At 43.8% G+C, this 144,179-nt stretch overlaps 3 protein-coding genes across 5 annotated transcripts; 1 reads left to right on the forward strand and 2 right to left on the reverse strand.

The window, feature by feature from the left end:
- Positions 1 to 16,679: 16,679 nt before the first annotated feature.
- GRWD1 (glutamate rich WD repeat containing 1) lies at positions 16,680 to 32,656 on the forward strand. Its single transcript, XM_056542055.1, has 7 exons — positions 16,680 to 16,950; positions 17,027 to 17,144; positions 20,695 to 20,857; positions 27,203 to 27,416; positions 28,253 to 28,395; positions 28,861 to 29,058; positions 30,564 to 32,656. The coding sequence occupies exons 1-7, from the start codon at positions 16,716 to 16,718 to the stop codon at positions 30,879 to 30,881; spliced, it is 1,389 nt and encodes a 462-aa protein (XP_056398030.1). The 5' UTR covers positions 16,680 to 16,715; the 3' UTR covers positions 30,882 to 32,656.
- A 1,306-nt stretch (positions 32,657 to 33,962) lies between these two features.
- Positions 33,963 to 48,077, reverse strand: TSEN34 (tRNA splicing endonuclease subunit 34). 3 transcript variants are annotated; one of them, XR_008848203.1, is made up of 6 exons: positions 47,855 to 48,075; positions 46,202 to 46,464; positions 42,969 to 43,149; positions 38,666 to 38,947; positions 35,828 to 36,080; positions 33,963 to 35,723 (listed from the first exon to the last, which is right to left on the reverse strand). XR_008848203.1 is itself a non-coding variant. In XM_056542080.1 (5 exons), exons 1-5 carry the CDS (start codon positions 47,922 to 47,924, stop codon positions 35,893 to 35,895), a joined length of 942 nt encoding a protein of 313 aa, XP_056398055.1. In that variant the 5' UTR covers positions 47,925 to 48,077; the 3' UTR covers positions 33,963 to 35,892. The 3 variants fall into 3 exon arrangements, 2 of the variants coding, with proteins under 2 accessions (XP_056398055.1, XP_056398054.1); XM_056542080.1 differs by having other exon boundaries at positions 33,963 to 36,080; positions 42,969 to 43,084; positions 46,179 to 46,464; positions 47,855 to 48,077; XM_056542079.1 differs by having other exon boundaries at positions 33,963 to 36,080.
- A 20,920-nt stretch (positions 48,078 to 68,997) lies between these two features.
- On the reverse strand, positions 68,998 to 118,543 carry LOC130294536 (G-protein coupled receptor family C group 5 member C-like). The gene is made up of 4 exons (XM_056544474.1): positions 118,438 to 118,543; positions 85,058 to 86,123; positions 71,737 to 71,801; positions 68,998 to 69,641 (listed from the first exon to the last, which is right to left on the reverse strand). Exons 2-4 carry the CDS (start codon positions 86,109 to 86,111, stop codon positions 69,567 to 69,569), a joined length of 1,194 nt encoding a protein of 397 aa, XP_056400449.1. The 5' UTR covers positions 86,112 to 86,123; positions 118,438 to 118,543; the 3' UTR covers positions 68,998 to 69,566.
- Between the last annotated feature and the right edge of the window lie 25,636 nt (positions 118,544 to 144,179).

Here is a 144,179-nt window from a genome sequence, read left to right on the forward strand (position 1 = left end):
TACCCAAGTTCAAGTACATTGTAGATCTTTAGTCATTTCATTACATGCACCTGTCGTTTCTGGGAAGGGCGGCGATAGGCCGGAGAATTACCTCAGCATACTAGCCCTCAGCCTGGCGTCACAAACTATAGGGTTAACATTAACCCCTTATCTACTACAACATCCCAACTACCATACACCCCCCCAAGGCTACCACACAGGAGCCATCCCTCAACACTGCAAAACTATAACTACTCCCATCATGGGACAGAGTAGTTATAGTACCACTGCGCTGAGGGATGGCACTTGCACATCCCCCGGCTGCGGGACTCCTTTGAGACAGTTAGGACTACTACTCCCATCATGGACAGACTCTGCCCATGATGAGATATATAGTCCAGGGGCTGAGGCGCAGATCACAGCAGGTCCTCCCCCAGTCTGAACTGTGTCCAGTATTGTCAGAAAATCGCATGCCGATGCGAATGAAATTTGCTCCATAAAGGACACTGTCAGTGGAAATTGTGTTACCCGAGGAGCTTGTCAAATAGAGGGGGAGATGAAGAAAGGACTGTTATATGCCATTGTGAACTGCAGAGAGTCAGTACCTGAAAAGCTTAACTTGGTTCGATGTTTCCCAAACGCGCAAGCGGTCGCAGTTCCCCGTCAATCCCCAGCGGTGACGCCTCTTCAGTACAGCGAGGAGGAACCAAAGAGCCACCCTGTGTTGCACAGGGGAAGATTTTGCCATATTGAAAGCTCCGGCTGCTGCGCTTGTCTCTGCTGTTATCCGTCTAGCACCTGCTGCAGCGCAGACTCTGCAAACACCAACGATTGTCAGTATTAAGTCTACGGCGCCAGCAGCTGTCAGTATTAACCCATTAGTGCCTGCAAGCCTGGTACGGAGGAGCCATTCAGGGCTCCCGGCGGGGTTTTAATAACTGCTAATTGCATTGGGTCTCAGAAGTGACACCCAGTGCGATCAATCCCTCAGCCCCTGTACTACAACCCCCATCATGAAACAGAGTCTGTTCTATGATGGGGGTTGTAGTACAAACACTAATGTAGCCTATTCAGCCACTTGCAGACTCCCGCAGCAGGGGAATTATTACTCCCATTATGGAAACAAGTCTGTTCCATGATGGGAGTAGTAGTAGTCCCTCAGCACTGCAGGAGTCTGCTGATGTCACCTCTTCTGATCATGCTCATTAGTAATAACGGATATTATATACCAGGTGCAAACGGTATAGACATAGACTTCAATGTTAAAAATAACGGCCGTTAATTTACCCGTTTCTTGTGACGGAAGAAAAATTTGTGCATGTGCAGGTTTTTCTTCTGTCACAAATACCGTCCGACAGGCTATAACAGGTCATAACGGATAATCAAAAAATCCCATATATTTTAATGGAATTTTGTAACGGCTGTTTAATATCCGTTTTTAAGGCTTTTCTAACGGAAGTTTATTACGGGTCTTTTTTTACAGAGCAACTTTAAAGTGCGAAGGGGCCTTACATGAAAGAGGACATGGCATTCAATAGCCCATGAAGGCAGCTGCAAATGTCAGGTTGCCTGCTTTCAGGAATAATATACAGTGATCCCTCCATCCAACAAACAATATTTTAAACATACATTGCTCTTTTCTGGACCATTGTAACTTGAAACCAGACTCAACATACAATGCTACAGACTTTCCAGATCGTAAAACGTGTCAATGGCTGGAAGATCTTACCAATCAGAATGGGCATTTCACTGGGGAAAAAAGCTGTATTACTGAAGTGCATGCACTGACTAGCTGTCTGGTAGTGCCCTCTACAGTACAGGTACTCCATGTTCTGTACCACTCTTTACCTGTGCCAGGGATAGCTGCTTCAGATGGGGGCGGCTCCAATTAACTTTTTTTTCATTGGGTGTACTGTACTGGACACTGAAGAAGCTCCTGTCCTCTACATAAACAGTGATTTACAGATTCCAGCAGTTCTTTCTTACTTTTATATGCAAGGACTTTCTTTATCTGTATTAGTTATCTACTTGTTTTTCTTTAACCCTCACTTTTTCCTATTTTTGGTTGACATTTTGGGGGCTTCAAAACCAATTATCAGGTTTCCATAGAGTTATTGTAATGTCCGTTCTTGTGTATTTGTATTTTTCTGTTTTGGGGTCTGTTCAGACACTGGGTTTTTGTCTTGGCAGTTTTCTGTGCTATTCTCCCTGGCTAGGAAATAGTTAATGCTTTGAGCCTATGACAGCTTGGATATGGTTTTAAAACCTGAGCTCTGTTAGAACTCTGTCCAGAAAAATGAAAATAAGAATGATGCAGGGGTCTTGGGGGGGGGGGGGGGGGGGGGTTGTTAGGGCAGAAGGGGATAGAGTGTGGGCATAAAAGTGAAAATAAGAATGATGTAGGGGTCTTGGGGGTGTTAGGGCAGAAGGTGATAAAGGGGTCTGAGGGGGCGTAAAGGTGAAAATAATAATGATGCAGGGGTGTTAGGGCAGAAGGGGATAAAGGGGTCTGGGGAGCATAAAAGTGAAAATAAGAATGATTCAGGGGTCTATGGGTAGTGTTAGGGCAGTAGGGGCTAAAGGGGTCTTGGAGAGGGGGCAGAAAAATGAAAATAAGAAATATGCAGGGGTCTTGGGGGGGGGTTGTTAGGGCAGAAGGGGATAGAGGGGTCTGGGGGGCATAAAAGTGAAAATAAAAATGATGCAGGAATCTTGGGGGGTGTTAGGGCAGAAGGGGATAAAGGGGTCTGGGGGGGCATAAAGGTCAAAATAAGAATGATGCAGGCAGGGGTGTTAGGGAAGAAGGGGATAAAGGGGTCTTTGGGGGCATAAAAGTGGAAATAAGAATGATGCAGGGGTCTGCGGGGCACGGGGTGTTGGAGTTAGGGCAGAAGGGGATAAAGGGGTCTGGGGGGAAGAAAAGTGCAAAGAAGAAGGATGCAGGAGTCTTGGGGGTGCGGGGTGTTGGCGTTAGGGCAGAAAGTGATAAAGTGGTCTGGTGGGAAGAAAAGTGCAAAGAAGAATGATGCAGGGGTCTTGGCGGGTGGGGAGTGTTAGGGCAGAATTGGATAGAGGGGTCTGGGGGGAACAGAAAAATGTAAAGAAGGATGATACAGGGGTCTTGAGGTGCAGAGGACTTAGGGGTCAGGGGGGCAGAGCAGTGTCGGGGGATCTGAAGGAGGGGGGGAAAGATGGGTCTGGAAGAGGACCTAGGGGTATAATGCCGAGCGCTCCGGGTCCCGCTGCATCCCCGCAGCGCTCGCGGCGTCTCTCTGCTTGCAGCGCTACGGTCGTCGCCGCTGACCATGAGCGCTGCTCCACTCTCACCGGAGGGGACGCGATCTGCGGGGTCTCTTACCAACCACGTCCCCCTTCACTTCCCTCTCTCTAGGGCGCGCGATGGCTCTATGAAATTTAAATGGCCAGTGCACCACTAATTGGTGCCTGGCCCAATCAGTACAAAACACATAAAAACCGACTTCCCATTCCTGTCCTTGCCGGATCTTGTTGCCCTAGTGCCCTGAGAAAGCGCTTTGTGTATCCCTAGCCTGTGTATCCAGACCCTTTGCCGTTGCCCCTGACTACGAACCTTTGCCGCCTGCCTTGACCTCTTGCTACGTCCGACCTTGCCTTCGCCTTGTCCTTGTGTACTACGCCTATCTCAGCTGTTAGTGAGGTTGTGTTGCTGTCAGGGGATACGACCTGGGAGTTACCGCCGCAGCAAGTCCATCCCGCCTTACGGCGGGCTCTGGTGAAAACCAGTAACTTCTTAGAACCGGTCCCCTGGTACAGCCCACGTCATCGCCTCACTAACACAGAGGATCCACTACCCGCATACCAGTCCGGTTCCTGACAAGGGGTGGGGGGGAACTTAAGGCCCATCCACATTGAATCCAAATGTTTTCAATGGTTTTCTGCTGCTCTGTGTATACTGTGGAATCGCCACAATGGAATTCCCCCAGAAGAATGGACGTAAACCCAGAGAACAAACATGTTCATTCTTTAGGTGGACATTCTTTCTGCTGGTGGAATTCGGTCGGACTGCTTTGTCATCTATAGAGATGCCGCACATCCACGCAGTCCTACCACCAATGGCTTCGGTAGTGCCTGCAGCAAGCGGACATTCCACTGACTAAATGTCCACAGTGTGGAGAAGCCTTAGGGGTCTGCAGGAGGAGGGGAAAATGGGTTTGGGGTGAGTACAGCAGTGGGATTCTGACAAACAGAGGAAACAGTGTCTGGCAGTATGGGGGTCATGATGTCTGGCAGGGTTATAATGATTATTGTTGTCATACAGAGGATGAGGATCTGCTAACAAAGTAACCAATGATGTCTATGCATCAGACTCTGCAGAGAAGATGGAGTTGAAAGAAGACAAAGACCAGAGGAAGAAGAAAAGTAAAGACAACAGAGAAGACATTTCCTGTGAGTCATTATACAATTGTGTATTCTCCTGACTGTCCCATCAGAGCTGGAATCACTTGTAATTTCTTCAGTGATGATGGGTGACACTGTACACCAATCTGTGGCTCTCCAACTGTTAAAAAACTACAACCCCCATAAGGCCTGAGGCTTTGCAGGCATGATGGGAGTTGTAGCTTTGCAACAGCTGGAGAGCCACTTAAACCGAGGTGACTTTAATGTATGCAGCCTATTTTATTTTAATGGGTGTCTGACACCCACCGGAAAAAAAAATAGTCTGCATAGCCTAATATACCCGGGCCTATTTTTGCTCCCAGTCCGGCCCTGGAAGTACTATATGTGTATTACAGGAATTTGCCAACATTTATCTCTACAGTTGTTTCAAAACTACAGCTCCCATTATGCTCTTCTGTCTGCATGACGGCAATTGTAGTTTTGCAACAGCTGGAGAGTTCATATGAGGGGGGTGGGCACCTCATTCATTGTTTTAAGGGACACAGAAGTATAATTTGCTTCAGGGCACAGTGGCAATATAATATTTGGGGGCCCAGCATGTGGTAGTTTTATGCTCAGGGGCACAGTGTGAGGCAGCATTATAATCAGGGGCACAATTTGTGGCAGTATTATACCAGGGGCATAGTGTGTGGCAGTATTATACCAGGGACACAGTGTGTGGCAGTCAAAGAACAATTATGACTTCTTAAGTACTAATTATGTTGTACAACAGGCAGTGCCTATTTCTGGCATGGCACTGTGGCCGCTAGGTGTGAACCAGGTCTTTGGGTTTAGCTCGGACCTTCACCGGATGGCAGACTTGGAAAATCGGACCCTATTAAAAGTAGTTGAGTACCCCTGATCTAGACAGTCCCGCTATTCGGGATGTGGTAGAGGATCTGGTTCCTCTAGAAGGGGTGCCCCCAAGTCTAGAGGCTCAACAAAGAAGCCAGAATTCTGACTTGAAGAATTCTGACTTTTTCCCAGTTTGGCAAGAATTAATAAAAGATTTTGGGTCCTGAACATCATTAAGAGAGGCTATGCCCTCTCCCTCATTTCTTTCCCTCCAGAAAGATTTCTGATTTCTCAGAGACTAAATCCTACCAAACAAGCTATTCTAGAAAAATCCATTCTAGATCTGATTCAGTCTGCTGCCGTAGAGCCTGTTCCCCCACTGGAAAGAGGCAAAGGGGTATATTCCGCATCTTCTTAGTCCCCAAACTAGAGGGCAAATGCAGATTAATCATAGACTTCCGCTATTTAAATCAATTTATTGTTAAAAAGCGTTTCCGTATGGAAACCATAAAATCAGTCAAGACCATTCTACTCAAAGACGACTTCATGGCATCCCTAGTCCTCAAGGACGCATACTTTCATATTCCTATATTTCAAGGCCATAGAATGTTTCTGCGCATAGCAGTATACATCGGAGGGATACTCCATCATCTTCAGTTCCGAGTTCTTCCCTTCAGGATCACAACCACTGGATTCATCTTTACAAAGGTGGTCTCTGCAATAATGATAAATATAAGAGTTCAAGGGATCAGAATAGTTCCCTATTTAGACGATTGACTGATTCTAGCAAGATCTCCTCAGGAACTTCAGCTCAATACTTTCTTAACCATAGATCTGTTATTAAGGTTAGGTTAGGATATCCTCGCAAGGTCTCCATCAGGACTCTCATGAGATTCCTAGGTCTCTTGCCCTCAGCAGCCGAAGCTGTGCCATGGGCACTATGGTATCTCAGATCTCTCCAAACAGAAGTCCTTCGGGTTGGGGATCAAAGGCTTTCCTCCCTGGACAATCTTCACAGCCTCCCTCTTTCAGTCCACAAATCTCTAATATGGTGGACTGTTCCTCGGAACAGAATATCCCTACTAGATCCACATTGGTTGATCCTAACTACATATGCCTCAGGATCCGGATGGGGGCAGGAAAGTAGTGGGGAAATGGAATCAGACAGTGCTACTTCTATCCTCCAATTCAAAGGAGTTAAGGGCCATACTTTATGCTCTCCTCCATTTTGCCCCCCTACTAAAAGGAGAAGCAGTGAAGATAAGAACAGACAATATGGCTTCAGTTTATTATCTAAACAAGCAGGAAGGAACAAGGTCATTAATACTTCTTCAGGAAGTAAAAAAGATCATCCACTGGGCAGAATCCAGGATTCTCAGATTATCTGCTGTGCACATGAAAGGAGTCCAGAAAGTCATGGCCGATCATTTGAGCCGCGATCTTACAGGTCCAGGGGAGTGGTCTTTACACTAGAACATTTTTCTTCAGTTAGTGCAACGTTGGGGATTGCCAGAAATAGACCTAATGACGACAAAAGCCAATCGCAAGCTGGAAGTTTTCTGCTCCCTCTATCCGGCAGACAACCCCTATAGTCTGGATGCCAAGACAATCCAATGGAACTTTACTCTGGCTTACATCTTTCCTCCAACTACAATGATACCGAGGGAATTAATGAAGATAACACAGGATAAGGCCTCAGTAATAGCGGTCATTCCATTCTGGCCAAAAAGATCCTGGTTCTCTCAGCTCATAACCATGAGCAAGGGGCAATTTTGGAGGCTTCCCCTTAGGCGGAACCTGGTGTCTCAGGGCACGCAGCTCTGCCACAACCTCAGGATATTCATTCTAACTGCATGGAGGTTTATAGGTCCTTATTGAAAGCCAGAGGGTTTTTGGACCGTATATTAGGCTGCATTCACACCTCGTTTTTTACATACGGGTGCCGGATCCGGCTGAGGGAGGGGCAAACTGGGCGCTTCCGTACCCCAGCCGGATCAGCCCGTGACTCCATTTACTTTAATGAGCCGACCGGAGTCAAACGGTGACTCCTGTCAGCTCAGTTTTGACCCGAATGCGGTTTCCTGACCGGACCTAAAACCGTAGTATACTACGGTTTTAGGTCCGGTCCAAAACCGGAGACAGGTCAAAACTGAGCCGACCGGAGTCACCATTTGACTCTGGTGGGCTCATTAAAGTAAATGAAGTCACGGGCTGATCTGGCTGGGGTACGGGAGCATCCGGTTTGCCCCTCCCCCAGCCGGATCCGGCACCCGTATGTAAAAAACGAGGTGTGAATGCAGCCTTAGAGATGCTATCTCACTCTAGGAGTGTGGCGAACTCTAGAGTATATGGAAGAGTCAAACGTACTTTCCAGAATTGGTGTACCACAAGCAAATTGGATGCCTCTAATCCATTATTCCAATTGTTCTGGATTTTCTCCAATAAGAATTTGATAAATGTCTTTCTCCAAATTCCACAAAGGTTCAACTGTCAGCTTTATCAACTTCTTTTCATACTAAATTTTCTCAGGATCCAGTTGTTAAGTCATTTTTTAAAGCCATTTCAAGATTACGGCCTAGGACTGTCAAACTCATTTCTACTTGGGACTTGTCTTTAGTCTTGCAGGAGTTTTGCATTCAACCTTTTGAACCTTTGGATCAAGTAGACCTTAAAGGGGTACTCCGCCCCTAGACATCTTATCTCCTATCCAAAGGATAGGGGATGAGATATCAGATCGCTGGGGTCCCGTTGCTGGGGACCCCCGGGATCTCCGCTGCGGCACCCACCTGTCATTACTGCACAGAGCGAGTTCGCTCTGGGCGTAATGACCGGCAATACAGGGGCCGGAGAATCTTGACGTCACGGCCCACCCCTTCAATACAAGTCTATGGGAGGGGGCGTGGCGGTCATCACACCCCCTGCCATAGACTTGCATTAAGGGGGGGTCTGTGATGTCACGAGGGGCAGAGCCATGACATCATATCGCCCCGTCATTAAGCACAGAGCAAACTCGCTCTGTGCAGTAATGATAGCGGGGTGCTGCAGCGGCGATCCCGGGGTTCCCCAGCGGCGGGACCCCGGCGATCCGACATCTTATCCCCTATCCTTTGGATAGGGGATAAGATTTCTAGGGGCGAAGTACCCCTTTAAATATCTCTCTCTGAAGCTTACCTTACTTCTGGCTGTTACTACTGCAAAGAGAGTTGGAGAACTTCAAGCTTTGGCTTCTTCGGAACCCTATACAGGGTTCCTTCCAGATAAAGTTCTCCTAAGATTCCTTCCATCCTTTCTTCCTAAAGTGGCATTGTTTGCAAACATCAATCAAGTTATATCTCTCCCAAAATACTTTCCTCAGTCTGAATCCTCTCAAGATAAAGACTTATGTAATCTTGATTTAGTTAGATGTTTGAAGATCTATCTTGAAAAGACAAGGTCCTTTTGGAAGACAGAGAACCTTCTGATTTCACATCAGGGACCTAGGAAGGGATCCAAAGCATCAAAACCGACCATTTCTAGGTGGATTTGTGAGATGTATTGAAATCTATTATAGTTCTAAAAATCTTATTCCACCTCAGTTCACGAAGGCCCATTCTTCTAGGTCAGTCTCTACATCCTGGGTGGAGCGAAGTTCCATTCCTTTAGAACAAATTTGTCAATCAGCAATGTGGAGTACTCCATTAACCTTTATTAGACACTACAGAGTAGATACTTTTTTATCTAGCGAACCCTCTTTCGCTAAATCTATTTTGAATTTTGCCCGGCAGGTGGGCCCTCCCTAACGGGGTTATGCTTGCTATTTCTCCATATTGTGCTGCCGAGAGACAACAGGAAAGACTACATTTAGCATGTTAATTTTTTTTCCCTAAATCTCCTCGGCAGCACACGCTTCCCTCCCCATATATATATATATATATATATATATATATATATAAATATTTGTTTCTTTAGAATCAACTCACTGTCCTTAGCTACGTGAGGTCCTTATATGGGTACTGGGGGAGGTGCCTAATTAATTTTTTATAAAAAATTCCCTCGTCCTATTGGCTCACAGGGGCGGAGACACCCAATATTGTGCTGCCAGGGAAAGGGAAAACAAAGTAACATACTAAATTTAGTCTTCTTTCGGCAGAATACTGTGCAGAAATCCATTGCTGTTCATGAGGATGGTGCATGGCCACATGGTCAATACACCGTTTTATAATGGCGCCACCTGCTGCACATAACACAACAGAATATATTTCTTTGGGTGCATATTCTGCAGTGTGACTGGGGCCTTTGGTTTCCTCAGGCCACTGAGCTCAGGCAGAATAGGGTTGAGGGAGACATTTCTACAGCTAGATACAGGTCCCAGAGGTGCGATTTATATCTATTAGACAATTAAGATATATGCCAAGGTATACATTGGAATACCAGTAAAAAGTTATGCTGGCAAATTCCAAAGCACTGAGTGTGGAGGTCTGATGAAAATATACAGCGGGGATCATAAGTTTGGGCACCCCAGGTAAACATTTGTATTAATGTGCATAAAGAAGCCAAGGAAAGATGGAAAAATCTCTAAAAGGCATCAAATTACAGATTAGACATTCTTATAATATGTCAACCAAAGTAAGATTTTATTTCCATCATTTACACTTCCAAAATAACAGAAAACAAAAAAATGTTGTCTGCAAAAGTTTGGGCACCCTGCAGAATTTATAGCATGCACTGCCCCCTTTGCAAAGCTGAGACCTGCCAGTGTCATGGATTGTTCTCAATCATCATCTGGGAAGACCAGGTGATGTCAATTTCAAAGGTTTTAAATGCCCAGACTCATCTGACCTTGCCCCAACAATCAGCACCAGGGGTTCTTCTAAGCAGTTGTCTAGAAATCTGAAACTGAAACTAGTTGACACTCACAAAGCTGGAGAAGACTATAAGAAGATAGCAAAACATTTTCAGATGTCAATATCCTCTGTTCGGAATGTAATTATGAAATGGCAGTCATCAGGAACAGTGGAAGTTAAAGCAAGATCTGGAAGACCAAGAAAAATATCAGACAGAATAGCTCGCAGGATTGTGAGAAAAACTATTCAAAACCCACGTTTGACTGCCCAATCCCGGTACACTATTCCACTATAAAGAGATACTTGTACAAATATGGTCTTCATGGAAGAGTCATCAGAAGAAAACCTCTTCTATGTCCTCACCACAAAAATCAGCGTTTGAACTTTGCAGATGAACATATAGACAAGCTTGGTACATTTTGGAAACAAGTTCTGTGGACCAATGAGGTTGAAATTGAACTTTTTGGCTGGAATGAGCAAAGGTACGTTTGGAGAAGAAGGGGAAAAGAATATAATGAAAAGAACCTCTGCCCAACTGTTAACCCCTTAAGGGCTCAGCTTTTTTCCGTTTTTGCCTTTTCATTTTTTCCTCATCACTTTGTAAAAATCATAACACTTTCAATTTTGCACCTAAAAATCCATATAATGGCTTATTTTTTGCACCACCAATTCTACTTTGCAGTGACATTAGTCATTTTACCAAAAAATCCACTGCGAAACGGAAAAAAAATTCATTGTGTGACAAAATTGAATAAAAATTTCATTTTGTATCCCTGTTACAAATGTTGTAAGGCAAAGCTTGCTGTTGCTGTTATTGTTTATTTTTGAAAACTTAATAAACACGCATTGTGAAAAAAAAATAAAAAATCATTTTGTAACTTTTGGGGGCTTCCGTTTCTAGGCAGTGCAAAATTACACCTTATCTTTATTCTGTAGGTTCATACGGTTAAAATGATACCCTACTTATATAGGTTTGATTTTGTCGTGCTTCTGAAAAAAATCATAACTACATGCAGGAAAATGTATATGTTTAAAATTGTCATCTTCTGACCCCTTTAACTTTTTTATTTTTCCGCGTTTGGGCCGGTCTGAGGGCTCATTTTTTGCGCCGTGTCCTGAAGTTTTTATCAGTACCATTCTTGTGTTGATCAGACTTTTTTATCGCTTTTTATTAATTTTTTTATGATATAAAAAGTGACCAAAAATATGCTATTTTGGACTTTTGAATTTTTTGGCGCGTACGCCATTGACCATGCAGTTTAATTAATGATATATTTTTATAGTTCGGACATTTACGCATGTGGCGATACCACATATGTTAATTTTTATTTTTATTTACACAGTTTTTTTTTTTATGGGAAAAGGGGGGTGATTCAAACTTTTATTAGGGAAGGGGTTAAATGACCTTTGTTAACTTTTTTTTCACTTTTTTTTTTGCAGTGCTATAGCTCACATAGGGAGCTATAACACTGCACACACTGATCTCTTATGCTGATCCCTGCAAAGCCATAGCTTTGCACGGATCAGCGAGATAGGGGCTAGATTGCTCAAGCCTGTAGCTCAGGCTTGGAGCAATCAAACCACGATCGGAAGCCGCGGAGTCAGGTAAGGAGACCTCCGCCTGCGTCCCAGCTGATCGGAACATCGCGATTTTATCGCGATGTCCCAATCAGCCCGACTGAGCTGCCGGGAAGGTTTTACTTTCCTTTTCAGACGCGGTGATCAACTTTAATTGCCGCGTCTGAAGGGTTGACCGCACGCTGTTAGCCCAGGGTCCCGGCTATCGTTAGCAGCCGGGACCAACCAGGTGTGATGCGGGGTAATGGCGTGACCCCGTTTTTCACACCGGGACTGGGCTCAGGGCGTACAGGTATGCCCTGAGTCAATAAGAGGTTTAGCATGGGGGTGGATCAATCATGCTTTGGGGTTGTATTGCAGCCAGTAGCACAGGGAACATCTTACGAGTAGAAGGAAAAATGGATTCAATAAAATTTCAGCAAATTTCGGATGCTAACTTGATGCCCTCTGTGAAAAAGTTGAGGTTAAAGAGAGGATGGCTTCTACAAATGGATAATGATCCTAAACACATCTCGAAATCCACGGGGGATTACATCAAGAGGTGTAAACTGAAGGTTTTGCCATGGTCTTCGCAATCTCCTGACCTAAGCATAATTGAAAATCTATGGATAGACCTTAAAAGAGCAGTGCGTGACAGACAGCCCAAAAATCTCAAAGAACTGGAAGACTTTTGTAAGGAAGAATGGGCAAAGATACCTCAAACTAGAATTGAAAGACTCTTGGCTGGCTACAAAAAGCGTTTACAAGCTGTGATACTTGCCAAAGGGGGCAGTACAAGATATTAACTCTGCAGGGTGCCCAAAATTTTGCAGACACCATTTTTTTTCTGTTATTTTGAAAGTGTAAATGATGGAAATAAAATCTAACTTTTGTTGACATATTATAAGAATGTCTAATCTGCAATTTGATGCCTTTTGGAGATTTTTCCATCTTTCCTTGGCTTCTTTATGCACATTAATACACATTTTTACCTGGGGTGCCCAAACTTTTGATCCCCACTTGTACATACACATTTGAGATATAGACCGGAAATACTAGGCATATATACTTGCAATAATGCCTATTGTGCTGGCTGTCTCAGAAGTAGGAAGGCAAGCAGAAAGCTGAATGGCGTCACAGGGAGATTCCCAAGGGAGTATGATATTTTTTATTTTCATAGTAGGCCCAGCACAATAGAAAATATTCCAAGTATCCTGTAAACCCCTTTAAGACAAATGGGCCTGTCGCTGGTGCAGTACATTGTGGTATATATGTGGAATGCAGCCTTAAAAGGGTTATCTAGGATTAGATAAAACATAGCTACTTACTCCAGGAACAGCGCCACCACTGTTTTTAGGTTGTAATCGCTGGATGTCGTATATCTGGATTTTTCCAATGCATTTGATACGGTTCCACATAAAAGGTTGGTGCATAAAATGAGATGGATGGGGCTGGGGGAGAATGTGTGTAAGTGGGTAAGTAACTGGCTCAGTGATAGGAAACAGAGGGTGGTTATTAATGGTACTTATTCTGATTGGGTGACTGTTACTAGTGTGGTCTTGAGTCCTGTTCTATTTAATGTAAGGTTATGCACATGGGGGAAAAAAATCCGGGCTGGGATTATGTATTAAATGGGAGAACACTTGGGACGACTGACGTGGAAAAGGACTTAGGAGTCTTAGTAAACAGTAAATTTAGCTGTAGTGACCAGTGTCGGGCAGCTGCTGCCTAGGCAAATGAATCATGGGGTGCATCAATAGGGGCATAGATGCCCACGACAAGGAAATAATTGTACCGCTGTACAAATCACTAGTCAGACCACACATAGAATACTGTGTACAGTACTGGGCACCAGTGTACAAGAAAGATATAGTGGAGCTGGAGAGGGTTCAAAGACGGGCAACCAGGGTAATACGTGGAATGGGAGGACTACAGTACCCAGAAAGATTATCAGAATTAGGGTTATTTAGTTTAGAAAAAAGAAGGCTTAGGGGAGACCTAATAACTATGTATAAATATATCAGGGGGCAGTACAGAGATCTCTCCCATGATCTATTTATACCCAGGACTGTATCTATAACAAGGGGGCATCCTCTACATCTAGAGGAAAGAAGGTTTCTACAGCAGCACAGATGGAGGTTCTTTACTGTAAGAGCAGTGAGACTGTGGAATTCTCTACCAGAAGAGGTGGTCCTGATGAACCCGGTAAAAGAGTTCAATAGGGGTCTGGATGCATTTTTGGAGAATAATAACATTACAGGTTATGGATTCTAGCTTTATAGGGGCAGAAGGTTGATCCAGGGATTTATTCTGATGCCATATTTGGAGTCGGGAAGGAATTTTTACCTCTAGTATGAGTTTTTTTTTTTGCCTTCCTCTGGATCAACTCAGTAGTGAATCATTACGTTTATAGGTTGAACTTGATGGACTCTGGTCTTTTTTCAACCTTATGAACTATGTAACTATGTTATAGAGCTGTAGTGGGTCTGCTGAAAAGAATAAAGTAGTGCAGGTTTTGAAGATTAAATAATAGTCACAAGACACAGGATAACTTGAAAAGACAGTCTCTTCCTCTTCACTTTTCTCAAATAAAGGCAACAGGTGTTTTTACAGCCTGTAGGCACAGCAAATATTCCAGAATTTGTCAAACAGTACCAGTTAACAGTTTATGAAGTCAGAGCAAGGGAATGCTCTAACTTTAGGCTGGTGTGTTGTATAGCGGTCCCTGAATCTCTTCACCTCCGGTTCTAAAAAGATGCATGTAGATATAGTCCTAGGTTTTTTCCTCTCCTAAGGGGGTTATTTATGTGTACCAGTTGGCTCCAGGTGGGTCCTTCTTACTCTTGTAGTTCCACAGATGTTCTACAATGTCCAACTGTGGAGTGTAGGCAAATAATGGCAACCGTTACCTTGAGTGTGCTGTAACATAATATTTAGCTTATTTTGGGTATATACATGAGCTGGAATACCAGGAGGTGGAATTGGGGGATAGGTGATCCAGGAGGGGTAATACATTCGGTCGGTTCAGTTTTTGTTGTTGTTAATAGATTAGTTCAGTTATTTCATTCAGACCGTGAGGCTGCAGTGATTGTAACATAGTTTGAATTCCTTTCTCTGCCTACTTAAACCCAATGGATAGTGTCTGATCATATGACCTGACGAAGAGGGAGTCCCACCCCTCGAAACACATTGTTTGATACTACATGCAACTTTTTTTTTTTTATATATATTTTTTTATATTTAGCAATAAAAGCCTTTTTTCATTGAACCAACTTTTGAGTCCACCTCGTATTATGGCACTACTTAACTGAAGACATCACCGTGGAGAAGCGCCTACAAAAGCAGTACTTTTCTTTCTCCTCACCTACCAGAGGATATGACATTGATGCCCCCTTACCCACCACAGAGGACACGGTTAAAGTGTACCTGTTGTAGACAAATACTTTTTATATAATGTAGATAATACCATTATATGTATATTTGTAATATACATTGGTTAAAATGTGTATATTTTTGTCCCTATTGTTTATGTGTCTCTATGAGGAGTCCAAATACAGGAAGAGAGGGTGGACAAGTAGGGGGCCGGGGACTTAGGACAAGTGACACACCCTGACTCACACAGCAGGCTGATTGACAAGCCAGGAGCCTGCACAGGGTCCTGCTTCTCCTACCCTCACTTCCTGTATTTGGTCTCCTCATAGACTCACAGGCAATAACTGCAGGGACAGCATTTTTTCACCCAAAAATATACACATTTTTTAATCAATGTATATTACAAATATACATATAATTGTATTATCTACATTATATAAAAAGTTTTTGTTGGCGACAGGTACACTCTAACGGCAAGGCAGCATCCCAGCCAAAAGTCAAAGAAGTGACAATAAGCGAACTACGGCGTTGTGCTCGCAGTACAACACCACAAGGTGAGCACGCTCCCATGCCCGTTCTGTGTTTATTACATACACCAGAGATAATTGAACATGGTTGCGCTTTGTGTTTCTCTTTCTTTTTTCTTTTTGATAAATGTATCTGAAGCTCCTCAGGACACAGCAGTCTCCAGGGACAAGGACTACTCTGGGCCTCCTGTCAGTCATCTCAAGTAAAATCACTGCAGGCAGCCCAATATGGCTGATAACAGAAAGCAATAGCTTGGCTGTGTACATAGTTATAAATGCTGTGGAAGACCAGAAGGCCATGTAACTTTTAGGGTGCGTTCACACTGAGGAATAATTTTGGTCAGGAAATTGTTGCCTTCTCCATCAAGCGGAATTCGAGCGGAATTCAAGTGGAATTTCCATGCGGCAATTAACAGGGATGAAGAAGGAGGCTATTTAGGGTATGTTCACACTACGGATTATGAATGGAATCTCCGCTCGCAGAATTCCGCGAGCGGAGATTCCATTCTGGCGGCTGATGGCGCAATACTTCGGCGATAGGACCGCGCGGCACTGTGCCGTCACCCTTGACGGCTATGAAGTGTTTGCGAACATGTTCTTTCTTTGCGCGGGACAATTTCAGCGGCGGAATTGTCCACCACTGAAATTCTGCAGTGTGAACGGGTCTCGCGGAAACCCATTCACACTGATGTTTATGTTCACAGCGCGTAATTCAGTTTGCAGAATTCCATGGGAATTACGTAGTGTGAATGTACCCTTAATCTACTTTTCTGAATTCTGCTTGAATTCCGCTGGAATTCCGCTTGAAAACGATGTCGGGCAGAATTTTTTTTTTACCATTGACTTCTATTGGATTTTGCTCGCGGACTCTGCTTGAAGAATGAACATGTTCTTTCTTCAAGCAGAAAGGAATTCAGCGTAGGAATTCTGCTAGCAGAAATAAGATTAAAGTCAATGGGCAGAGGAGATGGGCATTAATGTGGCGCGGAGAATTCAAGAGGAATTACTCCAGTAAATTCCTCTTGAATTACTTAGTGTGAACGGACCACAACAGGTCACACTCACTGACAGGCAGAAGACTTACTGTTCTTTTTTAGTTGTAATAGACAGTTCTCTCTGAATTGTATTTGTTCACTTTTTTGTTGTCCATAAAGTTTGTTTAAGAGTTTACAAAAAAAAAAAAAAAAAACTCCTGAAGCAAATACGCAGCTGAAGCCGGCGGAAGTGACGTACTATCTACACCAACATGGCTAGCAGGGAAGAACCCACGTGGAGAGGCACTGAGGAAGGAGAAGATGACGATATGGAGAGGAGCGAGAGTGAGGAGGAAGAGGAGGAGGATGACGAGATTATGGAGGAGAACGAGGAGGGGGGTGACGGTTCTCAGAGAGTCTATCTGCCCGGCGTGGAGCCCCTGAAGGAGGGAGAGGAGCTGGTGATGGACCAGGACGCCTATGTTCTCTATCACCAGGCGCAGACGGGTGAGGGGCCGGGCTGACCGGGCAGAGCTCACCGTACATGTAGAGGCCGATCTCTCATCTCTGTCCTCATTTCTAGGGTCTCCATGTCTGAGCTTCGATGTGATCCCGGACAATCTGGGGGACAACCGCTCCGAGTACCCCCTAACCCTGTTCTTGTGTGCGGGTACCCAGGCCGACAGTGCCCAGGCCAACAGGTACGATCCATGTGTGCTAAACGTGGAGAGGAGTTTGGGAGCTGCCAGTCATGAGGATACTCCCATCATCTACATCAGTGTTTCGCATCCAGGGTGCCTCCAGCTGTTGCAAATCTACAACTGCCAGCACTTCCATCATCTACATCAGTGTTTCCCAACCAGGGTGCCTCCAGCTGTTGCAAAACTACAACTCCCAGCACGCCCGGACAGCCTTCGGCTGTCCGGGCGTGCTGGGAGTTGTAGTTTTGCAACAGCTGGAGGCACCCTGGTTGGGAAACACTGATCTACATGATCCAGCAGAGATGAGTTGGAATCCATTTCTGTTTACACTGTGCAGCAGGTCCTTATCTTCTAGAGCAGGGTTTCCCAACCATGATGCACTCAAACTGTTACAAAACTACCTTTTGGCTGTCCAGGCATGCTGGGAGTTGTAGTTTTGCAACAGCTGGAGACACCCTGGTTGGGAAACACTGATCTGCATGATCCAGCAGAGATGAGTTAGAATCCATTTCTGTTTACACTGTGCAGCAGGTCCTTATCTTCTAGAGCAGGGTTTCCCAACCATGATGCACTCAAGCTTTTACAAAACTACCTTTGGTTGTTCAGCCATGCTGGGAGTTGTAGTTTTGCAACAGCTGGAGGCACCCTGGTTGGGAAACGCATATCTACATGATTCAGCAGAGATGAGTTGGAATCCAGTTCTGATCACACTGTGCAGCAGGTCCTTATCTTCTCGAGCAGTGTTTCCCAACCATGATGCACTCTGTTACAAAACTACCTTTGGCTGTTAAGGCATGCTGGGAGTTGTAGCTTTTCAACAGCTGGAGGCACCCTGGTTGGGAAACATTGTTCTTGTGGCCTGTATACTGTGCGCTGGATTGATCATTGGGATCTGTCACACTTCAGTTATGAGGGAGTAAAGGAGAGAAGAAGCCAGTGTGAACAGGGCCTTCCTCCTTCTCCTGGTTCCAGTTTGCTTCATTCAGCTGCTTCGGCTCCACATAATCATAATAATAATTCTTTATATAAGCGCACAGATCCCACGGTGCTGTACACTCAAACTGGTCCGTGTTCCCATTGGGGCTCACAATCTAAACTTATCAGTATATTTTGAAATATGTGGTTTAATGCTGCTTTCCCCGTGCGGCTTTATCCCTCTTGTCTGCTGATCGCCCCATTGGCTATATCAGTGTCTCCCGACCAGGGTGCCTCCAGCTGTTGTAAGACAACTCCCAGCATGCCTGGATAGCCTTTGGTCTCCGGACATGCTAGTTTTGCAACAGCTGAAGGCACCCTAATTGGAAAACGCTGCTCTATGAGATGCTTGATGTGAGTCTGCTATAGATACACAGAAGGTATAAGACAAATAGCAAAAAAACACCAAAATGAGGGTAACTATTATGATTGAAACACCTATATGTATAGTTAAAGGGGTACTCCGGTGCTTAGACATCTTATCCCCTATCCAAAGGATTGGGGATAAGATGCCTGATTGCAGGAGTCCCGCAGCTGGGGACGCCTGTGATCATGCACGTGGCACCCAGTTTGTAATCAGTCCCCGGAGCATGTTCGCTCGGGGTCTGATTGCGGTCGACCGCAGGGCCGGCGGCGTGCAATGTCACGCCTCCGCCCCCGTGTGACGTCACGCTCTGCCCCTCAATGCAAGCCTACTGGAGGGGGGGTAATAGCTATCATGCTCCCTCCCGTAGGCTTGCATTGAGGGGCGGAGCGTGACGTCACACGGGGCGGAGGCGTGACGTCACACGCTGCCCTGTGGTCGACCGTAATCCGACCCGGAGCGAACATGCTCCAGGGACTGATTACAAACGGGGTGCCGCGTGCATGATCACGGGCGTCCCCAGCTGCGGGACCCCCGTGATCAGGCATCTTATCCCCTATCCTTTGGATAGGGGATAAAATGTGTAAGCACCGGAGTACCCCTTTAAAATACAAAGATTTTGGTGGGGGGCTTCATATATGACCTCCCATTCAAATGGATTGACACAAGGTTACTATTGAGTCATTTTAATCAAGTTTAAAACATAATGTTAATTGAATCAATAAAAAAAATACATATGGCGCAATGATAAAAAGGGGGGAAGTTTCCACTGGGGGAGACTAAACAAAGGGGCGACACTACCTGCTCATGCATGTAAACAATATGATACTGATGAATAAAGTGCCTAAAATGTCCAATCTTTAAAGTGCAAGGCTTGGGGATTAGGACTAGAGATGAGCGAATTTACAGTAAATTCGATTCGTCACGAACTTCTCGGCTCGGCAGTTGATGACTTTTCCTGCATAAATTAGTTCAGCATTCAGGTGCTCCCGTGGGCTGGAAAAGGTGGATACAGTCCTAGGAGACTCTTTCCAAGGACTGTATCCACCTTTTCCAGCCCACCGGAGCACCTGAAGGCTGAACTAATTTATGCAGGAAAAGTCAGCAACCGCCGAGCTGAGAAGTTCATGACAAATCAAATTTACTGTAAGTTCGCTCATCTCTAATTAGGACCTCCAAAAGTGCAATAAACAAGTGGGCATAACAATTCATACCAAGGAACAGAATATTCAATATAGTAGCAGAGCAGGAGTGACACCGCCCAATGCACGCTTCGGTGAGTCCTCCGTCACCCCCGGTGCGTTCCAATCCACACAACAGTCGCTGTATGATGTAAATAGGACGGGGACAGCATTATAGCTAGAAAATAAAGCCGTCTGGTATTAGGAGCATCAGCCCACATGTTAACACATGGAATGTTACTGGCAGGCAGCAAAAAGATTTTTCATTTTTTTTAACCCCTTGAGGACGGGACATTTTTCATTTTTGCACTTCCGTTTTTTTCCTTCTCCCCTTCTAAAAATCAAAACACTTTCAATTTTCCACCTACAGACCCATGTGAGAGCTTGTTTTTTGAACCACCAATTTTACTTTGTAATACTGTCAATCATTTACCACAAAAAAATATTTGTGAGGCAAAATTGAAGAAAAAAAGTGCCATTTTGGAACTTTTGGGGGCTTCCGATTCTGGTTTGGCAAAAATGAGCTTATATTTATTCTGCAGGTCCATACGATGAAAACGATACCCAACCTATATAGGTTTCATTTTGTTTTACTTGTTTTAAAAAAAAATTATAACTTTTGGTACAAAAAATTAAAATGTTTAAAATTTTCCACTTCTGACCCCTATAACTTTTATTTTTCTGCATACGGGGCTATATTTTTTGTGCCATGATCTATAGTTTTTATTGGTACTATATATATATATATATATATATATATATATATATATATATATATATATACATACATACATTTTATTATTTTTATTTTTTTTACTTTTTGATCGCTTTTTACACATTTTTTATTTTTATATTTTTTAGGGTATACAAGGTGACCAAAAATCACTTTACAGGTACGCCCTCCGTCCCTAACAGGTTAAACAACCCAGTGGCAGGAAAGGGCTACTGTGAGAATATATGTTAGTAGTTAGTGGAAACAATGTTATAAAATAAATATTTGCTTTATCTCCTTGCTCTTTTTGTATTTCAGGATAGTCGTGATGAAGATGCACAACTTACATCGAACCAGCAAAGAGAAGAAGAGTGAATCCGATTCAGAAAGCAGTGAGAGTGAAGATGATGAAGACGAAGAAAAGAAGCCACAGCTGGAGTTGGCTATGGTTCCACACTATGGAGGAATTAACAGAATTCAGGTAAATGCTGCCTTAGTTTTTTCTAGCTTGAGCCCACTATTAAAGGGACACTCCAGAAAAAAAAAAAGTTTATTACTTTCCAGCAATAATCTGATACAGTTAAAGCATTACTGTCATTTAAAAGATACACTTTTGACATGTCAAAAATTAAAGGAGTACTCTGCCTCTAAACATCTTATCACCTATCCATAGCTTTGGGAATAAGATGTATGATCTCCAGCACGGCTCCCCAGTCCTCTGGTGCACAGAGCAATCTCCGCTCCTGGCTGGATGACGGGCGACACTGCTGCCACGCCCCTTCCATTCATGTCTATGGGAGGAGGTGCGGCTATGTACTAGCTGTCATGCCCCCTCCCATAGACATGACGTCGCGAACAGATAAGCTCCAAGCTTTCCTTGTTCAGAACGCTGTGGTGCCGACCCGGAGATTACCGGGAGGGGTTGGTCCCAGCGGCCGGGCCCTCCACCATCAGACATTTTATCCTTTTGGAGTACCCCGTTTAAGATTGTGCCGGGTCTCACTCCTGAGACCTGCGGCGATTGTGAGTTAAAAGCCTGTGAAGTTTTCAGCAGCGCTCTGAACAGACTTATGCAGAGAAAAAGTCGGTTTTCATTGACAGCCACGGAGTAAGACGCGTACTGCCATGCACTTCCCATGGCTATTATGATCACAGCAAGATTAAGAGTGAGACCCAGTGCAATCTCAAAGTTTGACATGTCTAAAGTTTAAAATGACCGTGATGCTTTAAACAGCCATGCTGCTCCTCTCTTGAGTTCCACAGTACTGTTCCTGAGTGGTAGCGGTGAAAAAGGAATCCGGTCCTGGCACTCACCTGTGCGGCAGCTGAGGAAATTATGTCAGGAGCCGTACGGCTCCTGACATAATTTCCTCAGCTGCCGCACGGGTGAGCGCCAGGATAGGATTCCTTTTTCACCGCTACCACTCATTAGGGGTGTGAATCGCCAATAATTTGGCGATTCCATTCGAATCGCGATACCAGGGTGGCGATTCGATATATTGCAATATATTGCGATACTGTCATGTTGGCGATATATCACGATATATCGCGATATTCCCTATTAAAAGCTTGGGAAAACTTATTCTAGCTGAGAAAGAACAAGGTCCCGCGCGAGTTGTCCTGTGAGTGCGTACGTTCTCCTTCCTGTTTGTTCTGAGTCTGTAGTCTCGTGGTAGCAGCCTGCGAGTGGGACAGAGCTGATAACAGGTACACTGCCAACTAGTGGTCAGGAGTTTAAGTGTTATAAAAAAAAAATAAGACAGACAAATAGGACTGTGACTCAGTGAGTGAAATACAGTAAATGTTAGTTATAATAATTTATAAAAAAAATCGATTCTCAGAATTTTAAAATCGATTCAGTATCGCGGAACAAAAAATCGCGATAATCGCGCAAATCGATTTTTTCTTACATCCCTACCACTCATACTCTCAGACCGTCCTGCCGGAGGGGTGGATCCGGGGCAGCAGACCGTGGATTTCCACTTACCCACACCAGTTGGGCCCCTTCAAGCTGCAACAGGTGTTATGCTCTCAGCATAACGCCACCAGGTGAGAGCACTCCTTACGCTTCCTCACCTGTCACTTGTAATAAGGATAACGGCACATAGATAGGCGCATTGTCCCTTTTTGTCTTTCATACTTCTCTACTCTACTGTTCCTGTCCTACTGCTCAGCTACATGGCTGGTGCTGTCTCGGTTTGATTTCCACGGTGTCTACTGTGAAATTTAAATAATGTATCTGAATTCATTCTCTTAATAAGTGTGCTGCTCGAGGCTGTGACATGCTGGCTACACAGACAGACATTAGAAATAGGGGTATGATGTATACAAACTGCTATATACCATGTTGACAAAGGATGGTGATGACTGAAACATTCCAGCCCTCAGCACTTCAGGGGCTTTGGAAGCATCTTTCACACTTTGAGAATCCAAAAATGTTTCTACAAATGGAGCTACACATTTAATTGCAGAGTGTTTAGTAGAGAATATGGACATCAGAATTGGGATTCCCTTATGTTAGCCAGCAAGGAAAGGTGCTGTAAGGAGCGGCTCCCATTCTGAAAGATAGGGTAAGACCATTTGTCACTTGGTTACCCATTCATTTTAGTATTTAAGTTGTTAAATGCTATATTTTCCCTTTAGGGGACATACAGACTCTCTTACCGCTGCTATTTGACAGGTTGTTTGCCGGGGTCACCACCATAATCCTCTTGCTTCTAGGACATTTTTCATAAAACCCTATTGTCTTCCACAACCATGTATGTAGATCAGTGGTCCCCAAACTGTGGCCCTCCAGATGTTGCAAAACTACAATTCCCAGCATGCCTGGACAGCCGTTGGCTGTCCAGGCATGCTGGGAGTTGTAGTTTTAATTTAGCCAAACAACAACACGGCAAACATTAAGCGCCGTATGTAGGTCCCGGGGGTACCAATATATAGCCAAAAACAAAGAGACCCACCATACTAATATTATTTCAAAAAGTATGACAATCTTTATTAGACAATATAAAACAAACAATTAAAAATAATTAAAAGGCAGAGGATGACTTTAGGCAGGTGACAACAAATGCCAGTGAACCTGGTATGGGCAATGTAGGTATTCAGTAGAGAGCATATACAATATAAAGCCCCCTGACGAAGCCCATACGCGAAACGTGCGTTGGGGTGTTGGTGCTTGGTGTTCCTGGCTTGTGGGTATATGACAGGTAGTCTCTTTAGGTATTACTTATCTTGGGTCCCTATTCATGTCTGTTATACTGCATTGCTGCTCCCTATGTTATACTGATGTATGTTAGATGTTATATCTATATTGTACTATATTATGAGTTTGCAGCCGTGCCAGTTTTATATTGTATATGCTCTCGACTGAATACCTACATTACCCATACCAGGTTCACTGGCATTTGTTGTCTCCTGCCTAAAGTCATCCTCTGCCTTTTAATTATTTTTAATTGTTTGTTTTATATTGTCTAATAAAGATTGTCATACTTTTTGAAATAATATTAGTATTTTGGGTCTCTTTGTTTTTGGCTATATATGAGTTGTAGTTTTGCAACATCTGGAGGGCCACAGTTTGGGGACCACTGATCTACATACACATGATCACTTATTCACCAGAACAAAATAGAATAAAAGCCTCGTGATCCACAAGCCAGTAAACATTTGAGTGGTGGAGTTCCCACACAGGGTTGTTTTTATTTTATTTTTATTTTATTTTTTTTAACTCCCACTGCAGTTTTTGAGCCAAAGCCAGAAGTGTATTCAAAAGGAATAGGACATATAAAGGAAGGACTTCTCCCTCTTCTTCCTGCTGGATCCACTTCTGACTTTGGCATAAAAACTGCAGAGGGAGTTTTTCCAAAAAACATCAAAGAAACCTGCGTGGAAGCCTAGCCTTACGAAAACATAAAACACCTTCTCTTTTCTCCTAAATGGGACAGAGATTTAATATATTTCCCAGTTGGTAAAGGTTGTGATTAGAGATGAGCGAACTTACAGTAAATTCGATTCGTCACGAACTTCTCGGCTCGGCAGTTGATGACTTTTCCTGTATAAATTAGTTCAGCCTTCAGGTGCTCCCGTGGGCTGGAAAAGGTGGATACATTCCTAGGAAAGAGTCTCCTAGGACTGTATCCACCTTTTCCAGCCCACCGGAGCACCTGAAAGCTGAACTAATTTATGCAGGAAAAGTCAGCAACTGCCGAGCTGAGAAGTTCGTGACGAATCAAATTTACTGTAAGTTTGCTCATCTCTAGTTTTGATATTGTGAAGGGTTTCTGTACCTACAGTTATAAGCCTGGTATCGTTTGAAATGAGATTCTGGCCTTTGGGCTATGTTCAGCGTATTTTTGGTTGTATTTGTAACCGTAAAAAATACGTCCGTTTTTCTAAACAAGCAAAGTTGTTGAAGTTGCTGCAGGTTATTTCACATTTTGTACTGTTTTACGGTGAGATTGTTATTCCGGCCATTATTTTTTATGGCTGCAAAAAATGAACATGCTTTAAGGAATTATGGCTGTTTTTTCATACAGTATGTGCACTGACTGACGCTTTTCCATAGACTTTCATGCATTATTTAGCAAAAATACATCTGTCATTTTAATTCCATTTTATGGCTGTATTTTTGTAGAAAAATAGGGCTTGTTTTACACTGTGTGAGCCTAACCCTGCAGGGGTTATATAGGAATAGAAAAACAGAGCTTATTTCTTTCAAAAACAGCACCACACCTGTCCTCAGCTTGTGTAGTATTACTGTGTACTAGGCTCAGAATGTGTGTTGGGGTCCTATCCGAAATGAGGCCACCTCCGGTGGATGGGGGGACATGTTTTGATCAAAAAGAGCGCTAAGAGCCTCCATTTTTTTTGACCAAGTGTGCTGCTGCATCCTTCTTTTTTGTATACTCTGTATTTGCCACCGCAGCGTGCACCCGTATATTAGGTAGTTGTGCTGGCTATTTTTCTTTTTTTGTGCAACTTAGGGGGAATGGCACCCTCTGTAGCTGTGCACCCCTCCCTCTTTTTCACAGGAGGTATTTTGAATTGATAATGGATGCAGCATGTCACCCAGTCAGGGGCCATATGCCCAGCAGAGGGGAGTGTTATCAGTGTTAGGCTCATAATGTGTGTGAGGGTCCCATCCGAAATGAGGCCACCTCCGTGTGGTGGATGGGGGGGGGGGGAGACACGTTTTGATCAACAAGTGCGCCAAGAGCCTCCATTTTTTGACAAAGTGTGCTGCTGCAATCTTCTTTTTTTTTTTGTATACTCTGTATTTGCCACAGCAGCGTGCACCCGTGTATTAGGTAGTTGTGCTGGCTATTTTTATTTTATTTTTTTGTTTGTGTGTGGTATTACACCTGAGGACTGGTGTGGTACTGTTTTTGGAAAAAAGTAGCTCTGTTTTTCTATTCCTGGATATCTCCTTTAGTATAACACACAGATCTACTAGGCTCCAGGCCCTGCCCAAATATTCTAGGTGTGGCAACTGTTAGGTCATGATGATATTTTACATATATAGATATAATTCACTAGCGCTGCACCAAAGATCTCATGGAATGCCCGCTCTGCTGCAACACTAGAAATACCTTTCCCTGTAGGTAGGTATTTAGGGAGGAAGATGGAATCAAAATATATATACAGTGTGCGTTGAGGGGGACTTTAATAAGAAAGCATACCTGGGTTGTATCAGCGTTCTTGGTGGCTTTTCTCTGTTGTCATGCAATGTATGGAGATCTCACAGATGATACTGCTAAGAGGCAGGGACAGTAGTAGTGACTGATTGCTGTGCAAAGGTAAAGGTATAATGGTAACAATGTAAATAGTAATGCTGTACAATAATCGGCAATATCAGTGTCTCCCAACCAGGGTTTCCAAACAAACTGTTGCAAAACTACAACTCCCACCATGCCCGGACAGCAGTTGGCTGTCTGGGTATTCTGGGAGTTGTAGTTTTGCAATAGCTGTAGGGACCCTGGTTGGGAAACACTGGTGTATATCATGCTATGACTGTATATCATATATTTAGTCTATTCACTGAGTTGCCTATGGCTAAACTGCATATACATTTCTCTTTTTTACAGTAAAGGGATAGTAGACTTTCTTCTGTCATTTTTATAGACTTTTAAAGGGGTACTCTAGTGGAAAACTTTTTTTTTTTTTTTCTTTTAAACAGATTTGTAAATTCTATTGAAAAATCTTAATCCTTTTAGTACTTATCAGCTGTTGTATACTACATAGATGGTTCTTTTTCTTTTTGAATTTCTTTTCTGTCTGACCACAGTGCTCTCTGCTGACACCTCTGTCCAAGTCAGGAACTGTCCAGAGCAGGAGAGGTTTGCTATGGAGATTTGCTCCTGCACTGGACAGTTCCCGACAGACAGAGGTGTCAGCAGAGAGCACTGTGGTCAGACAGAAAAGAAATTCAAAAAGAAAATAACTTCCTCTGTAGCATACAGCAGCTGATAAGTACTGGAAGGATTAAGATTTTTTAATAGAAGTAATTTACAAATCTGTTTAACTTTCTGGCACCAGTTGATTTATAAAAAAAAAAAAGTTGTTTTCCTCCGGAGTACCCCTTTTTAAATGTAGACATTTGTCATCTAAGTACTATTTTGTAAGAACACTGGTTGTTAGTTTTGCCACAGGAACTCTGAGTATTACAGCCTCCCTGGAAAATCTCTCTCTTCTTTCCAGCAAAGGTTATTTTCAGAGTGTATATTGTGCAGTGCATTGTGGAGTGGCTCATATGGCAGGTTACATTAGTGGACATGAAGTAGGACTCCTTATGACCTCAATACTAATTTTTTCACCTTTTTATTATGTTCAGGTCTCTACGCTCCTGGACACTCCAGTCGCTGCAGTTTGGTCAGAAAAGGGTCAAGTAGAGATCTATGATCTTCAGAAGCAGCTGGCGGCAGTGTCTGACTCCCAGACATTAGCTGTGTTTCTAAAAGAGGAACAAACTAAAATCAAACCGGTCTTCTCTTTTTCTGGACATATGACTGAAGGATTTGCCATGGACTGGTCTCCAAATGTAGCAGGTAGGAGATGGATATTAATCTATAGTAGAAATTAAAGTGGACTTTTCATGTCTCCTAACAGGATCATATTTATATAACCAGCAGAGCCATGGTCACACAGTCTTGAGGTTCACAAATATGCTTGTAACCAAATGAGCCTCAAATTAGCAGAATTCATTATTTATTTATTTTTTGATAATGAGCAGGTATACTTCTCGGATGTAGACAAGTACAAGTATGGCTATACGGCCTTTTTTTGATTGGTGTTGCTATGTATATCTGAATCGTATACTGTAGTTTTGTAAATTTTATATTTAAAAGAAATTTTATTTTTTAATTGCTGTTTGGAGCTTTTTTACAGGATAGGTCTCGTTGGGATGGCCATTGTCTGACTCGGTGTCTTAAAGACACCGATACACATTAAAGTCGGGACAGCGGATGCCTCCTCCGGCTGGTTCAGAGAACCGGTCCGGGTGCCTGGCGGCCGCGGTCCGGATCTGGACCGTGGTCCGCCAGTTGAGTACCGCTGCTCTATAACATGTTCCTGGCTCATACATCAGGATGATTGACAAGCCAGGAGTCTGCACAGATCCCTGCTTGTCCTGCCCTCACAGTCCTATTTGGACTCCTCATAGAGACACAGACAATAATTGCAGAGACAGCATTTTTCACCCAAAAATATACACAATTTTTAACCAATGTATATTACAAATATAGTTATAATGGTATTAGCTACATTATATAAACATTTTTGTTGACAGGTACACTTTAAGGGTTTTCTAACAGAAGTTTATAGCGGATCTTTTAACAGAGCAAAAGTATAGTGTGAAAGCCGCCTAAGAAACTTTGTTTTTCAGGCCGATTGATAACTGGAGACTGTAATAAGAACATTCATTTGTGGAATCCTAAAGAAGGAGGGTCGTGGCATGTTGACCAAAGGCCTTTTACTGGACACACACAGTCTGTGGAGGATCTACAGTGGTCACCAACTGAGGCTACGGTAACCAGAAATCTCTACTTGTTCTGTAACACATTTCTTTGTATTGTAACTTGGACTATGTATAGAAGTTGTGATAAACCCAAGCCCTTCATGTTACTTGGTAGACGATAGTCTTTACAGTGCAGTTTGCAACCTTTCATCCCAAGGAAGGTATTGCACAGTGTATGGCCCAATTTAAGTTGTTTTCCAGGATTTCACATTGTTGGCCTACCTTTTACTGCATGACCAGTACAGCAATGTTCTCAGGGGTGTCTGGAAAGGCAGCTATGCCTAATTCAGTGGTGGAAGGTACTGCAGTATAAGTGCCCTCCCTGGTCTCACATTGCCAATCATAAAATCGCATTTTTCTTCAATGTCAGAAATATAAATTAACCTTTCCCTAATATATAAATATAAGGAACATAAAGTTACTGCTGAATGGCACAGTTGAATATCTTTAGTTTCTAACGTTAATGTACTTAACAGGTCTTTGCGTCCTGCTCAGTCGATGCTTCCATTCGTGTTTGGGACGTCAGAGCAGCTCCCAATAAGGCGTGCATGCTGACAGCCAGCCAGGCGCATGACAGTGATGTAAATGTGATCAGCTGGAACAAACATGAGCCTTTTATCGTCAGCGGGGGGGATGATGGTGTCCTCAAGATTTGGGACTTGCGCCAGTTTCAGGTGAGTGTTGTGCAGTAGACACCCAACACGTGTTATCATGCTCATGTACTAGATGTAATGTATCTGTAGAGTTGCCTGCAGACAAGAGCTTGTTTTATTCTATTCTCTCCCTCTCTGTTCCTAAGGAATCACAATTCTGTGGATGATGCAGCATGAAAGCTTTAAGGGTCATACATACAGGATCTACAACTACATATTTGAAGTTTAACTTAATGAATGAATGCAGCAGATCCTGTATGTGTGACTGTACCGTAATAGATTTTACAAACTCAAGTAAATACCTCTGGGAATACATTCTACTCCATTTAGAGTAAAGCGTTAGAGGAACCCAAGCGAATCACCAACTATGAAATGCAAATGTTTATCCATAAGGGGTGCTTGTGTTTTTTATATTTAGGGCTGCCAAGTTTTCTTCCGGTATGTTCCCATAGGCAAAATGCATATGCTTTTTCACACTGATACTGTTACAATTTCCTTGTCATAAAACATGTGGTGTCATTGTCAAAAAAAAATTCACTCCCATTGACTATAATGAAGGTGAGGAAAAGTAAAAAATGTCAGGTCCATTGATCTCAATGGGAGCTTCAGGGCTGTCTCCTGTTCTGGCCATGGCACGTTGCCTCACACTGGTGTGTACTTTGCCCATAGGAAAAAAGGCTAATTTCTTTCAAAAATAGAACCACACATGTCTTCAAGTTGTGTGTGTTATTACAATTTGCAATACCACACACACAACCAGAGGATGGGTATGGTGCTGTTTTTTTTCTATTCTATTATTATTAAAGAAATAAACTATCATTTTTCTTATCCTGGATAACCCAAGTGCCCTTTTAGAGCTTCTTTGTAAAACAAAGCAGACCGTGCCGCTGTAGCGCCAATGTGAGAGGAAAGGGCAATGACGCTGCTCTAAGCACCTTTTTGCCCAAGTTTATTTATAACATTTTCAACTTGTGCTTTAGATTTAATTCCTAACATGACTATAGTGCAGCCCTGTGAATGTTTCCAAATGACGTTCCTTTAGAAATTGGTGCATTGAATACCTTAAGAGGCACAGTTTTCCCTCTCGCTGCCGCTCATAACTTCCCGTTCAGTGCCATTGAATCTATTCACACCGGGTCTTGTGCTGAAGACAGTGCTATGGAGACAATGGTGGCGAGTGGGAACAGCAGCACCTAGATAGGTTGGGGCAGAAAACTGGAAGATGAGGTGGAACACTGATAAATGTAAGATTATTCGCATGGGGTGGAAAATCCAGGTAAGGAATAGGTGTTAAATGGAAAATAACTGGTAATGACTGATGTGGAAGAAGACTTAGGAGTGTTAGTTGACAGTAAATGTAACTGTAGTGACCAGTGACAGGCAGCTGCTGCCAAGGCAAATAAAATGTTGTGGTGTATCAATGATAGTAGAGCTCATATTGTAAGACAATTCCTTTGAGCAGTGTTACTAAATGCTTTTCTAGTCATTTTTATTCTTTATCAAGTGGCTTTTGTTCTTTTTCACAGAAAGGAGTAAGTGTGGCCCGGTTTAAGCAGCACACTGCCCCGATCACCTCTGTTGAGTGGCACCCTACAGACAGCGGGGTATTTGCAGCTTCTGGTGCAGATGATCAGATAACTCAGTGGGATCTTGCAGTGGAGAGAGATCAGGATCAAGAGGGTGATGCAGAAGATCCTACCTTGCAAGCCATTCCACCACAGCTGCTATTTGTTCACCAAGGAGAAAAGGACATAAAGGAGTTACACTGGCACCCTCAGTGCCCGGGCCTAATCATTAGCACAGCTTTGTCTGGTTTCAATGTGTTTCGTACCATCAGTGTGTGAGGACGCTTACTACCTGCTGCTGTGGACAATTTGTCACTTTCCTCTTAACATTTAAGGCTGACTTTTACTGAAGTACTTACTAATCGAGGGTTTAAATGACATGACTGCCCTTCCTTCATTTGAGGGTGTATTTAAAGGAGTACTCCGATGCTAGTTTTTTTTTTATGGTAAACTAACCCTAAAGCAAAGTTATATAACATTGTAAATTACTTACCTTATCCATATCGCTCTTTTCCTGGTCTTCTCCCGCATTTCTCCTTCTAACGGAAGCTGGCTCCTTTTTCGTCAATCTATGACGCTCGACCGCTGTTTCTTCTGCACCGCCGCCATCTTAGCCCGGTCACGCATCGCTCCCATGAGTCACTGTGTGCTGTGCCGGCCTCCCAGCCTGGAGTCGGCTACTCCCCCTAAGTTAACTGCGCATGCGCAGTACTATGCGAATAGCGTAGGGCTAACTCTAGGCTTCTATTGCTGCCTACGTTAGCCCTACGCTATTTGCATAGTGCTGCGCGCAAACCCGCTAGTGGTGATGGTAGGGATGGGAGGCATTCTTGTGACACCGCTAGTGAAGTGTTTCCCAACCAGGGTGCCTCCAGCTGTTTCAAAACTACAACTCCCAGCATGCCCGGACAGTCTTCGGCTGTCTGGGCATGCTGGGAGTTGTAGTTTTGCAACAGCTGGAGGCACGCTGGTTGGGAAACACTGTGCTAGTGGGTACATGGAAGGAACTTTATTATAATTTATTATAATTTCCTGGGGGGGTAGCAGCTAACAGGAAGCTGGTGCAGGGAGTCATGTGAAATGTAGTCTTTATGACATGGCTGCTTACTGCTACAGGTGGCAATTACAAGAGAATGGCTGAGCCAAATTTGACAAATGAGGTATTGTTTGAAAGAGCTATCAGATGAGGTAAACTTTTTTTTTTTTAAGTACCAGTGCTCTGGAGTATTCCTTTAATATTCACAAACCAATATTGTCTTTTATAATCCTTTTAAAAGCCTCATGCTTCATATTTACGTTGTCTATTTTAGACAAGTGTCCAACCTTTATCTACAAACAGCTTTTGGAACTCAAATTTGTATTGCTGTGCCCTTGTCAACACTGTGTGTTTTACATTAAGTAATCTGAATAAGACTTCTCAAATATGTATCATAAGCAAATCTGTTGATTTCCCCTCAGTATTACAGGGAAACATGTTTAGTTACTCTACTAGAGAAGGAAACAGCTGCTTATAAAGGGTTATAGGCCCTATCACTTTATTAAAAAAAATAATAATAATTCTGACCAGTACTGCGATTCCCACCAATTGTGTACATAAAATGGCATTAGTGCTCAGCTGAAGGCTTTTTCCTATGTTCGGATTTACAGTAAGTCTGTTATCATTTTGTCATTTGAATGGCTGTGGTGAAAGATATTGTAGCATTACTTACTGTATATACAGTACTACTTCAATGAAGAGCTGCTACAAAATACATGTAGCAGAGCAGACTAAGGCTCCATCCAGGCAGGCATGTTCTACTTGAGTGTTTGAAGACTTGAACATGGATCTCTGTACTTCTACTGTACCAAATTAATAGTTGAAAAATCTACATTTGTACATTGTCAATGTTTTTGACCTATGGAAAAAAAAACTTGGAATGGAGCTTATGTTGTATAATCCCAATCAAAGGCAAGTTATGAATATTGAACATAATACAACAGATTCAGATCACACTCCAACATACAACAGCACTCCTGCCTTGGTTACTGTTCCCTTTAGCTGGAGTGTACATGTAAGGGTGCATTCACACCACTTGTACATATGGGTGCCGGGTCTGGCTGGAGGAGGGGCAAACCGGGCGCTCCCGTCCCCCGGCTGGATCAGCCCGTGACTCCATTTACTTTAATGATGTGACCGGAGTCAAACTGTGACTGGTCAGCTCAGTTTTGACCAGTCTGCAATTTTCTGACCTAAAACCGTAGTATACTATGGTTTTAGGTCCGGTCCAAAACCGCATACGGGTCAAAACTCAGCCGACCGGAGTCACAGTTTGACTCTGGTTGGATCATTAGCCCCTTCACGACGAGTGACGTACATGTACGGCGCCGCAAAGTGTCACTTGGCGCGTGGCGATGTACATGTACGGCGCGGGGTTCTGGGAGCGCCGCGTCACCGGTAGCGGTGATCGGGCCGGGATGACTGCTATTTTCCGATCCCGGAAAATAAGAGGGATCGGGGGTGTCCGAAACACCCTTGATCCCCCTGAAGGGATAGGAGTTTGGTGGCAGGGGTGCTACCCCTCCTATTGGTCGGCCGGAGCGACCGACTGACCGATAGCAGACCGGGGGAGAGGGGTTAAAGTTCAGTTCCCCCGCTTTGCCCACCTATCGGTGTAAAGGCAAAATGGAGGAACTGTCCAGGGACCGGCGCCGAAGGTCCCTACCTGGATCCCGGAGCGTGATCCTCCATGCGGGGATCCCCCATGTGCGGCGGCAGCAATTCATCCAGGTCCTGCCACGTGAGTTGTTGCCTAGCAACATCCGGAAGGCCACAGTTTACAGTGATCTCTAAACCGTGGCCCTCCAGATGTTGCAAAACTACAACTCCCAGCATGCCCAGACTGGACAGTGATTTACAACCTGAACCCCTCTAAATCTTGCAAAACTACAACTCCCAGCATAAGGCTGTCTTGGCATGCTGGGAGTTGTACTTGCAAAACTACAACTCCCAGCATGCATGGTCTGTCAGTGCATGCTGGGAGTTGTAGTTTTGACCCTCCTCCAATGTGAATGTACAGGCTACATTCACACTGGCGGCAGATTACAGTCCCCGCTTCAAGTTTGAGCTGCGGCAAATTTTCCAGTGTGAATGTAACTAGAGATGAGCGAACTTACAGTAAATTTGATTCGTCACAAACTTCTCGGCTCGGCAGTTGATGACTTATCCTGCGTAAATTAGTTCAGCCTTCAGGTGCTCCGGTGGGCTGGAAAAGGTGGATACAGTCCTAGGAAAGTCTCCTAGGACGGTATCCACCTTTTCCAGCCCACCGGAGCACCTGAAAGCTGAACTAATTTATGCAGGATAAGTCATCAACTGCCAAATCGAAGTCATCAAGTTCGTGACGAATCGAATTTACTGTAAGTTCGCTCCTCTCTAATGAAGACCCTTCAAATCCACTTCAAACGTGACCTGGTCCCTGAAAAAGTGAGTTTGAAAATTTTGTGGAAAATTGCTGCTGAACTTTGAAGCCCTCTGGTGTCTTCCAAAAGTAAAAACTCAATTTGATGATGCAAACATAAAGTAGACATATTGTATATGTTAATCCAAAAAAAATATATTTTGAATATCCATTTTCCTTACAAGCAGAGAGCTTCAAAGTTAGAAAAATGGGTGATTTTCACCAAGAAAATGTTACCACTATGTTAAAGTAGATTGTCACGAAAATATCTCAGAATCAGAATGATAAGTAAAAGCATTCCAGAGTTATTAATGTTTAAAGTGACAATGGTCAGATTTGCAAAAAAGGCCTTCGTCCTAGAGGTGAAAATGGGCTCCTCCATTAAGGGGTTAAAGTAAATGGAGTCACGGGCTGATCCGGCCGGGATACGGGAGCGCCTGGTTTGCCCCTCCCCCTGCTGGATCCGGCACCCGTATGTACAAAACGTGGTGTGAATGCACCCTAAGGTTGGAAAGCTTGTGGCATAAGTTTCTTTTCTTAGAAGTATCATCAAAGTGCGTCTTTTGTATAACACATGGATGTAGATTATTAAGTGTGTGCATACAGAGATGTCAGTCTGCAAGCAGAACAGCTCATTGGAACGTTATCCCAAAAAACTATGGGGGTGACTTACTAAGTCTGGTGTTTTACATGAAAGTCTTTGTAAAAGTCCAAGTAACATTCAGCCGATTTAGCAAGAGGCTGAATCAGACATCATTGTGCCTGTCCTGCAGGGTGGACACTGAAATCTACACCAGTTCAGAGCTGGAGTACATTTTCATACTATATGCCAGCTCACAGGAATCTATTGGAATAAATTACACAGGGAGGCTCCTCTATGCCTAAAAATCAGGCCTACGGGCTTCATCAATCATCCTGTATGTTACCAATTGGCTCAGCTCATAATCTATAAGGGCTTATTCACACTACGAAACTTCAACCCTGAGAAATTCCAGGCAGAGATTTCATCTGAAGCGGGTACTGCAAAACAAACCAGCACTAGGACCGTTCAGATGTGCACCATGTCACTAGATGACAATGCAAATTCAGCAGAAACAAACAGGTTTATTTTTTGGGTGGAATCTATTGTCTGGAATTCCCACTGCAGAAATTCCTAGTGTGAATGGTGCAGCAGAATTCCATTAACATCAGTGTGAGGCTGCTGCGCGGTATATTCTGTGTGAATTCCACTCGGAAAATACATATTATGAATGCGCCCTAATAGAATGTCCACAGAGTGCTCACTGTCACAGGTTCACTTTAACAGCAGGTAAAATGTCGGATTTTGATGGTAGTTGGAGCCATATTTTAATACATGTAAACACTGCAGCATTGAAAAAGTAGTCAAGATTACAGGATTTGCCATCTTAAAATGTCAGGTCCTATATAGGTTTTAATTTGTATTATAAAATTAAAATTGCGTATAATGGCCATTTATGTAGAAATTTGTGTGTGAGAAAGCACATGTTGGTTGGAGATGCCGCTGTTCAGACAATTGCACTTTTTCTTTTCAGCTGAAATATAAAAAGTTCCTTGATACACATGGGTGTTCTTGTCCTAGCTCCTCACATGATGGCTTCTGTCCATAAACAGCATCCATGTAACTGGTCTATTTCAAAAGCAGTGCTTCCCAGGGTGCCTCCAGCTGTTGCAAAACTTCAACTTCCAGAATGCCCAGACAGCCAAAGGCTGTAGTTTTGCAACAGCTGGAGGCACCCTGGTTGGGAAACACTGTTTTAAAGCCTTCACTTTAGGACAACTTGAGTTGATAAAAAGTCCAAGTAATTACTTTAAAACTGTAGAGCGCAAAAACCTCACTGCAGCCCCGACCACTGTAGAGATGTGTAGGTCACTTGTCCCTCTTGGTTAGAGGAGCACAGCAGCACAGTTTTTTTCACATTTGTGCCCAAGCGTCCTGCTGTGATGATGTCACTTAGTGCAATGTCCTCATCGGGCGAGAGGCAGATAGCAATGTAGTGTGAATGGAAGCGCATTGGATCTCCTGTAGCAAAATAAAAATAACTGCCATGACTTTCAGAAATACAAACATGCAGTCCAAATAATAAGTCATGTCTATCGTGAAGAGACCAGCAGATGTATGGCCTTATACAGAGTGCATCTATTTGATACACAACTTCTAGTAATTTCTGAGCCAAATGCATATTCTGATTGTAAAATAGATTTAAGGGAAAACTATCACCCGCACTATAACCCATTACACCAGGTTATAGTGCAGGAGAACAGGAGACTGATGCAGGGTCTCAGACTGCTATACCTACCTGCAGTCCGGAGCCCTGATCCTCCAAAGGTCCCCCTCTTCCAGTGACTTGCGCTTTGAATTCAACAGTATTCTACTGCACATGGCAGAATTTTTTGTGCCAGAGCACGGAAACTCTGATTTCTGTGTCCGCAAAGAATAAACTTATTTGTGCTTTCTGTGGACTCCGCACGGAATGCATAGTTGTCTATGAGTAGATGTTTCGCCGCCTGTAAATCTGTGTAACTTTCTGGCACCAGCAGATTTCCCGCTGTGCATACGCTATATATGACCCTACCCTAAGGGCTTGTTCACACAAGCAGATAATGCTGCATATTTTAGTGAGGATTTTTAGCTGATTAATTGTTTTGCTGGTATATCAATGATAACATAAGCAACAGAAAATAAGCAGCATATCAGCTGCAGACAGTCTGCACAAAAACCTGCTCGTGTGAACGACCACCTTAGGGTGGATATACACACATACACAGGATTTGAAATTGCAGATCCACTGTTGTAAAATTTGTTGTTGTTGTTGTTGTGGATTTTACAAGACAACCACTTTAAAGATATGCCAATCAAAAATACATAAGACTTACCTTGTAAAATCCACAGTTGCTGATCTGGAGTGTGTGACTGCATCATAATACAGTCCCTTAGGGTATGTTCAAACGTACAGATTTTCGCAGCGTATTTAGCTGTGGATCTGCTGGTGAAGGCCCCGCTCCATGCTGGCTTTACATGTGCCTGCTGGTACCAGCAGACAGTGTGCAGCGATGTGCGTGGCGTACTCGTACATCGCAGCCGCTCTCCCTGCACTGAGCTAGACAGAGAGCTCCTGCGATGTGAGAGTATACTGCGACTCGCAGCATATTGCCACGAAGAGCAGGCGCATGTAAAGCCAGCATAGAGCAGGCCATCACCAGCGAATTTGCAGAGTAAAATATGCTGTAAATCTGCGCGTGTGAACGTACCCTTACACTGGGTGAAAAGTTTGGGATGCATCCTCCCACAGGCCCTTTTTGGCTTGATTAAACATATCTTTCCTTATTTGTGTATAGAAAGCCTGTCAGGATTTTGGGCAGCATAAATTTCTTGACAGACATTTGGCAGCTTATGAACACCTCCATCCTATGAGCCAAAAAGTGCCTCTAATAAGCGGGGCCATCTTTCTATTACATGGACAGGCATTCACAAGGCCATTGTATGGTAAAGGGATTGTTCACTAAACAAAAAAAAAAAAAACACGAAGTGGTTACTTGGTTTGGTGGAGATTAAACCACAATCACAGACTCCTTTCATAAGAACAGTTTGTTACACATCCTCAAATGTCCAATTATATTAATTGCATATAAAAACAATGGAGGTGAATTATTAAGACTGGCGTTTCACACACAACTCTTAGTTAAGTCCCAGTGGCAATAGAGATAAGCCAATTAATTCAGACATGGCTTGGCAGATTTTTCTAGGAGCCCTTAAAAAAAAAAGATAAAAAGGAGCCAGGATGCGGCATGTCACATGACATATGATTAGTCATTAGTTTCCCTTCATCTCCCCTCCGTGTGTCACAGTCATTACTGTCCCCTCATCTCCGTGTGTCACAGTCATTACAGTCCATGCATCACTGTTTTACTCACCTCTGCCTCCTTTCACACTGTTCCCCCATTCTACCTCTAGTGTTCAACATTAGGGGGGAGATTTATCAAAACCTGTCCAGAGGAAAAGTTGCAGAGTTGCCCATAGAAACCAATCAGATTGCTTCTTTCATTTTGCAGAGGCCTTGTTAAAAATGAAAGAAGCGATCTGATTGGTTGCTATGGGCAACCCAGCAACTTTTTTTGATAAGGTTTGACAGGTTTTGATAAATCTCCCCCTAGATGTCTATGGATAGCACTCCAGTGTTAAGAGTCCTGCAGCCAATCAGTTTCAACAGCATGCAGAATAGAAGATCAACACAGGAACACAGGTGGAGTTAAGTGAAATAGAAAGCCTGTCAGGATTTTATTGGAAAGGGCTGACAAAAACCTGGGTGCTCTCACATACTTCTTAGTCAACATGGTGACCTAGTACCCAACAATAGTAGCCTCCAGCCTCTTAATAAATCGGACGTTGCGACGCTACACACTGCGTGCAGGACTCTATACCAGCTCTGAGCTAGAGTGTTTTCCGGCACAATATATGCCAGCTAAAAAAAAAGTCATGTGTGGTGTAAAAAAACTATTTTAAACCAAAAGGGTTGGCTAAAAGCTCTTCCACACCTAATGATCAGGAGCAGAGCCTTCGGTAATCATCCCCAATGTGTGAATAAAGTAGACACAGAAATACAGTACCTGGATAAGCAAGAAAATCTCCACCAAATTTGCCACCACTCGTGAGGTAGTAGCCTTTCTGCCACAGATCCCTGAAAACCTTATAGCGGTCTTCATGCTTCTTCTGCCCAGTGTATGGCCATTCTGATGATGCTTCTTGTATATCCACCATTTCTTCATTATCAGTATGTAGCTGAGCAGTAGGAATCTGCACCATCGTTGCATTCTTTGGGAAGTGAAATGTCTTTTCTAGGTTAAGCAGCTCTTTAATAGGACCTTGAGAAGATGACTCCATTGGTTCTTCTGCGATAACAAGATGATTGTTAATATAAACATGATGACAAATACCGAATCAAAACACATACAAAAAGCTACGGCCTGAAGCCCATGATGCCTTTCTGTACAGACATTCTTAGTGGTATTCCTATCTGGACATTTAGGGCATATTCACAGGTTCTATGTCCAGGAGAGGGTCCCAGCTCTGGCATTTCATTTTTTAGCTTAGAGACAAGATCTAGCCAAGTCTCCTGAGACAGTGGAGGATGAAGCCACACTGACAAGGAAAGAACTACAAAGCATGCTAGTACAGCCAGTGCAGTTTGTGATAACACATTAGTAAGTTATATATAAGGAGTTCCTCAAAGGGACTTCAAAAAAATCTTATACTTTATTAGCAGGGCATTTTGGCTTTGTCGCACCAAAGGCTTCATTGCCTGATAAAGGCTCTGATGCGACATAGCCGAAATGCAGTGCAAACAACTATATGGTATTTGAAGTCCCTGTGAGTAACTTATTTGGTAAATACTAGGGATGTCCCGATACCAGTTATTTGCATGGTACATTAAACATGTCCCCGATACCATGCCCGATACCTGCTGCCGCTCCACTGTCTCGTTCTTCCGTCCTCCGGGCCGCATCATGTCGTCCTATGGAGGATCACCACTCCGCCTCCTCCCCTGCGCCCGGCGTAACGCCACGGAGGAAGCATAGTGACGTATATGTCACATGATCCTCCATAGGACGACATGATGCGGCCCGGAGGACAGGACCCGACAGAGGAGGTGAGCTACCTGCAAGGAGGGGGGCTTCTACTAATGTCTACCGGGGGGCCCTGCTGCTGTCTAAATGGGGGGGCCCACTGTTTAACGGGGGGCTGTGGTCTACAGGGGGGCTGCAGTCTGCAGGGGGATACTACCTACTATTAAAGGAGTAGTCCAGTGGTGATTCAGTGGTGAGCAACTTATCCCCTATCCTAAGGATAGGGGATAAGTTGCAGATCGCGGGGGGTCCGACCGTTGGGGCCCCCTGCGATCTCCTGTACGGAGCCCCGACAGCCGGCGGGAAGGGGGCGTGTCGACCTCCGCACGAGGCGGCGGCCGACACACCCCCTCAATACAACTCTATGGCAGAGCCGAAGCGCTGCCTTCGGCAATCTCCGGCTCTGCCATAGAGATGTATTGAGGGGGCGTGTCGGCCGCCGCTTCGTGCGGGGGTCGACACCCGCTATCTCGGCGGAGAGTCGGGGCCCCGTACAGAGAGATCGCAGGGGGCCCCAGCGGTCGGACCCCCCGCGATCTCAAACTTATCCCCTATCCTTAGGATAGGGGATAAGTTTTTCACCACTGGACTACCCCTTTAAAGACAATCTTACAGCAGAGTCACTTGCACTAACTTGATTTTTTAGGTAGATAGTGCAGGTGATCCGGTTTCTACCGCTGCTCACCATGTGGTCATCGGTCTCACCACCAATGCAAATTCCCAGTTCTGTCCAATGGAGAAGAGAGAAATCTTGGCTCATACTACAGCAGCCGCCTCTATTGTACACAACAAGGAACCCATATATCATACGGTAAACAGAGCCAGAAACCGGGTCACCCTGCTGTCAGATTCCCTTTAAAATATAAGTACTCTAAGGGTGGGTTCACACTACGTTTTCTCCCATACGGGAGCGCATACGGCAGGGGGGAGCTAAAGCCTCGCGCTCCCGTATACCTTTGTATGCGCTCCCGTATGTCATTCATTTCAATGAGCCGGCCGGAGTGAAACGTTCGGTCCGGTCGGCTCATTTTTGCGCCGTATGCGCTTTTACGATCGGACCTCAAACCGTGGTTGACCACAGTTTTAGGTCCGATCGTAAAAGCGCATACGGCGCAAAAATGAGCCGACCGGACCGAACGTTTCACTCCGGCCGGCTCATTGAAATGAATGACATACGGGAGCGCATACAAAGGCATACGGGAGCGCAAGGTTTTAGCTCCCCCCTGCCGTATGCGCTCCCGTATGGGAGAAAACGTAGCGTGAACCCACCCTTACTTGGTATCGGCGAGTACTAGAATTAAAGTATCGGTACTCCTACTCTGTCTTTAAAAAAATGGTATCGGGACATCCCTAGTAAATACCCTACGTTGGCTGATGTGCCCTGGAGTGTGGCCGTGGTGCATAGCATTAATCTGGTCCTAACATTCATATACTACAGTTTTAGGTCCGGTTACAAAATCGGATACGGGTCAAAAATGAGCCAAAAATGAGTCAGACTGTGACTCCGGTCGGCTCATTAAAGTATATGGATTTCAGCGCCGGTCCGGATAGGGTACGGAAGCGCTCGGTTTTCCCCTCCCCAGCCAGATCCAGCAACTTTAGGCTGAAAACGAGGTGTGAATGCAGCTTAACATGTCAACTTTCATTTCTCCAGAGCCATATCATTATATTAGCTTCACTTCAACATTATAGTGTGAAAATTCCCTGATTCTGGCATCACTGGGGTCTAAGCCCCACTGACGCAACAGGGAAAGAAAACAGATGTCATTACAGGCATTATGGTAAGTCATTTTAAAAGGAAAACTGTCAGCCAGTTCACCCACACTTAACCCAATACCCTGGGTTATAGTTTGGGTGAACAGAGATCCATACAGAGGTCACTTTTTTCCTTTACTAGCTCCCGAGTTAAGCCCCGGTAAAGTTCCATTTTTTTCTCCATACTTTGCGCTTTGAAGGCGGGTCCCCTGCCGGCTGTCTGTCTATGACTCCGGAGTGAAGGTCCTAAGCCTGCCCCCATTCTTAGCATATAAATTTTCTTCAACTCCACGTACTAGTGACATGGAGTCACATGTCTCGTGAGCGCAGCGCTCTGTCTGCAGAGAGCATGCGCCTGAAGATTTTACCCAGCTCTCATGTCCTGATGACGTGGAGCTGTGCGTCTGGACACTGCTTAGGACCTTTACTCCGGAGCCATAGGCAGACGGCAATCGGGGGACCCGCCTTCAAAGCGCAATTCATGGAGAAAAACAGAACTTTACCGGGGTATAACTCGGCGGCCAGTAAAGGAAAAAAAGTAAGTGACCCCTACATGGGCTCCTGTTCACCTACACTATAACCTAGTGTATTGGGTTTAGGTGGGTGAACTGGCTGACAGTTTTTCTTTAGTGTCATAGTGCAAAAAAAATAATTGTTACTCAGTACCTAATCCTGAACATATTTTTATGTGTCTAGGACCTATATATAACAAACAGCATTTATATCTTGCTCACTTGCTTTGTTGTCTTGCCTTCTGGAGTGGGCGTGTCCGTCTCTCTCCCTCATTGTGAATGACTCATCTGCAAATCACTGCACTCTGTAACCCTTTCCTCTCTGGGCAGTCTTCAAATCACTGCACAATAGTTTTTATGCATACATTTTTTTTTTTTTTTTTTTAAGCAAAGCTGAATGCTAATCCACATAGTTGTCACTGTGTCTGTCATTCAGCTTTCACAGACTGCTGAATTTCTGATCATCTTCTTTGTAATTCAGGAGTCAGAGAAAGCTTTGGCTGTTCAAGCATGCTGGGAGTTGTAGTTTTGCAACAGCTGGAGCAGCAGTGTTTATAAAGCACTGTATTAGAGCAGTGTTACCTTTAGCTGTTGCAAAACTACAACTTCCAGCATGCCCACACATCCTTTGTCTGTAGTTTTGCAAGAGATGGGGGGGAACAGCTGGAGAATACACAGCTCTAACACAGAGTTTTACAAAGATTGTAGCCCCAGCTGTTGCAAAACTACAACTCCCATCATGGGAGTTGAGGTTTAGGAACAGCTATAGTGGTTATCTCCTATACTAGATACCAACACACTATAAGGCCAATATCCAGTACACTGCAAAATACAGAGTAGTCTGTCTGCATAAAGACAGATGACCCCTAGTGATAGCTATTTTCATTTTTTATTTTTTAGTAAAATTTAAATAAATGTATATTTAAAAAAAGGAATCTTATCAGTAGTAGTCCAAAACATAAAAAGTTTTTCATAAGGACAGTGCCTCTTTAAGCATTTGTACCATTGCCCCCACGTACCTTCTTGATCAACATTCTTTCTTTTCCTCTTCCTTCTACCTTCTGCAATCCGCTCCGACAAGCCTTCCAATGTGCGCCTCTTTTCTTGCAAGGCCAGCTTCCCCTGTTCTTCATAGCTATAATGCAGAAAGCGTTCATAGGAATCCTTCTCATCTACAGACGTGGAAATATCTGTTCCATACTGTAAATCAATTATTACAAAAAATACTATAATGGCTTAATGAATAGAAAAAGTAAAGCTAATTCCTCTTAAAGGGGTACTCCGGTGAAAACCTTTTTTCTTTTAAATCCACTGGTGGCAGAAAGTTAAACATATTTGTAAATTACTTCTATTAAAAAAAATCTTAATCCTTTCAGTACTTATTAGCTGCTGAATGCTACAGAGGAAATTCCTTTCTTTTTGAAACACTGATGAAATCACGAGCACAGTGCTCTCTGCTGACATCTGCAGATGTATGCTAAGCGCAGCATGGTGGCTCAGTGGTTAGCACTGCTGCCTTGCAGTGCTGGGGACTTGGATTCAAATCCCACTAAGGACAACAATAAATAAAGTGTTATTATAATAACCTCAGCAGAGAGAACTGTGCTCGTGATGTCATCAGAGAGCATTCCAAAAAGAAAATAATTTCCTCTGTAGTATTCAGCAGCTAATAAGTACAGGAAGGATTAACATTTTTTAATAGAAGTAATTTACAAATATGTTTAACTTTCTGCCACCAGTTGATTTAAAAGAAAAAAGGTTTTCACCGGAGTACCCCTTTAAAAAGATTTTTTTTTATCTTGAAAAGTGATCCCCTAACCATAGGATAGAGAAGTGCCCTTCAACCTGCGGACCTCCAGATGTTGCAAAACTAAAACTCCCAGCATTGGCTGTCCGGGCATGCTGGGAGTTGAAGTTTTGCAACATCTGGAGGTCCGCAGGTTAAAGACCACTGGGATAGAGGATAACTAGCTGACAGCAGGGGGACCGATCACCCATTAGAATGGAGAGTGTCTCGCACATGTGCACTGCTGCTCCAATTATTCTCTATAACAATTCAAGTGTAAAAGTTGAGCTCTCCTGGGTGCTGGTCTCCGGTAAAGCAGTAGGACATGTTTCCAAGTCCAAAATATATTTTATTGTACTAAAAACATGTTTCTGGTCGGAAAAGGACCCTTCCTCAGGTAAGGTGCTTGAAGCACCTTACCTGAGGAAGGGTCCTTTTCGGACTAGAAACATGTTTTTAGTGCAATAAAATATATTTTGGACCTGGAAACGTGTCCTACTGCTTTACCGGAGACAAGCGCCCAGGAGAGCTCAACTTTTACACTTGAATTGTTCCTTTACCAGATCAGTGAAGCTATACCCGGACGAGCTGAGGCTGCAGGCTCCAAACTGCTATGTTGATGTCTTCTTAGGTGTTGTGCTCTTAGCGCAACATCCTCTGGTAAGTGGGTTTTCACCTACCTCCTGCCAACTGTTCTAAACACACTTCACCAGGGGCGCGTATTGCTCTTTTTTCTTGTTTGTTCAATTATTCTCTATGGGAGCCTTGGCGATCTCAGGCAGATACAGAGAATGACTAAAAAACTAAAAAATAAGGTGCAGCTCACAACAGAAGGACCGAGGCAGTTAAAGCTAAAGCCGGACCCCACCGGCAACAATAGTGTAAATTAATAAAAACCTATAGCTTATGCCTCTAGGACCTCACCAATGGTGCATAATGGTGTGGACAAAGATAGATGTAACAGCGTTTGTTCAAAAATAGCTTTTAATTCAGATAAAATGTAAAATGTAATATATATATATATAAATAAAATCGTAGCAAAATAGTAGCAAAATATCACATTACACTGGCATTGATCTAATGAAAAACTCACTGGGCCCTAGTGAGGTATCAAAAATTGTGTGAATTAATATTGAATAAGTCCATGAATCTGCAGATAAATAAAAAAAAATAAAAAAAATATATAAATAAAAATAAAAATACCAATATAAAAATAAGTCCAAAAAAAATGTGTGATTATTGAAACATAAAGTCAATGAAGAAATTAATAAAAAAGAGTTGATGAATGAATAATACGGAGTATCTCTCACCACTGCTTCTGGCTTGATCTGTTGTGATGGATAGATCGCAGCCTCATAATCCTCATGTGCCCCAATGGATGGAAGGGGGGGCACAGATTGGTAGATCTCCCTTAGCAGCCCCGTTGGCAAGGGGGCGCAGATGTTACGTGTCGTAGGCTCCGATGGCAGGGGAGCAAGTGACAGTTGCAGCGCTCGGGACCTCGTTCGCTTGTCGGCTTAGCACCGACGGCACTAGTCTGGCACTCCGGCAGGAGTGTCATTCGGCTCAGGTGCGACAACGGGTCTGCTGGTGATGGTGTTCTGGGAGCAATGGAATTGGCGTCCCACGTGGAGGCAAAGGTGAGGCTATGAGATGCAATGGAGGTAAGGTTACAGCCAGGCAGGGCGGAGTAGAACAGGTTTAACTCCTCTATTGCCGAGGTATTTGCAGATGGACGTTGATGATAACTGTGAACAGTGCCAGATTCTAAACGCGTTTCGGGGTACTGGGAAACAAAGACCTCCGGACCCCTTCCTCAGTAGAAATGTGTATGTTATTTTTATATTGTTATTTTTATTTATATATATATATTTTTTTTTATCTGCAGATTCATGGACTTATTCAATATTAATTCACACAATTTTTGATACCTCACTAGGGCCCAGTGAGTTTTTCATTAGATCAATGCCAGTGTAATGTGATATTTTGCTACGAATATATATATATATATATATTACATTTTATCTGAATTAAAAGCTATTTTTGAACAAACGCTGTTACATCTATCTTTGTCCACACCATTATGCACCATTGGTGAGGTCCTAGAGGCATAAGCTATAGATACAGAGAATGAATGGCGTGGTGGCTTGTGTGCATGACCCTTTCAGGTCACCAATCTGACGGGCTAATGTAACAAAACCAGGCAGGTTTTTAAAAATCTACAGAAATGACGTACACTGTACACAATGTACAGTCCCTGTCCCAGATTTTTCAATATGATAACAAAAATACGTCTGACAGATCGTAACCAACCAAAGCTCAGCTTTTATGATTGGTTGCCATCTATTCGAGACAATAATCGCACACGTTTGTGAGTCAGACAGATTGATCTATTTGGGTCAGAGTGTCCCTATTGTCCATATACACAATATAAGCTAATTACATGTGAGCCATAACAGTACACACCAGTGACACTCCAGCATGCGGTGAGGGTTCCTGGTCTAGGCGATGATGTACCAGTCGTGCTGCCCCTATCTCAACCAGCAGGCGGGCTTCTTCAGGCATTAGTTGTACAGGCAGGCCGAGCCGCATGTTCTGTCGGGGCTTTCTCACCAGTGCCCCCACCAGGTTGCCCAATACCCCGTGCTCCTCCCGGATCTTGCAGGCATCTTCTGCTCTCCATATGAAGGCCTTTCCTTGCTGGAGATGAATTCGGATCCTAGCAGGTTCTTTGTAAGTGAGAAATAACCGAACGTGTTAAAGGGGTTATCCAGGAATAGGAAAACAGAGCTACTTTCCTTCAAAAAACAGCTCCACGTCTGTCTCCAGGTTGGGTGTGTTTTTTTTTAAATGGATCCATTAACTTCAATGGAACTGAGCGGCAGAACCACCCCCAACCTGGAGACAGATGGGAGCTCTTTTTGAAAGAAAGTGGCTGTGTTTTTTCTATTCCTGGATAACCCCTTTAAAGGGGTACTCCGGTGCTTAGACATCTTATCCCCTATCCAAAGGATAGGGAATAAGATGCCTGATTGTGGGAGTCTCACAGCTGGGGACCCCCGTGATCTTGCACGCGGCACCCCGTTAGTAATCAGTCCCCGGAGCACGTTTGCTCCAGGTCTGATTACCGGCGACCACAGGGGCGACGGCGTGTGACGTCACGCTCCGCCCCTCAATGCGAGCCTACGGGAGGGGGCGTGATAGACAAAGGAATTTCATAAAGAAGAGAACTTCCTGTGAAGCATTTAACAGCTGATAAGTACTGGAAGGATTAAAGGAGTACTCCGGCACACACTTTTTTCCTTTTATCCCGTCCGGGCTGCAAAATAAAATAAAACACACTTTCTCTTACCTGCCAACGAGCCCTCAGAGCTCCGGTACAGGTGTTCGGTCCCCGGGCTGTATTCTTCTTACTTCCTGTTAGCCCGGCACAGTACGTCACCGGCCACAGCGATGTCCCGCCTCGGCCATTGATAGGCTGAAGCTCCGTGTGACGTGCCGGGCTAACAGGAAGTAAGAAGAATACAGCCCCGGGACCGAACAAGAGTACCAGAGCTCCGGGGGCTCGTTGGCAGGTAAGAGAAAGTGTGTTTTCTTTTATTTTGCAGCCCGGACGGGATAAAAGTGCGCGCCGGAGTACTCCTTTAAGATTTTTCATTTAATGTAAATTTTTTTAAAGTAATTTACAAACCTATTTAACTTTCTGGCACCAGTTGATTTAGAAAAAAAAGTGGGAGTACCCCTTTAAAGTGCAGTGTGGACCAGCAGATGTTGCAAAACTACAACTCCCAGCATGCTCGGACAGCCAACGGCTGTCCGGGCATGCTGGGAATTGTAGTTTTGCAACTCTCACTGCTATAGTGTATAGACAACTTGTATAGAAGAGCTCCAGTCCTGGGGTGCTGAATGTAATCCAATGCCTGTATCTGTGCTCCTCAGCCCTCCCCATCTATCCCATGCACTGACAGGTCACATATCCCCATCACAGGCCCCTCCATACTAATAGAACAGCTCTAGCAATGGTTAATTATTTGCGGTCCTCCATATGTTATTAAAAACTACTACTCCCAGCATGCTGCGCCCTGACTGTATGTGTAGCACGTTCACCCTATGGATCACCTGCAGCAGCAGTGACATGCACGCCGTCCTGCTCCATGTGTGCACTGGGCTCAGCCTCCTCCTCCATCATTCTCCGCTGCTACTGGAGGAGACGGTGAATGGAGACCGCGTTCAGACGGTGCGCGCAGCCATATGGGGGCAATGGGCGGGACCACAGACCAGCGTGTGCGTAAGGGGGACGGTCACCGAGGGGGAGGAGCCGGAATATTGCAGTGAGCGACGTCACGTGATCTGCCGAGTGGCGGCGGGATGAGCGGCGTCACGTGATCTGCCGAGCGACGGCGGGATGTAGTGCGCTTGCGCGGTTTTGCTGCAGTTCTCCTCACATATAGGCTGTGAGTGGCGCGGAAATTTGTCACGTGCCCTGAACTTACAGTTGTGAATTTACGTTGTGCTTATGAGGTGGAAATCACAGCTGGGAAATTGTATTGAGCGGTATACCAAGGGGATGCAGAGATGGTGATGAGGGGGACACCTGGTAGGGGCACCATACTCTGGGTATGTTCACACATTCCCTGCCAGTATGCTACTCCAATTCCACCTTGAATGAAAGTCCCATTGACTTTAAAAGTAGGGTCACACGTAACGGATCCACAGCGTATTTTACGCTACAGATCCGTCAGTGACCCGACCCATATTGTGCCTCCTGCTGTTGCCCAACCCACCTGGCCCGCACCCTTTTATGTTCACCCCGCCCCCCTGGCTTAATCGCAGCGGCCATCTGCCACACTGGGGGCCTGCGAGTCGCTGAGTGCACTCAGACATCCCGGAGCAACACATGTGCAGTGCAGTCAGAAATCGTGGTTGCACCGCAATGTCTAAGTGCACTTCTGTGACTCGCAGTCCCCCAGTGTGGCTGCTCGGAGCGGCGGATTGTTGCGAGGGGGGCATGTGGCATCGGTAACAGCAGAAGGCACAAAATGGGTCGGGTCACCACGGATCCACAGCTTAAAACACGCTGCAGATCTGTTACGTGTCACCGTACCCTAAAGGCGTATTCCGGCCATAGGCCTTTTATCCCTTTTCCAATGGACCCACTTCTTCTGGCCTACTCTTACCTTTTTGTTCAAATATATAATTGAATCTTTAAGGTGAAAGGCATAAACGCAAAACAATACCAAAGTCCAAAATGCTGACATTTGGTCACATCACATCCCAGAAAAAAATTAAATAGAAAGTGATCAAAAAGTCACATTTACACATATGTGGTATTGATTAAAAAATATACAGAGGATGGTGCCATGAAATGAGCCCTGAAAACAGCCCTAGATAAGAAAAAATTATATTTTTTTGTTTTTTTTTAGGGGATCAGAGTAGGGTGATTTTAAGCATATAGTCATGGCCGTAAATGTTGGCACCCCTGACATTTTTCTATAAAATGAAGTACTTCTCACAGAAAAGGGTTGCAGTAACACGTTTGGCTATACACATGTTTGTTTATTCCCTTTGTGTGTATTGCAACTAAACCAAAAAAGGGAGGAAAAAAAAGCAAATTGGACATAATGTCACACCAAACTCCAAAAATGGTCTGGACAAAATGATTGGCACCTTTTTAAAATTGTGGAAAAACAAGATTGTTTCAAGCATGTGATGCTCCTTTAAACTCATCTTGGGCAAGTAACAGGTGTGGGTAATATAAAAAAAATCACACCTGAAAGCAGATAAAAAGGAGAGAAGTTCACTTAGTCTTTACATTGTGTGTCTGTGTGTGCCACACTAAGCATGGACAACAGATAGAAAAGAGAATTGTTTGAGTACTAAAACCAAAATTGTGGAGAAATATCAACAATCTCAAGGTTACAAATCCATCTCCAGAGATCTAGATTTGCCTTTGTCCACAATGCGCAACATTATCAAGAAGTCTGCAACCCATGGCACTGTAGGCAATCTCTCTGGGCATGGACGGAAGAGAAAAATTGATGAAAGGTGTCAACGCAGGGTAGTCCGGATGGTGGATAAGCAGCCCCAAACAAGTTCCAAAGATATTCAAGCTGTCCTGCAGGCTCAGGGAGCATCAGTGTCAGCACGAACTATCCGTCGACATTTAAATGAAATGAAACGCTATGGCAGGAGACCCAGGAGGACCCCACTGCTGACACAGAGACATAAAAAAGCAAGACTACATTTTGCCAAAATTTACTTGAGGAAGCCAAAATCCTTCTGGGAAACATCTTGTGGACAGATGAGACCAAGATAGAGCTTTTTGGTAAAGCACATTATTCTACTGTTTACTGAGGCCTACAAAGAAAAGAACACAGTACCTACAGTGAAATACGGTGGAGGTTCAATGATGTTTTGCTGCCTCTGGCACTGGGTGCCTTGAATGTGTGCAAGACATCATGAAATCTGAGGATTACCAACGGATTTTGGGTCGCACTGTACAGCCCAGTGTCAGAAAGCTGGGTTTGCGTCCGAGATTTTGGGTCTTCCAGCAGGACAATGACCCCAAACATTCATCAAAAAGCACCCAGAAATGGATGGCAACAAAACGCTGGAGAGTTCTGAAGTGGCCAGCGATGAGACCAGATCTAAATCCCATTGAACACCTGCGGAGGGATCTTAAAATTGCTGTTGGAGAAAGGCGCCCTTCCAATAATCTCGTCTTCACATCTCGCTTATGCAAAAAAACATATGTCTCATAACCTGACCGAACCGTATACAACTGTGTACAACCGTATATACCTCTGTGCGGTTTTAAACCGTGTATGGTTTGAAAATGGATGTCCTGTTGCATACGGTTTAATAAGTTTTTTTGAAGAAAAAAAATGGATACGGTTTTATGTTTGTCCTTATTAATATAAAGTTCCTCTTGTTCTATTTGTGAGAAGAACTTTCGGCGTGCACTGCGCATGTGCAATCTGCAAAACTGTATTGTGCAAACCGGATGGAACCGTATGCACATAAGGTTCTGTACGGTTCCCATTGACCACGATTTAAAAAAACGTATATGGCTTGTATTCGGTTTTTCACCCGGACATAAAACCGTAGTAGACTACGGTTTTGTGTACAGGGAAAAAAATGGATAAAACTGTAAATGATGCAAAACGTACACAACCGGATGCTACATTTGGCATACGGTTTTCAATGATATGGCTATACATACGGTTGGCAATATGGTTCCATACGGTTTTTACACTGAAACTGGATACAGGAACGAGATGTGAATGCAGCGAAAGAGAGACCTGGAGCAGTTTGCAAAGGAAGAGTGGTCCAACATTTCGGCTGAGAGAAGTAAGAAGCTTATTGATGGTTATAGGAAGCGAATGATTTAAGTAATTTTTTCCAAAGGGTGTGCAACCAAATATTAAGTTAAGGGTGCCAATAATGTTTTCCAGCTCATTTTTGGAGTTTGGTGCGACATTATGTCCAATTTTGTTTTTTTTCTCCCTTTTTTTGTTTAGTTCCAATATACACAAAGGAAATCAACATGTGTATAGCAAAACATGTGTTACTGCAATCCTTTTCTGTGAGAAATACTTAATTTTCTAGAACCCCCCCTCCTGAATCTCGGGGACGTCGATGCAGTGTTAATGAACGCGGTAGCCTGGGGCTTCCGTATCCGTGATGTCACGCCACGCCCTTCATGTCTATGGAAGGGGACGTAACGGTTGTGTACTAGCCGTCACGTCCCCTCCCATAGAAATTAATAGAGGGGGCATGGCGTCACGAACATGGAAGTCCCAGGCTTCCGTGTTCATGTACGCCGCAGTGCCGACCCAAAGAAGGGGATAACATGTCTAGGGGCAGAGTATCCCTTTAACCTAAGGACTGTTTATGCCAGATGTAGTTAAAGGAGTACTCCGGTGCTTAGACATCTTATCCCCTATCCAAAGGATAGGGTATAAGATGCCTAATCGCGGGAGTCCCGCCGCTGGGGACCCCCAGGAATCATGCACACGGCACCCCGTTTGTAATCAGTCCCCAGAGCGTGTTCGCTCCGGGACTGATTACCGGCGACTACAGGGCTGATAGCTGTCACGCCCCCTCCCGTAGGCTTGCATTGAGGGGCAGAGCGTGACCTTACACGGGGACGGGGGCGCCCTGGGACTGATTACAAACGGGGTGCCGCGTGTATGATCCTGGGGGTCCCCAGTGGCGGGACTCCCTCGATCAGGCATCTTATCCCCTATTCCCTAACCCCTTTAAGGCAAATTGTATGGGGATTAGGGCACCATTAGTCACAACCGGATAAGGCACTTAAATACCTTATCCTTGTCCTGTTGCTTTTTATACTAGGCTATACTCTACTGGAGCTGCAGAGATGGTGCTCACAGTTATTTACATGTACTTTGTAAACTATGCTGGGAGTACTGGGACTTATAGTACCTCTGTGTTTCATTATGTACACATTCATTTCTAGGTAACGCAGGGATTAAAGGGGTATTCCAGGAAAAAAAAAAATTTTTATGTCAAAGCAGTAAAAGTAAACAAATACTGGCAACATGGAAAAAACTAGAAAGTAATAAAAACACATTGGAACAGAGAGGTATGTACCAGCATAACCTTGTAATAATCTTACATAACCTTGTGCCCCAGCATTACCTTGTATTACATACATACACAATGAGACACAGAGGTAATATTATAGGGGTTATCCAGGAAAAAAAAAAAGAAATATATATATATATATATCTACTGGCTCCAGAAAGTTAAACAGATTTGTAAATCACTTCTATTAAAAAATCTTTATCCTTCCAATAATTATGAGATGCTGAAGTTGAGTTGTTCTTTTCTGTCTGGCAACAGTGCTCTCTGCTGACATCTCTGCTTGTCTCGGGAACTGCACAGAGTAGAAGAGGTTTGCTATGTGGATTTGCTTCTACTTTGGACAGTTCCCGAGACATGTGTCATCAGAGAGACAAAACAAAAACAACTCAACTTCAGCAGCTCATAAGTACTGAAAGGATTAAGATTTTTTAATAGAAGTAATTTACAAATCTGTTTAACTTTCTGTAGCCAGTTGATATATATAAAGTTTTTTTCCTGGATAACCCCTATAATATTACCTCTGTGTCTCATTGTGTATGTATGTAATACAAGGTAATGCTGGGGCACAAGGTTATGTAAGATTATTACAAGGTTATGCTGGTACATACCTCTCTGTTCCAATGTGTTTTTATTACTTTCTAATTTTTTCCATGTTTCCAGTATTTTCTTTTTCTGCTTTGACATAATATTACAGGTGTCAGCACAGGGTAAGAAGATTCCTGGGGCTCATTCCTATTCAGCTGGCATGCAGCATATTATTTGCATAATTTCTAGCACACTAGATGGCAATATTCCGGATTGTCTATTGCTCTGGCTCTGTACCCCGTTTCCGCCTATGGGACAACAGATGGGTCAATAAATGCTAAAGATCCAGCTTGTTGCATCCAGCGTCCCAATTCAGAGTGGCACCTTATTGCTGGGGTATTTATTAAAGGGGTACTCTTGTGGAAAACTTTTTTTTTTTTTTTTTAATGAACTGGTGCCAGAAAGTTAACCCCTTAAGGACCAAGGGTTTTTCCGTTTTTGCATTTTCATTTTTTCCTCCTTACCTTTAAAAAATCATAACTCTTTAAATTTTGCACCTAAAAATCCATATTATGGCTTATTTTTTGCGCCAACAACTCTACTACGTAATGACATCAGTCATTTTACCCAAAAATCTACGGCGAAACAGAAAAAAAATCAATGTGAGACAAATTTGAAAAAAAAAAAAAAACAACACCATTTTGTAAATTTTGGGGCTTCCGTTTCTACACCATACATTTTTCTGTAAAAATGACACTCTCTCTTTATTCTGTAGGTCCATATGATTAAAATGATACCCTACTTATATAGGTTTGATTTTGTTGTACTTGGCTCATTTTTTGCACCGTGATCTGAAGTTTTTAGCGGTACCATTTGTATTGATAGGACTTATTGATCGCTTTTTATTCATTTTTTCATGATATAAAAAGTGACCAAAAATACACTATTTTGGACTTTTGAATTATATTGCGCATACACCAATGACCGTGCGGTTTAATTAATGATAATTAATTAATGACCTTTATTCACTTTTTTTTTTCACTTTTTTTTTTGCAATGTTATAGCTCCCATAGGGACCTATAACACTGCACACACTGATCTTTTACGTTGATCAGTGGTTTCTCATAGGAAATCAGTGATCAATGATTCTGCCGCTTGACTGCTCATGCCTGGATCTCAGGCACTGAGCAGTCATTCGGCGATCGGACAGCGAGGAGGCAGGTAGGGATCCTCCTGCTGTCCTGTAAGCTGTTCAGGATGCCGCGATTTTGCCGTGGCGATCCTGAACAGCTCCCTGCGATCAGTGCCGCTCGCTATTAGCCACGGGTCCCGGCTGCTGTTAGAGGCCGGGCCCGAGCCGCTATGCCATGGCCTTGCGTTATAGAAAGGGAAAGGACTCAGGACGTACTGGTACTTCCTTGGTCCTTAACCCCTTAAGGACCAAGGACGTACTGGTACATCCTTGGTCCTGCTCCCGTGATATAACGCATCATATCACAGCGGGCCCGGTGTCATAGTGAAGCGGGGACCCGCCGCTAATAGCGCGCAGCACCGATCGCAGCGCCGCGCGCTATTAACCCTTTAGCCGCGCGCTCAGAGCTGAGCCACGCGGCTAAAACCGAAAGTGAAAGCTGCCGGTTAACTCAGTGGGCTGTTCGGGATAGCCGCGGCGAAATCGCGGCATCCCGAACAGCTTACAGGACAGCGGGAGGGCCCCTACCTGCCTCCTCGCTGTCCGATCGCCGAATGACTGCTCAGTGCCTGAGATCCAGGCATGAGCAGTCAAGCGGCAGAATCATCGATCACTGGTTTCCTATGAGAAACCAGTGATCAATGATGAAGATCAGTGTGTGCAGTGTTATAGGTCCCTATGGGATAACAATGATCAGTGTGTGCAGTGTTATAGGTCCCTATGGGACCTATAACACTGCAAAAAAAAAGTGAAAAAAAAAAGTGAATGAATATCATTTAACCCCTCCCCTATTAAAAGTTTGAATCACCCCCCTTTTCCCATAAAAAAAAAAAACACAGTGTAAATAAAAATAAACATATATGGTATCACCGCGTGCGGAAATGTCCGAATTATAAAAATATATCATTAATTAAACCGCTCGGTCAATGGCATGCGCGCAAAAAAATTCAATAAGTCCTATCAATGCAAAAATGGTACCGTTAAAAACTTCAGATCCCGGCGCAAAAAATGAGCCCTCATACCGCCTCATACACGGAAAAATAAAAAAGTTATAGGGGTCAGAAGATGACAATTTTAAACCTATTAATTTTCCTGCATGTAGTTATGATTTTTTCCAGAAGTACGACAAAATCAATCCTATATAAGTAGGGTATCATTTTAATCGTATGGACCTACAGAATAAAGATAAGGTGTCATTTTTACTGAAAAATGTACTGCGTAGAAACGGGAGCCCCCAAAAGTTACAAAATGGCAGGTTTTTTTTCAATTTTGTCGCACAATGATTTTTTTTTCCGTTTCACCGTAGATTTTTGGGCAAAATGACTGATGTCATTACAAAGTAGAATTGGTGGCACAAAAAATAAGCCATCATATGGATTTTTAGGTGCAAAATTGAAATTGTTATGATTTTTTAAAGGCAAGGAGAAAAAACCAAAATGCAAAAACGGAAAAAAAAAACGTCCTTAAGGGGTTAAAGGGGTGCTCCGGTGGAAAACTTATTTTTATTTTTTTTTAAATCAACTGGGGCCAGAAAGTTAAACAGATTTGTAAATTACTTCTTTAAAAAAAAATACTAATCTTTCCAGTACTTATTAGCTGCTGAATAGTACAGAGGGAATTATTTTCTTTTTGGAACACAGAGCTATCTGCTGACATCACGAGCACAGTGCTCTCTGCTGACATCTCTGTCCATTTTAAGAACTGTCCAGAGTAGGAGAAAATCCCCATAGAAAACATATGCTGCTCTGGACAGTTCCTAAAATGGACAGAGATGTCAGCAGGGAGCACTGTGGTCATGTTGTCAGCAGAGAACTCTGTTCCAAAAAGAAAATAATTCCCTCTGTAGTATTCAGCAGCTAATAAGTACTGGAAGGATTAAGATTTTTTAAAGAATTTTTTCTAAAAAAAAAAAAACTGCTAAATTTAGCGAAACAAAATGAAAAATTTGCATTTTTCTGGATTTTATATTTTCTGCTCGTACGATAAATAGTAATGCCGCACCAAATTAATGATAAATTCACATCTACAAAATGTCTACTTTATGTTCCCATTATTTCATAAACATTCTTTTTTTTAGAATGTTAGAGGGTTTAATAAGTTTAGTAGCAACTTTCCAGATTTTCAAGAAAATTGCTAAATTAGGGGCCAGTTCATCTCTGAAGTGGAATTGAGCTTAGATACCCCCATAAATCACCCCATTTTATAAACTGCACCCATTAAAGAAGTTTATTAACCCTTTAGGCATTTCACAGAAATAAAAGCAAAGTGGAGGAAGAATTTAAAAATTTTATTTTTTTGTAGATTTTTCATTTTAATCCATTTTTTTCTGTAACACAGTAGGTGTTGACAAATAAATAAAACTCAAATTTTTTTCCCCGAACTCTGACGTACTTAGAAATATCCCATATGTGGCCTTTGTGCGCTACGTGTCTCTCACACAGGCCTCAGGCGTGAAGGCGTGCTGTGTGGATTCTGGGGCATCCTTTTAGTTTAGAATATTTAGTTGGCATCATATAAAATTACAGGGGCCTTAGGGTGCAAACATATTGTTGGGAGACAAGTTGATGCTTTCATTGTTACCATTCTGGGGTACATGTGACACTCTGATCGTTTTTTATTTAATTTTTTTATGAGGTGGTATACGAAATTGATTCTGTGGCTGTTTTTTTATTTTTTAGGTTGTTCGTCATGTGGTATAAATGACATGTTAACGTTACACTGCAGGTTGATACTGTTACGGCGATACCAAATGTATACACTTTTTAAAAAATACTTTAGTTTATTTATGGCATAAAAACTTTTTTTTATTTATTTTTTTTAAATCATGTTTGTCGCCGCATTCTGTGAGCTGTAACTTTTTAATTTTTTCCCAGACGCAATTGTGTGAGGACTTTTTTTGCGGGACATGTTGATGTATTTTGGGGGACTATTTTGGGGGGTGTATTATACACATATATAATTTATTTTATTATTTTTTTATATTTTTTTCACATTGTTTCTCATTTGTTTAACTTTTTTTTATTGTTTCCACTTTTTTCACACTTTATTTTTTTTACTATTATACACATAATTCAATGGAGTACATATCTGTACTCCATTGACTTATGCCTATGTCTGTCAGTACTGACAGGCATAGGATAGATCAGTCCCTACCTTAGGTAGGCACTGATCACTCATGTTACCATTACAACAGAGGCCACTGTCAGACCTCCGGTTGCCTTGGCAACCACCGGCGGTCTGCAAAGTGAAAGCAACAGTGACAGAGGGAGCTCCCTCCCTCCATTGCCCTAATAGATGCTGCGGTCTTAGTGCTGCAGCGTCTACAGGGTTAACCCAGGATCGGAGCTGCGCGCGGGTGGCCTCCTCCGGTGGGGCCCCCCTCACCACCGATGGCTTCACACATTGAAGCGATGGAGGAGAGGGATAATGAGGAGACCTGCACCAGATACCTACTATTGGTCCATCTGTACTGGCGGACCAATAACAGCGATCGCCGGCCGGGGACCGCTGCGATTGGTCCCTGGCTGGATTCATGGAGGCTCGGCTTTGCAGCACAGCCCAGCTCAATAAACTGTCGCTGTGGAGGGGTGTGTCCCTCTCTTGCTCTCAATATGCATGACTCAGCTTCCTACAGCAAGACTGGCAATCCTTTAATTATTGTACTTTGATGGATCCTTACAGTAAGTGATGGAGTACTGGCTACACAGATGCACATGCTAGTGTTTTCCAGACAGTGTGTCTCCAGCTGTTTCAAAATCTCAACTCTCAGCATGCCCAGACAGCCAAAAGCACTATGAAAACCATGCGTATGATCCCCCCTACCCCAGTAATGACTGCATCATGGTGGGTCATGCTGACTATCATCTTTGCAGAACACATAGACAGGTAACGCTTTGGGTGCTGGGCGAGGGTGTGATGTTTACCAGGCAGCACTCTCCTCACAGTCAGTACCTAGGACTGCAGCTGTTTGCATACTGCAGACCAGTCAATATAGAGACGTATATAGGGCCCTGTATGCAGTGATTCTGGATGATGCTGGGCCCTTTATGTGAGTATATCCTGCCCTGCAGCATCCCATGCCCTTCCTCCTTCTGTGTTCCTACATGTCCTCTCCTGCAGCAGTCCCAACAACTTAGGCCACAGCTTTGCACAGTACTTCATGCACCCTAACCATTGGAGCAGAGAACAGACAGGGGAAGTGAGAGGCACCAGAGAGGAGGTGTGTCGGGAGAGTAGAGAGTGTAAACTTGCAAATCTGGTTTGCTACTGTCGCAGAACAGTGGTCTAGACCAGTCCCTGTGCCTTCCTCACCTCCCACCCCATGCTCATGTGCTGATGCAGGTAGAGTGACAGGCCAGGAGTGAGCACATCAGGCAATAGTGCAGCCTTCACCCTTGTCCATGAGTCATCTCTTGTCCATGACTCATGGACAAGAGTGATACTGCCGGGACTTGTTAGTTTCCCACTAGGTATGGGGACCCCTAGTGGCATGTTTTTTCAATACAAATTTCACTATTAAATAGTAAAAATGTAGAAGCATATTGCAAAAAATTTGAAAAGCTTGCGACATTTGAAAAGCTTCTTGATATGATAGTGCCAATTTAAAGACAGTTCAATACAAGATATGTGTATTTTGTATGTTTTTCGTGTACAATAATTCTTTAAAATGTTTCACGTCACTGAAACCTCACAGTGAATTTTGTAAACATAGGAAAATACCTAACACCAAAATTGTTGATTTTTGGTCACTTCATATATCAAAAATAAATTTAAAAGTGGTCAAAAAATCCCATCCAATCACTACAATGTGAGCAGGCTCAGCCACATCAATTAGAAAAGGGGTGTTGCTATACGTATCAATGTAATACAGTATCCAGAAAGAAAAAGAAACACGCAAAACAGCGCACACCCATAAATATAAAAAAAAAGTACTCTTTATTAATACATGAATCAAAAAGACAGACAAGATTCTTAAAAACATTTAAAACAGGCCTAAAGCAGCCAAAGCACAAAACAGGGTGAGCTCCCTCAACAAAGGGATCCCCACCCAGGGCACATGCCTATTACAGTACATCAATATCGTCCCTATGTCATACAAATAAGCTACCGCATAACACTAAATTCATCACAACAGCCCATATACAACCTGTATTCTCATGTAGCAAGTAGTGGTGAAGTGACACAGGACGGTTAATGGAGGTGTTACCAGGCAAGTGCCCCCCTAAAGACCCTAAAGGGTCTTTAGGGGGGCACTTGCCTGGTAACACCTCCATTAACCGTCCTGTGTCACTTCACCACTACTTGCTACATGAGAATACAGGTTGTATATGGGCTGTTGTGATGAATTTAGTGTTATGCGGTAGCTTATTTGTATGACATAGGGACGATATTGATGTACTGTAATAGGCATGTGACCTGGGTGGGGATCCCTTTGTTGAGGGAGCTCACCCTGTTTTGTGCTTTGGCTGCTTTAGGCCTGTTTTAAATGTTTTTAAGAATCTTGTCTGTCTTTTTGATTCATGTATTAATAAAGAGTACTTTTTTTTTATATTTATGGGTGTGCGCTGTTTTGCATGTTTCTTTTTCTTTCTGAAAAAAATCCCATCCAAACACAAATGGTACTGATAAAAACTTCAGCCCACATTGCAAAATGAGCCCTTATACAGCCTGGTATACAGAAAATAAATTTTAGGCATGCTTATTTTTATTTTGAAATGAAAAAAAAAATGTTAAGAAGAAAAATAAAGCACAACCTATATGAATTGGGTATCATTAAGTAGTAAAGAAGCAAATTAGCATTTTTTTTTTCCAATCTTGTGCCAACAAATTATATATTTTTGTTGTTCCGCGTAGACTTTGTGGTAAAATGAGTCATGCCATTACAAAGTCACTTGGTCCCACATAAAAGAAACCCTGATGTGGTCCTGTAACTGGAAAATTGAATAACTTATAGCGGTTAAAATCAAGGAGGAAAAAATTAAAACACAAAAATAAAAAATCAATGAGTCCTTTAGGGGTAAAATTGTATTTAACCCTTTGAGGACCGAGACATTTTTTTTTTTTTTGAGGTTCCGATTTTTCCTCCTCGCCTTCTAATAGACATAACACTTTTATTTTTCCATCCGTTTTTTGGGTCACCAATTTAAATTTGTAATGACAGTGAAACAAACAAAAAAATTACTTGTAGAGCAAAATAATAAAAAAAAAAAAAAAACACACCATTTAGCAAATCTTGGGGGCTTCCATTTCTACCCAGTGCACCTTTCGGTAACAATGACACATTATCGATTGCAATTACAACAATACCAATTTATATAGGTTTTGTTTAATTTTATTACTTTAAAAAAATTCAAACTTTTTGAATAAAAATTTGTATGCTGGGGTATTCCAGGAAAAAACTTTTTTTTTTTTTTTATATCAACTGGCTTCAGAAAGTTAAACAGATTTGTAAATTACTTCTATTAAAAAATCTTAATCCTTCCAATATTTATCAGCTGCTGAAGTTGATTTGTTCTTTTCTGTCTGGCAACAGTGCTCTCTCCTGACATCTCTGCTTGTCTCGGGAACTGCATAGAGTAGAAGAGGTTTGCTATGGGGATTTGCTTCTACTCTGGACAGTTCCTGAGACAGGTGTCAACAGAGAGCACTTAGACAGAAAAGAACAACTCAACTTCAGCAGCTCATAAGTACTGAAAGGATTAAGATGTTTTAACAGAAGTAATTTACAAATCGGTTTAACTTTCTGGAGCCAGTTGATGTATACAAAAAAGTTTTTTCCTGGATAACCCCTTTAACCCCTTAAGGACGCAGGGTTTTTCAGTTTTTGCACTTTCGTTTTTTCCTCCTTACCTTTTAAAAATCATATCCCTTTCAATTTTCCACCAAAAAATCCATATTATGGCTTATTTTTTGCGTCACCAATTCTACTTTGCAGTGACATTAGTAATTTTACCCAAAAATTCACGGTGAAATGGGGAAAAAAATCATTATGTGTCAAAATCAAAGAAAAAACACCATTTTGTAACTTTTGGGGCTTTCGTTTCTACGCAGTGCATATTTCTGTAAAAATGACACATTATTATTATTCTGTAGGTCCATACGGTTAAAATGATACCCTACTTATATAGGTTGGATATTGTCGTACTTCGGAAAAAAATCATAACTACATACAGGAAAATTTATACGTTTAAAAATGTCCTATTTTGACCCCTATAACTTTCTTATTTTTCCACGTACAGGGCGGTATGAGGACTTATTTTTTGCGCCGTGATCGGAAGTTTTTCTCGGTACCATTTTTGTTTTGATCAGACTTTTTGATCACTTTTTATTCATTTTTAATGGTATAAAAAGTGACCAAAAATACGCTTTTTTGGACTTTTGAATTTTTTTTACGTGTACGCCATTGACCGTGCGGTTTAATTAACGATATATTTTTATAGTTCGGACATTTATGCACGGGGCAATACCACATATGTTTATTTTTATTTACACTGTTTTATTTTTTTATGGGAAAAGGGGGGTGATTCAAACTTTTATTAGGGAAGGGGTTAAATGACCTTTATTAACACTTTTTTTAAAACTTTTTTTTTGCAGTGTTATAGCTCCCATAGGGACCTATAACACTGCACACACTGATCTTTCATGCTGATCACTGGCGTGTATTAACACGCCTGTGATCAGTGTTATCGGCGCTTGACTGCTCCTGCCTGGATCTCAGGCACGGAGCAGTCATTCGTCGATCGGACACCGAGGAGGCAGGTAAGGGCCCTCCCGGTGTCCTGTAAGCTGTTCGGGACACCGCGATTTCACCACGGTGGTCCCGAACAGCCCAACTGTGAAGCCGGGTTACTTTCACTTTCATTTCAGACGTGGCGGTCAGCTTTGATTGCCGCGTCTGAAGGGTTAATACAGGGCATCACCGTGATCGGTGATGTCCTGTATTAGCCGAGGGTCCCGGCCGTTGATAGCTGCCGGGACCGACCCAATATGACGTGGGGACACCGCGTGACTCCGCGGCATATCGTGGGAGCCGGTGGAGGACGTACATATACGTCCTTCGTCGTTAAGGGGTTAAAATCCTCCTCTTCTGACTCCTATAACTGGGCTCATTTTTTGCACCGTGATCTGTAATTTATATTGTTAAAGGAAAACTTTTAGCTTGCTCCCCCATCAGTTTGATGCTTACTGTGCCCGCATCCGCCCGGCCAAAATCTTTGTTGTTCTGCTGACGTCAGAGTACCACTAGTTAGTGTGTGGGGGAAGCAAGCTGACAGTTTTCCTTTAACATTTTTGTTTTGAAGGGACCTTTTTTCATGTTTTTTTTATTTTTGTCAAGTACATGAAGTGACCAAAAATACGCATTTCTGGAGTTTTTTTTGTTTTGTTTTTTTTTTACGCTTGCACCTTTGACTATGTGGTTTAATTAACATTAGTTCATAGTTCAGATATTTACACACAAGGCGGTACCACACACGTTCTTCTTTTACATTATTGCGTTGCGTAGCGTATGGAGCCCCGGCTCTTCCCTGGAGCAGCGCATCATGACCCCTGCCCGAAGCCTTGCCCACCACGCTACCTCCATATATCTCTATGGGAGAGCTGAAGATAGCCGAAAGGCTCTCCCATAGAGATATATGGAGGGGGCGTGGCAGCCCTCACTTCGGGCGAGGGTGGAGACGCGCTGCTCCAGGGGAGAGCAAAGCTCCATACAGGAGATTGCGGGGGGCCCCAGTGCTCGGACACCTCACAATCTAAAAGTTTTATTCCATGATACTACTCCTTTAACTCCTTAACGACGCAGGACATATATTTACGTCCTGTGCCAGCTCCCGCGATGTAACGGCCAGGACCCACGGCTAATACTGGACATCACTGATCGCGGTGATGCCCGGTATTAACCCTTCAGACCTTGATCGCCTTATCTAAATTGAAAGTAAAACCTTCCCAGCAGCTCAGTCGGACTGATCGGGACCACCTGATCAGCTGTATGGACACAAGGAGGCACCCGGCTCATGCCGTCGGGACACCGCCTCTCGGCATGCGCATGACGTCGCTTACGACGGCCGAATGCGGAAGTCGACGGGCGGGTCCCAGCGGTGTGTGCTGAGGCTGCATGGAGACGGAAGCGCCATATACCTAAGGCGCCACCTTGAAGGTTAGACATTGGCCAAACTTTAATTAATAGCATTATATATACTCCCACATGTCCCCCACCTCATTACTCCTAGAGGAAGCTTGGCGAAACGCGTCGGAGTGTGAGGTGGGGGGACATCCTGGAGCATACCTTCTGCACCTCAGACCGATTGGTATGGTATATTGTACTTGTTTATACCTGCATTTTGTAACAATGCTATATGCTGCTATACACTGTATTGCCCTATGCCCTGCACTTTGTAACACGTTGATAAAACAATCAACTATCAATGCAATGCTATGGCATAGCATTGATCAGTGTCTGCAATCAATGTACTGCTGGTTATAGTCCCCTATGGGGGCTATAACATTGCAAAAAAAAAGTGTAAAAAATAGTTAATAAATGTAACCCCTTCCCTAACGAAATTTTAAATCAACCCCCCCCCCCTTTTCCCATTTAATAAATAAAACTATGTAAATAAAAATAAATATAAACATGTGGTAAGCTGGACAGAGATCACTGCGATTTTGGGGAATGAAGCGCTCTACTCTGAGCACTGAGACCCCGACTGATCAAAACTTTTGAAATGTCAGGGCGTGGCTTGGCCGTGTACTGTGATGGCCGCATAGAAGGACAGCTCCGCAGCAGAAGCTCGATACCTGCTTTCCTTTCCCTGCCAGCGACTGGAAAATGACTCAGGAAGGACTCTTAGTCCCTCATGAATACTATGGGCAGGAAAAGATCTAACACACCGGGCGATATGAAGCCCCTTCGGCAGTTCTTCACAGCGGGACAGTCCGGGCGAGATTAGGCAAAGATGGTGCGGACCCTCCAGCAGCTGCACGCGATTCCCCTAGAGACCGCAGATCCTACCTCCCTCAGCTTCAGCGCCGGTCCGGTCCTGTGGCCACAGAGGTAGGCGATTCCACACAGCCCTCTAGAGCTCCCCTATCCTGCAAACTCCCTGAGGCATGGGACTCCTCGAACCCGGTGCAAACCATCATGGCGGTGGAAGGAGATGGGGATGACACACTGCCATTGTCGCTGCAGATTTCTTCTGATACCCCTGGTGACACTGAGGATCCCCCTGCGTTCCTCTCCTCATCCCCTCAGACGAGTCCCCTCAAACAGAAACCCCGTCTTGCTGCTGACAACGGAGGTGAGTGGGCCTCCGCAACTGATCATGACCATGATAAACAGTTTGATGAGGGAGACATGTTTGCCTCATATAAGACCTCTGATAAAGCGGTCACAGAGAATGCTCTGAAAGACATGCTGCTACTGCTAAGATCCTCTATCCATAGTGACTTTTCCTCACTACTGATTCCAGTTAAATCCTCGATCTCTGCCATGTAGAAACTAAAATGGCGTCCTATGCTAAAGCACATAATGACCTTGTGGATTCTCATAATGTTCTGGACACTACTATGGATGCTGTGCATGTGAAATTAGCCGATGTAGAAGATCGTAGTAGAAGAAATAACATTAAATTCCGAGGGATACCTGAGTCTATCCCTAACTCTCAGTTGGCCAAATATGTTGGGGAGCTGACTAAGCATTTTTTACCTAACTTACATTTATTTGAATACAGCATTGATCGGGCTCATAGGGTGGCGAAGCCAAAATCTCTGCCAGATGAGCTCCCACGTGATGTTTTGGCTCGGTACACGTTTTTCAAGACGAAAGACTTATTGCTACAGTATTCCAGAAAAAGACGCTCTCTGCTAGCTCCATATGACGCTTCAAGCGCGGCGGGACCTAAATCCCCTGACTAAGGAAATGAGGCGGCTGGAGATTCCCTACCGTTGGGGATTCCCGACAAAACTACTGATTCTACGCCAAAACAAGATGCATGTCATCAAAACTGAGGAAGACGGCCTTGAAACCTTACGCTGCTGGGGTCTGCGGGAACCTGCCCTTCCGAACTCCCCGAATGGACGCTCTCCAGGGGGCTCACCTGGATCTACCTGAACATTCAACTGTCTACAGATGATCGCCCAGGTGTATCTACAGATGCTATTTCTATATTAGGAGTCTTATAGAACGAGTGACCTCCTCCCATATTGGTCAGATGACATGGTCAGACCATGCATTGGTCTCAATAGATATGCGCAGTGACATTCCCAAGCGCTCTGAGTTTGTATGGAGGGCCAATACCAATCTCATTGCACATAGCGCTCATTCCGACAAACTAGAATCTGCGTTGGTTGAGTACTTTCAGCTTAACGACACCGATGATGTACAGACCTTAACAGTCTGCATGGCCCACAAGGCAGTGATTAGAGGCTCTTTCATACAAATGTGGGCCACATTAAAGAGGCAGAGGTCTCTAGCCCTGCTGGAATCTATTAATAAGATAGCTGCACTGGAGGCCATCCAGAAGTCGAATTACTCTGTCGAAACTGATTTACATTTGAGAACCGAACGCTTACATTTACGTACATTACTGTTACACAATTATGGTAAATCTCTTAAACGTTCCAAATTGTCCTACTACCTCCATGACAACAAAATAGGTACCGTTAGCCAAAAAATTGAAGCCCGCTTTCTATAAGCAGCGCATTCCACTCATTAAACACCCTAAAACTCTCACACCTCTGATGTCACCGCGCCAAATTGCAAATGCCTTTCCTGACTACTATGACTACCTCTATAATCTAAAGAATGACCCGCAATGCCCTCAACCCTCCCAAGTTTCTATTGACTCCTTCCTCTCATCTCTTCACCTTCCTAAGCTTTCTCCTGACGCTCTCTCCAGCCTTAATACTCCTATCCGAGACCAAGAGATTAGAGATGCGGTCCGTTCTCTTCTCTCTAATAAAACTCCTGGCCCCGATGGCCTTCCCAATGAATACTGTAAGCGTTTTCTACCCATTCTTTTACCCTACCTTTTGACAGTATTTAATGAAGCTATGACAAAGGGCTCCCTCCCCCCAGATATGTTGGACGCTTTGATCACAACTATCCCCAAACCGGGCAAATTGACAGACTTGACTTTTAATTATCAACCGATTTCCTTACTGAACGGTGACGCCAAAATTAATGCTAAAATCCTGGCTACGTGCTTGAGCTCTTATTTACCTAACTTAGTAAGTAGAAACCAGGTTGGCTTTGTTTGTGGCAGACAGGCCCCGGATAATACTAGACGGATTCTTTCCATTCTCCAGCACTGTGAATTGAGACAGCTCCCGACAATTTTTCTTACTCTTGGCGCTGAGAAAGCGTTCGACAGGGTGAACTGGCAATATACATTTGCGGCATTGAAAGCCTTCGGATTTGAGGGCCCTATACTGACGCCGATCCAGGCCTTGTACTCCAACCCTATCGCTAGCGTCTTCACGAATGGTGCTAGATCTGATCGATTATCCCTGTCGAACGGCACAAGACAGGGATGCCCGCTATAACCTCTTGTTTTTTTTATGACTATCAAACCCCTTGCACATGCTATACGTGCCAATTGTGACATAAAAGGAGTCTGCATTGGCAACCGAGAACATAAACTAGCATTGTTTGCTGACGATGTGATATTGACTTTGACAGACCCGACATCCTCCTTGTCTGCTCTATTCCACATCATAGACCTGTTCAGTACTATTTCTTACTATAAATTAAATGTTTCTAAATCACAAGCCCTTCCGATTGGTGTTTCCCAAGAAATACTTTCAGATTTACAAACGACATTTCATCTTGACTGGCAAAAACACCACATTACTTATTTAGGTATCCGACTCACATCCCCATCTTCCTCTCTTTTTCAGGCTAACTTCCCTCCACTTTTATCCACCCTTATCTCTTCCATTGCGCACTACAATAAACAAATGCTCTCTTGGCTCGATAGATTAGCAGCTTTTAAAATGCTCTTACTCCCTAAACTGTTGTATCTCTTTCGCACTCTCCCTATAAAGATCCCCATGTCCTTCTTCACCTCTACAAACAAGATTTTAGATGACTTCATATGGGCCTCAGGTCATTCACGAGTGTCTAGGAAAGTTATGATCCATAACAGAAGAGCAGGGATTCCTATTGAATCAGGCCTGATATTGAGGGCTACTACCATGCAGCTATTCTGCATCAGATGCGTCATTGGTGGTCTGATAATAACTCTAAATTGTGGGTAGGAATAGAACAAACATATAGTCAAGAATGTTCCTTGAAGTCTAGAATCTTAGCGCCACTTACCGCTGCTCCGTTAACTCACACTCCCCTTACGGCCATAGAAGTCTCAATTAGTTTATGGAAGCGCAGTTGGAATTCTTTTCCGAACCCTATCACCTGTCCTAAACACACCATACCCATTGACTATCTCTCTATGCACATACCTGGTTTAGATTTGACCTTATGGAAGATAGCTGGAGCATCTACACTCAAGTATCTTCTAGACGACAACAATACCTTTCATTTCCCTTCATTGCGAGAGAGGTTCCAGATCCCTCACAGAGAATTTTATAGGGGTCTACAGATTAGGAGCCTGTTAGCAACTGGTAAACTAGATAACTTGAAACTCCCAGCGAGACTGCTAAGTTTCTTAAATTCCTCAGAGGGATCAAACAGAGGTATCTCCTTTTTTTATGACTTGCTGGATGACAAACTCAACATGACGACATTACCTTACATGACTAAGTGGGAGAAAGATCTGAAATGTACCATATCGTTAGAGCAATGGCGGTCAGCCTACAGACATATTACATGCATTTTTAAGAATGTTACTCATCAAGAAGCTATTTTCAAAACCATGCATAGGTGGTACTATACCCATACAGGCTGCATATAATAGACCCGTCTTACTCTGATATATGTTGGCGAGAGTGTGGCGAAGTGGGTACGCTCTTACATGTGTTATGGGATTGCCCTCTCATCAAACCTATTTGGACAGGTTTAGAATTAGTCCTCTCGAGGATGATGGGTATGGCGATTACAATATCTTCCTATACTGCACTTTTAATGATTGACCTGGACAGTTACTGACCTGATGTTAAAACTGTTTTAGCTCACTTGGGTATGTCAACTAAATTATGCATAACTCGCAAATGGAAATCATCCTCAGTGCCAACTCTGTCTGAAATCCTTCATTGCGTTAATTATACGTGTGAGTTGGAACAAACCTTTGCTTTATCCAACCATAGAGATTTGACATTTTTAAGACAATGGGATGTTTGGATGCATAGTCCTCATTATGTATCTCCTTTGTAGGTCATATATGAGTGTTAACCACATTCTGTTGTATTTGCCTCCTCCCTCTCTTCTCCCCCTTTCTCCTCTTTCCTTCTTCTTTTACCCTTTACTCACCTGTCCTCCTTACCCCAAGGGTGCCCGCCCTTGTTATGCCTCCAATATCACACTACCCTATGAATATACTATGGCTGCTACTAGATGTAATTTGTATACTTACGACTTGGTTTGAGTTTATGTTCTAACCGCCCATTACTGAGTGATTATTGTTTACGCAATGTTCTTATCCATCTGACTTTTGTGCCCCATCTGGGTTCCACTTTCAACTCACGGTTGCCTAATTTCGAGCTGAGTATGTACTGTTTTACAGGTTCTGGCCTTGATTTACCTGATGTGATACTGTTCTGATAGTTGTGTTGACTATGTTAGTTTTATATTGAAAACAATAAAAGTTGTCATAACTAAAACTTTTGAAATGTCAAAAAGTTTTCTAAATGACAGGGACAATTTAAGGCATAATAGCATTGTTACACTGGCTGGCAAATATCAGGGTGGAGGACTCATTGTATGTGAAAAACCTTGAAATCAAAAATGTTTATCTCAAATCTCATCACTCTCATCCACGAGACAAATAAATAAGAAGTCAGCTGATACATTGTAGACTTTTAACATTAAATCAAAAGGCAACTGATTAACAAGATATTATTATATCACTGGATCATATAGGAGACGATTAGATAATTGACATATGACAGTTCATTGGCGTCCTAGTTCATTGGCATCATTAGAATATTTAGTTCCAGTGCATTTAACTTAACACCTCCCTTTAGTATAAGAGTTTAGTGACCAGAACTGACGGGATGTTTGCTACATTGTGCGCCACGAGTAAACATTTGTTTTTCTGAATTGTTAACAGGTTGGTTAATGAAGGCTCAGGGGGACTATCTGGCAAGATGAAAACAGTAAATCAGACTAGGAATGATTAAAATGTAATGCAGTCTTATTGAATATTCATAGCGCTGGAAAGAAACGAGAGAAGAACTTGTGATGACATTTATTTTGCCTGCCTCCTGCAGTATTTCTTCAGTCCTGTTACACCTACAAGTCCTATTGTGAAGTTTATCCGCGTGGGTTCTTGTATAGCATTGTATCATCGAACAGCATTCTTGTCACTCCGTAGTGTTTACTGTCAATGTATCCAAAGTTCACAGATGGTAGCGCCAAGGTTCCATTGAAATCCGTGGTAAATGTACTGGTATGTGGCTTACAGTTTCCATGTCCTAGGGGAAAATTCATAATTAATTTTTTTTTACGAACGGAGTAAAATACAGAAAATTTAGATATAGTGTTATTTTTTTTCATTTATAACCATTACCGTATACTGTGTTTATACCTAATGTACTCATCAGAAGCTATTCTGGTAATAAGAGATAGCATTTACAGCAACTGTCTTCAGTACATATAGAGAGGCTGATAGCCATCAGTATATCTTTCTAATCCACCCTTTTAAGTATAAGGTTGATAGAAAAGCTGCCTTTTTGGAGAAGATACAGTGAAATGAATGTCTCTGCATCTACTGTCTCCTGCTCTACTCATACACATGGCAGAACCCAGAGTATGAAGCTGTTATAGAGCCTTATGCACTCCGTGAGCCATCAAATAGTGCTTTCATGAATATGGCAACATTATTTTTCTTACGGATTCTATAAAATCCATAAAATAAGAATGTCAATATAAAGTCAGAGTATAAAGTATAGTTTGAGGCAATAGATTACTACCAAGGCATAAATGGATCTGTAATATAAGTGTAGGTATGCGAGTAATTTAGTCCCTAATATATATATATTAGTAAATTGCTGTTGCCTTTTGTGAATGTTTGCTGTTTAGCCTTAGGGTAGGGTCACACATTCAGTCATTTGCTACATAGTTTGCTGTGTATTTTCAGAAGCAAATTTTGCTACCTGTTGACTTTAATGGGCAGGTAAATACACAGCAGCAAAATATAGTGAGTGTGACCCTATCCTTAAAGGGGTCTTCCTGACATCTACCATCACATGGTTATGCTGACAGGATGGGTAATGAGTGTTTGATTACTTGGGCCCAATTGCTTGGACTCCCAACAATCACAAGAATTAGGGTCCTTATCACTAGACCAACAGACTGCAAAAAACAAACATTGATCTTGTTGAATAGCACTTTTGCCTTCAGTTTGCCTTCAGAAGGGCTGGCCATTTGTGTGAATTTTCATTGTTCACACGACTCTTTAAATGTATCTATGTTGGCCGCACATCACCTGTTTACACTGGGTCATGTGTGGCCAATAGTGATACTGTATTCAAAATGATCGCATAAAAGATTCAATAAGCAAACAAACTTTGTTTGTTGGTCGGCTGTTTGCGGGCCCATTTACACTGGCCGACTATCAGGAACAAGTGTTCTTAGGAACATTCATTTGTCCAATAATTGTCCTGTGTAAAAGGGCGTTAAAGGGGTACTCCAGTGGGAATTTTTTTTTTAAATCAACTGGTGCCAGAAAGTTAAACAGATTTGTAAATGACTTCGATTAAAAAATCTTAATCCTTCCAGTACTTTTAAGCAGCTGTATGCTACAGAGGAAATTCTTTTCTTTTTGAATTTATTTTTTGTCTTGTCCACAGTGCTCTCTGCTGACACCTCTGTCCATGTCAGGAACTGTCCAGAGCAGCATAGGTTTGCAATGGGGATTTTCTCCTGCTATGGACAGTTCCTGATATGCGCATCAGGTGTCAGCAGAGAGCAATGTGGACAAGACAAAAAAGAATCCTCTGTAGCATACAGCTGCTAAAAAGTACTAGAAGGGTAAAGATTTTTTTTATCATTTACAAATCTGTTTAACATTCTGGCGCCAGTTGATTTAAAAAAAAATGTTTTCCACCGGAGTACCCCTTTAAGGGTCCTGCATCACCCATTTGGTTGCAGCAGTGAACACCCTAACTGCTGTTTCATTCAAATGGGCATCACAGGACTCTTGTTCGCATGATTGCAAATGCGAAGTGTTGTATGTTGGACCACAGTGCTATGGTGCCTAAGGGTACAACCACACATCATTTTGAAGCAGAGACCAGCAGTGGCAAAAACCACATACAGGTAGTTTTGTTGCAAATTCTTGCAATTATGAACAAGGATGCCAATTTGGTGTGGTTATTTAGAACATCATGTTAATTTACCTCATGGTAATTTTATTATTAGGCAGGATTTCTCTTTAAGAGGAATAGTTAAGCACCTATCATTACCAGTAGGTGGCGATGTCCTATTACTTTCAGTAATAATAACTTTGCAAAACACGGACACAGTAACCAAAGTTTTCTAGCCTCATTATCTTAACCTGAAGCTTACCCCGGGATGCAGAGGTAGAGTGGGATAGAGTCCGGTATAGTTGCTGTATGGAGAGACTGGTTTGTCTAATTTGAAAGAAAAAAAAAAAACAACTTTAGTAATACATTGAAGTGCGGCATTTAGTTGGTAATTTGAGCTTCAGAATTGCTTATATTTGTGGAACATGTATGATACAGACACTTTTAAGATGTCTACCATAACTCATTTGGAGCTGGATGAGTCAGTCAGTATCCCTACAAGGGACCTGGGGGATATTTAGCATTGCATTTAGAGCTGTTTTGTTGTCTGTATTTGGTGCAGTTTTGGCGCAGTAGTTTTTTTTTTTGCTCCTTTTGTGTGACTTTTCAAATCTTTACAATATTGTGTTGCAGTTAGCCATTTATCCTTTTCATCATGCAGTGGTCATGTATTTATTAATTGCAACTTTAGTAAAAAGTTGCAATTTTTGGTGCAAGCACCACCAAAGAAGTCACAAAGATTGTACTGCACCACACAACAAATATAAAACATTTGATCAGAGTGATTATCACTAGGCAGCAAATTTTCCTTTAACACTGATGAAAAAGTTTAGTTTATGATAATAATGATAAGAAGTACTAGTAACAATACTATAGAAAATAATAAATGATTACTAATTGATTACTAATTGGTATACAGTAACCCCCCCGACATGCGATGGCCCCGACATATGATCAAATCGACATACGATGGTCTCTCAGAGGCCATCGCATGTCGATGTCAGCATCGACATACGATGCTTTTATATGTCGGGCCATCGCATTAACTGCTATCCGACAGCGCAAAATGCTTAAGCTGCTGTCGGATAGCAGTTTAAGCATCCTGGACAGGTTCACTTACCTATCCCCACTGCTCCGGGTCCACTTCGCGATCCTCCGGTGTCTTCTGCATCTTCTCCGAGGTCTGGGCCTCGCTTTCCGGCGTCGTTATTACGTCGCTGCGCACGCTGTCCCGGCGTAGCAACGTAATAACGTCACCAGAAAGCGAGGCACGGACACCGGAGAAGATGCGGAAGAAGCCGGAGGATCCCGAAGAAGATGCCGGAGCAGCGGGACAGCATCGGGAGCCCCTGGGACAGCATTGGGAGCGGTGAGAACGCGGTCTGGAGCGGCGGGGTGTCACGATTCGGCAGACTGGATGTGGATCCTCTGTGCCAGAGAGGAATAGGCGTGGACCGTGCTAGTGGACCGGTTCTAAGCTGCTACTGGTTTTCACCAGAGCCCGCCGCAAAGCGGGATGGTCTTGCAGCGGCGGTAGCAACCAGGTCGTATCCACTAGCAACGGCTAAACCTCTCTGACTGCTGAAGATAGGCGCGGTACAAGGGAGTAGACAAGAGCAAGGTCGGACGTAGCAGAAGGTCGGGGCAGGCAGCAAGAATCGTAGTCAATAAGGCAATAGCAGGGGGTCAAGTACACAGTATGGACAAACACAGTAACGCTTTCACTAGGCACTAAGGCAACAAGATCCGGCAGGGGAGTGCAGGGGCAGTGATCAGATATAGCCAGGGAGCAGGTGGAAGCCAATTAAGCTAATTGGGCCAGGCACCAATCATTGGTGCACTGGCCCTTTAAGTCTCAGAGAGCTGGCGCGCGCACGCCCTAGAGAGCGGAGCCGCGCGCGCCAGCACATGACAGCAGGGGACCGGGACGGGTAAGTGACTTGGGATGCGATTCGCGAGCGGGCGCGTCCCGCTATGCGAATCGCATCCCCGTCAACAATGTCAGTGCAGCGCTCCCGGTCAGCGGGTCTGACCGGGGCGCTGCAGGGAGAGAAACACCGCGAGCGCTTCGGGGAGGAGCAGGGACCCGAAGCGCTCAGCGTAACAGTACCCCCCCCTTAGGTCTCCCCCTCTTTTTGTCGGGATGTCGCTCCACCTGGGACGAGGACATTGGGAGCGATTGTAGAGTCTCCTTCAGGGGGACAGTGAAGTCCTGGGCAGACCGGTCAGAAGGAGTGGGAATGGGGAGGGAGGGCAGAGGGTGAGGCTTGGCACAGTCCAGATAGGCCTTGGGGAGACCAGGCACAGGAGGGGACACGGAGGCCCGACAGACGGGGCCGGGAGCAGGCGTGAGGCATTTCTTGCGGCAAGCAGGACCCCAATTCTCGATCTCCCCGGTGGTCCAGTCAAGGGTGGGAGAATGGTGCTGGAGCCATGGCAGACCGAGAAGGACTTCAGATGTGCAGCCGGGCAGAACCAAGAATTCAATCTTTTCGAGATGTGGTCCAATGCTCATAAGCAGAGGCACTGTGCGAAAACGCACAGTGCAGTTCAACTTGACTCCGTTGACTGAAGCAATGTAGAGCGGCTTGATGAGACGGATCACCGGGATGCAGTACCTATCAAGCAAAGAGGCCAGAATAAAATTTCCAGAGGAACCAGAGTCCAAGACGGCCACGGCAGAGAAGGAAGAGTCGGCAGAAGGAGAAATCCGTACGGGCACAGTGAGACATGGAGAAGCAGACTCCGTACCCAGAGACGCCAGGCCCACATGAGCAGGTTGCGTGCGAGCATTTTCCAGACGAGGAGGACGAATCGGGCAATCCACCAAGAAATGTTCGGTACTAGCGCAGTAAAGACATAGATTCTTATCCCTACGGCGAGGCCTCTCTTCAATAGTCAGGCGAGACCGATCTACTTGCATAGGCTCCTCGGCGGGAGGCACAGGGGTAGACTGCAAGGGATACCGTGAGAGAGGTGCCCAGGGATTAAGGTCTTTTTCCTGGCGGATTTCCTGGTGTCTTTCCGAAAAACGCATGTCAATGCGGGTGGCCAAATGGATAAGTTCATGCAGACTGGCAGGAATCTCTCGTGCGGCCAGCACATCTTTGATGTTACTGGATAGGCCTTTTTTAAAGGTCGCGCAGAGAGCCTCGTTGTTCCAAGATAATTCGGAAGCGAGAGTACGAAATCGGATGGCGTACTCGCCTACTGAAGAATTACCCTGGACCAGGTTCAGCAGGGCAGTCTCGGCAGAAGAAGCTCGGGCTGGTTCCTCGAAGACACTGCGAACCTCAGAGAAGAAGGAGTGTACAGTGGCGGTGACAGGGTCATCGGAGTCCCAGAGCGGTGTGGCCCAAGCCAAAGCCTTTCCAGACAGGAGACTAACCACGAAAGCCACCTTCGACCGTTCAGTAGGAAATTGATCCGACAACATCTCCAAATGTAGGGAACATTGTGACAGGAAACCTCGGCAGAGTCTAGAGTCCCCATCAAATTTGTCCGGCAGGGACAAGCGGAGGCTAGGAGCGGCCACTCGCTGCGGAAGAGGTGCAGGAGCCGGCGGAGGAGATGGTTGTTGCTGCTGTAGCTGTGACTGAAATTGTGACTGAAGCTGCTGTAGCTGCGACTGGAGTTGCTGTGTCATGGTGGTCAAGTACGACAGCTGGTGATCTTGTTGGGCGATCTGTCGGGCTTGCTGGGCGACCAGCGTAGAGAGGTCAGAGACAACTGGCAGGGGAACCTCAGCGGGATCCATGGCCGGATCTACTGTCACGATTCGGCAGACTGGATGTGGATCCTCTGTGCCAGAGAGGAATAGGCGTGGACCGTGCTAGTGGACCGGTTCTAAGCTGCTACTGGTTTTCACCAGAGCCCGCCGCAAAGCGGGATGGTCTTGCAGCGGCGGTAGCAACCAGGTCGTATCCACTAGCAACGGCTAAACCTCTCTGACTGCTGAAGATAGGCGCGGTACAAGGGAGTAGACAAGAGCAAGGTCGGACGTAGCAGAAGGTCGGGGCAGGCAGCAAGAATCGTAGTCAATAAGGCAATAGCAGGGGGTCAAGTACACAGTATGGACAAACACAGTAACGCTTTCACTAGGCACTAAGGCAACAAGATCCGGCAGGGGAGTGCAGGGGCAGTGATCAGATATAGCCAGGGAGCAGGTGGAAGCCAATTAAGCTAATTGGGCCAGGCACCAATCATTGGTGCACTGGCCCTTTAAGTCTCAGAGAGCTGGCGCGCGCGCGCCCTAGAGAGCGGAGCCGCGCGCGTCAGCACATGACAGCAGGGGACCGGGACGGGTAAGTGACTTGGGATGCGATTCGCGAGCGGGCGCGTCCCGCTATGCGAATCGCATCCCCGTCAGCAATGTCAGTGCAGCGCTCCCGGTCAGCGGGTCTGACCGGGGCGCTGCAGGGAGAGAAACACCGCGAGCGCTTCGGGGAGGAGCAGGGACCCGGAGCGATCAGCGTAACACGGGGACAGGTGAGTATTAAATACACTTTTTACATTGCACGAATCCCTCAACATACGATGGATTCGACAAACTATAGGTCGTTTGGAACGAATTACCATCGTATGTTGAGGGACCACTGTATTTTTCAGATGCAAAATTAAATTCTTTCAGTGCATTAATGTGATTTATTTGTATTTTATTTAACGTACATAATTATGGGATCAGCCATCTTGCATGAGCTCTTTTATCAACATTTACAACAGCCTGGAGCTGACACATTAACATGAATAGGAGAGACTTCTGGGCATGCCTTGTGACCTGTTCAGATGTCATTCTACAGGACGGGAGGATGAAATTAGTTTTAAGCTAAGTGGTGAGAATGGAAAAAAAAAAAAAAAATATATATATATATATATATATATATATATATATAAAACTTAAAGGGTAGCTCCCACCAACCCTCTTTTTTTTTCTGTCCCTGCCTATTGCCCTTCTATCCCTAACCCCCTCCCTGCCTTTATTTTTATATTTATTAACTAATAAATGCCACGTCACTGATGCCTGCTGGAGGCGACTTCCGCCCTTAGTTCTTACAGGGTGCCTCCAGCTGTTCCACAACTACAACTCCCAGCATGCCCTGACATCTATTGGCTTACAGGGCATGCTGGCAGTTGTAGTGGGGAAACAACTGGAGGCACCCATTCATACCAACCCCCCCCCCTCCCCCCTCACCTCCGGTCGCTGCCGCCGGCAGCAGATGGGGAGAAGAAGCCGGAACCGCGAACTCTGCGCTGCGCGGCGAGCTGCAGAGAAACAGGGAATCCGGATGCAGGACGTGCCGGGTAATCCAATTCAGTTACCGGAGTCTGCAGAGAGAGTGCAGACTCCAACTGGGCTGAGGTACAGGCTGCGTGCCTGCTGCGGCCAGGGCGGCTGCTCCTGGACTTTACTGCGCTGGCTTCCTGTCTGATTGACAGACAGGAAGCCAGCGCACAGTGAATGAATTTCGACTCATTGCCAGGCTGAAATGAGTCAAAATTCTGTAGTGACGTCACTGCAGAATGCATTCGGCCACTAGGAGGGCGACCCCTAGTGGCCGAATTTAAAAGTGATTTTAAACTGTTTTAAAATCACTTTTTTTAATTAAACTATATTAGAGATATGTTGTAGTACTTAAGTACTACAACATATACATTTTTTGTTTTCATGACAGTGCCCATTTAATGGCCCCGATATACTATTGTAAATGCAACATGTTTTGTCTGGTTATGTTCCAGAAATTCTGTCTGTGCCAGAATTTGCGCCAGAATTGCAAAAAAAAACAGACAAACTCTCTATTTTACTGGGAAAACCTGAAAAAGGGGCGTGGCCATCTGGAAAAGGGGTCACTAAAAAGGGGGCAACTTTTTCGAAAAATCTCAACATATTAACTAAGCTTTCAGTCACAGAAAATGTGGTGGATTTGAGCTGAGGAAAACCCTACAGCTCAGAGCATGTGTAAAAAAAGCAAAATGTAGGGAAACATTAGTAAATACTATGGAAAAATATCTGTTGGGGAAAAAAGCATAAAGAAAATAACACTCCACTCTTAGTAAATCAGGGCCAATGTGTATGTTCCAGCATAATTTCCAAACGGCTGAAGATATTTCAATAATACTTGGTCACATGTTACTAATAGGTCAACTACAAAAATAGGATAGATAAATTAAACCTAACCCAGCCCCATTTGCAAGGATCAGGGTTTTTGTTTAACCACTTAAGGACCTAGGGCGTATGGATACGCCTTGACATCCTGGTACTTAAGGACCCAGGGCGTATCCATACGCCCGTGGGAATTTCGGTCCCCGCCGCGCGCCGGGCGGGGACCGGGCCGGGGTGACTGCTGATATCAATAAGCAGGCACCCCGTGCAAATGCCCAGGGGGGTCATCAGACCCCCCCCCCCCCCCCGTCGGCGATCGGCGCAAATCGCAAGTGAATTCACACTTGCGATTTGCGCCGATTCCGGGTCATACGCGTCTATTGTGACCCGGTGACCTGGAATAGAAGGGGGATTGCGGTTGTCTAAGACACCCAAGATCCCCCTGTAGGCATAGGAGTGAGGTGGCAGGGTTGCCACCCCTCCTATCCCTGCTATTGGTCTGCTATTGATCGTCAGAGGCGACGACCAATAGCAGACCGGGGGCGTGGGGGTTAACTTTCGTTTTTCCCGTCCTGCCCACCCACAATAGGCGGGGCAGAACGGGGAACCGAAGGGGACGTCCACTTACCCGTCCGGAGGCTTCGTCGACGTTGATCGGCGGGCGGCGTCACGTGCGTCTGAAGAGGACGGCTGCCGGGATCCTACGGAAGCCGGTAAGTAGATCTGGAGGGCTACAGTCTGAGACCGTGGTCTCTAACTGTAGCCCTCCAGATGTTGCAAAACTACAACTCCCAGCATGCCCAGACAGCTGTTTGGGCATGCTGGAATATGTAGTTTTGCAACAGCTGGAGGGCTGCAGTTTGAGACCACTATACAGTGGTCTCTAAACTATATCCCTCCAGATGTTGCAAAACTACAACTCCTAGCATGCCCACATAGCTGTTTGTTGTCTGGGCATGCTGGGAGTTGTAGTTTTGCAACATCTGGAGGTCCACAGTTTGGAGATCACTGTGCAGTGGTCTAAAAACTGTAGCTTTCCAGATGTTGCAAAACTGCAATTCCCAGCAAACATCTGTCTCGGCATGCTGGGAGTTGTAGTTGGGTACCTCCAGCTGTTGCATAACTACATCTCCCAGCATGCCCTTCGGTGATTAGTACATGCTGGGAGTTGTAGTTTTGCAACAGCTGGAGGCCCACTGGTTGGAAAATATTGAGTTAGGTAACTGAACCTAACTGAAGGTTTTCCAAAAGTCGTCAAACACCTGTGGGGTGTTAAGGCTCACTGGACCCCTTGTTACGTGCCTTGAGGGGTCTAGTTTCCAAAATGGTATGCCATGTTGGGGTTTTTCTGCTGTTCTGGCACCATAGGGGCTTCCTAAATGTGACATGCCCCCCAAAAACCATTTCAGCAATATTCCCTCTCCAAAATCCCATTGTCGCTCTTTCCCTTCTGAGCCCTCTAGTGCACCTGCCGAACACTTGACATACACATATGAGGTATTTCCTTACTCGAGAGAAATTGGGTTACAAATTTTGGGGGGATTTTTCATCTATTACCCCTTGTAAAAATTCAAAAACTGGGTCTACAAGAACATGCGAGTGTATAAAATGAAGATTTTGAATTTTCTCCTTCACTTTGCTGCTATTCCTGTGAAACACCTGAAGGGTTAACACACTTACTGAATGTCATTTTGAATACTTTGGGGGGTGCAGTTTTTATAATGGGGTCATTTGTGGGGTATTTCTAATATGAAGGCCCTTCAAATCCACTTCAAAACTGAACTGGTCCCAGAAAAATTCCGATTTTGAAAATTTTGTGAAAAATTGGAAAATTGCTGCTGAACTTTGAAGCCCTCTGATGTCTTCCAAAAGTAAAAACATGTCAATTTTATGATGCAGACATAAAGTAGACATATTGTATATGTGAATCAATGTATAATTTATTTGGAATATCCATTTTCCTTACAAGCAGTGAGCTTCAAAGTTAAAAAAAATGCAAAATTTTAAATTTTTTCATCAAATTTTGGAATTTTTCACCAAGAAATGGTGCAAGTATCGACAAAATTTTACCACTTACATAAAGTAGAATATGTCACGAAAAAACAATCTCAGAATCAGAATGAAAGGTAAAAGCATTCCAGAGTTATTAATGCTTGAAGTGACAGTGGTCAGATGTTCAAAAAATGGCCGGGTCCTTAAGGTATATTTGGGCTGGGTCCTTAAGGGGTTAAAGTCCCATACAAGTCTATGGTAAATGTATGTTCCAGCATAACTTCCAAAAGGTTGTAGATATTTTGATGAAACTTATTACACATGTTACTTTTATGTCAAATAAAAATATATGATATTTAAATTAACCCTATCCTACCCCCTTACGTGAAGGATGGGGTTTTAAGTTCAATGCAAGTATATAGGATTTCCAGTACCTTACTCCAAGCTCTGCTCTGCATCTCCAGGTGAGTGTGTCAGTCCGGCCACACCCCTCACCCACGCCACAGTCACCATTTCAGCCACACCCCTCCCACATGCCACACCCCAACTTGCAAAGCCACACCCACTATTTAAGCCACACCTCTTTTACTTTCTACCCTTCTTGTACATTGTTCCGGCTTGCAAGCCATGTCCACTTCCACAAAATCATGCCTCCTTCTATTTTTAGCCAAATATCTCTTCATAACAACTCAGCCCCACCTGAGGACGGGATAGGAGGATGACATATGAGGACGACAGGATATAAGGACAGGATATGAGGTCAGAATATGTGGACAGGATATGAGGACAGGATATGATAACGGGATATGAGGACGGGAAATTAGGTCGGGATATGAGGATGGGATATGAGGACGGGATATGAGGACTGATTCCTATGTTGTTTTTCCTCCCCCACAAGTATTAGGTAGGAAAGAACAACTGGCTTAATGGGGTACTCCGGTGAAAACCTTTTTCTTTTAAATCAACTGGTGGCAGAAAGTTAAACATATTTGTAAATGACTTCTATTAAAAAAATCTTAATCCTTCCAGTACTTATTAGCTGCTGAATGCTACAGAGGAAATTCTTTTTGGAACACTGATGACATCACAAGCACAGTGCTCTCTGCTGACACCTCTGTCCATTTTAGCAACCATGCATAGCAGATGTATGCTAAGGGCAGCATGGTAGCTCAGTGGCTAGCACTGCTGCATTGCAGCGCTGGGGACTTGGGTTCAAATCCCACTAAGGACAACAATAAATAAAGCGTTATTATTATTATAATGTCAGCAGAGAGAACTGTGCTCGTGATGTCATCAGAGAGCATTCCAAAAAGAAAAGAATTTCCTCTGTAGTATTCAGCAGCTAATAAGTACAGGAAGGATTAAGATTTTTTAATAGAAGTAATTTACAAATATGTTTAACTTTCTGCCACCAGTTGATTTAAAAGAAAAAAGGTTTTCACCGGAGTACCCCTTTAAGGACCAAGCGTTTTTCAGTTTTTTTGCACTTTCATTTTTTCCTCTTTACCTTTTAAAAATCATAACCCTTTCAATTTTGCACCTAAAAAAACTATATGATGGCTTTTTTTTGTGCCACCAATTCTACTATGTAAAGACATCAGTCATTTTACCCAAAAATCTATGGCGAAATGGAAAAAAAATAATTGTACGACAAAATTGAAGAAAAAATGCCATTTTGTAAATTTTGGGGGCTCCGTTTCTAAGCAGTACATTTTTCGGTAAAAATTACACTTTATCTTTATTCTGTAGGTCCATACAATTAAAATGATACCCTACTTATATAGGTTTGGTTTTGTCGAACTTCTGGAAAAAATCATAACTACATGCACAAAAATGAATATATTTAAAATTGTCCTCTTCTGACCCCTATAACTTTTTGTATTCTTTTGCTTACAGGGCTGTATGAGGGCTCATATTTTGCACTGTGATCTGAAGTTTTTATCAGTACCATTTTTGTTTTGGACTGACTTTTTGATCGCTTTTTATAAAAGAAAAATGATGGTATAAAAAGTGATAAAAAAATATGCTATTTTGGACATCGGAATTTTTTCGCATTGACCGTGCGGTTTAATTAAAGATATATTTTTATAGTTCGGACATTTACGCACGCAGATATACTACATATGTTTATTTTTATTATGTTTATATATTTTTTATATGGAATTTGGGAAAAGGGGTGATTTAAACTTTTAATGGGATGGGTTAATGTGTGTATTTTTAAACTTTTTATTTATTTATTTATTTTTACACTTTTAGTCCCCTTGGGGGACTTCTAGGCGGAATCATTTGATTTCTCATAAAGATCAATGTGGTTCCATAAAACCACATTGATCTGTGTGCTCTGCGCTTGATTGATAAAGCCTGGTCCTGCCAGGCTTTATCATTCTCAGCGCAGGAGCCAGCACTATTGGAGAGGTAAGCCCTCCGGCTACCTCAGCAGTGGATCGCTTCCCGCGATCGTGCTGCGGGGGGGGGGGGGGGGGGGAGGGGGGGCGTCGATCCACCCCACTGGACCACCAGTGACCTCCACCCCACTGGACCACCAGGGATGGGATAAAGGCACCTTTAGACGCCGCTGTCAGCTTTGATCTAAAGGGTTAATAGCCTGTGGCAGAAGACTCTGTGGCAGAATCCCATTGAAGTTAATGGAGTTTTGAACTTCTGCGAAATTCTGTGTTTTGAGAACACAGAATTCTGCTGAAATCCTGCAGTAATTCTGACAGAATTGCGCAATTTCGTTTAGCAACCTTGGCGGAACGGAAATTGTGCGGAATTACAGAAATTCTTCTGTCTAAACATGGCCTTACAGGTAATTCTGACCCAGAGAGCCAGGAGATTCTGCTGCAGCAGAGTCCAATTTAATTCAACTGGATTCAGCTGTTCTGTGCACATGGCGGAATTTATGTGCCAGATGTTTTCGGTACGGAAATTCTGATTTCCGTGTCCGCAGAAAGAATGGACACTTTTATTCTTTCTGAGGACTCCGCACAGAATGCAAAGCTGTCTATGAGATGGCGCAAAAACATGCCGGGGTCCTTCAGTTTGTGGGAATGTCCGCACGGAGATTCTCCGTGCGGACATTCCATTGTGTGAACATGGCCTTTCATCAGTTGACAATAACCATTTATTATTTTTCCATGGCCAGCACTCCACCCATTCGACCAAGGTGTTTTTAATTAGCAGGAGACTGCATAAGGGTTTCCTCCTAACATTCTCCCAGCCCTCTGGTAGGTAGCACATGGTAGGTGTTCATACTGATGTGGTTTTCTGTGGCGGCCATTGTTTCTGTGATGCTTTGTCTGTGGAGTGGTGCGGCCTAAAGCCAGGGGCTTGGCCGGGCAGCAGTGGGGCTGCCTGGCCACTGGGTCCTTCCCCCTGTGGGCTTGGTGTCTCGGAGTCAGTGGTCGCGGCCCGGCACTACACCAATGTTGGGTTAGGGACCCACTTTTACGTGGCGAGTGGGCTTGTACTTTTTGATCAAAATCTATACTTACAACCTGTTAGTTTTTTAAATTATGCTGAGAAGCAAGTAGATCAAAATACAAATGGTGGATGTGCGGCTATGTTTCTCTATTTGTGTAGTACATTTATTATTTTTGCCTACTTTAATTACGTGCTATGCTGCCATGGCTGAATTATATGTAACTTTTACCTTAGTAAATTATTAATTTTTGTGATAGCAGGGAAAATGTAAAACATAAAACAAGTAATTAACTATTGCTTTCTCATGAATAATGTACATTGACGTCTAGGCTTGTTTTTGTTTTGACCTAGAACAAACAATAGACATTGTGAATGTCCTGTGAAATATTTAGTGTAGACTGCAAGGTAATAATAACCTCGGCCCTCTCTTCTGCATGGAGCCATGGGTTGGCTTGCGCTCCATGCATTGTCTAAGAAAATGTTGGGAGATACCCAAGTACAGAACTCTGGTATCTTCGCCACTCCGATAGACAATGAGTGGAGTGCGTGCTTACCCACCACTCCATGCATTGAGGAGAGTCGAGGCCCCATTTTAAAGATCATGGGGGGTCCCAGCGGTCAGACTCCCGCGATCAGACACTTATACCCTATCCCTGATACCCCCAGCCAATCAATTGTTCTGTACAGCCACGGTTCCCACACTACACAGTGAACAGGGGAGAACCAGTTGGCTTTAACGAGAGCTGAGCAGCAGTAACATAGCACCACCACTACAAAGTGAATGGAGCCAACTGCTTCTGGCCTCATTTACTGCAGGTGTGGTAGCTGTGCCGAATGGATAATTGGCTTGGGTACTGAGTGATTGGCATCGGTACTGATGGTCAGCAATTGATAGCCTATTCGAGGACAACCATCATCATTTTGGTGCTGAAAACCTGTTAAAACTGTCAACATGCTATACTTGTCAGTTTTCTAAATGACTTCACTTTGTTGGTTGTTGTTTTGGATGGCAATACCAAAGGTTTAAAAGGCAAAATGATGACCTGGAATTCTATTTTGTTGTTTAGCACAAACAGATTTACAAGTATTACCAACAATTGCATCTGACATTGACCATAAATATTCCAACACATCGGATCAGATTTTTCACATATAAACATTGAATGTGGCAGATAAGATCCATTTGGCCCATTTAGTCTGCCCAATAATCCAACTCATATCAATAGTCCCTGGCCCTATCTTAATAAGGATAGCCTTATGCTTATCCCATGCATGCTTAAACTCCTTCACTGTATTTGCAGCAACCACTTCTGCAGGAAGGCTATCTGTGTTGTGACCACTTTACATAAAAAGGGTAACTGATTTACACATTTCTTTCTTACACTGCTCCAATGACTTTGTTTTTATGTATTAAAGGGGTTATCCAGCCAAAGACATCTTATCCCCTATCATATGGATAGGGAATAAGATCTCTGATTGCGGGGGGCCATTCTATGCGGGGCTGCGTCTCCAGTCTTGGAAAGCTCTTTGTTTCCAGGACTGAGGATGTGACGTAATGTCACACCCCCTCCCATAGACATGAATGGAGGGGGCGTGGCGTGACATCATGTCCCCAGTCCTGGAAACAAAGAGCTTTCCGAGACTGGAGACGCAGCCCTGCATAGAATGCGGTTGCTGCTCTTTGGCCGGATAACCCCTTTAAGTCAAGGGTTACACTGTGTCTGGTGAATATGCTTTGGCATATCCACATGTAATCATAGTTCCCACACTATCCTGACAGAGGCCAAAAGATTGCCCCTTTGGCCTCCATCAGGGTTATATGTTTTTGTATACCACCGAAGTATAGAAAATTCATAATTCATGTTATTATGCAGCATATTTACAATAGGTGTGGTCTGTGACCTAAACATGATCTCTGTGTGAAAACAAGATGTATTTGTTATGTTATATCTTTAGTTTGTTCTGTATTACTACAACAGATGTCATTGTCTACCTCACCAGAATTGATTGCCTGAATGTAGCTGGGCAGAATAGGAATAAGTCTTAAAGCCATATTAAGTAAACTCACCTTGGTCACGCCTATAGTTGACAGGCTCCTCTCCTTCTAGATTATCCATTGAGAATGCTCTGTTTTCCATTATTATGGACTGTGGAGTGTCAGAATGTCTCTTCAATATATTAAGGGTATCATCTTCATATTTGTATCCAGATCTTGTCATTTCCATTAACTGGGGGATAATATAAAACAAGACAAAAACCCAGGCATTTGATACTAAAGCAATGGCCAGTACTGGGTCATCCCAGGTTGTATGGCCAAGCCTCTCATTGCCGTAGAGATACATAATAATCCATGCTACCCAGATGAGAAGTGAAAAAAATGCTGTTACTACTATGTGTTTTCCATGACGTTTCCATTGTAAGTAGTGTCCACAGAGCACTGGACAAGGGATGACCAGTGATGCTACAATGAGGAACATAACGTAGACTAAAGCTGTCACAAAATCTTGGTTGGTTATGTTACAGGGATGTCCAAAAGGTTGTATATCCTGGATTGTTTCACGCACGTTGGTAATGAGGAGCCATTCCACATTGATCACAGCTTCTACCAAGAAAAGTCCAATTGCTAGCAGAAACACCATGCACCCACCTGGACCTCTGTTCTGAAGAACTAGGTAGTTAAGCCTGACTGAATGTGCTACCAGACATGCAAAGCACTGGGCAAATAAAACGCCAAACAAAAACCTTCGAACTATGCAGACTGTGGAAGTTGGTGCAATGATAAATGCAAAAACTAAAGAAAATAAGCCCAGGACCCCAATTAGAAACAAAAAGTTGAGGGCTAGGGTTCCCTTGCGTGCATCCTGAGAGACTGAAGGGGCAAGTGCCACAAAAATTAGTCCTAAGACTATTGTACAGATAATCCCTAAGGAGGTCACTGCTTCAAGGACAATACCCCAGGCAGCTGTAAGATCACAAAGTGCAAAGTAAAAAGATTTGACATCTTGACCACAGCCAGCTGGCCATGCCGTAGTGTTTGGTAGGTTTGGTGGCAGGCTTGAATTCTGAGCAAATCCGTCCTTCAAATAAGATACCAGACACAATATGAGCAGGTAATATGCCATGTCCAAGGGTCTCTAAAAGGAGAACAAAAAAAAATGTTATTCTATTATATCCATAAATATTAAAAAAAAAAAAAAAAAAATATATATATATATATATATAGTGTGTGTGTGTAATTACCTTATTAACTTAAAGGTACTCTGTTTTTTTTTTCTAAAATATGCCCAGGCTGCCTGCTTAAACAAAACAAAAAATCTGCACTTGAGCACTTATCGCCTCCGTTATGGCTGCACCCGGAATACGCTGCACTCCACTTCCTAGTGCTGGGGGTCAATAGGTCACACTGCAGCTCAGCCAATCACTAGCCACAGTGGTGTCAAGCACTAGGAAGAAGAGTGCAGAACACATTTGGGCTATGGTCAATTTGTCGCATTACTGGCAGAACACCACAGGGGCTAGGTATTGACTGTGCTGCAGTGTGACCTACTGACCTCCTGGCAATCTTTCTGCCGCAGTTACCCCTTTACACATTGAAATCAGGTAAAATTAATAACATTGATTATCTAAATAAAATGTCATCTGTCAAGTGGTGGGATATATTTAGTTCCCCATGCACTTTAGTTAAAAATTGTCCAAACCTGCCAAATTCCCTTGGTTTCAATTGATTCTCAACAGATATGTATGGGGGCCTCCCAGCTCACCCCGAGAGATGATGTAAGGGTAGAAAAGGGTTGGGCATATGGGATTTCAACTTCCTGACCTTTTTGTTCTCCAAAAGATAAGCTGCCAGCAGAGCATTTTGACAACAATGTATCCTTTCCATCTCCATTTACAACTCATGAACATTTCACTGTGCAATGTTTTTGTCACTATGCTCACGTTTGTGTTATTTTATCTGTCACTAGGATTTGGTCAGGGTGCGGTAGTCCTTCTGGGTGTCCCTCCTGCCAGTCTAGGGGAGGTGTGTGTGGCCATCTGGTTCCTCACCTCCCTGCCATACCCCGTGGCATTCGTGCTTCGGCAGGCATACCGAACCGGTTTTATTGGCTCCTTGGTGACAGCTTGGTTAACACCTAGTTGTCCACTAGGAGCACTTTTGGTCCCTGAGTAGCTTCGGTGTAAGGGGACATTTTACCTGGAACCTTGCAGGTGCCTTTTTTTACCCGGAGGCGAAGGGTTTGCTTTGTTGGGGGGACTCTCCTTTCGGAGAAGGGCTTGCAATGGACCGCATCCTTGTGCACAGTTTTTTGTGTGAACACTTGCACTTTTTACTTGCACTTTATTGCTGTTTATGACCATGGGTGCTGCAGTAAAGCAGACCACTAAATGCTGTTAAAAACAGCACACGCAAGATGGCAGCCCCCCATAATAATGTGAAAAAAAATTCAATAAAATTAATACAATCAGAACATACAAACAAATTAGAAAAAAGAACACTTGCAGCATGGTAGCTCAGTAGTTAACACTGTTTCCTTGTGATGCTGGGGTCTTAGGTTCAAATGACAACATCTGCAGTGAGTGTTCATGTTCTCCCCATGTTTTCATGGGTTTCCTTCTACTCTCCATGATAGGTGAATGTAGATTGTGAGCTCCAATGGGGACAGAGACCAATTTGAGTGTACGGTGCTATGGAATATGTGTACGCTATATAAATTATTATTATGTTTAAGTATATGTCTTCAATCAAAAAAAAATTATTCCCTTTAATGTGTTAGTGATTTTAACAAATTGTGATGTCTAGTAAAGTAGATGAAGCCATCTCCAACATTGTAGATCTTGTGGGATGCTTTTGGTATGCAATGCTACTACAGAAGAAAGAGCTAATGTAACACAAACTGCTTAAAAAGGTACTACTGGCTATGATTGAAAGGTGTCAGAACACACAGGGCATTGCATCTTGCTGTAGCTGCAGACTGATCGGAAGGCCCATGCTGACACCTGTCCTCAGCCAAAAGCACCTGCATTTGGGCTTGTAAGAACACAGTAGAACTGGTCCATGGAGCAATGCAACAAGGTGGACTGGTCTCATAAGTTACATTTAAATTACATTATATGGACTGCCTTACTGGCATTGCTTACCAGAGGAAAAGATGACACCAATGATGCACTACGGGAGGAAAACCACCGGAAGGAGTCATTGTGATGCTCTGGGTATTGTTCTACTGTGCACACTGAGGTACATTGTAAGCAGCATCCACAGGAATGCCAGGATCCAACATTTACCACCTACTTAAACATTGGTGCAAACAAAGAACACCCCTAACTTCCATCAGCATAATGCACCCTAATACAGTGCATAAGAACATTGCAAAAGGCTTCGAATCTACTGATGTGTTCTCCAAATTCCCCAGATCTAAATCTGATTGATCATCCATAGAAAATACTGGAACAACAATAAGGCTAGGCTCACACTACAGAATTTCCGTACAAAATTCCGCTTTGAAATTGCAGGCAGAAATTCCGCTTGCTAAAATGTATAGTATAGTGAATGGGTTTCCGTTCACAAATTCACACTTCAGAATTTGTGAAGTGGAATTTGTGAAGTGGAATTTGAGAACAGAAAATCCGCTTGTAAATTTCCACCTGAAAAATGGCGTTGCTCGTTCTTTAGGCAGAAATACTCGCGGAACACATTGCAGTCCATTGGAGACTGCAGTGTCCGCATGGTCCTAGTGCTGACTGATTCAGTCAGCGCTGGCCGCACTCGGAATCTCCAGGCGGAAATTTTCTGCCCGGAGATTCCGTAGTATGAACCTAGCCTAAGTCTTATCCATGGAGCCAGGAGCTGGCCAAAAAACCCGGAAGAGCTGAGGTGGGACTACACCTTTAAAAGGATCTGTTGCTAAACTCTTGGTGCAGATACCACAGGACAACTTTAGAAGTCTAGAGGAGTATATGCCTCAACAGCAGCATGAGTGAAATACACCATATTAGGCAGCTGGTTTTAATATTATGGCTCACCGGTGTATATGTTGCGGAAGAACCTCATAAAATCTCTATATACAATAAGTTATAAAACCAAATACGGTAGGCATGAACTGATCCTGAGCTATGGGTCTACTGCATTAAGATTCTAAGAACTACCTGTGAAAGTTGCACTGATTTTTTATTACACAAAAGCTTTTGTATACATGCTCTGTTCTGCCATCTACCATCCCCCCAAACTCACCCGTAAGTGACCACTAAGGTCAATAGTAATTGCTGCGTTTTCTTCGTACAAATGCCTTCATTACAGAAAGCATCACTACATGACAACAATTGATTAGTCAGGGAAATGCTGGAGTTTCCTCCTCTATTTCACTTGCTGGCAGAAATTGTTCTTTCCACAGCAATAGGCCAACTGACTTACCGTATTTTTCGCCCTATAGGACGCACCGGCATATAAGACTCACCCTATTTTAAAGGTGCAAAATCTAGAAAAAAAAGATTCTGCACCCAACAGTGATCTTCAACCTGCGGACCTCCAGATGTTGCAAAACTACAACTCCCAGCATGCCCGGACAGCCAACGGCTGTCCGGGCATGCTGGGAGTTGTAGTTTTGCAACATCTGGAGGTCCGCAGGTTGAAGACCCCTGGATAGGAGGTAGTACTCACCTGTCCCCACCGCTCCGGACCCATCACCGCTGCCCTGGATGTCGCTCCATCGCTGTCGCCGCGTCCCCATGGTGTCCCTGATGCTCCGGAAGTCTTCTTCCCCGGGATCCACGCTCTCCGTCGCCATCATCACGTCGCTACGCTCGCCGCTCCTATTGGATGACGGAACGGCGTGCGCGACGACGTGATGACGTCAATGGAGAGCGCCGCCATGCAGGGGATCCCGGCAAGGAGCAGACACCGAGGAGGCAGGTAAGGTCCCTCCCGGTGTCCTGTAAGCTGTTCGGGACCCGCGATTTCACCGCGGCGGTCCCGAACAGCCCGACTGAACAGCCGGTTTAGTGTTATTTTTCGCTTCAGACGCGGTAGTCAGCTTTGATCGCCGCGTCTGAAGGGTTAATACAGGGCATCACCACGATCGGTGATATCCTGTATTAGCCGTGGGTCCCGGCCGTTGATGGCCGCAGGTATTCGCCGTATAAGACGCACCAACTTTTCCCCCCCAGTTTTGGGGAAGAAAAAGTGCGTCTTATACGGCAAAAAATACGGTATTTTTTAGTGATAATAACATGTAACCTATATATCACATCCAGGAAATACAGTGATCCCTCAACTTACAATGGCCTCAACATACAATAGTTTCAACATACAATGGTCTTTTCTGGCCCATTGTAACTTGAAACCAGACTCAACATACAATGCTATGGAATCTGCGAAACGTGTCAATGGCTGGAAGAACTCAATCAGAATGGATGTTTCATTGGTAAAACCTGTGTATTCCTAAAGTGCATCCACTGACTGGTGTCTGGTAGCGCCCCCTACAGTACAGGGAGGTACTACATGTTCTGTACTCTTTACCTGTGCCAGGGTTAGCTGCTTCTTTGGGCATCAGGTGAGGGCGGCTCCATTTTCCTTTTTTTTAGGACACTGTGTGTTCTGTACAGGACCCTGAAGAAGCTCCTGTTCTCTACATAGACCAGTGTTTCCCAAAGAAGTTGCCTCCAGCTGTTGAAAAACTACAACTCCCAGCATGCCCGGACAGCCGTTGGCTCTCCGGGCATGCTGGGAGTTGTAGTTTTGCAACAGCTGGAGGCACCCTGGTTTGGAAACATTGGTTTTAGTAGAGGACAGGAGCTTCTTTAGGGTCCTGTACAGTACACACAGTGTCCCAAATGGAGCCGCCCATACTTGGTGTCCAAAGGAGCAGCTAACCCTGGCACAGGTAAGGAGTATTGTATGTTGAGTCTGGTTTCAAGTTACAATGGTCCAGAAAAAAACATTGTTTGTTGAAACTATTGTATGTTGAGGCCATTGTAAGTTGAGGGATCACTGTATTTTAGAAAGTTGCATAATGTTTCACTTTGCAATAATAAAGCTTTGTTTACTTAAAACACCCACTCACAAGTGTAACCCAATCCTCCCCAACATGTGCTGCCACCGACAACATCTTCTCTATTATAAGAATTATAAATGTAGTTTCTTCAGTGGTTTATAAGGGTGCGTAAGTACTATTGCCGTCACCAAATTGCTGGGTCTTTGAGTAGATAGCAACAAGACTGTGCTAAACCGCACTTCTGTCCTCTTTACCTGTGCCAGGGTTAGCTGCTCCTTTGGGCATCAGGTGAGGGCGACTCCATTTTCCTTTTTTTAGGACATTGTGTGTTCTGTACAAGACCCTGAAGAAGCTTCTGTCCTCTACATAGACCAGTATTTCCCAAAGAGGTTGCCTCAAGCTTTTGCAAAACTATAACTCCCAGCATACCCGGACAGCCTTTGGCTGTCCGGGCATGCTGGGAGTTGTAGTTTTGCAACAGCTGGAGGCACATTGGTTGGGAAACACTGACATAGACAGTGATTTACAGCTCCCAGCAGATCTTTCTTACTCTTATATGTAAGGATTTGCTTTATCTGTATTAGTTATCTACTTAGTTTTCTTTAATCCTCACTTTTTCCTATTTTTGGATGATATTTTGGTGGCTTTAGAACCAATTACCAGGTTTCCATAGAGTTATGGTCTCAACATACAATGGTTTCAACATACAATGGTCGTCCTGGAGCCAATTAATATTGTAACTTGAGGGACCACTGTAGATGGTGGTTGCTCAGCAGGAGCCATAGCCTGTCCGTATACTGTGCGAACATAACAGCAAAATCCATATAATAATTCCTTTATTCAATTAGCTTAAAGGAAACCTGTCACATTGAACATAGTGTCTGCAGGTATAATCTTATAGAGTAGGAAGAGCTGAGCAGATGGTTATATAGTTTTGTGGAAAAAGATTCAGCATCATTTACATTTTATTCCTTTGTGGCATTAGCAGTCTGGAGGGTGGTCTTCCCTCTCTGACTGTGCATACAATGATAACGTAGTTATCCCTTTAAAGGGGTACTCCACTGGCCAGCGTTCGGAAGTAAATGTTACTAACGCTGTTTTCGCGCTTCGGGGGTGGGCCACGCCCCTCATGACATCAAGGTCATGCCCCCTTCCATAGACTTGAATTGATGGGGCATGGCCGTGATGTCATGAGGGGCGTGGCCCACCCCCACAGCGCGAAAACAGCGTTCGGAACATTTACTTCCAAACGCTGGTGTCACGATTCGGCAGGCTGGAGGTGGATCCTCTGTGCCAGAGAGGGATTGGCGTGGACCGTGTCAGTGGACCGGTTCTAAGTTGCTACTGGTATTCACCAGAGCCCGCCGCAAAGCGGGATGGTCTTGCAGCGGCGGTAGCAACCAGGTCGTATCCACTGGCAACGGCTCAACCTCTCTGACTGCTGAGATAAGCGCGGTACAAGGGAGTAGACAAGAGCAAGGTCAGACGTAGCAGAAGGTCGGGACAGGCGGCAAGGTTCGTAGTCAATGGTGGAATAGCAGGAGGTCTGGAACACAGTATGGGTAACACAGTAAAGCTTTCTCAAGGCACAAGGCAACAAGATCCGGCAAGGGAGTGCAGGGGAAGTGAGGTATAAGTAGGGCAAGGAACAGGTGCAGCTAATCAGGGTGATTGGGCCAGGCACCATCATTGGTGCACTGGCCCTTTAAATCTCAGAGCGCTGGCGCGCGCGCGCCCTAGTGAGCGGAGCCGCGCGCGCCAGAGCATGACAGCCGGGGACCGGGACAGGTAAGTGACCTGGGATGCGATTCGCGGGCGGGCGCGTCCCGCTATGCGAATCGCATCCCCACAGGCCATGTCAGTGCGGTGCTCCCAGTCAGCGGGTCTGACCGGGGCGCTGCAGGGAGAGAAACGCCGCGAGCGCTTCGGGGAGGAGCAGGGACCCGGAGCGCTCGGCGTAACAGTACCCCCCCCCCTTAGGTCTCCCCCTCTTTTTGTCGGGATGTCGCTCCACAGAGGACGAGGACATCGGGAGCGATTGTAGAGTCTCCTTCTGGGGGACAGTGAAGTCCTGGGTATAAACATGAATGGCAGACCGGTCAGAAGGAGTGGGAATGGGGAGGGGGGCCAGAGGGTGAGGCTTGGCATGGGGCAGAGTGTCACCAGGACGGGGACTATGAGGGGGCACGGCACAGTCCTGACAGGCCTTGGGGAGACCAGGCACAGGAGGAGACACGGAAGACCGACAGACGGGGCTGGGAGCAGACGTGAGGCACTCCTTGCGGCAAGCAGGACCCCAATTCTTGATCTCCCCGGTGGTCCAGTCAAGGGTGGGAGAATGGTGCTGGAGCCATGGCAGACCGAGGAGGATTTCAGAGGTACAGCCGGGCAAAACCAAAAATTCAATTTCCTCGAGATGCGGTCCAATGTTCATAAGCAGGGGCACTGTGAGATAACGCACAGTGCAGTGCAGCTTGACCCCGTTGACCGAAGAAATATAGAGCGGCTTGATGAGACGGGTCACCGGGATGCAGTACGTATCAAGCAAAGATGCCAGAATAAAATTTCCAGAAGAACCAGAGTCCAAGACGGCCACAGCAGAGAAGGAGGAGTTGGCAGAAGGAAAAATCCGTACGGGCACAAAGAGAGATGGAGAAGCAGACTCCGTACCCAGAGACGCCAGGCCCACATGAGCAGGTTGCGTGCGTGCATTTTCCAGACGTGGAGGACGAATAGGGCAATTCACCAAGAAATGTTCGGTACTAGCGCAGTACAGACATAGATTTTTATCCCTACGGCGAGACCTCTCTTCAATAGTCAGGCGAGACCGATCTACTTGCATAGGCTCCTCGGCGGGAGGCACAGGGGTAGATTGCAAGGGATACCGAGAGAGAGGTGCCCAGGGATTAAGGTCTTTTTCCTGGCGGAGTTCCTGGTGTCTTTCCGAAAAACGCATGTCAATGCGGGTGGCCAAATGGATAAGTTCATGCAGGTTGGCAGGAATCTCTTGTGCGGCCAGCACATCTTTGATGTTACTGGATAGGCCTTTTTTAAAGGTCGCGCAGAGAGCCTCGTTGTTCCAAGATAATTCGGAAGCGAGAGTACGAAATCGGATGGCGTACTCGCCTACTGAAGAATTACCCTGGACCAGGTTCAGCAGGGCAGTCTCGGCAGAAGAAGCTCGGGCTGGTTCCTCGAAGACACTGCGAACCTCAGAGAAGAAGGAGTGTACAGAGGCGGTGACAGGGTTATCGCAGTCCCAGAGCGGTGTGGCCCAAGACAAAGCCTTCCCAGACAGGAGACTGACCACGAAAGCCACCTTCGACCGTTCTGTAGGAAATTGGTCCGACAACATCTCCAAATGTAGGGAACATTGTGACAGAAAACCACGGCAGAGTCTAGAGTCCCCATCAAATTTGTCCGGCAGGGACAAGCGGAGGTTAGGAGTGGCCACTCGCTGCGGAGGAGGTGCAGGAGCTGGTGGAGGAGATGGTAGCTGCTGTTGCAGATGCTGTAGCTGCAACTGAAGTTGCTGTACCATGGTGGACACTTCCGACAGCTGGTGACTTAGATGGGCGATCTGTCGGGATTGCTGGGCGACCACCGTGGTGAGGTCAGAGACAACTGGCAGGGGAACCTCAGCGGGATCCATGGCCGGATCTACTGTCACGATTCGGCAGGCTGGAGGTGGATCATCTGTGCCAGAGAGGGATTGGCGTGGACCGTGTCAGTGGACCGGTTCTAAGTTGCTACTGGTATTCACCAGAGCCCGCCGCAAAGCGGGATGGTCTTGCAGCGGCGGTAGCAACCAGGTCGTATCCACTGGCAATGGCTTAAACCTCTCTGACTGCTGAGATAAGCGCGGTACAAGGGAGTAGACAAGAGCAAGGTCAGACGTAGCAGAAGGTCGGGACAGGCGGCAAGGTTCGTAGTCAATGGTGGAATAGCAGGAGGTCTGGAACACAGTATGGGTAACACAGTAAAGCTTTCTCAAGGCACAAGGCAACAAGATCCGGCAAGGGAGTGCAGGGGAAGTGAGGTATAAGTAGGGCAAGGAACAGGTGCAGCTAATCAGGGTGATTGGGCCAGGCACCATCATTGGTGCACTGGCCCTTTAAATCTCAGAGCGCTGGCGCGCGCGCGCCCTAGTGAGCGGAGCCACGCGCGCCAGAGCATGACAGCCGGGGACCGGGACAGGTAAGTGACCTGGGATGCGATTAGCGGGCGGGCGCGTCCCGCTATGCGAATCGCATCCCCACAGGCCATGTCAGTGCGGCGCTCCCGGTCAGCGGGTCTGACCGGGGCGCTGCAGGGAGAGAAACGCCGCGAGCGCTTCGGGGAGGAGCAGGGACCCGGAGCGCTCGGCGTAACAGCTGGCCAGTGGAGTACCCCTTTAAATCCTTTTTACAGTAGAACGGTTGAAAAAAAGACATATATCCTTTAAGTTAAAAGAAAGTCCAAAGAGAATGTACAGTCGGCACTGCCTATCTTCCTGACACAGTCCTGTAAATCAGCTCTGACCCGCCAGTATTCAATAACTTATGGCTCCACCCAGTGCTCAGTGGTAAAAGATGTAGCTCAATGCAATATACCTTAAAGGGGTATGCCAGGAAAAAACTTTTTTTTATATATCAACTGGTTCCAGAAAGTTAAACAGATTTGTAAATTACTTCTATTAAAAAATCTTAATCCTTTCAGAACTTATGAGCTTCTGAAGTTAAGGTTGTTCTTTTCTGTCTAAGTAATCTCTGATGACACGTGTCTCGGGAAACGCCCAGTTTAGAAGCAAATTCCCATAGCAAACCTCTTCTAAACTGGGCATTTCCCGAGACACGTGTCATCAGAGATTACTCAGACAGAAAAGAATAACCTAAGCTTCAGAAGCTCATAAGTACTGAAAGGATTAAGATTTTTTTATAGAAATAATTTACAAATCTGTTTAACTTTCTGGAACCAGTTGATATATCAAAAAAAAGTTTTTTCCTGGAATACCCCTTTAAGTCAGTGTTTCTCAACCCAGTCCTCAAGGCACACCAACAGTCCAGGATTTAAATTTTTCCCTGTTCTATTCCAATGGAGTAACTGAAAAAACCTGGAATGTTGGTGTGCCTTGAGGACTGGGTTGGGAAACACTGCCTTAAGTAGAAGAAGACCACGGCACTCGCTTCGGATGCAATTAAAATTCTTTATTCCCACTTGAGGTGCATAAGACCGTCAGGAGGGGGAGAACCAGTGGAAGCAGCACGAACTGCGAAACCGACGTCGTCCCGTCTCTTCTCCCCCTCCTGACGTTCTTATGCACCTCAAGCGGGAATAAAGAATTTTAATTGCATCCTGTTACGCCTAGCACTCCGGGTCCCCGCTCCTCCCCGGAGCGCTCACGGCGTCTTTCTCCCTGCAGCTCCCCGGTCAGTCCCGCTGACCGGGAGCGCTGCTCTGTCATGGCCGTTGGGGATGCGATTCGCACAGCGGGACGCGCCCGCTCGCGAGTCGCATCCCAGGTCACTTACCCGTTCCCGTCCCCTGCTGTCATGTGCTGGCGCGCGCGGCTCCGCTCTCTAGGGCGCGCGCGCGCCAGCTCCCTGAGACTTAAAGGGCCAGTGCACCAATGATTGGTGCCTGGCCCAATTAGCTTAATTGGTTCCCACCTGTTCCCTGGCTATATCTAGTCTCCTCCCTTGCACTTCCCTGCCGGATCTTGTTGCCTTGAGCCTAGTGAAAGCGTTTTTGTGTGTTTATACCCTGTGTACCAGACCTTCTGTTATCTCCCCTGACTACGAACCTTGCCGCCTGCCCCCGACCTTCTGCTACGTCCGACTTTGCTTCTGCCTACCCCCTTGTACCTCGCCTATCTTCAGCAGCCAGAGAGGTGAGCCGTTGCTAGTGGATACGACCTGGTCACTACCGCCGCAGCAAGACCATCCCGCTTTGCGGCGGGCTCTGGTGAAAACCTGTAGTGTCTTAGAACCGGTCCACTAGCACGGTCCTCGCTATCCCTCTCTGGTACAGAGGATCCACCTCCTGCCAGCCGGCATCGTGACAGTAGATCCGGCCATGGATCCCGCTGAAGTTCCTCTGCCAGTGGTCGCTGACCTCCCTACGCTGGTCGCCCAGCAAGCTCGTCAGATCGCCCAGCAGTCGCAACAGATAGCGCAACAAGATCACCAGCTGTCGTACTTGACCACCATGACACAGCAACTCCAGTCACAACTACAGCAAGTACAGTCGCAGCTACAGCAGCAACAATCATCTCCTCCGCCAGATCCAGCACCCCTTCCGCGGCGAGTGGCCGCTCCTAGCCTCCGCCTGTCCTTGCCGGACAAATTTAATGGGGACTCTAAGTTTTGCCGTGGCTTTCTTTCGCAATGTTCCTTGCACTTAGAGATGATGTCGGATCAGTTTCCTACTGAAAGGTCTAAGGTGGCTTTCGTAGTCAGCCTTCTGTCTGGAAAAGCCCTGTCATGGGCCACACCGCTCTGGGACCGCGATGACCCCGTCACTGCCTCTGTACACTCCTTCTTCTCGGAAATTCGAAGCGTCTTTGAGGAACCTGCCCGAGCCTCTTCTGCTGAGACTGCCCTGCTGAACCTGGTCCAGGGTAATTCCTCCGTTGGCGAGTACGCCATACAATTCCGTACTCTTGCTTCTGAACTATCCTGGAATAATGAGGCTCTCTGCGCGACCTTTAAAAAAGGCCTATCCAGCAACATTAAAGATGTTCTGGCCGCACGAGAGACTCCTGCTAACCTGCATGAACTCATTCATCTAGCCACTCGCATTGACATGCGTTTTTCTGAGAGGCATCAAGAGCTCCGCCAGGAAAAAGACTTAGATCTCTGGACACCTCTCCCACAGTCTCCACTGCAATCTGCGCCTAGGCCTCCCGCCGAGGAGGCCATGCAAGTGGATCGGTCTCGCCTGACCCTGGAAGAGAGGAATCGCCGCAAGGAAGAGAATCTTTGTCTATACTGTGCCAGTACTGAACATTTTTTGGTGGATTGCCCAATCCGTCCTCCACGTCTGGGAAACGCACGCTCGCACCCAGCTCTCGTGGGTGTGGCGTCTCTTGATGCCAAGTCGGCTTCTCCACGTTTCACGGTACCTGTTCGGATTTCCACTTCAGCCAGCTCTCCCCTCTCAGCCGTGGCCTGCCTGGACTCTGGAGCTTCTGGGAATTTTATTCGGGAATCCTTAGTGAATAAATTCCGCATTCCGGTGACCCGTCTTGTCAAGCCACTCCACGTTTCCGCGGTCAACGGAGCCAGGTTGGATTGTACCATACGCTTCCGCACGGAGCCCCTTCTAATGAGCATCGGATCTCATCACGAGAGGATTGAACTTTTGGTCCTCCCCAATTGCACCTCGGAAATTCTCCTTGGACTTCCCTGGCTTCAACTTCATTCCCCAACCCTGGATTGGTCCACTGGGGAGATCAAGAGTTGGGGGCCCTCTTGTTCCAAGGACTGTCTAAGACCGGTTCCCAGTAACCCTTCCCGTGACTCTGTGGTTCCCTCAGTATCCGGTCCCCCTAAGGTCATTAAGGACTCTGCCTGCCACAGGAAATGCCCTTCCCCCCCTCCCAGTTCCATCAGGCAAGCTTCTGTGTCCCCTCATGGCCCTCGTCCTGGTGTCACACTGCCCCGTGCCAGGTCTCGCCCTCTGCCCTCTCTCCCCATTCCCACTCCTGCGGTTCTGCCTGCCGTTGAGGAATCCCTCCATCCTTTCCCGGTGTCCTCATCCCAGGGGAGGCAGTTACCCGATAAAGAGAAGGGGAGACCTAAGGGGGGGGGTACTGTTACGCCTAGCGCTCCGGGTCCCCGCTCCTCCCCGGAGCGCTCACGGCGTCTTTCTCCCTGCAGCTCCCCGGTCAGTCCCGCTGACCGGGAGCGCTGCTCTGTCATGGCCGTTGGGGATGCGATTCGCACAGCGGGACGCGCCCGCTCGCGAGTCGCATCCCAGGTCACTTACCCGTTCCCGTCCCCTGCTGTCATGTGCTGGCGCGCGCGGCTCCGCTCTCTAGGGCGCGCGCGCGCCAGCTCCCTGAGACTTAAAGGGCCAGTGCACCAATGATTGGTGCCTGGCCCAATTAGCTTAATTGGTTCCCACCTGTTCCCTGGCTATATCTAGTCTCCTCCCTTGCACTTCCCTGCCGGATCTTGTTGCCTTGAGCCTAGTGAAAGCGTTTTTGTGTGTTTATACCCTGTGTACCAGACCTTCTGTTATCTCCCCTGACTACGAACCTTGCCGCCTGCCCCCGACCTTCTGCTACGTCCGACTTTGCTTCTGCCTACCCCCTTGTACCTCGCCTATCTTCAGCAGCCAGAGAGGTGAGCCGTTGCTAGTGGATACGACCTGGTCACTACCGCCGCAGCAAGACCATCCCGCTTTGCGGCGGGCTCTGGTGAAAACCTGTAGTGTCTTAGAACCGGTCCACTAGCACGGTCCTCGCTATCCCTCTCTGGTACAGAGGATCCACCTCCTGCCAGCCGGCATCGTGACACATCCGAAGCGAGTGCCGTGGTCTTCTACTTAAGGTATAATCCTTTGAATTCAACCAAGGAGGACTAGATAATCAATATTGGGGGTAACTGGACACTAGATATCGTCATCAATAGATGCTCACATTGTGAATGGATATAGATTTAATAAACTTTAGTTAATCTGATGGATTTACCAGGAAAGAACAATTATCTGATTAAGCAAACTGAATACACAAATCAGCAAGGTTTCTTTTTAAAGCCCCCAAATGTTTACACCTCGCAGTCACAGTGACACCTTTCTCTGCCCCCTCCTGGCATTAATCTAACCTGTTTGGTTCATTAGCATTTTGGTATCAGTGTTATTAGTCACCCAAACAGTTGCAGTGATTCTGCTAAACTTGGAGAAAACAATCTCTTCTGTAATGCTAATGTAATTGCTGTATCTGGCATTGTTATTCTGTTGTGCCACAACAAACATGTGGTCGGACTGAAACCAAGCTAAGTCTCTTTCAGGGGACTTGACTGAAACTTGTTAGGAATGAATTGAACAACACAGGGGGCAATGGGATTAAAAAGATGCATTGTCTGAGTCAGGTGCACAGTTCTCCTGTGAGTTCAGGGAATGCTTATGTCAAGAAATGCAGCCAGTAAGTAGATTTGTAGACTGTTAAACTAAAATAAATTGAAGTTAAGTTTCCGAAAAAAAATTCTAGGAAAACCTATTTAAAAGTGTGTACTAGTCAAAGAATACCATTATTAATGTATTAAAGCAGTGTTCTTCAACCCCATGGCTGTTGCAAATCCTATCATACCCTGACTAACTAAGGTCACCCTCTTCCAGGGTTATTTTGAAAAATATTGCAAAGGTTTTTTATTTTCTGTTGACCACACTGTGCATATTATCTTAAAGGGCCTATCTTGAAAATACAGTGACCCCCCCGACTTACGATGACCCCGACATACGATCATTTCAACATACGATGGCCTCTCAGAGGCCATCGCATGTTGAAGGCAGCATCAACATACGATGCTTTTGTATGTCGGGGCCATCGCAAAAACGGCTATCCGGCAGCGCAGACTGCTTCAGCTGCCACTGGATAGCAGTCTACAGTGCCCCGTGTGGTCCGCTGACGATCATTTACCTGTCCTCGGGGCTCCGGCACGTCCTCTTCGGGATCCCCTGCATCGTCGGCGCTCTCCATCGTCATCATCATGTCGATGCGCATGCCGTCCCATCATCCAATAGGAGCAGCGTGCGTAGCGACGTGATGGCGGCCACGGAAAGCGAGGATGCCGGGGAAGCAGAGGCCTTGCCGGAGCGTCGGGAACACTCCGGGGACAAGGCAACAGCGATGGAAGGTGACATCCAGGGCAGCGGTGACGAGCGGTGACGGACCGAAGCGGCGGGGACACGTGAGTATAACCTCCAATACTAGTGGTCTTGCTGGGTGTTGTAGTTTTGCAACATCTGGAGGTCAGCAGGTTGTAGACCACTGTCCTATATTTTACATTGCACGGATCCCTCAACATACGATGGTTTCAACAAACGATGGTCCATTTGGAACGGATTACTATCGTATGTTGAGGGACCACTGTTTCCCATTTAAGAATGGAAGTTGGCTGATAAACAAAAGTCTGGCTTCCCAAACTGGCGGCCATTCAGATAAATCACGGATCTTGTCATCCACAAATGGTAGTCATGACCACGGTTTGGGTACACATCAGACAATCCTGAGTGGGAATCCCACCAGTAATGTAAATATCAAAGGAAGAGAAGTCCAGCGCTAGGTGCAGCAATATCAGGTATTTATTGTAGGATCAAGGATACACAAAAGGCAACAAGACAAATAGCCAACGCGTTTCTGACCTCTAAGGGTCCTTAGTCATTGCCATGACTAAGGACCCTTAGAGGACAGAAACGCGTCGGGTATTTGTCTTGTTGCCTTTTGTGTATCCTTGATCCTACAATAAATACCTGTTATTGCTGCACCTAGAGCTGGACTTCTCTTCCTTTGCTGCTAATCCGGTCTGGGGATGCTGCCGACTTGTCCGTGCACAGGTGCTTGAAGCCACGAGGAAGCGAGCTGTCTGCACACAGTGTTTCAGTGATGTAAATAAGCCAGCATGAAGAGGTGATTTATGCAAGGAAACCCCTTATACAGAAGAAGTTGGCAATTTGTGAATGGATACCTGCTAGCATAGGTTTTCACTACAAAAGATAATGTACTTCTTACTTTACATGGCATTGGGAGCAAATGATTTGATTTAAAGATTAAAAATATGCAAGCTTTGTTTCTTTCCTTCAGAAAACAACACAGACAGAATGGAGAGTACTTCACTCTTCATCTCACAATCTTCACTTGCTATCATCATTACAGGAAACCCATTAGAAACCTTGTGCTCCACCCCTAATTTCAAGGGTCTGTAAACTTAGACAATGGAACGACTGAGAGAGAAACCACCCAAGCACAACACAGTTTCTATGTTAACAGCAAAAGTAACAAACACAGACTGGATCCCATGCTGGGTAAGACTTAAATGTCCCCCACCCTCTGCCAGTCAGCCCTGACGACACCAACTCATGTGTATCCATTGAAGCATCATTGCTACCGGGAGACAACTGAATAATAACTAGACCCTCAGCATTTTAGTTTGTGTTTCTAAGACCTGTGACCTAAGACCATGACATTGGAAGATTTTATGCTTCCCGGATTTATTGTTAGTTGTAATGTGACTATAGTCAAGTCACTCTAACTGGTTTACTAAAACATAACAAAATAAAGTTTCTAATAAAAAAAAAAAAAGTGTTTTTACCTAAAGCCTTTTAGCCTATAGTTGATCCATTTCATTCTCAGTTCAATCGCAGTTTATGAAAATATTTTTTTCAGTTGACAAAGAAGTCTGCCATTCCATTCCCACATGGGTCATCACCAGGGGCCTCTGGACCATTCAATAAAAAATGTGGCAATTGGGCTAAATCTGCCAGTAGGGGACTAGCCGTCATCATACGGCCACCCAGGGCATTCATCCCTTTACAAGGACGGTACTTGAGGGTCTGAGTCAGTGGTCCCTATCGGACCTTACATCCTATATTCCACACTAACTGGCGGTTTTTGTATCACAGCTGCATATCTTTGTTAACTTTCTTTCCTACATATTTATCCCCTGATGAACCCCGCATTACTCCACACTATCTATTTTGGAGGGGGGGAAACGCATCGGGATTAATTACATTGTATTTTTGTGTATATTTACATAGTTTACTCTTTGTAGGAGTTTGTGTTCTAATAGGGGAAGTTTTTGAGCCATATACCATTTATCTGAGCTCATCCTCACCTATACTTATTTACAATTAATTTTGTACTTTGAGGACTATTTATCTTATTACTAAATACTATTAAAAGTTACGTTTTAAGCGAGCTAACTATTCACCTTCTGTGAAAACCTTGTCCATATAGCTCGAGTCAGGATCAAGCTATCTTATTTACCTTCAGTGATTTAATTGGGCTAAATCACTTAAACCACTAAGATTTTGCCTTTGCTTTTTCACTGTACATACATGATGTGATGTACAAATTGTGTGCAAATACATTATTGTGGTAGTATTAGATATTGTGGGAGACAATACTTTGACCTCCCGCAATTCTACTTAAAGGAGTTATCATGACTAAAAAAACATATGTGTCAGATCGCGGGGGGGTCCAACCGCTGGAACGCCTCGTGATCTCCTGCCCAGCGCCCACATGAATGAAGTGTGTCGACCAGGGCAAAAAGTGGTGGCTGACACCCCCCCCCCCCCTCCATGTATCTCTATGGAAGAGCTGAGGATACACAAAAACTGTATCTCCGGCTCTCCCAAAGAGATGTATGGAGATGGCGGGTTGGCCTCTGTTTTGTGCCCTGGTCGACACACTTCATTCATGTGGAATGCTTGGGTTCTGGGCAGGAGATCGGAGGGGTCCCAGCGGTCAAACCCTTCACTATCTGACACTTAAAACTATTAATTATTTTAGACTGGATAAGGGTTCAGTGGTAATCTAATCTAAATCCTCATCAAATCTGCACATTTCACATTAAATGCACAAGTGGGGTACCTGTCCTGGAGAAAGTTTGGGCATTTTTTTTAGACAAAAAATAGTTCCCCACAGTAATAAGCAAGCACATTATTTTCATGGCTTCTGCACAGCAGTGGCCCCTTGGCATTGAAAAATAGCGCAATGTGTAGACGTTTTCCAACAAAGATGCTAAATTTCTGCCGCATTATGGTCACCTGAAATCTCTGCGTGTCCTAAAGCACAGGAGGGGGAGAGATTTGTCAGTGTGCTTAGCTACATGCTTTTAAAAAGTTAGGTGTACGTGTGGTTATTCAAAAGTTCCACGCAGGGCAAGAATTTGGCGCACATACTCATTTGTATTATTATTATTTATTTTTTTTTGTAGTAAGAAAGTTTTGTAAGTGAACAAATTCTGCTATTGATTTGCAGCATTTTAATTTCAGAAAGGTTCACAACCACTGCAAAGTCAAAGGGCAAAAACATTCAACAAAGCAAGTTTGTCAAAATAACTTCAGCACAAAGGCCGACATTTATCATTGTCTTTAGACTGTTTTTTGTGTCTAGAAAAGGCGCAAAAAAGGCACAAGCAGGGTTTATGTGTGCCTTTTTTTGCGCCTCTTGGTTTACACATTTCTGCAGATTTTGAGTTGCAATCCACTGATTTTGGCAATACACATGATATGGAAGGGTTTTATGTACTGCGCCTTTTTGTATAAAGGCGCAAAGCCACTGAAAAGTCTCTAAAACTGCACCAGCCCAGGATTAGCTTAGCTTTTTGGTGTATGTGAAGAGAGAGATTTCAGATAATGTGAATGCCGGGTGCTGTACAGAGATCACGGGGGTCTCAATGGGGGACCCCTGCGATCATCAGCTTATCCCCTATCCATAGAAAAAGGAATAATATGTCTAGGGGCGGAGTACCCCTTTAAAGCAAACCAGAGACTACTAGTTCAGGAGCATGAACCTGGGTTGAGGGCGATTTTACAAATGTTTTACTAATGTGAAATATAACTGTAATTTGCCTAACATTAGTAGTATAGGTGAGACTTTAACAGGAGAGTCACAGCCAGGCTGGGGTACAGGCTAAGGTCCTTAAGCTTTACAAATGATTTTGATAATTTTATTGCACGCCTTTTATGTAAGGAACAGCTGGAGCTGGCTATGTGATTTATTGATATCTCCTGGTGCAGGATTTGCAACTTTTGAAAATGATTACTAACTAGCCTAATAAAACACTCCTATATATACCATAGATACAATAGGAAATCAAGTAGCCGGAAGAAATTTAATATTAAAGCACTTCAACCATTGAAGATTATCACTTAAGCTTTTCAAATATAACATTTTGTTATAAAGCCATCTGGGAAATGAGAAAGGAAGAAGCGTCCTCCTCAACTAGGCTAAGTCATGCACTACCTCCGAGCTCCATCAGACTAATGAAGAAGCTATTAATACCTTCTGGGCCTAGGAGGCCTGCCGCTAATTACAATGTTTAACAGTAGAGATGAGAGAATTTTTGAAAAATTCGATTCGGCCGATTCGCCGAATTTTCCAAAACAATTTGTTTCGGTCCGAATTTATTTGTGGCGAATCGCTATTAAAAACGTCTATTTCTGGTCTGCAGAGAGCCCCAATAGTGGTGTAGAACACTTTGCCTTTTTGTAACACGCACAGGGAGTGTGCTGTGTTAGTGAAATAATACTGTTATTCAGTATAACATGCAGATTACAGGCATCGCTATTGGAATCACTGCCGAAGAGTGTCTGGATGTGGCAGCAGGGAGACCATATGGCATCAAAATTGAAGAGATGAAATAGATTTTTTATGTAATTTTTATTTTATTTTATATAAAGTTTTTGAGTACCCATTCTGGTGAGCTGGGGGTCCGCCGCGAGGCGAGCTACCGCCTGTTCCAGCCCCTGCCTCTCAGCCACCCCAACTGTCTTACTCTGTGTGGAACTGCAAATGTTTCATTTAATCAGTTATGGTTCATTGTTATCGCTCCAACCTGTTTCATTGGATTCTTGTTGCAAGTCCAGAGGTAATATATGATGACGAATAGAGAGGAGTGAATTTTTTTTTTATTTTATTCGTCCGATTTGATTCGCTCATTTCTAGAGATGAGCGAACTTACAGTAAATTTGATTCCTCACGAACTTCTCGGCTCAGCGGTTGCTGACTTTTCCTGCATGAATTAGTTCAGCTTTCAGGTGGTCGCGTGGGCTGGAAAAGGTGGATACAGTCCTAGGAGACTCTTTCCTAGGACTGTATCCACCTTTTCCAGCCCACCGGAGGACCCATTGGAGGGCAAATTTGGTCCCAGCAGTCACGGTAATTCCAGCTCCAATAGTGTAAAATTTGCTGCAGTGTATAAGTTGCTACAGTGAGCCGGCGGTCTGCCACAAGGCCAAATACTGCCTGTACCAGACCCTGCCTCTCAGCACACCCCCATGCTCAAGACTGAGTGTCCACTTCAAAAGGGAGGGACTTGTATCTTAAAATTGAGCAGGCGGTCCTCCGCCAGGTGAGCTACCACCTGTATTTCAGCCCCTGCCTCTCAGCGCCTCTCATTCATTTAATCAGTTATGGTTCATTGTTATCGCTCCAACCTGTTTGATTAAATTCTTATGGTAATTCCACAGGAAATATATGACGTCATCGACCATAGGGCCTCAGTCTTGAAAAGATTGCATAGCTTTTTTTTTATTTTACCCCTTAACCCCTTAACTCCTTAAGGACTCAGGGTTTTTCAGTTTTTGCACTTTCGTTTTTTCCTCCTTACCTTTTAAAAATCATAACCCTTTCAATTTTCCACCTAAAAATCCATATTATGGCTTATTTTTTGCGTCGCCAATTCTACTTTGCAGTGACAGTCATTTTACCAAAAAATGCACGGCGAAACGGAAAAAAAAATCATTGTGCGACAAAATCGAAGAAAAAACGCCATTTTGTAACTTTTGAGGGCTTCCTTTTCTACGCAGTGCATATTTTGGTAAAAATTACACCTTATCATTATTCTGTAGGTCCATACAGTTAAAATGATACCCTACTTACATAGGTTTGATTTTGTCGCACTTCTGGAAAAAATCATAACTACATGCAGGAAAATTTATATGTTTAAAAATGTCATCTTCTGACCCCTATAACTTTTTTTATTTTTCCACGTACAGGGCGGTATGAGGACTAATTTTTTGCGCTGTGATCTGAAGTTTTTATAGGTATGATTTTTGTTTTGATCTGACTTTTTGATCACTTTTTATTAATTTTTTAATGGTATAAAAAGTGACCAAAAATGCGCTTTTTTTTTGCGCGTACGCCATTGACCGTGCTGTTTAATTAATGATATATTTTTATAGTTCGGACATTTACGCACGCGGCGATACCACATATGTTCATTTTTTTTTTTACACTGTTTTATTTTTTTTTATGGGAAAAGGGGGGTGATTCAAACTTTTACTAGGGAAGGGGTTAAATGACCTTTATTAACACTTTTTTTTTACTTTTTTTTTGCAGTGTTATAGGTCCCATAGGGACCTATAACACTGCACACACTGATCTTTTACACAGATCACATGCGTGTATTAACACGCCTGTGATCAGTGTTATCGGCGCTTGACTGCTCCTGCCTGGATCTCAGGCACCGAGCAGTCATTCGCCGATCGGACACCGAGGAGGCAGGTAAGGGCCCTCTCGGTGTCCTGTAAGCTGTTCACTGCGGTGGTCCCGAACAGCCCGACTGAGCAGCCGGGTCACTTTCACTTTAGAAGCGGCGGTCAGCTTTGACCGCCGCTTCTAAAGGGTTAATACCGCACATTGCCACGATCGGCGATGTGTGGTATTAGCCGCGGGTCCCGGCCGTTGATGAGCGCCGGGACCGACGTGATATGATGCGGGATCAGGTTCCTCAACAGTGTGTGCTTCAGGAGCCTGAACGCTCCCACTTGCCCGCCTAGCAAAGGAAGCAGGGGATGTCTCCTCCCCTTCCTTTAGTAGATCGTCCTGATTAAAAAGGTAAGCGGAACCCACAGCATAGGAAACTTCTATGGGGGAGGTAACAGCATAAGACAGAGGTAATTGGAGGACAGGGACTGCTCCCGGGCCATGCCAACTGATAGTTGTGTCTAAGGAACCCACCGACTGTTGAATGGGTGTGTCAGATGGCACTTGTGACGAAGTGGATGACCGAGTTAACCAGTCAACGACAGCAGATGGGTTGCTGGTTGAGACACGACCGCTAGCTGATACCAGGAGCTCAGGCCTCTCGCTGCCACTCCTGCTGCCACTCGCCCCTAGATGAATTTAGGCCTCTGCCACTCCTCTGTGCACATCCTGGCACTTCTCTGCCTGATATACTTAGTGCGTATATGAGGGGAGTACAATACACTCCACTATGCTTAAAACAGTATTTGTCTAGAACAACAGCAGGTGTGTACTTTTGCTTGGCCTTTCACAGTAACTAGGCCCTTGAGACTTTAGCAGGAACAAAATAGTACACCACTTAGATGTACGCACAGGTTACACTTAATAGAGGACAATACACTTTTAGTGCTCTGTTCACCCTAACTGGCTGGCTACTATTAGCTTTTCAGTTGTTGTACACACCAGTGCTGCAGCACACAGTCGCTGTATAGTACACCCAAAATTGCACTCTCTCTGTCAATCTCTCTCCCTTCCCTATCAGCGCTTCTAGGTTGGATTTGGGCTTGAGGTGAATCGCTGCTGTAAAAAATATTTTCTGTGCAACACACTGCTCTCTGTCCCTCTCTCTCTGCAATAATATGCTGATGTGAGTGGCCACAAGATGGCTGCCAATTATATAGGGCTGTGACATCACAGGGGTGGCTGGCTGCTGATAGGCTGCATGCTACAATGTGATTCAGGGTCATCCCACCAACCCTTGTTCCCCTCTTCCAAGGATTCCTTGCCCCATGTCCTCACATGTAGATCCGCCATTTTAGATGCCCTGGAGCCTGGATTGCACTAAATGGAGTTTAATGAAGCGATTTGCGCAATTGAATCGCGGTGATATTCACATTCATTGCGAATCAAATTAATCCTCAAATTCGTAAAGAATTCGGATTCGTCAGATTCGATTCGCTCATCCCTATTTAACAGTATAGAACTTTCTGGCCATGGATGCATGATAGATCAAAATACAATAAATGTTTAACTGATAATCAAAGACTTCTTGGTGCCCTGGTCAAAAATTAGTTGGAAGAGCTCAGAGTATTTATCTGCTATTTCTCTGTCTTTGTGTGCCATCAAAATACTACAACATGACTGTTATACTACAACATGACTGATATCCATGGTTAGAAAAAGGCTTTTCTTTCTAGAAACTTGTCAGTAGGTGGTGCCTGGTGTTGCAGCTTAGCTCAATTCATGCAACATATGCAGAGAGCTCATCCTGACAGAAATCTTAGAGATTGGCCCCCAGCTATCATTTTGTTATGGCATATATTAATGATATAGTATACAACTTTATTCAAGCAAAAAAAGTAAAGAAAAAAGTTTTAGTTTTTTTAAAACAACCAACAATAAGATGGATGAAGGCTAACAAAGTAATAATGAAAGGGTGTTAAGATGCCTGAAGAAAAGAGGAGGAATCAGGGGCATTACGGTAGGTGCAGAGGTAGTAGTTTAACCAGGCCCTGGTGCCATAGGGGGCAGTATTATAAATGGCACAATGAAGACATGGGGCCCTGTTACAGATTTCATACGGGGGCCCAGGAGCTACAAGCTGTTTCTGTGGGTCCAAGGTCAACTTGGTTTTCAACTTTCAGGTAGTCAAGCAGATAGATATAAATGTTCTCCAAATGAATCTGTACTACAAAAGCAATTACATAAGGATTGATCATTAAAGGGGTATTCCAGAAAAAACTTTTTTATATATATCAACTGGCTCCAGAAAGTTAAACAGATTTGTAAATTACTTATATTAAAAAATCTTAATCCTTTCAGTACTTATGAGCTTCTGAAGTTAAGGTTGTTCTTTTCTGTCTAAGTGCTCTCTAATGACACCTGTCTCAAGAAACGCCCAGTTTAGAAGAGGTTTGCTATGGGGATTTGCTTCTAAACTGGGCGTTTCAGAGACAGGTGTCATCAGAGAGGACTTAGACAGAAAAGAACAACCTTAACTTCAGAGCTCATAAGGACTGAAAGGATTAAGATTTTTTAATAGAAGTAATTTACAAATCTGTTTAACTTTCTTGAGACAGTTGATATATAAAAAAAAAAAGTTTTTTCCTGGATAACCCCTTTAAGTTTATTGTTTCACTATAAGAGTATTCCAGGACTGAAAAATGTATCCCCTAAAGATAGGTGATAAGATTCAGATCATGATCTCCCGTATGGGGCCCAGAAGTCCGCGGACAGTGGGTGTGTCGACCACCGCACGAAGTGGCGGCCAACACGCTCCCTCAATACATATCTATGGGAGAGCCGGAGTTTGGCCTTAGACAATCTCCAGCTCTGCCATAGCACTGTACTGAGAGGGCGTGTCGGCCGCCACTGCGTGCGGTGCTCGACACATGCTATCTGGCCGGAAAGCCGTGTCCCCATAGGGGAGATCATGGGGGGTCCCAGTGGTTGAATGGATCCTTAGGATAGGGGATACGTTTTTCCATACTGGACAACTCCTTTAAACGACAACTGCAGCGGAATTACACTTATCCCCTATCCACAGGATAGGGGATAAGTGTTTGATCGCGGGGGGGTCCGACCGCTGGGACCCCCCCTCGCTCTCCCTAACAGGGTGCCGGCATTAGTGCCCATGGTGATGTAACGTTGACCTAGAGGTCGACGGTGACGCCCCGTCTCCTCCCAGTCCCCATACAGTTCTATGGGGGATGAGGGGAGGCACGAATGCTGCCTCCCCACCTCTCCCATAGAGATGTATGGAGGAGGCGTGCCGACCACAACGTCATGCTGCGGCTGGCACGCCCCCTGCACGGGACAGCCGCGACCCCGTACAGGAGATCGCCGGGGGCCCCAGCGTTCGGACCCCCCGCGATCAATCACTTCTCCCCTATCTTGAGGATAGGGGATAAGTGTTTGTACCGCTGCAGATGTCCTTTAAGTTATATATTTCCAATTGAGCTTTTTGTATTATCAAAAGACTTGTATGTATTGCCATAGGGTGCCTGAACTAGCAGAGAACTGATAAAACAGTAAACTGCAATATAATAATATTGCAGAGTACTGTATCAGCAATTAAATGGTAGCTTGCACAAATTCCCTATGGAGACAAAAGAGGTATAAAAAAAAATTCCTTCCCTCAGGAATAGTTATGCCAATAACAATACAAGATTCTGTAGAGACCCTATTACGCACATATTGCCCTCGTGGTTGGCAAGTAATGACTGAGTAATGTATGTATATTGACGTGGTATTCATGCCTGGTGCACTGATCACAGCTGTGATTCATGTTAACCTATTGTATTTATCTGCTGGGTTCAGTATGTGGAGCTGCGTCACGTTTCTTTGAATTCAGCCATCTTATCTCTTGGCTGGTTTTCACTTTACCCTTCTTGTATCATTGACATTGTACATGAATGTTATTTTTCCCTGACTTGCCTATTCTTACTATTATCTCATCAGACATTCCAGGAACAGGATTTTTTTTACAAGGCCCATTCAGATTGGGCTGGAATGACCAGGGACGCCTAACCATTTTAAGGTTATTTACAACAAAATCTGAGCACACATCCTTGAACTGGTTCCATCTAGCAGAAGAGTACAATTCTGAAGATGTTCCAGGGTCAGGGAAGAACCATAAATCTTTACAGGATCGAAGTTTTCACTGGTCACCATAAAGAATTGTTCATCCAGTCCTCCCACATAGAGAACTAATGAAATGTCAGACAGTAAAAGATCAGTTCACAAATATAAGGAATGCTGGCTAGTACTATTTTCTAATGAGTGTGCTAGTCTGTGATCATCTGCCATGACTTCCAGAAGTTATTGGAAAGTTAGACAGGATTAAGCTATAAAACAAGTTATGAGCCTATGACAGTAAAACATATTAGAATCATCTCCTCATTTTGCCTGTATATAAGACTCTACATTAAAAGGTACAACTTTCCACCTAGGATTTTGTTTGGCAAATTCACAGTGAAGCCACAACGATGAAGGGATGTTACAAACTTCCAAAAACCCATAGAATACGCTACAAGATTTTTTAACATTTTTTTTTAAATGTTCACAGCGCAGAATTCCGCAATGTGAACATACCCTAATAGGAAAATGGCCATTTGTATTTTATCACATATTTTAGCCATAAACAGTAAATTGCTTTTGCTACAAAAACAGCTAAAAATACAAGAGCTAAAAATTTAAGATTTTTGTTTGGCTGAAAAACAACAGTTTTTTTGAGTCCTAAAACCAAGTTTTGTAAAAACAGTGGGGGGGGGGGGGGGGGGATATTCATCAAGGTGCTTACCCTCTTTTTTTAAGTCTATATTTGTCACATTTTTGTCGCTTGTCCCTGCCTGCGACAAATCTTTGCGCCAAACCATGTATGCAGTTTTCCAGTCCTGAATTAATATAGCCCTTTATTTGCAGTGGTCACGAATTAATCACGTGCGACAAACAGCATAAGTTGCATCTTACATTAACAAGGCGCAATCTTACACCAGGTCTTTTCTGGTGTATATAAAAACGCTGTCCACAGCTACTTTTTATATTTGATCTATTAACCTGTTGGTGTGGGGCGGGTCTGGCAGCAGTGATGGCGGACGTGTGAGTCCTGTAGCGGCGGCGGTCATGTGAGTCCACATGTCGGTCACAGTGATCTCCCAACTGTGGTCCTCCAGATTTTGCAAAACTATAAATCCAACCATGCCCAGACTGCCGTTTGCTGTCTGGGCATGCTGGGATTTGTAGTTTTGCAAGATCTGGCGGGCCACAGTTGGGAGATCACTGTGCAGTTATCTCCAAACTGTGACCCTACAAATCTTGCAAAACTACAACTCCCAGCATGCCCAGAGCATGATGGGAGTTGTAGTAGTGCACGAAACATTAATTTAGACAAAATACAAGTTGAAAAAAAAAATGACAAAATGAGCAAAGATATGGGTGAATGCATTTTACCACAACATGAAACCAGATTCATCAAAGAGTATACACCTTATGATGAATTTGAACCTGGACATCCAAAAATGAAGCCAAAAAAAAGAGGGTAAAAATATACACAGGACAACTATTATTGATGAATTCCCCCCAGTTTGTAGACATAGCCCTAATATGGGCATTCATAACAGCTATATATACAGTCATACAGTAATGACTGCAAAAACTACTACAACAACTATTATTTGGGAAGCCAGACCAAAGTAGGGACAATATCCTAAAGGGGCTGTGTACTTTTGCCTGTTTCTGCCTTGTAGCCTAAGTAAAGAAGCTATGTTAGATGTGTTTTGCACAGGGGAATTCACAATTACACATAGAATCTAGCTAATCTATAGCTATTTTTTTATTTTTTTATTTTATTTTTAAGCTGCAAAAAAGTTCCTTTGGTTTTGGATTCAGGACTTGGTGTTGCACATTTAAAGGGGTACTTCGGTGGGGGAAAAAAAAAAAAAAACTGATGCCGGAAAGTTAAACAGATTTGTAAATTACTTCTATTAAAAAAATCTTAATCCTTCCAATACTTATTAATGGCTGTATACTACAGAGGAAATGCTTTTCTTTTTGGATTTCTTTTCTGTCATGACCACGGTGCTCTCTGCTGACACCTCTGTCCATTTTAGGAACTGTCCAGAGCAGGAGAAAATCCCCATAGCAAACATATGCTGCTCTGGACAGTTCCTAAAATAGACAGAGGTTTCAGAGCATTGTGGTTGTGACAGAAAAGAAATCCAAAAAGAAAATAATTTCTTCTGTAGTATACAGCCTCTAATAAGTACTGGAAGGATTAAGAATTTTTAAAAGAAGTAATTTACAAATCTGTTTAACTTTCTGTCACCAATTGATTAAAAAAAAGTTTTCCACTGGAGTACTACTTTAATTAATAAGAAACTTTATCAAAAGACAAACACAAACAATGTAGTTTACAATTAGGTTAGTATAAACCTTTCCAGGTAGCTAGGATATCACACATACAGAGGAAATGGAACAGTGTCCAACACACGCACAGCTTTAAAAAAAATAAAAACTAATAACAGTACTCAAGTGTGTAAGATATTATTATAACGCAAAGCACTGCATATTTATTTTTACACATTAAAGGGGTACTCCGGCCCTAAGACATCTTATTGCGGGGGTCCCGCCGCTGGGGGCCCCTCGCAATCTCACATGCTGCACCCACCTCTGGGAGCTGCACACAGCGCTGCAGCCTTCGAGTCTGCCAGGTCACGACTATGGTGCCAGAGTACCGGAGTATCGTGATGTCACGACTCCGCCCCCGCAATGCAAGTCTATTGGAGGAGGCATTCCCATAATATTGGGCCTCATATGTAAAACACTGCAGTTGAGCTCAAGGTTTAGCCCTTAGCATCCTATCAAGTAACATTCGTTCAGAATCAATAAAATGTGTGATGTGACTGGTTTCTAGGGACCACACATCCGCTTCTTTTCTGTTGTGATACATGAAGTGGATTGTGTCATTGCAGGAACCACAATGAAGTGACAAATGTCTATATTTGAGAACTTTGTAAAGCAAACATTTCTATTAATAACATTATATGTGTTAATGAAGCTAAGAAACCCAAATTCGGAGCATTACAAACTGCAATGGCTTACAGTACACTGAGCTAAGATATCCCAGAACACTAAAGGAAAGTTACTATGGGTCTGTGGTCTGGAGCTTGTACATGTCGATAATATAATTCAATGGCCCTGATTTAGTAAGAGTGGAGTGTAGGTTTTGTTGTGTTTTTGCTGTTCCGACCATTTTTTCCCATGGTATTTACTCATTTACTCCGCTTTCGGAAACGTTATACATGCTTTAAAGTGTAGGGTTTTCTTCCCAGAAAAATCACATGATTTTCATGGTTTTCATAAAAGACAAATGATTTTGAATGAAATGTAGGAAACACACCCCTTTTCCCGAAAACCACGCCCATTTTGTAGTTTTTTTTTTTTTTGTTTCAGATTCTGTCAGGTTTTTTCTGTCGCACATTCTGTCGCATGGTCTGTGCGACAGAATTTAGGCGCAAAACCTGACAAAAAGAGTAGGAATCCTGTTAGTAAGTGAGGACCATTGACTTCTCATAGCCTTAGAATTTACAGAAATTTGCCTTATAAAGCTGATCATACATGTAAAATCCATACATTGTTTAAGGTTGTATATTGCACATATTTGATGCACAGGATTTGAAGCTGCAGATTTGATGCTATGTTTGGTCAATTAGTTTCCATTGAAATCTGCAGCATAAAATCTGTAGCTTCAAATCCTGTCCATCAAATATGTGCTGGATTTTGCACATGTGAATAGACCTTAAGGGTAGGGTCATACGTGCTGATTTTGCTACCTATTGACTTCAATGGTAGGTAAATAGGCAACAGCAAATACACAGCAAAATACGTTGTGTGATCCTACCCTAAAGGAGCATTCTCATTTCAGAAAGTTCTTCCCTATCCACAAGATAAGGGATAACTAGAAGATTGGGAGCCCTGGGTCAGACCTATGGGACCCCTGATGGTTACAAAAGCACCAGATAAAACATCTTCAAAATGAAGTGTGCATGCAAGGCCAGTGCTCCATCCATTCTCTATAAGGCCTCCCACTCTAGGACACAATTTTCCTGCATTCTTGTAATTGTAGGGGACCAATCAGTCAGTCTCCCACTGACCTACTAGTTATCGCCTTGCCTGTGCATATGGGATATTTTTCTAAAAAAGGAGAATATCTCTTTAAATTGTTGCTAGAACCTTCCACTATCGGGAGAACAAAAACTACTGGCTACATATTTCAATATATAAATTTAAATTTCAATATATAAATGGCTGTGCTTTCCATTTAATGTAATAGGTGTTATGGAATGTCATTGGTCCTTCCTTCTCCTGAGAGGTAAGGTCCCAAAATTGAAACGTAACTATTAAGCCTATTTATACATCCTATCCTATATACCAAAAATTACTAAGATGGGAATACTCTTTTCTTTACATTATGTTGATACATTAAAGGGGTTATCCAGGGAAAAAAAAACTTGATATATATATATATATATATATATATATATATATATATATATATGTATATATATATATATATATATCAACTGGCTTCAGAAAGTTAAACAGATTTGTAAATTACTTCTATTAAAAAATCTTAATCCTTTCAGTACTTATGAGCTTCTGAAGTAAGGTTGTTCTTTTCTGTCTAAGTGCTCTCTGATGACACGTGTCTCGGGAAACGCCCAGTTTAGAAGCAAATCCCCATAGCAAACCTCTTCTAATCTGGGAGTTTCAGGTCTCATCAGAGAGCACTTAGAGCACTTAGACAGAAAAGAACAACCTTAACTTCAGAAGCTCATGACTACTGAAAGGATTAAGATTTTTTAATAGAAGTAATTTACAAATCTTACAATGTAAAGAGGTAGCGTGCACTCACCGCGGGTAAACAGCTGCAGGCCCGAGGTCCGGGATCACCACGGCATAGACAGAGACGGTAAGGGGCGCTCAGAGGCTACGCCGGCTGTTTCGGACGTAGGCCGGAAGAAGGACGTTCCTACGTCCGAAACAGCCGGCGTAGCCTCTGAGCGCCCCTTACCGTCTCCGTCTATGCCGTGGTGATCCCGGACCTCGGGCCTGCAGCTGTTTACCCGCGGTGAGTGCACGCTACCTCTTTACATTGTATTGTTTGATACTTTATCTAGTGTGTGCACCCCGCAGGTGCTGCGTTGTTACTTACCGGGTCCGGAGGCTGCCAGTGTACACCAGCGGTATCGTATATCTGCATGTTTAGCTGCACGGTGTGCTCTCTCCCTTTCTAGTGGCTTAATTTACAAATCTGTTTAACTTTCTGGAAATTTTTTTTCCTGGAATACCCCTTTTAGTCTTAGTTCACTCATATAATTGACAGCTAGTCACAATTACCAGCAACGCTTAATAAACATTTTATAACGTTTTCTTAACTTTACAGAACATATTGAATAATTGTATTCATTTTGATACAAACGGTTTTAAGGGTTGATTTCTGGTATATGATACAATTTTTATTGTATACAGCGGAACAAAATAAGGAAAAGTTCACAGTCCTACAGACTCTCTGGAAACCTTTTCTAAGAATCCATCTAAATACAATTGATCTGGTATTTAGCAACTCCAGATGCCACCAGCAGACGAATATCTCTATGTGTACTAATCACCCAAGTGCTAATGACTTCAGGGACCTGATGTATACTGAGCAGACAGGATTATGCAAAATCAGTTAAAATACAATAAAACCTATCTGAGATGACCATCAAAATTTAAAAAAATTGCATCGAAAAGTGGTCTACTATGAGTACTATGCATAATGGATGGTGGACTGAATATCTCTATGTAGGATATACTGGCACTAGCTTACTTGTGCACCCTATCAGAGGTGGAAAAACCTCTATTCTGGTGTAGTTCTAGTAGTTCCCCTATATATCAGTAAACACTGAAAAAACTGTTTATATATATATATATATATATATATATATATATATACACAGTGCTCCCTCAACTTACAATGGCCTCAACAGTTTCAACATACAATGATCTTTTCTGGACCATTGTAAGTTGAAACCAGACTCAACATACAATGTACGGACAGTTTAGATCTGCATAACCTGTCAATGGCTGGAAGATCTGACCAATCAGAATGGGGCATTCACTGGTAAAACCCCTGTATTACTGAAGCGTATGCACTGACTGGTGTCTGGTAGCGCCCCCTACAGTACAGGGAGGTATTACATGTTCTGTACACTTTACCTGTACCAGGGTTAGCTTCTCCTTTGGACACCAGGTGAGGGCGGCTACATGTTACTTTTTTAGGACATTGCGTGTACTGTACAGGACCCTGAAGAAGCTCCTGTCCTCTACAAAGACCAGTGTTTCCCAACTAGGGTGCCTCCAGCTGTTGCAAAACTACAACTCCCAGCATACCCGGACAGCCAAAGGCTGTCCGGGCATGCTGGGAATTGTAGTTTTGCAACAGCTGGAGGCACCCTAGTTGTGAAACTCTGACATAGACAGTGATTTACAGCTCCCTGCAGATCTTCCTTATATATGTAAGGACTTGGTTTATCTATATCAGTTATCTACTTATTTTTCTTTAATCCTGACTTTTTCCTATTTTTGGATGACATTTTTGTGGCTTCAGAACCAATTACCAGGTTTCCATAGAGTTCTGGTCTCAACATACAATGGTTTCAACATACAATGGTCGTCCTGGAACCAATTAATATTGTAACTTGAGGGACCACTGTATATAGCCAACAGCGTAAAGTGGGGGAGAGTGAGGGTATAGACAGTGTGATGGTATAGACGGTATTTAGAAGTCTGAACATCTGTCACACAAAATATGGTCTGAATAAGGAGATGGTCTTCTCAAAGAGGGGGTCCTAGGTAGAGGTTTCACTGTAACTTTGCAAGTTTTTAAAGTATTTTCTTATATGCAATAGGCAGAATATCCAGAAATAGTAACTTTGATCTCACTAGCATCGGTCCTATTACAAACATGGTAAAAACAAAGAAACCAAACAAAAATAAAATGTAAAAACAAAACATTAAACACAACATAAACAGCCTGTTCAGCTCTAAAAGAAAAGATCCCACAACTTTTCTACAGTCACAAAATCCAACAAAAAGATGTTTTCTTCTAATCCTGAGATATTACAACAATCTGGTCACAGAAGAGAATGTCCAGTCCATAGATAGGACTTCTGTATCTGTGTAGTAGCAGAGATCAGTTGTTACATTGTTTCCCAGAAAGTATAAGCTGTTCTTGTTACTCACCACATGCAAGCCTTTTTTCAGTCTGGAATTCTTCTATCAAGTGTTTGGGTGAAGAGCAGACAAAGTATTAATCCCCCTCCTCCTTGTAGCCAGCCCTCTAAGAAGTGGAGGGTGAGAGGACACACCCTCTAAAAGAGGTGAGCAGGGAAGGAGCCAACAGGAGGAGCTTTAGCCAAAGTGATTGAGTCCACCTTCCATCAGCATCCACCCATCCAGTGCCTCCTCAGCTACTGCAAGGTATTCCTGGGATGTCTGGCAAGCGGACTGTGTTACAACTGACAGAATTCCTACTTAGTTGTCCAACTACAGCACACAGAGGATCCCACGCTTCTTATAAATGAAGCTGCAGAGTGGAGTTTGTTATTGGTCCCTCATTGTGATATTACAGTGTAATTCTACACTGGACTGCATAAAACCCCACGACATTAAGTAATACATAGTAAATAGTAAATAGCAATATTAGCCTAGCGTTATCTGTTACATATGTACTTTTCAACATATCACAAAATTTTTTTTCTCTTCTCTACTCACATTTATAATGACCTAAAGACCTTTTATATGGGGAAAAAGACTACATATATTAGATGTAGTTTCAGTTTGCAATCTTCATTTTCATATCCCCAGTTTGCAAGCTACTCCCTGTTTCATGCTTTTATTATGTGGCTGTGGACCACGCAGTCGTACAGTGAAGGAAAAAGTTATGGCTTAATTTGCATTTTACTCTGTGAAAAAAGTATTTAATTTTAATAAGCAAGATTTTTGGAGAGAGCACAGAGGAGTCGTATCAGACAGGAAAGAGCACAGATGAGTACTATCAGACAGGAGAGAGCACAGAGGAGTACTATCAGACAGGAGAGAGCACAGAGGAGTACTATCAGACAGGAGAGAGCACAGAGGAGTACTATCAGACAGGAGAGAGCACAGAGGAGTGCTATCAGACAGGAGAGAGCACAGAGGAGTGCTATCAGACAGGAGAGAGCACAGAGGAGTACTATCAGACAGGAGAGAGCATAGAGGAGTACTATCAGACAGGAGAGAGCACAGAGGAGTACTATCAGACAGGAGAGAGCATAGAGGAGTACTATCAGACAGGAGAGAGCACAGAGGAGTACTATCAGACAGGAGAGAGCACAGAGGAGTACTATCAGACAGGAGAGAGCATAGAGGAGTACTATCAGACAGGAGAGAGCACAGAGGAGTACTATCAGACAGGAGAGAGCACAGAGAAGTGCTATCAGACAGAAGAGAGCACAGAGGAGTCGTATCAGACAGGAAAGAGCACAGAGGAGTACTATCAGACAGGAGAGAGCACAGAGGAGTCGTATCAGACAGGAAAGAGCACAGATGAGTACTATCAGACAGGAGAGAGCACAGAGGAGTACTATCAGACAGGAGAGATCACAGAGGGGTACTATGAGACAGGAGAGAGCACAGAGGAGTACTATCAGACAGGAGGGAGAGTACACAGGAGTGATATCAGACAGGAGAGAGCACAGGGAAATACTATCAGACAGGAGGGAGCACAGAGGAGTGCTATCAGACAGGAGAGAGCACGGAGGAGTGCTATCAGACAGGAGAGAGCACAGAGGAGTACTATCAGACAGGAGAGAGCACAGATGAGTACTATCAGACAGGAGAGAGCACAGAGGAGTACTATCAGACAGGAGAGAGCACAGAGGAGTTCTATCAGACAGGAGAAAGCACAGAGGAATGCTATTAGACAGGAGATAGCACAGAGGAGTACTATCAGACAGGTGAGAGCACAGAGGAGTGCTATCAGACAGGAGAGAGCACAGATGAGTACTATCAGACAGGAGAGAGCACAGAGGAGTACTATCAGACAGGAGAGAGCACAGAGGAGTGCTATCAGACAGGAGAAAGCACAGAGGAATGCTATTAGACAGGAGATAGCACAGAGGAGTACTATCAGACAGGTGAGAGCACAGAGGACTACTATAAGACAGGAGAGAGCATAGAGGAGTACTATCAGACAGGAGAGAGCACAGAGGAGTGCTAGCCCACCCTCACTTACTTGAATTTGTCCATGTCTGTGCTTCAGCTCGGACAAAGCCATTATTTTATAAGCCATGATTTCTATAAAAAGGAAATAAGATTTTCTTATGAAGTATATTAGAAACGTTTTTTTTTTTTTTTGCCAAGATGTACAACATATATAAAGTTTTTGAATCTGACAGTGTCCATTTAAGGGCCTGGAGTGGCCTAGCCAGTCTCCACATTTTATTCCCATAGAAAATTTGTGGACAGAGCTGCAGGTTCGAGTTGCAAGACATCAACCTCGAAACCTTAAAGGGGAACTCCAGTGGAAACAAGAGAAAACAAATGTATTCAAATCAACTGGTGCCTGAAAGTTAAACAGATTTGTGAATTACCTTAAAAAATCTTAATCCTTCCAGTACTTATTAGCTGCTGTATAAAACAGAGAAATTAGTTAATTTATTTTCTGTCTGACCACAGTGCTCTCTGCTGACACCTCTGTCCATGTCAGGAACTGTCCAGATTAGAATCGTATCCCCATAGCAAACCTCTCCTGCTCTGGACAGTTCCTGACATGGACAGAGGTGTCAGCAGAGAGCACTGTGGTCATACTGAAAAGAAATTCACAAATGTCTCTGTAGTTTATCTGTAGTATACAGCCGCTGATAAGTACTAGAAGGGTTAAGATTTTTAAATAGAAGTGATTTACAAATCTGTTTAACTTTCTTGCACCAGTTGATTTGTAAACCTTTTTTTTCCCACCGGAGTTCCCCTTTAATGACTTGCAAGTGGGACAAAATCCCTCCTAAGATGTGTGCAAACCTGGAGGCCTACTACAAGAAACATCTGACCGGTGATTGTCAGCAAGGGTTTTACCACCAAGTACTAAGTCATGTTTTGCAAAGGAGTGAAATACAAATCCATTTTTAAGTAATTCCAAGTGTATTTTTCTGATTTTTTTTTGTTGTTATTCTGTTTTTCACTTTTCAAATTAACCTACCATTAAAATTCTAGACTCATCAATTTTTTTGCAAGTGGACAAATGGACAAAATCAGCAGGGAATCAAATAATTGTTCCTTCACTGTATATACTGGATGTTAGCTCTGTGTGTGGATGATGCTGATGCCATCACCATCTCTTATTTATCAACACAACTTTATTCCTCTCCTGATTTCCCCTCTACAGCCTATGAGGAATCTGTTCTCCCGTTTGCTGGCAAGTCTGTTGATCCATGTAAACCCAAGATTTTAGCATCAGAATCCATTTATTTTATCCTAGCCTTATAAAAATCCTTGTGCTAACGGACACTAAGGGTGAGATTTATCAAAATCTGTCCTGAGGAAAAGTTTCTGAGTTGCCGATAGCAACCAATCAGATCGCTTCTTTCATTTTTTAAAAGGCCTCTGAATAATGAAAGAAGCGATCTGATTGGTTGCTATGGGCAACTTGGCAACTTTTCCTCTGGACAGGTTTTGATAAATCTCCTCCTAAGGGTCCTATTAGATGACCCATAGCGCTCTGTAAAATGATAGATAGATGTGTGATAAGGCCCTGAGCTTAAGGAGTGAGTTGCCCATCTTTCCCCTTGTAGTCTACCATGGTGCTCTACTCTCTGCACACTGATACACCGCCTTTATAATTCACTCTGTCTCCTCCTGTGCTTTCTTCCCTGTCTACAGCCTGTGTGATTTGCCCCCCCCCCCCAACCAAAATGGTTTCTTTTCTGCTGATAAGAACAGAAAAATTCAGTGTATTTTATCTTGAATTAAATCGCTTGTTATTAATCGAACATCATAAAAAGTTTGAAAAAAGAACCAGCTTTGTTACTGAGAAAGCTGGCAGACCATGAAACGGACATCAGTCTCTCCACTAGTCAGTCAACCCTGTGCTGACCACGGACTCTCTTTGCAGCACCTGGGCATATATATTTTACTGTCATGAGGCGACTTACCCCTCCTCTTTTTTGGGAACACATGAACAGTCAGCTATGCAGTGATCAAGAGAGATACCTCAGCATTCAGCAACATTCATCAGCCCCCAGAGAGAATAAATGGGACCATTGTCCTCCATTCTCGGAATCGGTCGAGGTCCCAGCAGTTGAACTCCCACCAATCAGTTATTTATCCCCTATATTGTGCATTACTTATAAATCTGGGAACCGGATAACTCTGTTCACATCACGTTTTAAGTCTATGTTGGTGGTATTCTTCTGGAGGACTTCTGATATATTCCTCTGACAGAAGGCTGATATGTATAAGCAGATAGTTATGAAAGACTTATACTATGTGGTAAATACAGAGGTCAAAACAGAACGTCATAGAGTACGTAGAATAATGCAGTCGGCACTCACCATGTTCTTCAGTCTTCGTGTCTTTATTCACATATACTCACGTATACATTAACAGGACGGGAGACGGTGCATAGGAGGGGGGGTACCCCCTCCTATGCACCGTCTCCCATACTGTTAATGTATACCTGAGTATATATGAATAAAGACACGAAGACTGAAGAACATGGTGAGTGCCGACTGCATTATTCTACGTACTCTATGATATATCTGCACTTTACTTGGTCAGAGCACCGCACCGTTCTCACATATAAGTAGCCGTGATCCGAGGCAGAATTACACACCTTTATTTGCGCCCAGTGCCGGACTTATCTGTCTATATACTGTGTCAAAACAAAACGTGCTGACCATGGGTAGTGCAGTTAGAGTATGTGAGCAGTATATGTCCTCACAGCAGAGCAGTCTTTACTGTACTGAATGCTAACAGCCAGCCTAGTGTGAGTGCAGGGAATTTCTCCCCAAATCCACAACATGCAGAATGGAGACATGATGAGATAGCAGCTGAGGTCCTGTGTCATAGAGATTTTCTGCACTGCATTCTTCAGCACCACCACTGACTGCATTGGTTATTGGCTAGAGGGACTTAGTCGTTGCTTGTATCCTCCACCCACTGTCATCAACGCTGCATTTCATATTGGCCACTACTACATGTCATGTCAGAGTCTTTTTACTTGTCGTGGTCTCTGGCCAATGCGATGGCCTTTCAATCTCCAGCTTTAGTCCTTTGCATCTTGGGACAATCTCCTTTTATTAGTAACTATAGACAAAGGGAGACGGCGCTCCTAGTGTGATACCGTAAATAAATAGAGTACAATTTAAGCAATATTGCTCACCGATGTCGGTTGTACTGCGACCAAGTACAACAATGGTGAAGGCATAAACCCTATACGGGCGAAACTTGGCAGCCGCTCCTGGCAACACGAAGTGAAGCAAAGACAGATCCCTCCAGGACAGCACAGGATAGAGCTGGCGCACAAGACTTCAAGGTAAAAACAGATTTATTTTACCCGGCATGCAATGCGTTTCGCTGGATAACCAGCTTCATCAGGCATGTACAGGCCTGATGAAGCTGGTTATCCAGCGAAACGCGTTGCATGCCAGGTAAAATAAATCTGTTTTTACCTTGAAGTCTTGTGCGCCAGCTCTATCCTGTGCTGTCCTGGAGGGATCTGTCTTTGCTTCCTTTTATTAGTGGTATACTGACATTTACTAGCCTGACAGAGGTCAAAGGAACACTTAGCATGTATCCTTAGCACTGTCCTGGTGTACAAATTAAGCATACCTCACAATTATGATCGTAAATTTGATGTGTATAAAAAATGTAATGCAGCATTAGGAAAACAGCTGCTTTCTTCCTTAACCTCTTAAGGACCCAGCCATTTTACACCTTAGGACCCGGCCATTTTTTGAACATCTGACCACTGTCACTTTAAACATTAATAACTCTGGAATGCTTTTAGTTATCATTCTGATTCCGAGATTGATTTTTCGTGACATATTCTACTTTAACATAGTGGTAAAAAAAATTGTAACTTGCATCCTTTCTTGGTGAAAAATTTTAAAATTTTATGAAAAATTTTAAAATTTTGCATTTTTCTAACTTTGAAGCTCTCTGTTTGTAAGGAAAATGGATATTCAAAATATTTTAATTTTTTTTTCACATATACAATATGTCTACTTTATGTTTGCATCATAAAATTGAAAAGTTTTTACTTTTGGAAGACACCAGAGGGCTTCAAAGTTCAGCATCAATTTTTCAATTTTTCACAAAATTTCCAAACTCACTATTTTTCAGGGACCAGTTCAGGTTTGAAGTGGATTTAAAGGGTCTTCATCTTAGAAATACCCCACAAATGACCCCATTATAAAAACTGCACCCCCCAAAGTATTCAAAATGACATTCAGTCAGTGTTTTAACCCTTTAGGTGTTTCACAGGAATAGCAGGAAAGTGAAGGAGAAAATTCACAATCTTCATTTTTTACACTCGCATGTTCTTGTAGTACCAATTTTTGAATTTTTACGAGGGGTAAAAGGAGAAAATGTATACTTATATTTGTAGCCCAATTTCTCCCGAGTTAGCACATACCTCATATGTCTATGTAAAGTGTTCGGTGGGCGCAGTAGAGGGCTCAGAACCGAAGGAGTGACAAGGGGATTTTGGAGAGTACGTTTTTCTGAAATGGTTTTTGGGGGGCATGTTGCATTTAGGAAGCCCCTATGGTGCCAGAACAGCAAAAAAAAAGCCACATGGCATACCATTTTGGAAACAAGACCCCTTGAGGAACGTAACAAGGAATTAAGTGAGCCTTAATACCCCACATGTGTTTCACGACTTTTGCATATGTAAAAAAATAAAATAAAATTTCACAAAAATGTGTGTTTCCCCCCAAATTTCACATTTTTGCAAGGGTTAATAGCAGAAAATACCCCCCAAAATTTGTAACCCCATCTCTTCTGAGTATGGAGGTACCCCATAAGTTGACCTGAAGTGCACTATGGGCGAACTACAATGCTCAGAAGAGAAGGAGTCATATTTGGCTTTTTGAGAGCAAATTTTGCTCGGGGGCATGTCCCATATAGGAAGCCCCTATGGTGCCAGGACAGCAAAAAATACCCACATGGCATACCATTTTGGAAACTAGACCCCTTGAGGAACGTAACAAGGAATAAAGTGAGCCTTAATACCCAACACGGGTTTCACGACTTTTGCATACGTAAAAAAAAAAAAAAAAAAATGTCATTAAAATGGCTGTTTCCCCCCAAATTTCACATTTTTGCAAGGGTTAATAGCAAAAAATACCCCCCAAAATTTGAAACCCCATCTCTTCTGAGTATGGAGGTACCCCATAAGTTGACCTGAAGTGCACTACGAGCGAACTACAATGCTCAGAAGAGAAGGAGTCATATTTGGCTTTTTGAGAGCAAATTTTGCTCGGGGGGGATGTCGCATTTAGGAAGCCCCTATGGTGCCAGGACAGCAAAATAACCCCCACATGGCATACCATTTTGGAAACTAGACCCCTTGAGGAACGTAACAAGGGGTACAGTGAGCATTTACCCCCCACTGGTGTCTGTCAGATCTTTGGAACAGTGGTCTGTACAACATTTTTAATTTGCACAGCCCACTGTTCCAAAGATCTATCAGACACCAGGGGGGTGTAAATTCTCACTGCACCCCTCATTACATTCCGTGAGGGGTGTAGTTTCCAAAATGGGGTCACATGTGGGGTTTTGTTTTTTTTGCGTTTGTCAAAACCGCGGTAACAATCAGCCACCCCTGTGCAAATCACCTTAAATGTACATGGCGCACTCTCCCTTCTGGGCCTTGTTGTGCGCCCCCAGAGCACTTTGCGCCCACATATGGGGTATCTCCGTAGTCAGTAGAAATTGCATTACAAATTTTGGGGGGCTTTTTTCCCTTTTACCTCTTGTCAAAAGGAAAAGTATAGGGCAACACCAGCATGTTAGTGTAAAAAATTGATTTTTTTACACTAACATGCTGGTGTAGACCCCAACTTCACATTTTCATAAGGGGTGAAAGGAGAAAAAGCCCCCCAAAATTTGTTAGGCAATTACTCCCGAGTACGGCGATACCCCATATGTGACCCTAAACTGTTGCCTTGAAATATGACAGGGCTCCAAAGTGAGAGCGCCATGTGCATTTGAGGCCTAAATTAGGGATTTGCATAGGGGTGGACATAGGGGTATTCTACGCCAGTGATTCCCAAACAGGGTGCCTCCAGCTGTTGCAAAACTCCCAGCATGCTTGGACAGTCAACGGCTGTCCAGCAATACTGGGAGTTGTTGTTTTGCAATAGCTGGAGGCTCCATTTTGGAAACAGTGGCGTACCAGACGTTTTTCATTTTTATTGGGGAGGGGAGGGGGGCTGTGTAGGGGTATGTGTATATGTAGTGTTTTTTACTTTTTATTTTATTTTGTGGTAGTGTAGTGTTTTTAGGGTACAGTCACAGGGGCGAGGGGTTACAGCGAGTTTGAGCTGCCGCGCAAAATTTGCTGCATCGCAAACTTGCAGCCCGATACTCACTGTAAGCCCCCTGCCCATGTGAATGTACCCTGTACATTCACAGGGGGGGACATCCAGCTGTTGCAAAACTACAACTCCCAGCATGCACAGTCTATCAGTGCATGCTGGTAGTTATAGTTTTGCAACAGCTGGAGGCACACAGACAATGTTTCCCAACCAGTGTGCTTCCAGTTGTTGCAAAACCACAACTTTCAGCATTCTCAGGCATGCTGGGAGTAGTAGTTCGGCAACATCTTTAGAGCCAGATGTTGCCGAACTACAACTCCCAGCATGCTTGGAGTTGTAGTTTTGCAACATTTGGAGGACTACAGTTTGCTGACCACTAATACAGTGGTTTCCAATCTGTGCCCTTCCAGATGTTGCAAAACTACAACTCCCAGTATGCCAAAACTGTCCAGGCATGCTGGGAGTTGTAGTTCTGCAACATCTGAAGGGCCAGATGTTACAGAACTACAACTCCCAGCATGCCTGGACAGTAAGGGCATGCTGAGGATGTGTAGTTTTGCAACATCTGGAAGGGCACAGTGGTCTCCAAACTGTGGACCTCCAGATGTTGCAAAACTGCAAATCCCAGCATGCCCAGACGCCAAGGGCTGTCTGGGCATGCTGGGAGTTGTAGTTTACAGGGTCCCATTACAGCAATGCATGTCACTTTACGGCGACGTGCATTGCTGTAAAGGGCCCGACCGCGGCTGAAGTTCAACTCACCTGTCGCCGCCGCTGCCGCCGCCGTCTTCATAATCTGGATCCGGGTCTTCAGGGACGAGGTAAGTACCGGGGCCGGTCCCCAGCACTCCCCCGTCCCCTGCCGCGTCCTCTGGTCTTCCTCCCGTCCTCTCCGGACTTTCAGGGGCCGGGCAGGACGGGAGGAAGTAACCGCCCCCCCTCCTGCGATTGGTCGGTTAACTAACCGACGGATCGCAGGGTATAGGAGGAGGTGGCAGGCTTTCCACCTCGCTCCTATACGTTAGCATGGTCTTGGCTGTCTGTGACAGCCGGGATCATGCGAAATTACCGGGCGGTCGGGTCCCAGAGACCTGATCAGCCCGGTATCGCCGCAGATCGCAAGGGCGATTTCCCTTGCGACTTGCGGCGATCGCCGACATGGGGGGCCTACATGGCCCCCCTCGGCGTTTGCCCTGGATTCCTGCTGAAGGATTTCAGCAGGCATCCAGTTCCGATCTCTGCCCGGCACGCGGCAGAGACCGGAAAACGCCAGGGCGTATGGATACACCCTGGGTCCTTAAGGCCCAGGGTGTGAGGGCGTATCCATACGCCCTGGGTCCTTAAGAGGTTAAAACAACACCATATCTGTCCTCAACACACAAACTGAGGAGAAGAGTATCGCTGCTTCTGAAAAAAAAAACAGATATGTTTTTCTATCTTTAAATAACCCCTTCATCATTAATAGAATGCACGGGAAAGCAGATTGATGTGACACAGGATGCTGTTGGATCTACAGTACCTATATAAGTGAGTCCACCCCTTTTACATTTGTCTAAATATTTTATTATATCTTTTCATGTGACATCACTGAAGACATGCCCCTATACTACTACTATGTAAAGTGGGCAATGCACAGCCTGTATAACAGTGTTTAATGTTTTGTCGCCTCAAAATAATTCTATACACAGCCATTAATGTCTAAACATTGACAACAAAAGTGAGTACACCCCTAAGTGGAAATGTACAAATTGGGCCCAAAGTGTCAATATTTTGTGTGACCACCATCATTTTCCACCACTACATTAAACCTCTTGGGCATAGACCTTTACAGGTTGTCACTGGAGTCCCCTTCCACTCCTCTGTGACAAAATCACAGAGCTGGTGGATGTTAGAGACCTTGCGTTCCCCCACCTTCCAGTTGAGGATGCCCCAATCCATCACCTTTACCCTCAGCTTCTTTAGCAAGGCAGTGGTCATCTTGGAGGTTGTCATTTTGTAATCCTGCCCTGCAGCCCAGTCTCTGAAGGGAGGAGATCATGCTCTACGTCAATATGCCACAGTACATGTTGGCATTCATGGCTCCCTCAATGAACTCTTGCTCCTTAGTGCCAGCAGCACTCATGCAGCCCCAGACCATGGCACTCCCATCACCATGCTTGACTATAGGTAAGATACCCTTGTCTTTGTACTCCTCACCTGGTTGCCACCACACAGGTTTGATACCATGTGAACTAAATAGGTTTATCTTGGTTTCATAGGATCACATGACATGGTTCCAATAATCCATGTCCTTAGTCTACTTGTCTTTGGCAAACTGTTTGCTGGCTTTCTTTAGAACAGGCTTTCCTCTGGAACAACAGCCTTTCACATCAGTTTGATGCAGTGTGCGGTGCATGGTTTGAGCACTGACAGGCTACCCCCCCTCCCCCCCACACACACACTCTTTTAACCTTTACAGCAACAATGGCCGCACTTATACATCTATTACCCAAAGACATCCTCTGGATATGATGCTGGGCATGTACACTTCATTTTTTGGGTCGGCCATAGAGAGGCCTGTTCTGATTGGAATAGGATGCTGGAACCAGAGGTGTGATTGACATCTATCAAACATTTATGATACTGTATATCCTTTGAATATGCCATACATTTTTAAGATTAATATAGCCCTAAAAGTTTTGTAAGGACAGTACCTACATCAAGTTCACAATCTACCATTTCAAGTTTTGATTTTGTCTTTTTTCTCTGGGGGTGTTCATAAACTAAGGTTGACCTGTCATCCTAACATGCTGTTCTGTGAAAGGCAGTGTTATATGGAAACAGATCTGTTCTACTATTAGGGTGCGTTCCCACAGGGCGTATACGCAGCGTATTTGACGCTGCGCAAAATTTATGGCAGCAGCGGGAAATACGCTGCGTATCCCTTGCTAACTATACACACAGGGCTTTCCGGCGGCAGCCCTATGTGTGTAGTGAGTTTTGGAGGCGGAGCCATATGCCGGCGTGTCTGTGACACGCGGCTCCGCCTCCAAAACTCACTACACGCATAGGGCTGCCGCCGGAAAGCCCTGTGTGTATAGTGAGCAAGGGATACGCAGCGTATTTCCCGCTGCTGCCATAAATTTTGCGCAGCGTCAAATACGCTGCATATACGCCCTGTGGGAACGCACCCTTAGCCAAAATCATATACAAAGAATACAACTGTTTGTGTCACCATATCGTATGTAAACAAGAGGCTCCTAAGCTTTGATATGCATTATGTTTATGGTGCCTTTTCGATAAAGCCCATGATAAAGGGGTTTTCCTTCTCTTTATACCAAAACTGTATTCAGCCGATGGCTGTCCGGGCATGCTGGGAGTTGTAGTTTTGCAACATCTGGAGGTCTGCAGGTTGAAGACTACTGATAAAGGGATTGACAGGTGGTTATGATAAAGGGGGGGGGATGATGATGGCAGGGGTCTGGATGATGACGAGGGTGTGGATAATCACATGGGGGGATGATGTATTTCCCACCCTAGGCTTATAGTCGAGTCAATAACTTTTCCTGGGTTTTTGGGGTGAAATTAGGGGCCTCGGCTTATATTCGGGTCGGCTTATATTCGAGTATATAGATCATTATATTAGAGCGAGTTGTGTCAAAACAACAAACAGCCCATGTGCATTTGACAACTTTGTTACATTTGTAGCTATTTTCTATATGAAATACATGTTGCATTTTCTAGATGTCAGCCTGCTTTATAGCATAGGATAAAGCATAGGATTGGGTTGTACTTGTGAGTGGGTGTTTTAAGTAAACAAAGCTTTATTATTGCAAAGTGAAACATTATGCAACTTTCTAATATACAGTGATCCCTCAACTTACAATGGCCTCAACATACAATAGTTTCAACATACAATGTTTTTTTCTGGACCATTGTAACTTGAAACCAGACTCAACATACAATACTACGGACAGTCCAGATCTGTGAGACATGTCACAACTGGAGGAACTGACCAATCAGAATGGGCATTCACTGGTAAATCACCTCTATTACTGAGGTGCAAGCTCTGACTGGCTGTCTGGTAGCGCCCCCTACAGTACAGGGAGGAACTACAAGTTCTGTACTACTCCTTACCTGTGCCAGGGTTATCTGCTCCTTTGGACACCAAGTAAGGGCGGCTCCATTTGGGACACTGTGTGTACTGTACAGAACCCTAAAGAAGCTCCTGTCCTCTACTTAAACCATTGTTTCCAAACCAGGGTGCCTCCAGCTGTTGCTAAACTACAACTCCCAGCATGCCCGGACAGCCGTTGGCTGTCCGGGCATGCTGGGAGTTGTAGTTTTGCTACAGCTGGAGGCTCCCTGCTTGGGAAACACTGACATAGACAGTGATTTACAGCTCCCAGCAGATCTTTCCTACTTTTATATGTAAGGATTTGCTTTATCTATATTAATTATCTACTTATTTTTCTTTATTCTTCACTTTTTCCAGGTTTCCATAGAGTTATGGTCTCAACATACTATGGTCGTCCTGGAACCAATTAATATTGTAACTTGAGGGACCACTGTACTTTGTTTGATGATATTCATTATATTCAAGACCTCTGATTGCTTTCAGTGGATGGGAATAGTCATATTTATCTCCAGGCACTAAAAGCTTAGGCAGAGGTAACATGTGCGATTTTGTTTTTTCTCGTGCCTGTGTGGCGCACTAGTGTGTACCAGACACAGACAGTCGGGCATTTCTGAAGATGCGTGCGCCTTTTGATAAATGCCGGCTAATGTGGGGCTTTTGGATGGCCAGGTTTACATAGATTTGCGCAGTAAGGTGCTACACCAAGGCCCAGCTGGAGTGGCTATTGTGCAAAACTGTGCAACTTTTGCAAAAGTCACACATCTTAAATTATTGTATAATTACTGGGAAACAATGTTCTCAAAACTCCCACTGATGCAACTTTTGCTGGCGAAAGTCACATCATAAATGCGGTGCCGCAACAAAGCAAATAAATAGGTTATTTTGGATGGTTTAATAAATGACTCCCTAAATTCTTCTCACAGCTGCGATTGAAATTGTTACTGTTGTATCCATGTTAGTTAATGTCTCAAGCTTAGTATTAGAGATGAGCGAACTTACAGTAAATTCGATTCGTCACGAACTTCTCGGCTCGGCAGTTGATGACTTTTCCTGCATAAATTAGTTCAGCTTTCAGGTGCTCCGGTGGGCTGAAAAAGGTGGATACAGTCCTAGGAGACTCTTTCCTAGGAATGTATCCACCTTTTCCAGCCCACCGGAGCACCTGAAAGCTAAACTAATTTACGCAGGATAAGTCATCAACTGCCGAGCCGAGAAGTTCGTGATGAATCGAATTTACTGTAAGTTATCTCATCTCTACTTAGTATGTCTGCAACACAATATAATGTGAGAATGTAGCCAGTGTCAGCTGTGCTCCGACCCATTCAGGATCTGTTCGGTACAAAGAAAATGTTCCCCTATCCAAAGCTGCCACGCCCTCTCCCATAGGCTTGCATTGAGGGGGGCGGAGAATGACGTCATACGGGGCGGAGCCTTGACATCACAACACTCCGGCCTTGTGATCAACAGTAATCAGACCCGGAGCGAACACGCTCCGGGGACTGATTTTAAACGGGATGCGGCGTGCAAGATCATGGGGGTCCCTTTGGATAGGGGATAAGATGTCTAAGCGCCGGAGTACCCCTTTAAGTAAAAAAATCGGAGAAAATGTGTGTGAATTTTTGAAAACCAAATGTGCTCTATGTAAGTCTATGGGAAGCGGTTGTCTGTGCTTACAGCGTATTAAAATGAGGTAATATCCTTTTTTTTTTGCGTCTGTAAAAATAAGGGATATACTACTTAATTGCAAAAGCTTTTTTTTTTTAATAGTCCACTTTTTAAAATTGTTCACGCGTTTTGTTTTTCTTCACAGACGTAAATTATTTTTAAAAAGTGGCTATTTTTAACTATCAATTTAAAGAATGAATTGCCCCTACCAAAAGGGTGTCAAAAAGGGGCAGAAGGAATTTATGTTTTCATAGTAATGTGGGTGTGGCTAATGGGCAGGGGGGCAGGCGTTTTCCTAATTAAAAAAAAAGTGGCTAAAATTTAAAGCAATAGACCAAAAGTAACATAAGATACAGAGATAAAAAACGGTTGTAAAAAATGCATCAGGAAAATGAATGGGCCCAAGAAAATATGTAAAAATGGCAATAAAAGGTGAACTGGTTGGTTTGGTATATAGGTCATTTTTTGGGGGGTATTTGCATTACATTAGGGAGCTTAATTGACTATGTACAGCGAAACTGTAACCCATAGGGGGAGCTGATGTGGAAAAACCTGATAATAAAAGTAGTAAAATGTGATTGGTTACTTTCAAGAACAGTTCATTTTACATTCAGCTCTTTGTTCCTTAACCCCTTAAGGACTCAGGGTTTTTCAGTTTTTGCACTTTTTCCTCCTTACTTTTTAAAAATCATAACCCTTTCAATTTTCCACTCTAAAATCCATATGATGGCTTATTTTTTGCGTCACCAATTTTACTTTGCAGTGACATTAGTCATTTTACCCAAAAATTCACGGCAAAACGGAAAAAAAAATCATTGTGTGACAAAATCGAAGAAAAAACGCCATTTTGTAAATTTTGGGGGCTTCCGTTTCTACGCAGTGCATATTTCGGTAAAAAATTATGCCTTATAATTATTCTGTAGGTCCATACGGTTAAAATGATACCCTACTTATATAGGTTTGATTTTGTCGTACTTCTGTAAAAAATCATAACTACATGCAGGAAAATGTATACGTTTAAAAATGTAATCTTCTGACCCCTATAACTTTTTTATTTTTCCACGTACAGGGCGGTATGAGGAATAATTTTTTAAGTTTTTATCAGTATGATTTTTGTTTTGATCTGACTTTTTGATCACTTTTTATTCATTTTTTAATGGTATAAAAAGTGACCAAAATACGCTTTTTTGGACTTTGGAATTTTTTTCGCTTACGCCATTGACCATGCGGTTTAATTAATGATATATTTTTATAGTTCGGATATTTACGCACGCGGCAATACCACATATGTTTATTTTTATTTTTATTTACACTGTTTTATTTTTTTTTATGGGAAAAGGGGGGTGATTCAAACTTTTATTGGGGAAGGGGTTAAATGACCTTTATTAACCCTTTTTTTAAACTTTTTTTTTGCAGTGTTATAGGTCCCATAGGGACCTATAACACTGCACACACTGATCTCCTATGCTGATCACTGGCGTGTATTAACACGCCTGTGATCAGTGTTATCGACGCTTGATTGCTCCTGCCTAGATCTCAGGCACAGAGCAGTCATTCGTCGATCGGACACCGAGGAGGCAGGTAAGGGCCCTCCCGGTGTCCTGTCAGCTGTTCGGGATGCCGCGATTTCACCGCGGCGGTCCCAAACAGCCGGACTGAGCAGCCGGGATACTTTCACTTTCACTTTAGAAGCGGCGGTCAGATTTCACCGCTGCTTCTAAAGGGTTAATAGCCCACATCGCCGCGATCGGCCGTTGATGAGCGCCGGGACCGACGCGATGTGATGCAGGGTTGCAGCGCGACCCCGCTTCATATCGCGGGAGCCGGCGCAGGACGTAAATATACGTCCTGCGTCGTTAAGGGTTTAAAGGGGTACTCCGGTGAAAAACTTTTTTTATTGTAATCAACTGGTGCCAGAAAGATAAATAGATTTGTAAATTACTTCTATTAAAAAATCCTAATCCTTCCTGTACTTATTAGCTGCTGAATACTACAGTGGAAATTATTTTCCATTTGAAACACAAAGCTCTCTGCTGACATCATGAGCATAGTGCTCTCTGCTGACATATCTGTCCATTTTAGGAACTGCCAGAGTAAAAGGAAATCCCCATAGCAAACATATGCTGTTCTGAGCAGTTCCTAAAATGGACAGAGATGTCAGCAGAGAGCACTGTGCTGGTAATGTCAGCAGACAGTTCTGTGTTTCAAAAAGAAAAGAATTTCCGCTTTAGTATTTAGCAGCTAATAAGTAAGATTTTTTAATAGAAGTAATTTACAAATCTGTTTAACTTTCTGGCACCAGTTGATTTAAAAAAAAAAAGTTTTTCTCCGGAGTACCCCTTTAACCCCTTAACCCCTTAAGGACGCAGGACGTAAATGTACGTCCTGGTGAGATGGTACTTAACGCACCAGGACGTTCATTTACGTCCTAAGCATAACCGCGGGCATCGGAGCGATGCCCGTGTCATGCACGGCTGATCCCGGCTGCTGATCGCAGCCATGGACCCGCCGGCAATGGCCGACGCCCGCGATCTTGCGGGCGTCCGCCATTAACCCCTCAGGTGCCGGGATCAATACAGATCCCGGCATCTGCGGCAGTTCGTGATTTAAATGAACGATCGGATCGCCCGCAGCGCTGCTGCGGGGATCCGATCATTCATAACGCCGCACGGAGGTCCCCTCTCCTTCCTCCGTGCGGCTCCCGGCGTCTCCTGCTCTGGTCTGTGATCGAGCAGACCAGAGCAGGAGATGACCGATAATACTGATCTGTTCTATGTCCTATACATAGAACAGATCAGTATTAGCAATCATGGTATTGCTATGAATAGTCCCCTATGGGGACTATTCAAGTGTAAAAAAAAATGTAAAAAAATGTAAAAGTAAAAGTAAAAAAAAAGTGAAAAATCCCCTCCCCCAATAAAAAAGTAAAACGTCCGTTTTTTCCTATTTTACCCCCAAAAAGCGTAAAAAACATTTTTTATAGACATATTTGGTATCGCCGCGTGCGTAAATGTCCGAACTATTAAAATAAAATGTTAATGATCCCGTACGGTGAACGGCGTGAACGAAAAAAAAAAAAAAAAAGTCCCAAATTCCTACCTTTTTAATACATTTTATTAAAAAAAAAATTATAAAAAATGTATTAAAAGTTTTTTATATGCAAATGTGGTATCAAAAAAAATTACAGATCATGGCGCAAAAAATGAGCCCCCATACCGCCACTTATACGGAAAAATAAAAAAGTTAGAGGTTATCAAAATAAAGGGATTATAAACGTACTAATTTGGTTAAAAAGTTTGTGATTTTTTTTAAGCGCAACAATAATATAAAAGTATGTAATAATGGGTATCATTTTAATCGTATTGACCCTCAGAATAAAGAACACATGTCATTTTTACCATAAATTGTACGGCGTGAAAACAAAACCTTCCAAAATTAGCAAAATTGCGTTTTTCATTTTAATTTCCCCACAAAAATAGTGTTTTTTGATTGCGCCATACATTTTATGATATAATGAGTGATGTCATTACAAAGGTCAACTTGTCGCGCAAAAAACAAGCCCTCATACTAGTCTGTGGATGAAAATATAAAAGAGTTATGATTTTTAGAAGGCGAGGAGGGAAAAATGAAAACGTAAAAATTAAATTGTCTGAGTCCTTAAGGCCAAAATGGGCTGAGTCCTTAAGGGGTTAAGGACTCAGCCCATTTGGACCTTAAGGACTAAGACAATTTTATTTTTACGTTTTCGTTTTTTCCTCCTCCCCTTCAAAAAATCATAACTCTTTTACATTTTCATCCACAGACTAGTATGAGGGCTTGTTGTTTGCGCGACCAGTTGTCTGTTGTAACGCCATCACTCACTTTATCATAAAATGTATGGCGCAACCAAAAAAATACTATTTGTGTGGGGAAATTAAAAAGAAAACCGCAATTTAGCACATTTTGGAAGGTTTTGTTTTCACGCCGTACAATTTATGGTAAAAATGACATGTGTTTTTTATTCTCTGGGTCAATACAATTAAAATGATACCCATGATAATATACTTTTCTATTACTGTTGCGCTTAAAAAAAATCGCAAACTTTTTAACCAAATTAGTACGTTTAAAATCCCCCTATTTTGAAGACCTATAACTTTTTCATTTTTCCGTATAAGCGGTGGTATGGGGGCTCATTTTTTGCGCTGTGTTCTGTCCTTTTTATTAATACCATATTTGCTTATACAAAACTTTTATAAAATTTTTTATAAATTTTTTTGGAATAAAATGTTATAAAAAAGCAGCTATTTTGAACTTTTTTTTTATTTTACATTCATGTCGTTCACCGTACGGGATCATTTACCTTTTATTTTAATAGTTCGGATATTTTACACTTTTTGGGGGTAAAATAAGGAAAATGGGACAATTAAGTTTTTATTGGGGGAGGGGGTTTTTCAAATTTTTTTTACTTAATTTTTTTACTTTTTTTACTTTTATTTTTACACTCTTATAGTCCCCAAAGGGGACTATTTATAGCAACCATTCGATTGCTAATGCTGTTCAGTGCTATGTATAGGACATAGCACTGATCAGGGTTATTGGTCATCTTCTGCTCTGGTCTGCGGGAAGGCAGATCAGAGCAGAAGACTCCTGGAAGGCAGCGGAGCCAGGTGAGGGGACTTCCGTCTGTCATGCAGGATGATCGGATCGCTGCGGCAGCACTGCGGGCGATCTGATCATCCTGTTAAGTGACCGCGATGTTGCAGATGCCGTGATCTGTATTGATCACGGCATCTGAGGGGTTAATGGCGGACAACCGCGGGATCGCGGGTGTCCGCCATTACCGGCGGGTCCCTAGCTGCGATCCACAGCCGGGACCTGCCGGGCATGATGCCGGCATCGCTTCGATGCCCGCGGTTATGCTCAGGACATAAATGTATGTCCTGGTGCATTAAGTACCACATCACCAGGACGTACATTTACGTCCTGCATCGTTAAGGGGTTAAGGGTCTAGTCACATGTACAGGATCTTTCGCAGATTTGATGCGCAGGATTTGATGCGCAGGATTTTCTGTTGCAGATTTCAATTTAAACTAAATTACTGAAAACAGCTTTAAATCTGCAGTTATAAATTCAGTGCATCAAATCTGCACAGAATCCTGTACGTGTGAATAGACCCTAAGAGTTTTATTCATAACATCGACACATACATGTCTATTAAATAGATTTTCTTCTATATAGAATATATCATCACTTGCTGATTGGTGAGGGTCTGAAGACTGTGTGCTTTGACCCTATGATCCCTGGAATGAGGGGGCTGCAGCTATCTAGTGCCCAAAACACCCTTCGGATTCCCATAAGGCACAGCCCAATTTCCAAACCAGTGTATTTTACAGGAATGGTTTGGGGGACGTGCAGCTCACAGTATGCAAAACTTGAGGTTAACTGAAAACATATATATATATATATATATATATATATATATATATATATATATTTTAATTAGCTCACCACACCACCTTCACAGGTAGTGTGTCCTGCAAAACAGCTCAGGCTCCATTTAAGAAGTCTCAAAACTGATTTGGATTTATGCCAAGCCAGAACTCGCTCCAGAAGGAAAGAGGACCCATCTGCAGACAGCTGTTTTGGGTGATTGAAAGAGCTTTATTGTCCGTTCAGTCATTACAAGTCATACAATAAATTACAGTCACACAGGGCATGACAGTACAATACACAGCAAAGGTTCCCTAAGCTATACATCGCACATCCTGCTACTCTAACACTCCGCTCAATCCTGTAATAGAAAAGCACAATAGATCGAACAACAAAACAATACAATCTGTGATCGGGGTAGGGGTGTGGGCGACTATGTGGGGGTGGGGAGCAGACAGCTGTTTTGGGGTGTGTGCCCCTCATCAGTACAGAGCAGGGTGATCTGGCTTGGCTGTGGTGAGAGGCCTGTGGCTTTAAACGGGGTCAGTACTTTCCTCGGGGAGAGGACACCTCTTCAGGTGTAACGGAGATTCAAGTTAGGCCATTTTAGCACTCCGCGGGCTTCTGGGTAAAAAAATATTTAAATTAGCTCACCACACCACATTCACAGGTAGTGTGTCCTGCAAAATAGCTCAGGCTCCATTTAAGAAGTCTCAGAACTGATTGGGATTTATGCCAAGCCAGAACTCTTTCCAGAAGGAAAGAGGACCCATCTGCAGACAGCTGTTTTTATAATGTCCACAATATGATGGAGGCAAAAAAAAAACGGAAAGATTATCGGTTCTCAGAAAGTCTCCAAGGAATATCCTTGACACGAGATAGTGGTCAAATGATGGAGGATTATGCAAAAGAGAACCAGGCCCAAAGGTTTCAAGCAATAGCTGACATACAAAAGTGTTATGGAAGTGGGGCAAATGTGTGATGGTGTGGAGTGAATGAAACTGTATGGGTGGTGATGATGTAAGATAAATATAACTCAAATGGTGGTAATAAGAATAAATGCAGATTTATTGTTAATGAATAAAAATAAATAAAGAGCAAATACAACATGAGGAACTTCTGCAGCATAAAACTTCTGTATGCTTCTTTATGACATTTTAGGCATATGGCACCATAGACTTGTATGGGTGTCATTTTATAGTTCTGCACATCTCTGAGCTGTACAGTGGTCGCTCAACATACGATGGTAATCCGTTCCAAATGGACCATCGTTTGTTGAAACCATCGTATGTTGAGGGATCCGTGCAATGTAAAGTATAGGACAATGGTCTACAACCTGCGGACCTCCAGATGTTGCAAAACTACAACACCCAGCATGCCCGGACAGCCAACGGCTGTCTGGGCATGCTGGGAGTTGTAGTTTTGCAACATCTGGAGGTCTGCAGGTTGAAGACCACTGGTATTGGAAGTTAAACTCACGTGTCCCCGCCGCTCCAGACCGTCACTGCTCGTCACCCTCCATCGCTTTCGCCGCGTCCCCGGGGTGTCCCCGACCTTCCATCAAGGCCTCCGTTTCCCCGGCATCCTCGCTCTCCGTCGCCGCCATCACGTCGCTATGCACACCGCTCCTATTGGATGACGGGACGGCGTGTGCAGCGACGTGATAACGACGATGGAGAGCGCCGACGATGCAGGGGATCCCGAAGAGGAGCCCCGAGGACAGGTAAGTGATTGTCAGCGGACCACACGGGGCATCGTGAACGGCTATCCGGTGGCAGCTGAAGCAGTCTGCGCTGCTGGATAGCTGTTTATGCGATGGCCCCGACATACAAAAGCATCATATGTTGAAATGATCGTATGTTGGGGCCATCGTAGGTCAGGGGGTCACTGTACATAGATGTTATTAGGCCACATTCCCACCTAAGAAAGGTCATGAGCAGTTATGATTATCTCTTTCACTGTAACGTTTTACATTCTCCAGTGGAGTCATCATGTAACAGAAGAACACCTCAAGAATTTCTTACAAAGAGCATTGCTTACATTTTTAAGTGTATCAAGTTTATAAGATGGAACTTTCAATCATTAACTAAGTGACTCACAGTTTGGAATTAACTCTTGGGAAATATTGGACTTGATGGTTTCATTGGAAACATAACGGGCAACAACAACACTTACCTCACAAAGTAGAACATATAACAATAACACAACAAGGAGGTGTTTATTCTCACTCATTTATTATTAGGTTTAGCTCAATGATATAGCAGTGGATGAACCTTTTTTTTTGTTTTCTTTCAACTCTTTTTTACTGGTTTTGTAAGATAGTGAGTAAATAAGCACTGATAGCTATAGGTGAGAAGTGGAATGAATGTACAGGATATACTGTACATGCTAACCAAAATATAAAACATTGACAAAACTGTATTTCCTGGGAACATTAACCATGAAATTGTAAACATTAAGAGAGGTGGAAGAGAGGGGTTAAAGAGTTTGCCTGGCAGCCACATGTATACATTGAAGGAAAAAATTCTTTGATTCCCTGCTGATTTTGTCTGTTTGCCCACTGACAAAGAAATGATCAGTCTATAATTTTAATTGTAGGTTTATTTAAACAGTAAGAGACAAGATAGAATAACCATAAAAAAATCGTAAAAGAGGCACTTCAAATAAGTTAGGAATTGATTTGCATTTACTCAGTGGAATAAGTATTTTATTCCCTATCAATCAGCCTCCCAGGTGTCCATACAGCTAACGAGCTGAGATTAGGAGCACTAAAGGGAGTGCTCCTTATTTCAGCTTGTTACCTGTATAAAAGACACCTGTCCACAGAAGCAATCAATCGGATTCCAAATATTCCATCATGGCCAAGACCAAAGAGCTGTCCATGGATGTCAGGGACAAGATTGTAAACCTACACAAGGGTGGAACGGGCTAGAAGCAGCTTAGTGAGAAGTTTACAACAGTTGGTGCAATTATCCGCAAATGGAAGAAACCCAAAATAACTGTCAATCTCCCACGGTGGGGGCTTCATGCAAGATCTCATCTCATGGAGTTTTAGTGACCATGAGAGCGGTGGGGAATCATCCCAAAACTACACAGGGGGATCTTGTCAATGGTGTCAAGGCAGCTGGGACCATAGTCACCAAGAAAATTGGTAACACACTACGGTATGAAGGACAAGACACACAAGGTCCCTCTGCTCAAGAAAGCACGTGTACAGGCTTGTCTGAAGTCTGCCAATGAGCATATGAATGATTCAGAGGTTCTTTGTAAACTTCAGACGGCCCTGTACACGTGCTTTCTTGAGCACTAGGACCTTGTGTGTGCTGCAGGATTTCAGTCCTTCATGGCATAGTGTATTATCAATTGTTTTCTTGGTTTCTCCTCAGCATTCTCATGATCATTGAAATGTCACAAAGTAAGATCTTGCATGGAGCCCCCGAATAAGGGAGATTGACAATTATTTTTGCTTCTTCCATTAGTGAATAATTGTGCAAACTGTTGTAATCTTTTCACCAAGTTGCTTAGCAGTGGTCTTCCACCCTTGTCTAAGTCTACAATCTTGGCTGACAATCCATTAGATTTTAGTCATTGACTTACATGAACACTATCTCCAATAGGTGGCACTATAGAGCTGATCTTTTTCTTTTGGAGGAGGGCTGCTTTGCATACTTGTTGAAATTACAGTTAAAGTGCCCAGATCTTAATCACAGAGAGCATATACAGCCTGGTCCTGGCACACATTATACAAGTTTTTGACTGTGACCCTAAAAGGAATGAGGATGTAAAGAGATACAAGTTCTTTTCAAGGAATCTGTGGACAGATATGTAATAGAGCTAAAAAGATTGACTGTAACCTGTGGAAGGAACATTAGACTCCATCACCAGAGACAGGATAATGTGTGGTATCAGACTCAGAGATTACTGAGCGATAAAGAATTATCCATAAGACCCTTTCACAGAGGCCACATTTTGTCTCCTTCCCAATTGGTTAACAAACAGGTACAAGCTAAAAACTGGTAAACAAATTGGTTATCCCACTGACAATGTTTTAGGGATATACAACAGAAGTGTTATCAAACCCATTGGAATATGCAAACTTAAATGGGCGCTGTGGTGAGACATAAAAACTTTTCATATGTTGTACATCTTGGCAAAACAATAGTTTTTCTAATATACTTCTTTATAAAATGTCCACATTTTATTAAAGAAAACTGCCTTTGAAAATCCAACCACTCGGTGTCCCCATACCTCCTGAGACACTGATGAGTCCCACAGCAGCATGAGTGTGTCCAAGGGTCATGGACACGAGATGGCTAATGAACAAGGCTGCAGGAGGAGCACAGCTTGCAGCAACACTGCTGTAAAACAGTTTTACCAAACATGTGCCTCCAGCTGTTGCAAAACTACAACTCCAAGCATACCTGGACAGTCAAAGGATGTCTGGGCATGTTGGGAGTTGTAGTTTTGCAAAAGCTGTAGGCACACAGCTGAAGGCAACACTGCTGTAAAAGAAAAGTTATCCAAACAGTGTACCTCCAACTATTCCAAAACTACAAGTCCCAGCATTACAGGACTGCCTACGGATGACACATATGAATGACATAGGGAGATGTAAGTTATACATTCACCATATTGTCTTTGGTGGTAGAGTACAGGCAATCTCCAATAATCATTGTGTGTGTATGTGTGTGTGTGTATGTGTGTGTATGTACAGCGTAAATCCAGAGAGGAAAAGGTTGCAGAGCAGGGCTGCCAGGCTCACTCCCCAGAGCAGTGAGTCAGCAGTGTGAGGGAAGGGGAGGAGTCTTCACAGTGCAGGCAAGAGAGGGACAAGCCCCCTCCCCTTGACAATATGGAAAAGACATTGAGCAGCGGTACTATGCTATTTGTTAGTAAAATATGGATGATAGAGACATAAAAGTTACACGTACATGATCAGGATGAGGCACTGAGTAACATATAACTTTTGTTTTTGTGGGATCTGACAGGTACACTTTAAATTACATAACAAAATAACAAAAATGTAGCAACATTTAGGTACAAAAGAAACAAAACAAGCTAAACCTGTCCACACAATAGACATCTTCTATACTCAAATGGTGAAAGTGATCATAAAAAGTATGAGGACAATACATGACATGACTACCCCTGCTCATGTTTGTAGTGAACAGTGATTCCTGGGTATGGTAAATTATATTTTCAAAATATTACAAGCATCTGTCATACATCTGTAAGCCACAGAGACAGCTAAAGATATGACTACATTTATTATGTGCCAAACATTTGCTGTATACTTTGGCATAGTGGCAAAACAGTTTGCCAATGTTTACTGCCACGTACCTGAGCTGTGGTCATTCATTTAATTGGAGTGAAAGTAGTCTACCAGTGACTAGATTTGGCCAATTTCCGAGCATATACGGTGCATATGCAGTAGTCCAAAGTGCAGACAGAAACACTTTTGAGTCCTGCTTATTTACTGTATATGCTTGAAAATGGACCAGACATAGACCGTCAGTGCAGCATGGAATTATCTTTATAGGGGAAAATGTTTTTATATCAGAATTTTTAAGAAGAGACAGAAATGGAAATGAAAAGATTGCAGGATTTCATGTGTGTTTATTGGCCTGAAATCAACGACCACATAACATTTTTATAGCACAATGTAAATGTCCGCTTCATACAGTGATAAGCAGTAGACATTGCAACTATAGGTAATTCCACACAGGCCCAGAGGTGTTCATATAGAATGACAAAGAATACTGCATCAATGTGGTCTTTATTAACAGCTCCTTATTAGTGGACTATTGACAGGACACAAGGCCAAGAATAGCCAGAAAAAATGTCCAGGCCCATTTTGCCAGGTATTGCATTTCTGATACTATAGCTTACTTAATATTGCAAATATGCACAATTTGAAACAATTTGCAAAAAGCTGGCTTACGTGCTGTTCAGCGGGATTATTATGTATTTTCAACACTTTTCCGTACACATCTAAGGGGGGGGGGACTTTAATTTGAACGGGATTAAGCTTAAAGGGGTACTTTGGTGGAATTTCTTTTTCTTTTTTTTTTTTTTTAAATCAACTGCTGCCAGAAAGTCCTGTCCAGAGCAGGATACGTTTGCTATGGGGAATTGTTCCTGCTCTGGACAGTTCCTGACATGGACAGATGTGTCAGCAGAGAGCACCGTGGACAGACAGAAAAGACATTCTCTGT

This window comes from Hyla sarda, chromosome 10 (assembly GCF_029499605.1).
Source record: "Hyla sarda isolate aHylSar1 chromosome 10, aHylSar1.hap1, whole genome shotgun sequence".
NCBI classification, from domain to species: domain Eukaryota; kingdom Metazoa; phylum Chordata; class Amphibia; order Anura; family Hylidae; genus Hyla; species Hyla sarda.

Excerpts from the sequence above, each read along its gene's own strand:
- LOC130294536 (XM_056544474.1), bottom strand. The coding sequence starts at position 86,111 with ATGGCATATTACCTGCTCATATTGTGTCTGGTATCTTATTTGAAGGAC. Across the intron at positions 71,802-85,057 it reads CAACTATAGGCGTGACCAAG|ACAAACCAGTCTCTCCATAC; the intron begins GTGAGTTTACTT and ends CTTTCAAATTAG. Across the intron at positions 69,642-71,736 it reads CTCTACCTCTGCATCCCGGG|GACATGGAAACTGTAAGCCA; the intron begins GTAAGCTTCAGG and ends ATTTTCCCCTAG.
- TSEN34 (XM_056542079.1), bottom strand. The coding sequence starts at position 47,924 with ATGATGGAGGAGGAGGCTGAGCCCAGTGCACACATGGAGCAGGACGGC. Across the intron at positions 46,465-47,854 it reads GCATGTCACTGCTGCTGCAG|AACCTGCTAGGATCCGAATT; the intron begins GTGATCCATAGG and ends TCACTTACAAAG. Across the intron at positions 36,081-38,665 it reads AGATTTTCTTGCTTATCCAG|GAGATCCAATGCGCTTCCAT; the intron begins GTACTGTATTTC and ends ATTTTGCTACAG.
- GRWD1 (XM_056542055.1), top strand. The coding sequence starts at position 16,716 with ATGGCTAGCAGGGAAGAACCCACGTGGAGAGGCACTGAGGAAGGAGAA. Across the intron at positions 17,145-20,694 it reads GACAGTGCCCAGGCCAACAG|GATAGTCGTGATGAAGATGC; the intron begins GTACGATCCATG and ends TTTGTATTTCAG. Across the intron at positions 28,396-28,860 it reads GGTCACCAACTGAGGCTACG|GTCTTTGCGTCCTGCTCAGT; the intron begins GTAACCAGAAAT and ends TGTACTTAACAG.